General features: G+C 34.9%; 3 protein-coding genes across 9 annotated transcripts; 2 read left to right on the forward strand and 1 right to left on the reverse strand.

Annotated features, from left to right (window-relative positions):
• Positions 1 to 3,149: 3,149 nt before the first annotated feature.
• On the reverse strand, positions 3,150 to 39,650 carry ELOC (elongin C). 7 transcript variants are annotated; one of them, XM_074278895.1, is made up of 6 exons: positions 39,200 to 39,639; positions 35,852 to 36,015; positions 32,756 to 32,890; positions 16,674 to 16,732; positions 14,169 to 14,312; positions 3,150 to 5,328 (listed from the first exon to the last, which is right to left on the reverse strand). In XM_074278895.1, exons 4-6 carry the CDS (start codon positions 16,675 to 16,677, stop codon positions 5,138 to 5,140), a joined length of 339 nt encoding a protein of 112 aa, XP_074134996.1. In that variant the 5' UTR covers positions 16,678 to 16,732; positions 32,756 to 32,890; positions 35,852 to 36,015; positions 39,200 to 39,639; the 3' UTR covers positions 3,150 to 5,137. The 7 variants fall into 7 exon arrangements, with proteins under 7 accessions (XP_074134996.1, XP_074134994.1, XP_074134992.1 ...); XM_074278893.1 differs by lacking the exon at positions 32,756 to 32,890 and having other exon boundaries at positions 39,527 to 39,642; XM_074278891.1 differs by lacking the exon at positions 32,756 to 32,890.
• Positions 39,651 to 42,108: 2,458 nt separating this feature from the next.
• TMEM70 (transmembrane protein 70) lies at positions 42,109 to 53,237 on the forward strand. Its single transcript, XM_074278898.1, has 3 exons — positions 42,109 to 44,176; positions 45,254 to 45,365; positions 51,655 to 53,237. The coding sequence occupies exons 1-3, from the start codon at positions 43,943 to 43,945 to the stop codon at positions 52,092 to 52,094; spliced, it is 786 nt and encodes a 261-aa protein (XP_074134999.1). The 5' UTR covers positions 42,109 to 43,942; the 3' UTR covers positions 52,095 to 53,237.
• A 2,875-nt stretch (positions 53,238 to 56,112) lies between these two features.
• Positions 56,113 to 78,060, forward strand: LY96 (lymphocyte antigen 96). The gene is made up of 5 exons (XM_074278899.1): positions 56,113 to 56,460; positions 61,011 to 61,100; positions 70,716 to 70,847; positions 76,351 to 76,403; positions 77,938 to 78,060. Exons 1-5 carry the CDS (start codon positions 56,349 to 56,351, stop codon positions 78,022 to 78,024), a joined length of 474 nt encoding a protein of 157 aa, XP_074135000.1. The 5' UTR covers positions 56,113 to 56,348; the 3' UTR covers positions 78,025 to 78,060.
• The last annotated feature ends 66,119 nt before the right edge of the window (positions 78,061 to 144,179 follow it).

The raw sequence follows: 144,179 nt of genomic DNA on the forward strand, positions 1-144,179 counted from the left end.
TGGGCAGTTTGGAAATCAGTAGGAAAGAATAGAAAATGAAGACTAGAAAGATGGTTGAGGTTACAAATTGCAAACATTGGAGAGAATAGGATTACGGATATATATAGAGAGGTTGGTTGTGATAAGAAAAACCAACTCACTGACAGATTATGGGGAAGAATTGGGTAATGGGGATTATTTGAGGTTTGGAGATGGAATAAATCAGATCCAATGGCCTCAATTTTCTCAATAAGAAGCAAGATCCTCTGCTGGGGGTAGGAGGTACGAATTAAGAGAGAAGGAAAAATAAAATAAAGGAGTCTTGAGGAGAGAAGAGGTTTTGAAAAATTTGATAACTGGAGATTAATTAAGGAAGAATGAAAAACATAACCTTGTTGCCATAGGAGTAAAATTGGATAGCATGAATTTGACCTACAAGCCTAAACTCAATTCTATTTTTCTAGAGTCCTTAGGACTATCAATATATCAAATCAGACCCGTAAGAGTTTATAAATATATGCTCGATTACCTCGGTTCTCTAGTGGGGTGGAGGAGGGGAACTATAACAGCCTTCTCACGATTGAGGATGTGTCAATAATGATAAAGGGAATTCCCAAAGAGGAATGGCAAAGATGGTGAGCTAACAGAATTTCATTCATCATATTTGTATTTTAAGTGCCTAGCACCTATCAACTTTTTAATAAATACTTAATTTCAAGGTGATTACATTTGGAAGATCTGGTGATTCCCATTTGGAAGTATTAGTTTTGGTGATTTTTTTAGGCTTGTCAGGTAAATATGATCACCTCAGACATGTGACCCTGGGCAAACTATGTATCCTTCCTGTACACTAAGCAATTAAAACTTTTAAGATTTAAAAATTATAATCTAGGGGCACTAGGTGGGGCAGTGGATAGAGCACCAGCCCAAAAGTCAGGAGGACCTGAGTTCAAATTTGACTTCAAGACACTTAACTTGTCCTAGCTGTGTGACTTTGGGCAAGTCACTTAAACCCAATTGCCTCAGGGGGAAAAAAAGAAATTATAATCCAGTGACAGAGAATTTGAAACTCAAAATTTTTCAATGTAAAAAATTGGGGGGGGAGGGGCTTTCTGCATGCAATTGGAAAAAATAAAGTATTATCAGAAGAAAATAAAATTGCCAAACTGAATTTATGTTTATTATAACACATCCAAGTAGACTGATTAAAACTGTAAGGTTTTAAAAGATTTTTATTGGATAAAAAGTTACCTGCATTTGAATTTTCTCTCGGCTATTTTAACCAGACCATCCACACAAGCTTCTTTAAATAATCATAAATCATAACTTAGAATTAACACCTTGCCACAGAGGTCTTCAGAATACAAAAATTTTTTTTAAATGTTAAAACAAATTCACAGATTAGTATAGGTTGTCATCAAATAGGAAGCTTTTCTGGAGGGAAAAAAAAATCCAATTCAAATGTACTTGTAGTTTACTATCCCTATAAAAGAAAATCCTGATAAACATTATTTTTTGATAAATTTACAAAACATTTGGTTATAGTAGGGTAATTCAGATGTTTCTAACATTTTAACATTTTCCAGTTAAGAAGGAGGGTGATGTTAAGAGGTGGAAGAAGTGGTTACAGGTTGAAATTAGGTTCTAGTAATACACACTTTATCTATTTGCTTTCAATTAGAGGCAGACAGAGAAGGAGGGAAATAAAGCTGTCCAATGTGTTACAAAAGGATAGAGATTAGCTGCTAAACTGAAAAGGAAAAATTAGTTAAGCTGAACAGGCATTACAATTAGTGTACAGAGCATGCAAACCTTTCTTTTTAACACAATGACTAATGATAACAGGATGAAGTTAATTTATACAAGGATTTGAAACTGGAAAGCAGTCAACAACATTGTTCTAAGGATCTTACATTTTAATATAATTAGTAAGGACCATTCAAAACAATGTCCATTATGAAGATGCAGTAACTGGAATGTGTTGACTATATAAAATTTCATTAATGAAGTCTACTCTATGCCACTTTCAAGTTATCAAAATAAATTAAGCTTCTACAAATTTAGATTTACATACATATAGCATGGAATATACACACATTGAACCTAATTGTCTGTTTACTGAAGAAATGGGTAAGGGGTACATAGGTTGTGGGGGAGGGGACATCATCACATTGACAATGTTAAGTTACAAGGAGAATAGTATCTTTAATACATTAAGGAATACCACTACCAAGTCAAGAAACTATTACACAGTTGGCCCTTAAAAAAAATCTTAGGCAGTGTCCTGACGTCCATTCTAGTGTTTTCACCATGATCCAAATGATCCAAATCTTTATTTGTTCAAGTTAACAAACCATTAGGTTCTCTAAAAATCATTTTAATTTAGTCATAAGTTACAAAGTCGTGTTCCAAAATTAAATTAGGTTTATACATGTCAAATAAAATTCCATAATCAACTGCCCCCTAATGCTTATCAAACATTTAAAATTTTCAATTTTAAAACTAGATATGGACAATTTAAGCTCAGCATCACAATGTATAGGTGTAAATAAAACAATTTGTGCCTGTTAACTTAGGCTATATTAACTTTTTAGCATTTCCTGTATTTTTCTGGATTGAAATTTCTAGAATTCTTAGAACCAATTTAAAAAACGTAATATGGCTGTTTTGGTAGGATCATAAAATTAAAGCTTAACAGGATAAAATGTATATACTTTAAGGAGAGTAAGTCTGTCCTGGAGCATGAGCCGTTGAGGGGATAAAGAATAGAGACTGGACCAAATTTTGTTGGTACAGAATTTCAGGTAAGGAAATTCCCCATTATCAGTGAAGGTTGGCACTTTCTTGTCAATTTATATAGTTTGGAAGGTAGCCTGGGGGATTCACAGGTCATAGCTATCATGTGTGCAAAGGGGAGGGGGGCAGGGGTAGGGCAGGTCTTAAACTTAAGACTTCTTGGCTTGGAGATCAGCTCTCTATTCACTACACTATGCTGTCTCGAGCTGAACTGCATAAAAATTATATTTTTCAACAGCGTTTGTATTCAGAGATTCTGCTACCTGTGATATTCATTCACTGATTTCTGCACAAGAAACACATCCAAACCCACAAACTAAAATATTTAAGCTAATTTAGATATTCAGGGGACAATAAAAGATAAGCAAATGTTGCTGTAAAGGATTTTATTTAAAATAGAATCCTATATGCTGCAAATGCTACAACATAGGTTTAAATGAAATTTTAAAAATAAGCTAATATCAATTCCAAACACAATTATAAATTTGAATATATGAATTAAAATCTCTTAAATTAAACCAGGTAATATCTAATCATTCTGGGTATATAATACAATGACCGAAAATACCTATGAGAATTAAAAATCATAAACTGGGGAATTTAATGCTTTTGAAAATCAGGCTAGACTACATATAATACAAAATATCTCATTCTTTACTAAGCATTTTATCATGCAGTACCATTTTTGAATTACATAATTTCTCATCTGAATTCTAGCCATACTAATCTGTGGACATCAATTTTTATATTTTATGATGTGTTCAAGTGTAGCCATGAGTTAAAAAGGTAATCTATTAGGACAGACAGAGCCCATTAGAAATGTAGTTTCTGCTACCATCTTGACCTATAGGATCATCATATCTGTACATAATTGGTATTTGTAACTATCTAGCATTAAAAATCCCTGCACTTAAGCAGATATCAGTAAATACTTTGATATTGTGTATATGAACCAGAATTTGACTTAATGAATTACTAAACTAGATGTAATAATTATTTCCAATTAAGATTAAGAACAAACTGATTAGGTTTTCAGATAAATTTTTTTTCTTGGTAATCTGTTGAGTGAACTAAAATAATCTAGTCACCAGTATTTAAATTTATGTTTGTATAACTAATTCTGCTATTTGAAAAGTAGGAAGCTGAAACAGCCTTCATATTCTTGACTCCATACCTAGGAAAGATTGTTGAGTGAAAATTTAATTTGTCCTTGATAATACTAATGGTTAAAGTAATGTATATTTTCATCAAAATGAACCTAATTACACTCATGTAGTCATTATCCTTATTATGTATGGGCTTTGTTTCTTAGTATTAGGAAATCTCTAAATAGCTACTACATTCAAAGACACAAACCCATAAATCATTAAGGCGCTTTATGCTAGGCTTTTACCATAAATTTCACAGTCCTTCAAAGATGATTATTTTTTGTTCAATTCTGGTATTTTTTTTTTTGGGGGGGGGAAATAGAAGTACAGGGGGTGTGGAGGCTGAATTTTGCCATGATTTTATTTTAATACAATTGCTTAATGATTCTTTTTTAATGTAGTAAGTGAAAAGTAAATTGCAAAGGAATATTTCTTAGCTAGATGATTAAGTACAGTACTTTGGATTGTTCAAAAAGAATATTACTGTATGACTATCCCAAAGTTTTCAGAGCCAAACTATCTAGTACTATAGTTACTTATTGATAACTTGGCTAAAGTTCACTATTGCAAAAGCTATACCTAACAAACTTCCATAATGGTTTAAAAGAAAAGTACCACTTAAGTTATATGACAAAAACAGATATGCAGATACACTTCGATATGCTAACATGACTGCAATTTATCAAAAGATACAAGATCAATTCTTACGTATTTGAGTTATTAAAAAAATTAATGTTTTGGCAGAGCTATATTTATAAACACAAGTTGACAATGCAAAAGAGTTGCAAAATTAATGCTAGACAGCTATGACAGGTTCAAAATAACCCGACCCGTCTGAAAATAAACCTCCTAAAAATACTTAAGCCAGTATAAACCTGCAGTATATGCCTAAATTTCAGTACTTATAATCATTGTTCTAATATTTAAAACCACACCTAAAGGATAAGGCATAGCCATCTACTAATTGGCATACTTGTTTATTTCTCATTTAGTGAAAATGTCCTTATTTTATTAAAGTGGCAAAACAAATTTCAACTCTGATTGCTATGCAAAAGAAAGGACTGAATGTATCTGCTTTGCAATGAACTTTACAGTTCTCCACCACTCCCCACAACCACACCCCCACACACAACATGCTATTTGAAAAAAGTTACTAACTGAACTACAGGTATTAAATACTGAAAAAGTTAACAGTTTATTATAATTTATTTTATTTAACAATCTAGGAAGTTCGCAGCCATCAGCAATTCCAGTGCAATTTCAGGTGCAATTGGAAATTCAGGAATCTCTGTAGAGCTGTTAGTGTAGCGAACCTTGTAGGTAAAATACATGCATACTTTTGATAGCACATGTGATGGAATTTCTCTAAAATTAACCTCATTGGTTTCGTTTTCAGCAAACTGACCTGAAAAACAAAAGTAACAGTTAAGCTCTAGAGCTAGCCAACATCAAACTAAAGCACTTATATAATTCAAATTAGAGAAAGGTGAACAAGACCACGAAGATAATATTCTACCATGTTCGTATAACAGAATGAGAAGATTTGACAAGGTAGCAGAGTATAAAGTATATTATGTTTAGGAGTCAGGAGGCCTGAGTTCACATTTAGGCTCTGGTAGTAGATCAAGGGCATTTAACTTCTCTGGGGTTCAGCTTCCTTATCTTATGAAGTAGGATGCTAAATGCAAAGATTTTTTTTTCCAGTTTCATAACTATATCCTATCCTATATCCTAGTTGACAAGTAGTTGGTCATAAAAAGCCTTATTTTTAAGGAATGAAATTCTAAAACTTTCTTTGGTAGTCTAGTACCTTAACTATTTAATCATTCTTAACGACCTACCCTTATAGTTTGTTCAATGTACTTTTTTTTTTTTTTTTTTTTTTTTTTTTTTTTAAGCTGAGGCAATTGGGGTTAAGTGACTTGCCCAGGGTCATACAGCTAGGAAGTGTGTGAGGCCAAATTTGAACTCGGGTCCTCCAGAGTTCAGAGCTGGTGCTCTAACCACTGCTCCATGTAGCTACCCTCAAAATTTACTTTTTATATGAAATACAAAATCTACTTGAAAGTCACCCATTAGCCTTCTCTTTTTCTGAGTAAGCTACTTAACCACTTTAGTTTCTCACAAGCATTTTCAGGATTATGCTGTAAGCTCTTCTATACTCATTATTGGAAGCATATAAATTTTTTTGGAGAAGTCATTGGAGATGTTACTATTTGCATCTTTAAAAGCATCCTACTCTACTCTACTGTAGTCTTGTTCAATTTAATGGATAGTGAGGCTCAGGAAACAATATGGTATTCAATTCTGCTTGGCCAGAACACTCAGATAACCCTAGATCGTCCAGTTTTAAGGCATGCTGAAATTATGTTGTACCAACTTTGTATGGGTGTGGTTTTGTTTTGGTTTTTTTGGAAGAACTGCCTATATTCAGAAAGAGTCAAAAGCAGATTGGCCAGCTAAATTTTTTGGCCACAGTAAATTACAAAGGACAACTTATAAGGTCTATTAGTGAAATTCCAAACTAGTGAAACCACAGACCCTTCAAGTCCTGAAGTATACTTTGGTTAACTCACTATAAACCATTTCCTTAAAATTCTTAACCTTGATCTTTACTCCAAGAAGAGATTTAGGTTACAAGTAGCAAGATTTTACAAAGAAAGAAAGTCTGGATGTTGGAGAAGACAGAATAACTGTAAAATCAAGAGCATAATTTCTAAAGAAAAACTATACTATCTTATGACTTAAGGAGTTGAACAAAGATATTCTGATTCCAGAGTGAGTGCCAACCTCCTTTCACCACAATTAAATCATTCTCTGAAAAAGGTATTTGCTCTAAGCTTTCAAGTCAGGTTTATGTATAAAGAGATCTACCATTGAGAAACTGTTTTAAGGGCAGCAGATAGAATGCCTGGCCTGGAGCCATGAAGATTCACCTTGAGTTCAAATTGGGCCTCAGACATTTATTAGCTATGTGAAGCAAGACACTTAACCCAATTTGCCTCACTGTAAAATGAGACTAGAGAAGGAATCGGCAAACCACTGCAGTGTCTCTGCCAGGAAAATCCCTAAATGGATCACAAGTAGTTGGGCATGACTGAAAATGACTAACAAAAGATTTCCTTATGGATTATTTTATTTGGTCCTTACAACCACTCCAGAAAGTGGATACTATTATTATCCACATTTTTCAAAGGAGGAAACTAATTGAGAAGTCATTTGCCCTAGGGTACTCCAGATGGTAAATATTTGAAGCAGAATTTGAGCTCAGGTCTTCTCGACTTCAAGGCCAACTAACAGTCCTTTCATAAATATGTAAATACCATATTGGCTTAAACTCTAGATATATGTATCATGGGTAAGTTAACTTTATGACCATAAAGTTAATTTAATCTAATCTAGCTGTTTAAGTATGTGTTCAGAACAGATAAATGTTATTGGACTAGTATATAATGATTTATTACATTAGTAGTAAGAGAAGGGAGCAAATAGTGAAATAGCCTCAAAGTCAAAAAGACCTGGATTCAAATACTACTACCTTTGATACTGTTTGACCCCACTCTGGACAAGTCAAACTCTTAGTGCTCCAAGTAACTTTTAAAGATTCTTTAAATCACCTGCCTCCCTCAGCACCCATGCGCTTATTCAAATTAAGCTATCCTAATCCTGTAATTCTAAAACCTTATACAAACCCCTTTCCCCACCCCCAAATTCAACTGTTTTACTTCTACCCATTTCAATACTACCTCCTAAATTTCTCCAACTTTATCCAATTCCTTTCACTGTATTCTCTAAGTACAGTTAATGCCAATTAAACTTACATACATTTTAAACCTTTTCCTTTCTATATATTTAGGCTCCTTTCTGATGACATCACTGGCCACCATTTTCAGTACATGCAAGGATCACCAACTTGCAAATCCTCTTGGATAATAGTGGGAAAAGTTGACATGCTTGATGCTTCCCATGGCTACTTCCAGATTTTCTCTCTATAACCATCTTTTAGCAACCTTTCTTTTGTGGCACATTCAAAAGAGATTTATCACCTAATCAGGTTGCAGTAACTGTAACCCATAAACCTTTAGAATACCTGCCATACTTTTTCTGGCAAATTTAGTGCCAAGCTCATAGTTTCTTTCCATACCAATTCCTGCCTTCATACTAGAAGAATCTTAAGTTTCTAGTTTCTCAAATTATCGATTTCTCATGACCTATTTTTCCTCTGTACCTCAATTACATCCGGTGATACCCTTGATCTTTCTATGTGTTCTACTTCCATGTTCATGAAGTCCAAAATTTCTTTATTATCATATTTTTTCCTGTTTTTATGATTTAACACCCTATTTCTTCATACTTGCCATGACCCCCAAATCCTTTATCCTGGCAGTTTTTTTCCAGGTCATCGATGCTGTACTCTTCTCCTTCCTTCCCTATCTTGCCTTGGTAAGTCAGTTTAACTTTACATTCCATGTCCGCTCGTCCTATTGAGGATCACATCATTTCAACAGTGGAGATTCTCATCATACACTATTTTTGCTCCTATTCACAGCTTGCTGAACTTCTGAATTAAGTCTTGAAAGTGTTGATCAGAACCACGAAAAGTTTATGTTACATAATCTCTAATTGCAGAGAAGTAATACTTTTATATCTCCTTAATTGATGAACTATCTCAAAGTGGCTATTCCAAACCTTTACATCTCTTTCAATTTCTCATGGCATCTTCTCCTCCTATCCTTTCAGCTGAGAACCTTGTCCTACATTTAATAAGAAAAACAAAAAACCAAAACCCAGAAGCATTCCCTGAGAATTTAGGTCCTAGGAGGGAGTGGGCATTCCTTCTTTCCCTTCCTCATCTCAAATCATTCAAATGTCTTCCACTCCCAGTATTCTCCTTCAGCCATGTCTCCAAGAGAATCCCCTTCTTATTGTGAAAAGAAACTGCAGTAGGAGAGAATACGAAGCAGGGAGACCAAAAGACTGCTACAATTGTGCTGGTGTGAGGTGATGATGGCCTCCATCAGGGTGATAGCTATGTAAGTGGAGAGAAGTAGAAGTATACAAGAAATGTTGTGAAGGTACCAACAATGAGACTTGAAAACGCGATATGTTGAATGAATGTGATCGAGAAGTTGAGAATACCAACAAGGTTATAAGCCTGGGTGACAGGGAGGATGGTGATGTTTTTGACCATAAAAATAAAGTTCAGGTGAATCATTAAAGTTCAGATAAAGGGAATGCTTGGGAAATTTAAAAAAAAAAAAAAAAATTTTGAACTATATTTTACATGTTTACTCGACAACCAGTATAATATGTCTAATAGGTAAATGATGTGAGATTGAAAGTAAGTTTAGGTAGATTTAAGAATCACCTGCATGGAGATTATAACTGAATCCATGGGAGTTGAAGAGATTATCAATCAAAATCATAGAGAAGAAGAGGATTCAGGCCAGAGCCTTGGGGGACACCCAAAGTTAATGGTCAGGACCTACAGGAACATCCAGGAAAGGAGACAAAGGAGTAGTAAAACAGGCATGAGAAAACACTTATAAAAACCTTAAAAAAATACAATTGTGAAATTGGCATATAGGAAGAAGAGGGTCTGAGTTGGTGTCTGGGAGTGTGTGTGTATGGAGTGGGGAGGGGAAGATACTCAGCAGATAGGATCAGGATGAAGATCCAACAAAGGAAACCAAGAAGGAGGGGGTCCAAAAGGAAAGAAAAGAACCAAGAGAGAATATTATTACAAACACCTAGAGAAAAGAAGGTACCAAGGAGAAAAAGGATAATAAAATTATTTATATCACAGAAGTCGAGAAGGATGAGGACTGAGGAAAGGTCACATATTTTGCCATAAAAAGATTATTAGCTTTGGAGAGACCAGTTTCAGATGAACTATAAGACTAGAACTTAAGTGAAGAATGTTTAGAAGGGGAGGAACTTGAGGTGTCCATTCTAGATGGCTCTCTCAAGCAGCTTAGCCATGAAAAGAACATAGAACAATAGCTAGCAGGGATAGTTGGAACAAATGAAGTTTTTTAGGATAAAGACATTTCCCCTCAGAATGTGAATTCTTTGAAAAGCAGGCACGGGTTTTGCCTTTCTTTGCATCCCCAAATGCCTGGTATATGATAAACTGTTGACTGACATGTTTGTGTTTCTAAGAGCAGGAAAGCCAATACAGATAGGGAGAGAAGATTGGTGAGAGAATGGGTATGATTCAGAGGCAATCCACTGGCAATTAAATGGATGGAATAGGATCAAGAGTATATTAGAGGGGCAGCTAGATGGCGCAGTGGATAGAACACCAGCCCTGAAGTCAGGAGGACCAGAGTTCAAATCTGGTCCCAGACACTGGCAAGTCACTTAACCCCAATTGCCTCACCCCCCCCCAAAAAAAAAAGTATATTAGAGAGGAAGAAGAATGACTTTTTTGTGTCTGATGGGTGAAGGAACAGATACATACATCTTGGTGATGTGAGATGAAGAAGGGAAAGATAAAACTCGATGAATAACCTCACTTTTTTAGGTAAGGGAGGAAGCAAGAACCTCATTTTGAGAGAATAAATGAAGAAGGAATGTCATGGGAGTTTGAAATAGTCAATGTTAAGTAGAATAGTGAATCAATCAGGGAAGTGACTTGTACTGTGGGATCCTTTGAGATTACATAAACTTGGAGTGAAGCATAATTTTGCACACAAATGGGATCAAAGACAGTCCACGGTAAAAATGTTTCTTTTTATCCTCAGCACAAAGTAAATGCTTTCATGATGATGTCCTGTATCTTTGGAGGGCTCAGTCAGTATAAGGAGGGAAAAAGTAAAAATCATTTATAGTGCCTATTATGTGCCAGACACTGTGTAAAGATTTAAAAAAAATAACACTGATCCTCATAACCTTGTAAGGTTGGTGTTTTTATTATCCTTTTTGCAGCTGAGGAAACTAAGGCAAAAAGAGGTTAAATCTCTTGGCCAGGGGCACACTGATCTTCTTTTTCCTTGTACCCAAGAGTCTATCTCCCAAGTATGTGCATTTGAGGTGTCTGAGGCTGAATTTGAACTTCCTGACTGTAGGTCCAGTACTCTATGCATTATATTACCTAGCTGTCTCCACTATTCCCCCCCCTCTTCTCATTTATCTCATCTCCTCTGGTTCCAACTATCATCTCTCTAAAGATGACTCTCCAGCCTACATAAAATATTAACTTCTCATATCTCTCCCGAGCTGCCTGAATCACCACACATTTACTCAGATGCCTTATAAGCATTTCAAAGTCAACATTATACTACAAGAACTTATCAATTTCCTTCTAAATCTACCTCTTTGCATAACTTCCCTATTTCTGTCTAGGGTACCACCACTCAGGTCCATGTTTAGTCATCCTAAAGTTCTTTGCCTTCTCATACTTCTCATATGCAATCAGTGGCCAGTCTTAACATTTCTATCTCCCAAAGGTATCTTATGTTTATTCCCTTTTCTTACAAGCCCATCATATTACTTAAAGCCTTCAATTCTTTTGTGTGTGTATGGGAGGGGACTTAACCTTAGTTAAGTAACTTGGCCAGGGTCACATAGCTGATAAGAGTTAAAAGTCAGAAGCTGGGTTTGAACTCGGGTCCTCCTGACTTCAGAGCCAGTGTTCCATTGTGCCATCTAGCTACCCCACCAATACCTTTTCCCAATAGGGCAGTCTCCTAAATGATCTCTCCAGCAAGTCTTTCTTTTCTCTAATGTACTTTCTCTATAGTTGCCAAATGTATTCCTCAAGCATAGATCGGACTGTCATCTTCCTAGTTCAAAGAAGCTTAAGTTGTTTCCTATTATAAATAGGATAAAATATAAACTCTATTGCTTGGTATTTCCCCCCCCCTGAGGCTGGGGTTAAGTGACTTGCCCAGGGTCACACAGCTAGGAAGTGTTAAGTGTCTGAGATCAGATTTTAACTCAGGTCCTCTTGAATTCATGGCTGGTACTCTATCCACTGCGCCACCTAACTGCCCCTATTGCTTGGTATTTAAATGCCCTTTACAATCTTATTTTAGTTTATCTTTCTAGAATTAATTTTTCCTAGTTTGGAGGAGAAACTGCTCTCTCTAAAGTTACTAATGATCTTGTCAAGTCTAATGATCTTTTCTTAATCCTCATTCTTCCTGACTTCTCTGTAACCTCTGACAAAATCAATCACCCTCTTCTTGATGTTATTCTTGTGTCTTAAGTTTTTATAATACTGTTCTCTCCGGCTTTTCTTCCTTCTGACCACTCCTTCCTTGTTAGTCCCACATGCTCACCATAGTGTCCACTAAGGCTCGAGACTTATTTCTATATTTTACTTGAAGTGATTAGTTCCCATGGACTCATCTTAATACTTATTTATGGTTTAAATTTTACTACTTAGCCAGTCTAACATCTTTTCTGATCTTTGATCCAACTGCCTATCGGACACTTCAAACTATAAGGCCTGCAGCATAAGTGAATATAGCATTTAATAAATACTTATGTAGGATACAGCCAGAAAAGATAGTTCCTGGTCTCAAGGAGGCTCATGTATAGGAGACATATGGGAAGTTTCAGATATTGGTCTCTTCTAAAATTTCATTTCCATTGATAAAATCATATTTCAGAATAAAGAACTTTGGTGGCAAAAACTTTTTCTGTGTCTTCAGCAGCTATGGTTGCAATACCTTAGAACTGATGGCCAGGAATTACTTCCACAGGGTTTACTTCCCAGGATGCCATCTGAAGATACTGGTCCCTGATTGCCACCACATGTCTAAAACTGGACTTCTCTTTCAATCCTCTCTTCCTAATATTTCTATTATTGTTAAGGGTAACACTATCATCCTAATCATCCAAATTAACAACTAAAGTGTCATCTTCTATTTCACAATCTTTCACATCCTATATCTAAGCTATTGCCATGTACTGTCAATTCACAGCATTTCATTTATATCCCCTTCCTCTTGACACCAGCCTCCACCCTGTTACAGGGCCTCTCCTTCATACCTGGACTATTCTAATAGGCTGCTTGGTTGGGTTCCTTGCCTTAAATTTCTCCCTTCAGTCCGTCCTCTCCTAAGTTATCAAAATGAGCTAAGATACAAGTCTGACCATGCCACTTTTCTTCTCTTATATTTCTATTACCTCCAGATTCAAATACAAAATCCTGTTAAGCTTTTAAGGTCCCTCATAAGGTTCATCACTAAACATAACTTATTCTCCTCTACAAAATAAGCGATATTCCTCTCAACTCTATTTTTATTTGCTGTCTCTGACTCCTGGAATGTTCTCCCATTTCACCTCTATCTTTTGGCCTCTCAAGTTATAGCTAAGATCCCATCTTCTGCAAAAAAGAATTTTTTCAGTTATTCCCCACTCACCCCATTAATTTCTCTGAGATGATCTCCAATTTATTCTGTATATATCTGGTTTACAAATAGTTGCATATTTTCTCCATTATATGGCAAGTTCCTTGAAAAATAATATTATTTTCATCCTTCTCTCCATTTTTCTGTGTTTTCAGCACAGTGCCTGGAAATTAGTTGGAATTTAAAAAATGCCTACTGACTTCATAGCAACTCCTTCCTAATTCCCCAAATCTGATCAGTATTATAGCCAAGATGCCTATTTATTAAACTTTGGGTCTGACTATTCAGCTTCTGCTTTTACATAGGCTTTTCCTCATGCCTAGAACTCTCTCTTTATCTTTGTTAATATCAAGCTCTCTTCAAGTCTCAGTTCAGGGTCTAGTTCCTAATTAGATATTTTCCAATTCACCCAATTAACTGGGCCTTTTCAATTACCCAAAAATATTTCATATACTTTATACTTATCTCAGTTTAAGTTGTATTCTCTAGTCCTACCACCTGCAGAAAATTAACTCCTAGAAGGAAAGAACCATTTGAATCTTGCTTTTGTATTCAAATAAGTAGCATGTAGTATCTTGCATACATAAGCACATAAATGCTTAATGAATTAATTTCATAGTAAGCATTTGTCTTTAACTGAGGATCAGCATAAATACAATAGTTTTCTTTAAAAACCTTTATGAAAGTTACATTGGGCTTTTTTTTAGACTCTCCCCCCCAAAATAAAAATTCAAACTGATGGTAGGACACACTCAAAATCTCTCACCAGTATTTTTTAAATTTCACACATCATTTAAGAAAACAAATATGTACCATACTTCTCAACACACAAAAAACAAGCAAACAAAAACTCTCAAGGGCTAATATATATTTCTATACGTACCTGGGCCACTTAACATGGCTTTTATTGTTCCTGATGTTAAAGCATGCTCTCTTTTAACGATAAATTCATGACCATCGGAAGATATCAATTTCACATACATTGCATCTGGGCCCTCACACCCACCATATGTTTTCTCTTCTCCATCTAAAATAAAGCCAATGTTAAAATAGCTTTATAATTACAGTCATGAAATAGAAATGTCCTTTTATTCATTAATGTTTGAAAAATATTATGACTTTTAAAAATTTGGGGCACAGTGTCTGGACATCTCTATAGAGACGTCACAAAAAAAAAATTTGCACAGGGAAATCTATCTACAAATTTATATGTGATAGTAATAGCTTTTATTTTTAAAAAGTGGATGTTCTAAGCCACTTCTTTTTACAAAGTCTGTTTATGAAATGAACTTAGGACTTCAAAGGCAAAACTTTTATTAAAATAAATTAGTACCTTATAAACAATGTTAAATTTTTTTTTTTTTGGGGGGGAGGTTTCCACAAAAATCAAAAAAAAATTATCTGAAAAAAGTTAACAGTCTTGGTTATTTGCTTTTAAGTCTCACATAGAATTAGATTCTTAACCTTGTTTTAAGGTATAAGTTTGCTGTTGGTCATTTTAATGATGGAAATGTGATAACTTCAAAATGAACCATCTTAAACACAGACAATATTATTTGTACTTTAACTCAAGATATTATAGATAGAAATTACAATAGGCATGCAAGCATGTTCTAAACAAATGTTTTAATCACAAATCTTAAATAGAAACAAAAATCATACCAATCTAGTGCTAATATTTAAGTTTGATGCTCTATCCTGGCATTTATGAAGGTAGAGCAGGTGTACTCTTTTTTTAAAGAGTTTTGTTAATTGGCATTTTTTCCATATCACTTATAGAGATTTAATTCCTGAGCCTGAAAAATTATCTCTACCATATATGGGTCACAGATTTAAAATTAGAAAAAACACCTTGAGAGATCATCGAGTCTGCCCCTTCATTTACAGATGAAGAAAATGAAGCCAAAAGCAAGTTATTTGCTTAAAGTTATACTAAGGATCTGTGACTTCAAATCTAGCAATCTTTTACATGATCACATTTACCCTTATAGAGTATATCACTATTTTTGTGATTTTACAAAAAAGAAATCACAAAGAAATAATTTATACAAGATCATTTAATACTAATACAGTGAAACATAAAAGGTCAATCTTGAACTCAGGAATACCAAAGTTCAAGCCTACTTCAGATACATATTGGCTATGTAATCTGAACAAGTCTTTTAACCCCTCAGTGCCTCAGAAAACTTTCTCAAACTGCAAGTTGAATCACAGTTGTTTATCTGCACTGGTAGAGGAAGTTTCATCACTGGCAATTACAAAAATGAAATCATAGCTCTGGACAGAACAAAAATAAGAGAAGCTAAATTCTTAGACATTCAATTTTAAATGTGTAAAATACAAATTTGTGAAACTAATTATTATTCCATTACAAATGCATTTTGTTATAATGTAGAGTTAAACTTCTCTTCATTTAATTAAACTTATAGAAAAATCAAGGTTTTTTTTTTTTTTTAGCACTAAACAATGATAAAATTGCTATTAAACATTTTAATTATTTCATGATTAAGTTTACAGAGGATCTAAATTTTAGTTTAGGGGAAAAGTGCTCAGTTATGTAGCAATTCTGGAACTAAGAAGTGATCACCGTAGTGGGACTGTATTTCTAGAAAAGTTTAAAGTAATGGGTTAGCCCTAAAACTTAGAATCAAAGAACTTCAGAGCTGCAAGAGCACCATAAGATGAAGATGTTCTTTCCACAATGTAGAATAAACCTTAAAAAGAAGTGTGTAAAATTCATGGAAGGATAAACATTAAGAACTTTAAGTTTTGTTTAAACAAAGGCAAATAACTATGTAGTAAATTGAAGCAAACATCCTTATTCAACTATGTCAACACTAATTCAGGTCAGGGTATTATTGTAAGAGCTAGAATTTTTAAAAATACTTAACTATAAATGAATCACTTCTACACTTTTAACAGTAGCCCTTATTCAAATTTATACATGTATGAAAAAATAGACTTTCCGTTAATCTTTCCCTACAAAGTAAAAATAAGAATTTCCATTTATTTTTAAGCAAATTGCTTCAAAAACTTTTGAACAAAAATTCTGAATAAAGGCCAATATTTTTCCAATAGGGTATTGTAAAAGTCCTAAAAAATATTATGTACTTTATCTGAATTATTAAAAAAAAAAAAAAAAAAAAACAAAAAAAAAAAACTAGCTTGAACTTTTCAAAGAGTATTTTTTGTTCTACTATTATTCTGCTCATTTTCTTACTTGACCATCTAAAGAAAATTTTGAAAGAAAAAAGGATTATAACTTATGCTTTTAAAGCTTGAAGTACTACATAAATCCTAATTATTATGAGCTATCATTACACATTATTGTGATAACTAGATATATAAAATAACATTATAAAAACTCCAATTCCTTTATAAAACTTACCCATTATCTCCTTATGAAATTATATTTTGTTTCCACAGGAATTTTAACAAAACACCTTCCTGAAAAACCAGAATTTTAAAGTTAACATGTAAAATCAATATGTACACAATTAACTATTACTAATAATAATGTCATGTATTAAAATATCACTAATTTCATAATACACACTTTGGAAATATGTACTATCTAATCCCATTTCTACATGTTAGAGAAGCTACCTATATTATGAATCTGATGGGCATTAAAATATTTCATGACTTCTGGTTAGATAATTGTTAGAGGTGAAAGAATCTAGCTAGCTAAAATAATATGAGCAAAAAAGTTCAAATCAATTGAACATCTATTTATTAAGCATATATTATGTACAGCATGCTAGGAATACAAAGGCAGAAAGTAAGATAGTCCCTGGCCCAAACAAGTTTACATTTTGCTAGGTAGATATAACATGTAAACAAGATTATATATGAGTGAATTTTTTTTTAATTACTAAAAGCTTACTATGTATCAGAACTCTTAAGTGTCAAGGATACAAATAAAACAAGTAACCTGGTTCTTCCCTCAAGGAACTTACATCCTAATAAGAGAAGACAACACATATATAAGAAAGATGTTGACCAAGAAGGAACATGTTGATCAGGGAAATCACAATAATGATGAATACTTTCAAGGAATAATAAATGTTGATTTAGTTATTATCCCCAAAGATTAAGTAAGAAAGAGGAGGGACATCCAAGGCAGTATGATGAAGATGGTCAGGGAATTATTAAGTAGCAAGTTTCACACACACACACACACACACACACACACACACACACACACACACACACACAATTACCTTAGTGGTCAAATAACTTTTAAAAGAAAGAAGGCTAGAAAGTTAAGTTGAAATTGGATGGCAAAGGGACCTAAATGTCATACAAAGGAACTAGCATTTTATCCTAGCTGTAATAGGGAGCTACTTAAGATTGTAAAATAGGTAATATGGTCGACCTGTGCTTTAGTAAAATGACAGATGGAGTGATGAGGGGAGACACTGTAGTGAGGGTGACTAATTAGGAAATTGTTACAATGATTCACACAAAGGGTGATAAGGACTTAAGATGATGGCAACTCAAATGAGATAGGATTGGTGGGAAATACTGAGACACAATTCTAAAATAGTTAATACTAGCCAGTAAAGCCCGACTGCAGAACTATGTACCACAAAACTGGTTGTAACCCTGAAGATCCAGCAAAAATATTTGGGGGGATAAACGCCAGAAAATAAAAACAAAACAAAACAAACAAAACAACAGCAAGAAATAAACTCTAGACTATTTAGAATAATACACACACACACACACACACACACACACACACACCACTCTCCCCCAATATGGTCTATTTTTGGTCTAGTGGTGGCTGTAAATGGGAGAAGGATATAGGAAGAGAGTTGGGACATCACTATCATGATTTTAAGTTTATTTGCATTATAATTCCAAAGTAAAGATACCAGTAATCAAACAATTTTCTCCCCTGCTCTCCCAAATATTTCCTCCAAAAATGATATTTGTAGGAGTTATGACATCTGTCACACAAAGTAATACATCTTTAAAATTGTCCCTTGAGGGGGCAAAATCAAGATGGCATATATATAATATATGGGGAGAGGGGGAGAGGGGGAGAGACTGACTGACTCCTATAGGAGACTCATTTGAGCTCTCGCCCAAGCAACTCCAAATACCTTTAAATAATACTCAAAACAATTATAGCAAAACTCACAAAAAGACAAGAGTGAAACAATATTCCAGCTCAAAACAAGTTAGAAAGTCAGCAGAAAAGATCTGTTGCACCAGGGTGAGAGTGGAGCACAATTACGTCAGCACAGACCCAAACAGCAGTGGTAATGGCTTCCACAGATCTTAGCCCATAGATGGTAAGGAAGTTGAACATGGGGAGGGGGAGAGAAGAGACTCTTTTTGGTGCTGAGGGAGGATTCTGTTGCTTTGTCCATATTCAGATCTGGGTTGTAGTCCAGATGGCACTCCCACAGTGAAGAGGAGCATTAGCATAACAGTGATAGCAGCCATAGTGGAGTAGGGACTCTCCTCACAGTTCCAAGCCAGAAAAGAGTACTTGTGGTCACTCAGACCAGAGCAAGGTCAAAAGAGTAATAAACAATTCTCCTTATATCATACCACCATGAAAGAACTAAAAACTTAGCTAAGAAAACAGCTACACAAACCCCCTGAGATTTCGGACAATGCACCCTTCACCCAGAAGGCAAAGGCCTACCTTAGAGCATTTAAAATTCAAGTAATAGGCTGGGGAAATGAGTAAACAACAGAAAAAGATGCTGACTACAGAAAATTAATATAGTGACAAGAAAGATCAAACCATATTCAAAATAAAATAATGTCATAGCTCCTAGATTCAAAGCCTCCAATAAAAATATTAATTGGTCCCCAGGACATGGAAGAAATTTAAAAAAAAAAAAAAAAAAAAAAAAAAAAAAAAAAAAAAGGTTTTGAAAGTCAAGTAAGAGAGGTAGAGGAAATTAGAACTGAGCAAATGAAAGCTAATGAATTTATGAGAAATCAAGAAAAAAATAAAACAAAACCAAAAGAATGGGCAGGGAAAAAAAGAGAAAAGACATTGTAAAATCTCACCAGAAAGACAACTAACTTGAAAAACTGATCCAAGAGAGATACCTGATATTCTAAAACTTCGAGGTAAAATAGAAATTGAAAGAATCCACTGATCACCTCCTGAAAGAGATCCCAAAATGAAAACACCCAGGAATATTATAGCCAAATTTCAGACCTTCCAAATCAAGGAGAAAATACTGTAAACAGTCAAAAAAACAATTCAAATATCGTGGAGGAACAGTCAGGATAACAGGATTTAGTAGCTCCTCAATTAAAGGGATCAGAGGCCTTGGAGTATGATATTCCAGAAGGCAAAAGAGAGGATTACAGCCAAGAATCACCTACCCAGCAAAACTAAGTATAATTCTTAAGGGGGGAAAAAACCAAAATAACAACAAAAAAATGTTCATTGAAATAGAAAACTTTCAAACATCCCTGAGGAAAAAATTAGAGCTGAATAGAAAATGTGACTTTCAAATACAAGATGTAAAAGAAGCATAAAAAGCTAAACATGAAAGAAATCATAAGGAATTATATAAGAATAAACTGCTTATATTTTATGTGAAAAATATCTAAAAATTATTAAGACAGTTAAAAGCAATATACATAGAAAGCAGATGTTTGAATTGAATGTGATCGTATGATTATCTAAAAAAAAATTAAGGGATTAAAAAAATGCACTGGGAAAGGGGGAAAGAGAAGTAGAATGAGATAAATTAGCTGATATGGAAAGATTTTATACTGAAGAGGAAAATGGAGAAAGCAGGGATGGGAGCACATGAACCTTACTCTCCTTAGAATTGGCTTAAAGAGGGAATAATATAACTACTTAGATATAGAAATATATCTTACCATATAGGAAAATAGAAAGAAAAAGAGATACGAGAAGGATGTGAGGAGTTGATAGAAAAAAATGCAGTTTGGGAGAGGCAAAAATCAGAAGCAAAACACTGAGAATGGACAGGGTAAAAGGAGAGAAAATAGGATGGAGGGAAATATGAAGTTGGTAATCATTGTGAAAAATTCATAGTGAGTTTCTCTGACAAAAACATAGAAACTGAGAAAACTGATTCAAATTTATAGAAATAAGAGCCATTTCTCAATTGATGGTTAGAGGATAAGAACAGGCAATTTTCAGACAAAATAATCAAAGTTATCTAGTCATGGTTAAAAAAAAAAAAAAAAAAGGTTGATGAGAAATGCAAATTAAAACAACTCTGAACTACTACCTCTCACCTGTCACATTGACTCACATGACAAAAAGAAAATGACAAATGTTGAAGGTGACATGGGAGAATAAAACATCAATGTATTATTGGTGAAGTTGTATAATAATTCGCTAACTCCAAATTATTCTTCAGAATCATGTTCAAAGGGCTCCAAAAAAATAATGCCTACAAAACCGTGCATACCCTTTAATCAAGCAATATCACTACTAGGTCAATATCCAAAAGAGATAAAATACAAAAAAGGAAAAAAAATCTATGTGTAGAAAAGATGTATAGCAACTCTTTTAGTAGTGGCAAAGAATTCCATCAATTGGTTTAGCAATCTCCACACCTCCTTCCTCTCTCTCCACAGCCAAGAGAATGACGCTCCTTCTCCTACTCCACCTACAGATATCACTTCCCCTTCTTTGTCCACACCCACGGATCAAGCCAGCTAAGAGTTGAGTAGGTTCATCCTCCAAACATGTTAATAGAGAATTGCCCAATTGGCAATTAGCCTCATGGGCTCAGTCATCCAAGTGCATCTGCTCAGTTCTAGCTCTTTACATCTTTTGAAGAAAACAGGAGATTCTTATAGAAATGACTAATGTGTTGTGTCAAAGTCCTGTTGTCTCTCAATTATAATCTTTCTTTGGGAAGAGATCTCTTTTCTGTATAATCTTTTCCTCTGTGTGCAGGTTTCTTGGGAGGCTTCTGGAGCCTCCAGCCAGAGAGAAGGTAGAATCTCGAATCCTCTTCTTCCTGAATCTCCTCAAGCTTCCCTGAAGTTCTCTCGGGAAGTCTTGTCCTTCCCCAATCCAGGACCCATCCCAACTCTGGCCCAGAGTAGACTCGCTCCTTGCTCAATATTGTCTTCTTTTTTCCTCCCAGAGAATGGGCGTGTAAGAACTCAAGAGCTTGTGGGAAAATTACTTCAACCAATGAACTTGCTCTTTTTAAAGATTGTGTAAACTCCTTTTCATATGTAAACTCCTCCTCAGAAGTTCAAAGGGGTAAACTCCCTTTAAAGGCCGGAACCAAAGGTGTGAACTAGAGAATTGTTAAATAGCGACTTAGCACTTAGTAAGAACCTAACAAATTGGGGAATGGCTAAACAAGTTGCTATATATGATTGTGATGGAATATTATCATGCTTTAAAAAAACTAATAAGTAGGACACTTTCAGAAAAAATGTGAATTAACGTGAACTGAGCAGAACCAAGAGAAAGAACATTGTACCCTGTAACAGCAATAATATGATGATATACTATGAATAACTAGCTATTCTTAGCAATATAATGATCCAAGACAATTCTATAGGACTTATGATGAAAGGTGCTGTCTATCTTCAGAAAAAAACTGGCAAAACCTGAATACAGATCAAAGATATCTTTTCTTTATTTTTCTTGTTTTTAATCTGTGTTTTCTTTCACTTGATGGCTTATATATAAAGTTTACATTACTATACACACAGTCTATTGCTTGCCTTTTTAATGGGGAAAGAGGGTGAAAATTGAACTCAAAATTAAAAAAAATAATAAAAAGGAATGTTAAAATTGTTTTTACATGTTGTTGGGGAAAAAACCCAGAGAATCAGCTAAAGTCTAAGAAAACCACCAATTATGCCTGAGAATACTGCTTTAAAACAATCCTTTTCCACAGCACTACAGGAAATTTTTTCTATAAGGTAAACAAGTTTTTAGTTAACACACTAGTTGGCAGAAGACACCAAGAACATTCAAAAAACATAAATGCAATCTTACTCAAGGAGGAAAAGGAAAAAAAGCAGATTAAAGGAATAATTGTGTTTACTTCTTGTGAAACTGAATATATGTATTATACAACACCATACATTCTTCCCATCTCTCATCTTTAAGACTTAAGTAGATAATGTTTTAGAGCCAAATGATAAAGGATAAAGAATGTAATTTCATTGACATAGGAACCCCCAGAAGGGGAAACTACCTTCTTGCAAATTATAGTCTTAAACTTGGCTAGTATAGTAGGTATATGTCTGAGGCAGGATTTGAAGCCAGGTCTTCCTGTTTTTAAAGTCAAAGCTGCCCGCTATCCACTTTTACTATTGACTAATATACTAGTGAAAAATTATATTTTGTCAAATAAAATAAAAAGAAAATGACCTTGATTCTATATTGATTAATAATCCTTGATTACATGCCAAGCAATAAATGCTGGGGATATAAAGGCAAAAGTAAAATAGCCCCTAAGAAGCTTACCTTCAATTTGAGAGACAACGTGTTTAAATGTTTGACAATTGCTAAAGAAAGCATGAAAGTATTATTAATATCTAAAAATGCCTTCTGGCACACTCTCAGCAAGACAACTCATGGAATACTTTTCTCAAGACTTTCCCTTGACCTCAAATAGAAGCAGGAAGACTTCATTTCTCTGCTTTAAGAATGCAGCATAAATAAACCATCAAAGAAGAGAATGTTAGAGTTGGAAAGGATTTTAAAGAAAGAAAAAGCATTAAAATTATTTGCTAAGCAATGTGCTAAATACTGGAGATATGAAGACAAATGCCTGATTGTCTCAGACCTGAAAGAGCTTTACACTCCAGTAGGGGGAGACAACATATAAGAAAATGGTGGCCAGAGAAACCAATATTATTCTTTATTTAACTAAACTGCTCAAAGTCACAAAGTAGGTGGTAGGTGGGAGAGGAAATGAAACTAGAACTTATATATGAGTTTAAAAAAAAAAAAAAGTTATCACTATTTTCCCCCCTCCTAAGGCAATTGGGGCCAAGTGACTTTCCCAAAGTCACACAGCCAGGAAGCTGAAGCATTAAGTGTCTGAGGTAAGATTTGAATTAAGGTCCTCCTGATTTCAGGGCTGATGCTCTATCTACTGTGTCACCTAGCTGCCTCTAAGTTTCAGTATTAAAAAAAAAAAAAAAAAAAAAAAAAAAAAAAGTTTTATTAGTAATAGACAATCTCATGTTCTAAAGTGAGAAGATTTATGCTCAAGTCAACAAACATTTTACTAAGTGTTTATATATGAATCACTGGGAAAGGAAAAACAAAATTTAGTCAAGGGGACGTCCCTACTTTTAAGGAATTCCTAGAGGAAAAGATAGATGTAATACAACTGGAAACAATGAGGTACATAACTATGCCTCTTTTGGGTGGAGGGAAGATCAGGAAGGGTCTCATGGAAGAAAAAAGAAATCTACATTGTTACATATTCTTCGTTCTCAGAAAACCATTAACATTAAGAAGGTGATGACATGACTGCAAGAGAACTGGATTTTAGTAAGGGGAGGCTGTGCTAACTCACAAGCCTCATTCTCTCCTCCAGGGAATGCAAGCTTTAGATGAGGATAACTGAAGATTGCCCTGGATGTAGTGAGAGATCTTGGCTTTTTTAAAACCAATATCTTTAACAGGTCTCAATTTGAGGCAAAGCCCAATCAGTAATTAAAGTAAGAAATGAGGCTTCTTTTATGTAGTTTCATTCTCCCTTCTCTTCTTTCCCATTCCCCCAAAATACAACAACAAACAACAACAAAAAAACCCCAACAAACTAGGAGGGGAAGATTCTCAGGATTTCTAGCCAAAACCAAAAAGAGTCAATATTTGCAATCACTCTGAGTCAATCAGGACCCAAAAACCAAGTGGGGCTGGGACCTAGCCAACAGGCTAATCAAGTGAGAGCCAAAGTGATCTGGGTTTAAGGCATTGTCAAGAAAAAAAGAAAAACCTAGCTAGCAAAACCCAAAACACCTTGTTAAATTTCAGCAATCAAAATTTATATTAATTTGGAAGAACTTGCAGGTACAGTATGATACTTTATGTGAAGAGAAGGAAAAGAAAGGGAAGGGAAAGAAAAAAAAAAATTCCTCCAGTAGAGGAAAAGATTCATATAATACACAGTAACTACAGTTGTGAGGTACCAAAAAACCTAAGCTTTTATTTTTTCTTTTTTTTTGGGGGGGGCAGGCGGAGTGAGTGGATCAGGAAAGTTCTGGAACAAGAAAAAAAAATCTATAAGGCTGTGAAGGACAGAAGAATTCAACTTAATGAGGTTGTAGGAATATTTTTTATGTATAGAATCATCTTGATTGTATCAATTCCTTGATATTTCTACAGCAACTTCTTAACAAGATTCATAGCCAAATGTTTCTTCATCTACTAAGTGAATGAAGAATTCATACTGGTCTCATGACAGGAAGCTAAATGGGCACAGTACACATCTTCATTATCCACTAGTTATCAACTACAGATGGACAATAATTAAGAATTCAATACTGAACAGGAAGAAGAAAAGCAATTTATTGCATCTCGTAAATTGTATTGCTTTTTCAATAATCTGCTTCCTGATGCAAAAAACAAAAACAAAAAACCAATTTTCTGACGTATAAAACTTTAGAAATCACAGAAAACCATGCTCTCAGAAGACTCAAAATCACTGGTAACCTAAAAGGCAATGGAAAAACAGTAGTATTTTCATATTGGATTGTATCACATTAACAATTATTTATGTGAAAGTAGCATAAGAGACGTCAAGAAAACATACAAACAAAACAATGTAAGAAAGGATGGAAAGCCTTAAATGCACTGAAATAAAATAAAAATTGAAACTAAACACTATAATTATAATTAGTAAGCTTGATCCCAAAGAAGAGGTATTAAAGTTCACCAATCTTTTTGCAGAGAGCAGTAAGATTTATGGTTGTAGAATACTATATGTACTGTTTAATTTATTAATTTATAACAGGAAGGGTCTTCAAGTCTAACCCTCTCATATTACAAATAGGGGAGCAAAGGCTAAGAAAAGTTAAATGACTTGCCCAAGGACAAACAGGTCAAATGGTCAAGTCAAGATTTAAATTTGAGTTTTATGACTCCAAGGTCAGCACCTTTTCCTTGGTACTATGTGGGTGAATTGGATAAATTGCTATTTCCCACCTCCCTTATTATTATTATTTTTTAAAATAAGAGATGATTAAGAGTGGAGTATACAAAGATAAGGTAAAAAACAAAATCATTTTTGTAGCTTCAAATAGGTATTTTTCTAAGACTAAATAAGGGATAATGAAAAGAATATTGGATCCTGAGCCAGAAATCCTACTTTTAAAATCCTCAGTCTCACTTATCAACTTATCCTGTCTGAGCTTCATTTTCCTTAAGTATAAAATGAAGGAGCTATACTCCTCTAGTCCTTTCTTTCTCTGTATCTATGATGCTGTCTGGAGTAATTCTCTAGGGTAAAAACTTGTTTATATAAAACTTAGCTGGTAACCAAGCAACTATACAACTCAGACCTTGAAAACACATAATTGCAGGTTTTTTTTTCCCTTTTTTTGCATTTAACAACAATACCACTGTTTGATGTATTTTAGTTGAGAACAGAACTAAACCAAAATTTGAATAGTTAAATTCTAATAGCTTAGGAAGTAATTAAAATTAGGATAGCTAAAAAAATGCTTAAATTTTAATATAAAAACAATAAAATAAAATGAAAATTATAAAATACAAATATGTAGACCAAGTCACAGAAATTGTTCTGAAGTCACAAAACTTAGTTTCAACATTCATTTTTTGGGTAAGATTTTGAATTCCAAATTTTTTTCTCCCTTCTCCCTCCCCAAGGAAGCAATCCAATATAGGTTTTATATATAGACACAATCATTTTAAACATAGCAAGACTCATTTTGAAGTGTCCATTCTGACAACTTACTAACAACCTCTAAGCTTTAATTTCTTTACCTGAAAACCAAGCTAAGTGTCTGAACTCCTTCAAAAGTTGTTAGTAGGGGATCAAATGAGAATATCTATTGAAAAAACCATTTTTAATAAACATTTATTTGTACTTCCTATATATAAGGAACAGACTAGCTTTGGGTGAACAAAAAAAGTACTTAAGACTTGAGTCTAGGGGCACTTATCTACAAGAGAAAACACATGTATACAAGTACAGTCTAGATAAGAGTAAAGGAGAAACAAAGTGGTCATATACAAATGTACATATGCACACATACAGGCACACCCATAGATACACGAAAACTTGTACCCACATAAGATAGCCATTATGAAAAGTTGTACATGCTAATACAAGGCTGTCCCTGAGAGTTTAATTTTGAATTTGGGGTCCGGAGAACTTGAGTTACATTACCAGGAATATCCAGAATATCTCACACATGGCTATAAAAATATAAAATAGATGGCTATCCTCCTTTTTACTTCCTCATTATATTTAACAATGTGAATAATTTAGAGGGGGGGGAAATTTCATCAATAGACATTAAATAAACAATTATATACTAGATCCCAGTTTCTTAAGCTGCTATTTAAGACCCCACATGGAATCTCATAACAATATGGAAGTTGCAAAATTATGATTATCAATAAATATTTTATTTGTATACCTTATTTTATATATCTACATACTGGGATTGTATTTGTCAGGCCAAAAAATGGTTATGAGTGGAAAAAGTTTAAGAAGCCTTGTCCTAGATGACTAAGATAATGAAGAATTTAAGACCATTTAAAAATTAATAAAAACAAAAGCTTCAACAACATAATATAACATTTGGGGTATATGATTTTTTTTAAGACAAAAGAAACATTATAGACAATTTATTACATTGCCTTAGATATCAGGAACGATAAGGAAGATCAGAATCTATTTGAAGAATCTATTGCTGTCTTAATTTAACTCCCAAGAAGAAATAAAAAACAAACTTGAAGGAATAAATAACTTAAAATTTAACATATTTCCTCAAATTAATAGTTCTCTTTACTTAGGAATTCACAAGTGAAGGTTTCTTCTCATTAGATTCATAACCAGAAATTACCAAATTTCTTGATATTACTCATTTTAGAAAAGGATGTCAAAATCATTGGGTTTTTACCCTTTTTTAATAGTATTTTATTTTTCAAAATATTTGTAAAGATAGTTTTCAATATCCCTTTTTTGTAAAATTGTGTTCTAAAATTTTCCCCTCCTTTCCTTATTTCTCCCTTTCCCAAGACAGCAAGCAATATGATATAAATCAAATATGTACAATCCTTTTAGACATTTCCATATTTTGTCATAGTACAAGAAAAATCAGATCAAAAGGGGGGGAAAAAACAACAGGTAAGTGGAAATATTATGCTTCAATCTACATTCAGTCTCCATAGCACATATGCCTCTCTCTCTCTCTGTGGATAGTGATTGGTAGTTTCCATCCCAAGTTTATTGGAATTGCCTTGAATCACTGCATTGTTGAGAGAAGACAAGTCCATCACAATTAATCATCAAAATCATTCTTTGAAATGCTATGATTGAGTTTATTATCTCTGTTGCCACATTTCCTAGGTTAAATTCCCAAGGGAAAATACCCTGAAGTGGCAGACTTAGAAGAGCAGAGTGAGTGTGAAAGCCAATTTTTTTTTTTTTAAATCATGACTGAAATATGGATTTGTTTTGATTTTCTGAGCATGTTACCTAGAAGATTCAGTTTTGTTTTTTAAATGTGTGTAAACAATGAGTGATGCAAAAAGAAAAAAATAAGTCATTGTAGCATTTAAAATGACAGTAAAGAAGGTAAATTAAGGAGATTCAGAGCAGGAAAGCTTTGAAGTGAATGTAGCAAATTAGTCTTTAAAAAAATCCAAAATGTACTAAGATTATGGTTTTATGGGAATATAGAAATGCTCATAATTGTTGATTATCAAGTTCTGAATTACCACTCTCCCCATTTATATTTATAAAAAGAGTTAACCATGAATTTTCAATCTACTCAACAATATTTTATGTCTCTAGCAGGCAAAAATATCTTTTTATCCCCACATGGCCTAACAGCATCCAGTTACTGATGAGCATCAAAAAAAAAAAAAAAAAAGTTCCCAACTTTTAGAGGATATTATTCTAAACTTAATGATGGAACATGGCCACCTAATGATAAAATGGAGGACATACATACCAAGATACTCTCACTGAAGTATAGATATATACAAACTTTACAACTTTCAGAGAATGGGAAATGTATTATACTTCTTATCCAATAAGTGCCTACCATTTTTGTGGGTTTGTTTTTGTTTTTTGGTTTGGTTTTTTTTTTTTTGTATACTGTCTTACTAGATAAATATATCAATTACCATTTTTTCCCCACAATTCAGCTAGGCTGAACCATTTTCCAAACTTCATACACTAAAATATATACATGAGCTCTCCCCCGCCCCTCACACACACACTTGGAGACATGCATGTGTGTATGTGTGTGTATATATTTCTATAGAACTCTCAATCACCAAATATTTAAGCACCAACTGTGTGCTATCATACCCTATATATTCTAGATACTAGGGATACAAAGAATAAAAGGAAATATCCCCTCCTTTTTCCAAGAACCTAAGGGGAAACACATACATATAAATACAAGTATACACTTTACAAAATAAATAAAGCAATTTCAGAAGGGAAGGGGAGGAGATTTGGAGAACTGAAATTGGAAGTCTTCATATGGAACTGGCCTGTGCAAAAAGTTACATAGACCAAAGTGGAGGAGGGAGAGAGAGGGAGGGAGGGAGTGGGAGTGGGAGTGGGAGTGTGTGTGTGTGTGTAATAACAAGCAGACATCAGGAAAGCAATGTGAAATCAACCTAGAAAAACTGGAGGCACATTTTGAAGAGCTTTAGATGTTAAACAGAGGTTTGGGATTACCCTACTGGTAGAAGGAAGCAATTTCTTGAGTAAACTCCCCTGAGTTATACCACCAGAACTTTACTATGGGAATATTATTGTGGCAACCAAGTGGAGTTTGGATTAGAGAGAGGGAGACACTTGGGACACAGAGACCAATTATGTTACTGAAATAGTCTGGGTAAAATGTGATATAATGTCCTGAATCAGGGGTGGTGGTAGCATTAGTAGAGATGGACATTGTATTGAAAGGAAATGTAGAAGACTGACTAGCACAACCCAGTAACCTATCCTGGATATGGTAGATAAGGGAGAAAGAAAAGTTGAGGGAGGTTGAAGATCCCTCTTTTGCCTTAAATCAAATTTTGAGTTGAAGGGCCTAAATTCACAGAATCAAAACATACCTATTCATCGACTATGTAATTCAGGTGTTTTTAAATTGGGATATGTGAACTTATTTAGTAATATTTTGAAAACTTTTTCAATAAGTTTCCCACATATTTTATCTTGCATTTAAATAGATTATCCTGAGAAAAGGCTTTACCAGACTATCAAAGGAGTGCATGACTAGATTAAGAATTTTAGCTAGTCTAATTCGGGCCTCTAAGTGTCCTTTCTACAACACACCTGACAAATAGCTATCCATTAAGAAGCACATTCCATTTTGATTAGAATCTTGGTTCTGCACAGTGAGATTCTAGGCAAGTCACTTAACTTGGGATTCAGTTTTCATCTATAAAATAAGGACATTGAACTAAATGACCATTAAGATCACTTGCAAGGCTAAACTTATGATTCAAGTTTTAACTCTTATCTCCATTGTAAATAAGAATCTTTAGAGAATGCTTTTCCATTTTTTGAATTTCTCTTAGTATCTTAAGTGCTTAAAACAAGTTTAAGGAATTAAATGTTTATTGAAATTTCTAAAAGTAACTCCATTTTGGTTAATTAAGCACTGGAATCAAAGTAGCAACACTTCAGTCTTACAATTTGGTACCTATTAAATAAATCAATGGAAACTTAAGTAAAGAATGTTTCTCTAATAGTTTTGTAATTTTTCTATGCAGATTAGAATTTTCCATTTCACTGACTTGCAAATTATTTTGCTAAGGACATGGTAAACCAAGTTAGTGAAAAAGTTAAAAAAAAAAAAAAAAAATCACAGTGATTATCAATTATTTTTGCAGATCTACCTTCAAAACAAAACGTTTCCAAAATAGTATATGCTAGGGGGAAGAGAGGAAGAAAAGGAAGGGAATCTACTTTAAAAAAAAAAAAAAAAAAAAAAAATTGGAATTATTCTGACTTCAACAACCGAGGCTGATACAGAGGGGAGAAAAACCATTATTAGGTAATAAAGGCAAATACACAGCAAATTTTTATTTTGTGTCCAAGCTCCAAATTAGGGTATCATCCAACTTTTTTTTTTTTTTTTCTCCTGAAAGTGTCTCGTTTTACTGAGATAATTAAATACAACTGAATGGCATGTAATTCAATATTATACAGATAGTTTGCTGGGCTAATGTCTTATCTTTTAACTTTTTATAAATCTTATAATCTGCTAGAAATAAATCCTAAATCTGCTTCAACAACAATACTATTCTGATGGACTAGCCATCTTCAACAATGAGATGAACCAAATCAGTTCCAATAAAGTAGTAATGAACTGAACCAGTTACACCCAGCAAAAGAACTCTGGGAGGTGACTATGAACCACTGCATAGAATTCCCAATACTCCTACTTTTTGTTGACTGCATTTTTTATTTCCTTCACAGGCTAATTATACATATTTCAAAGTCCAATTCTTTTTGTACAGCAAAATAACTGTTTGGACATGTATACATATATTGTATTTAATATATACTTTAACATATGTAACATTATTGGTCAACCTGCCATCTGGGGGAGGGGGATGGGGGAAAAGAGGGGAAAAATTGGAACAAAAGGTTTGGCAATTGTCAGTGCTGTAAAATTACCCATTCATATATTTTGTAAATAAAAAGCTATAATAAAAGAAATAAATAAATCCTAAATTTTGGGAGGGTAATCAAGCTGGAACACCTCTGATTTTAAGAAATCTATCTGTACGTGTGTGTGTGCATATGGATATGTATTGAGTCATTACTCAACTGAAATGGTCAGAGGATATTAACAGGCATTTTTTTTTTTTAAACAAAGAAAACAAAAGCATAGTCATAAAAATGCTCTAAATATTGATGAGGTGCAAATTAATACAACTTTGAGATTTCACTAGTATCAGATTGGTAAAAATAATAGATGTACTTCAATTGGGGAATGGCTAAACAAAAAATTGTGGCATATGACTGATGGAACACTACTGCACTGGAAGATACTGTGAGCTGGTTGATTTCAGGGAAGATAGTATCCACTAATGTATAATATGGTTTTATGTATACTTATATATGTGCATGTGTGTGTGTGTGTTTGTGTGTGTGTATATTCATGCTTCTTTAAGGCAAGGTGAGGGAGGGAGGGAGAAGTATACAGCAGAGGGAAAAAAAAAATCAATTTTTGCTTATTTAGACTTTAGAATTAAAAAAAAAAAAAAATCACTCATTCATGACCATCAATGCCTTTTAAATTCACACACAAAAAAATAATAGATATCTTTATAACTCTTAAAAGAAATTCATCTGCTTTTAGGTCTGTTTTGTGAAAACAAGCAGTGATTAAAGCAATTTCAAAAATCCAGAATACAAATACACTAGGTATAAATTTGTAGGCTATATTTATTTTCCAAATAATGCTCTGATTATGTTAATAAAATTATTTTACTTTTCCTGAACATATTATAGCCAATTTCCTATAGATAAATTCAAAGGAAACCAATGTCCAATTATAAAATATACTCAATTCACCTGCTTTTAAAACAGGGGAAGGACCTTCATGCAATAGATACCACAATTTTAAAAACCACTGATTCCCTTCCATTGTATGGGTAGTTAAACAGACAAGAATAAGCAGGAAAGGAAGGAAGAAATGCCAAGAGGTGTAATAGATGTTAAGGAGGAAATATGATTATTCAACTTGAATTATTCATACATTTCAATGAATGTCTGATGGAAAAGGGATGGTACCACTTTTCATTCCTATCAAAAGCTTTTTTTCCAGCTCTAACAAACTGACTGACTATAGGAAAGACTCTCTATTCTTTCCTTAATCATAAAAAAGGTAGTTAATTCTGTATTACATATCACTGAAATGGGCAAATATAAAGAGTTTTACAATCTCTGAAGAATTATATCAATGTCAGTTTATTGAGCTCCAGTGAGTTAGTTTTCCAGGTTCTCTACCCAATAGCTTTTAATATATTTTTTGAGTACTAGTACAACACTCACACTGTCCCTGTAATCCCTTGCTCTTATATGACCAGACTACATTTTTTTTCCCTAATTAGTTCCTAGATGATAATCTTACACTACAGGGATAACATGCTTTAGTCCAGGGCTTCTTGAACTTTCTCCACTTAAGACCCTTTTTTGCCCGAGAAATTTCTAAGTGACCCCAGGTATATAAAATAGGCATATAAATCAAACATTTACTGAAAACAAATCATAATTTTACAACCCCTACCTTCAGTTACAAGACCCCCCATATAGGGTCACAAACCACAGTTTAAGAAGCTGGGCTTTAGCCTACTTGCAACTCTCCATTGTCTCAGGGTCCTTCAGTATCTATAGTGTTCCAGGATTGCTACAGCAGTAGAGGCTGAAATAAATGCAAGCTATTATTAGAGTACCTAGCTGATCATCATGGTTGAAGCAACTAAATATCATTTTGAAATTAGCCACCACTTACAGCTATGACTAGTCTTATTAAACCTTTAGGGAGAAAACTATATCTCAGCACATCATACCACTTCCCTCCCTACCCCCCAACCTAATAACTCTAAAAAGTGCTTCAACAGGAAATAAAACATTATGGCTCATCTATTTCTTAGTACTCAGTAGCCTACTAGACTGAGGTTAATGATTTAGAGTTCTTAAAGTACTGGTTATTGGAGTGGCTAGGTGGCATAGTGGATAGAGCACCAGCCCTGAAATTAGGAGGACTAGAGTTCAACTCTGGTCTCAGACACTTAATATTTCCTAACTGTGTGATCCTGGGCAAGTCACTTCACCCCAACTGCCTCAGCAAAACAAACAAATAAATAAAAGTACTGGTCATTCAGTGAATACTTTAATTGGTAGAGATGTATAAAGATGTCAATTATGAAGAGATTCTCTGTTAATATAAACTTCTACAAAGTTCAATTAACTAGAATACTCTTCCTATTATAGCTTTTCTTGGAAATCTTTAATGTAACACGTTAAGAGTTCTGGTGATAAAAACACAACACAATATTAAGGAATTCAGAAAACTATGATATTACATCCAATAATTGCTAATCAACATATCAAAACCACTTGTCATATAGATTTCACAAAGAAGTTTTAATACTGGTATATGCTAAGACGGGAGTACAGGGTAAACATATATCTATTTAATAATTATCAGACACCAATGATGGCACTTAAATAGGTGCTGTAAGAGATATAAGACACAATCCCTGTCTGTAAACAGCTTATAATAAGGATATTAAGACTAGAACATAACTATTACAAGAGTCAGGATATGTGCCATAGTAAAGGCCCAAAGACAATTCAGGAAAGGGATGCATGGGCTATGGTTGGAAACATTACAGATTTCAAGAAAGTGTCTTGTACTGGGCTTTGAAGTCAACTTAGAGTAGACAAGTAAGAGGAATTTCAGGTCTACGGTATGTTATGAGCAAAAGTAAGAAAGAAGGCAACAGAAGGATGGAAAGGCAGAAAAGCCATCAGTGTCTGATTAAGTACAGGTTAGGGTAGCATTTGCTCAATAAAAAAATTTGAGCTGTAAGTTCCCAAAATTTGTTGCTTTTGCAAAATCTTATGTTTTTTCCCTCTTGAAATTAGAACTATTCTAGAAAATCTAGAATGTGTAGCCACATACTATTATAGATTTATTTCTTTTTCTGAATTTTATAGTTATACTTTATTATTTTGGTTCTCTCAATTTTTTTGTTCATGTCTCCTTCCTTATTCTCATCCCAGAAGTGTCATCACTATACGAACACCAGTCATAACTCTTGGTGTGTGTGCCCTGTCTCCTTTTCTTCCCATATAGATTTTATGCAAACTCAACTTCCACTATATTTTTATGTTACTTCCAAATTTATATCTCTGACCCTAACTTTTCTAAAGTTCCAGTCTAGCATTTTCCCAACTGCTAAACAATGGATACTTCATTATCATTTTTGGGCTTTAGTTTCAACAGTTTTATAGGTTCACAGATGTGGAGAATGCACAAGCTATCTATCTAATCCAATTTCTTCTTTTCTAGGAGAGGGAACTAGGGTTGAGACAGGGCAAGTGAATTATCTAAGGTCACACAGTTTATAAATATTAGAGATGGGCCTTAATAATAACAGCTAAGATGTCAGCTAAATAGCACCGTGGATAGAGCACCAGCTCTGGAGTCAGGAGGACCAAAATTCAAACTCAGGCTCAGATACTTATACTTCCTAGTTGTGTGACCTTAGGCAAGTCACAACCTCAATAGCCTCAACAACAAAATAATAACAGCTAAGATTTACTTAGTACTTACCATGTACCATGCACTGTGCTAAGCACTATTCTCATAAGCAACACTGGGAGGCAGGTGCCATTATTATTACCATTTTAGAGATAAACAATAGCAAAATGAAATTAAGTGCCTTGTACAAAGTCACACAGCTAGTAAATGTCTTGATTTGAACTCTTGTCTTCTTGATTCCTGACCATGATTCTCAAGTCTAGAGGTCATGCTTTCCCTCCCCCCATTACACAGTCTCCAAATTATGAGACACTAAAGTAACATTATTTCTCCCCTCCCTTTCTCTATGAAAGAATTCAATGCACATTTATTAACTAGCTACTTTGTACAAGGTCCTAGAAATAAACAAAATAAAAACAGACATCTTTGGCTTCTCTCCCAATGAAATAAACACATTTTAAATCCATAGTATACTATACACTAGATGTATGGAGCACTGGAGTAAGACAAAGGTTCTTTAAGATACCATTGAATTTGCAGATAGTACAAAAATGGGGAGATAGCTAATATACTAGGTGAGTTAAGATTCAAAAAAGTCTTGACAAGCTAAGCACTAGGCTGAATCTAGGTTTAAAAAAAAAAAAATCAATTCTACAAGTACAAGATGGGGATACATCTAGCTAACCAGTCAACTGAAAAAAAGGCAGAATGTTACGATTCTGTAAAAAATAATGAATAAAGGTGGAATGAATAAAACTGGAAAGACATATAAAATAAGGTAAAGTGATGCAAATAGAACTAGGAAAATATAAATAATCTTAATATAAGTGGGAGGAATAATAATAATAATGTCTGGGCCCAAAAGAATACATAAGAAAGTACCTTTTTCTTTGCATAAGAAAAAGTGGGCATGAAAACACTGCAAATTGTCAGACTTTGGGTATACGTTGGTTGGCTTTTCCCTCATGTTTTAATTCTGATATAAAGGACAAGAAAGAAAAAGGAATACATTGGGAAATATAAGTGATGGAAAAAATAAAAGCTATAAATTTTATTTTAGATAAGAATAAACCAAATGTATCCTATCAAGAAAAAAAAAGTAGAATAACTTGCCTCAGGAGTTTGTATACTTCTCCTCACTTGAGATCTTTTAAGAAAGGCTAGATTGTCAGGTATATTGTAGGATATATCCTTTCTTTTTTGTTTTTTCCCATGTATGATTAGTTCTGCTTTCATACAGCTGACAGCCTAATAAGATACGACACATGAAAACATACCTATAATACAAAATTCACAATCAGTGTGTAAGAAATTCAGTTCAATAAACATTAAGTGCTTATGGATAATGGCACTATACTGGGTGTTAGACTAGAGATCTCCCCAATAGTTTTTTGCTCTTAAGGAGAGTATATTCTAGAGGGGAAATACATCATATATTCAGATAATGCAATTAGTTAAACAAGAACACACAAATTAACTTACATTAATATAGTACTTTACATCAATTTCAACTGCTCTAAATATTGTTTGAGCAAAAACAGAGCAGGAATCGTTACACTTATTTTTACAAATGAAGACATTAATCAGAATTAAAAAAAAAAAAACAAAACAAAAAACAAAACAAAACAAAAAAAAAAAAACACGCGCGCACACACACACACACACACACACACACACACACACACACACACACACACACACACACACACCAGGTCCTAAGACTCCAAGTGTACTGCTCTTCCCAATAAGGACAGAAAGATTAAATCTATTTCTATGGACTATATCCTACAATATGAAGAATGATCTAACAAGGAAGGAATACCTATTAAAAGTTTACTGTATGAAATGATCTTATAATTTCAGGATTGACAATAAAGGATACTAACAGTGACACAGCAGTGATAAATTCAAAATGCAAAACAAGACAAACATTTTCAGTCATAGCCAATGTGAGAATTGACTTTATATTTTTACAGGACCTTTGTTTTCCTTTTTTTCCCCCCCCAGTTGTGGATGGTGACAGTGAGGGAACAAAGAGGTGTAGAGATAAGGTACTTTAAAAAACAAAGAAGATAAAAATTGGGTCATGGAGAAATCTTCTGGGAAGAAAAAAATAAACTACAAAGAGAAAAAAAAAAAAGACTGAAAGAAGGAACAAAATCTGGACAGTTTTGAAAAAAATCACAGAATGGAGTTATAGGTTTAAAAAGAAAAGCAAACTGTACAAAAGAGAAAAATAGAGACTCACACTCTTGTATAATATTCTGTTTTACTATTTATATGGAAATAACTTTTTTTTTAAGTTTTGAATTCTTACAAAAAAAATAACCTTTCAGCAATTTATAGTACCAGTTGCCTAGGGGCAGGGTCCTACAAGTAGTATGTAAGATCTGAGATTTGAACTGCAATCTTGGCTTGGAGGCCAACTATCTATCCATTACTCTATTATTTCACCTGTGTATGTATATATGTATGTATACTAAGTATCTGAAACTAGCTACTCTTTATCCCTCACTTCTTACTTACTATATAATTCAGAGCTGGAAAGGACCTCAGAGGCCAACTTGTCGATTTCCTCATTTATAAAATATGGAAACCTAGGCCCAAGAGAGTTTTGTTTTTTTTTTTTTGGGGGGGGGGGGGGAAATCAAAGAACAAAACAGATGTTGTAGGTTGGTGCTAATTATCTCCAAACCAGATTTTTTTAAAAAGGGCAGAATTTGCAAACTAATTTTGTTTCATTGGAATTGTTAGGCAGCACCCAAAAATTTAAATAAACAATTTGTAGTTTTTTTTGTTTTGTTTTTTAAATCAAGGTTATGCTAAGGGCTGGAAGAGAATTAAGTAAGAGAATAAAAAAAAAGTTTAAAAAGAAAAAAATTTAGATTCATGACAAAAATCATGATGATCTATGTACTTAAGTATCAACTCTGGTTATAAGAACACAGTAAATTATAGTCTCCAAAAAGCTTAGGCAAAGACCAGTATTTTCCTCTGTGTACAAAAAAGGGAGACATTTAAAATAATTCAACTAAAGTTCCAAGCTCATTTTAGCATTCAAAATAAAGATATTCAGTTTCTATTAATAATAACGTTGATGCCTTTACTCCAACAGTGAAATACACTTTGTAAGTTATGTAACATTCAGAAATAGATCTTATATGAAATAATCATACATTTAGAGAGTTGACTATTTAGGCATTGGCTGTTTCATCATTGAAGGGGATTAGAAACTATTCTAGACCATTAATCGATAGCCCAAACCACAAGTCTTCCCAACTACAGATTACCTTTTGTCCAATTATATTTCACCCTTATGCTGCTAATATCATATTAAAAACCCAATGGCACTCAAATCTGTCAACATTAACAATAGATATCAGTCCACTATTTCAAGCCTGTAGTGTATAAGGCACTGAGGTAGCTATAAAAATAGGTCATTGTTTATTTCCTCAAGAGACTTAAAAATCCAGTGGAGGAGATAACACATAGACCAATGGTTTAAAAAGCAACAGCAGCCTGACAAGTATAAATATGCTTAATACTTAATAAATATTCAGGCTCCAAGAATTCGGGGTACCAAAGTACAAGATACTTCAAACAAAAGTTCTCAACACTGCAGACCACTTAAACAATAATTATCTAGGGATCAATTAAGTATGCATTTAAGGGACCTAATAACCTTTGGTATAATAAACTTTCAATTTTCTACGTGAAGAATTACGAGTTACAAAAGATTAGGAAAACTGTATTTGAAAATTTAAAAAAGCATCCATGAAGATAACGATACACACACATGCACATACGCATTTACAATAAGGTTTGGGAGAAGGTTGTTTGGGCTTTTTTCGCTTTTTGCACCTTAAGGAAAACTCCACTAACACCAGAAGTGCGTTACTTGACACTACCATTTGAATACCATTTGAATGGTGGTGGAAAAAGTCAAATGAGTGCACAAAAGTCCCTGTCTGCTGAACCAGCTTTATGTCCATCTTCACTCATCCCAAATCCTAAGAATCCCCTAAGTTTACCCAAATTTACAAGGCATCGAGGGAATCTGGTTTCCGTTCAGATATCCCTGGGCAAGTCAGCGAGGGTCAGATCCAGCAACGCCAGGAGGAAAAAAAAAAAAAAAAAAAAAAAAAAAAAAAAGACATTCCCTCCCCGCCTCCACCCACCCAGGCGGTGGGGCGCCTGGCCCCGCAACTGGAACCTCCCAGCAATCGAAAGCCCCGCAAGGGGTACCTCAGAGGCCCCGTTGCCCTGCTCTCCACGCACCCTGAGACGGTCCCGAGAGAAGTGGTCGCCCGCGGAGGCGAGGTGGGGGGGGGGGGTTTCCGTTCGCTCCCCGCCCAAATCCGAGGTGGGGAAGGAAAAGCGAGCACTCTCTCCCTACCTCCCTAGTCTCCCCGCCTAGCCCCCAAAGCGAACTCCCATTCCGGACCTAGACCCACGACTCACTTGTCAGTTCTGCAGCGGCCGCAGTTGGCTCCCCACTCACCGCCACAGCCCCAGCTCCCAGGGCCGTCCCCCCCCCCGCGGGCCACAGCCGCCCGCCTCCGTCTCTTCCGGGGCAACGAAAGTAACCACTTCCGGCGGGTCAGCGCAGAGTCTCCAAAGAAATGGTATACCTAGCCACTAGACGCCTTCTACTACTTGGAAATGCGTCGCGTACCCTTCCTATTCTCATACACTTTGGTCAAGCCTAAAAATCCGCCCCACTTCCACTTTTTCCCTCTCTCTACTTTCCACACAAACACTCTCTATCCCCGGAGGAGGAGCACGGACCGGACTGGTGGCCAATCGGGGTCCAAATCATGTGTTCCTACAATTCCCAGCATGCAACAGGACGACCCAATTTTTCAGTCAGGGATATGTGTGGAAAGAACGAAAACAGGATGGCAGGGTTAAGGGCCGCAGTGCATGCTGGAATTTGTAGTTTCCCTTAATCACTCCGGCTCTGGGGCAGCTGGAGTCACGTACTCCCAGAGTGGAGGACAGATTGCAAAGCGTGGGGCGCGGTTTCATTGCTAATGAGAACATCCTGCTCTCAAACTTGCAGCTTCTGACTTTTGGGGAATGTTGCAGAATAATCTAGGACAGTGGCTTGGTAGTTTCTTTTGATTCTTTTTTCCCAGTACTAGTTGTGCATTTAATGATTTTGATAAAACTACGAAAACCAGATTGGTACGTTTAGTTTGCTTATCCTAGTATTGTGCTTTGCACCCCGTAGCTGGAACTCCCCCATTTCTTTTAAATTGCTTCGTCCCTCCTACCCCACCCCCGTTTTTTTTTTTTTTAAAGGCCTATGAATTTTTGCTGCCCAGACTTTCTCAATCAAAACATGCGGAGAATGGGCATTTATCTCAGTGGAAAATGATTATTTATGTAATTAGGAAGAATCAAAAATATGTATATTTTTCTAAACTGCAAGCAATCGTGTCCATTTCAATTGAATACAAAGTTTTCTTGAAATTGATTGAGGTTCAGCTGTCAAACCACTGGTTTGAAACACTGGCTGTAAGATAAGTCTTTTAACTGTAACAACTGCTTAGTATACAGTTAGAAACAGATGACTGGGGGATGGGCACAAATAGACTGCTTTCATTTTTCCTCTCTCCCCATTTCAGCTGCTACAGCTGTTTTCCTGTTTCTCATTCCATTATCAGCGCCTACTTTTTTCTCTTACCTTCTTTCTTCTCCTTTCCTCCCTCAATCCCACCAGCTCTGAAATCCATTTCCAAGAAGAGTTGTGGATTAGAAATGAGTGACACCTTTAAAAGGATAAGTGCAACAGAATTGGATTAAGTGACTTCACCAGTTTGAGAGTTAGTGAAAATGTGGCATTGGCAGCATGAATTTTTGCAAAACACATTATTAAAAAATGTTGTGATTCTGTTAGTGGGGGAGGGAGGGATTGTTGTCCATCTTGAAATAGATGTTCTTTGGCCATAATGGGAGAGAAAACATTTTTTCTTTTATTATCTATATAGTATGCTATGCCAAGTGTCTCACCGGTGCTCGAATAAAGGTGTGATGACAAGAATACATTAGTGACTAACATTTAACTATTTAAGGCCAGCAATGCTTTACATACATTTAGTACACAGAATTGATATAAGTAATGTATTGGAAGGAAATGAGTATGGATCTGTGATTTCATTGCTTTAGCTAACTTCTACATAAGGAAACTCCTACTACAGGAGGTGGTACAAGATAGTTGTCTAGATCAGGACTTCTTAAACTTTTCATTTTTACATGACCCTGGGTAGACTATATATATATATACATATATATATATATACATATATATATATATATATACACATAATTAGTATGATAATATAATATATATTATGTGATAATAAGTATATTTTATATATAATAGGTGTACAAATCAAACATTAACTGATAATAAGTTATAATTTTGCAACCTCTACATTCAGTTCCAAGACACCATATGGGGTTGTGAACCACAGCTTAAAAATTTGGGGTATATAGCTCTTGCCCAAAACTACATTGCCAGTACTGTTGAAGGCAAAACTTGAAACTAGGCTCTACAGGCTCTTTCTAGATCTTCCACTATGTAGTGCTGCTTTTAGAAGTAAAACACTCAAACACAAAATGACAAAATTTTGAATTATGTTAATGAAATACTGAAAATGTTATGTTATATATTTTGTTAAAAATAATTTAAAAAAAAATTAGAGTTTAAAAAACAATTATAATTTAGACTTAAGAGCATGAGATGACAACAAAGAATTTGCATCTATTTTGTGGCAAAATCATAATCAGGTGTGACAATCAGAACTTAGAGGGCTCTGAAATTTAAAGGCAGTACAATTTTTAAAGATTAAAATTCATACACATTTGATTAATATTTATATTTTGCCAGTATTTCCATTAAATTGAGTTTAATGTAGGCAGGGAATGTTTTCACATTTCTTTATGTCTCCAGCTCTTAGCATAGTACTTGTGTATATAGTAAAGGTTTAATAAATAACTTGTTGAGCTTACTTTACTTGTATTTTCAGTCCTTTCAGAGGATATAAATTAGTTAGCAAGAATAATTAGTTATACTAGGAAGCTACCAGATAGTACTAGGCAAAGTGTTTAAAGGTCCTATTCTGTAGTTCTCTTCTTCAGACAGTAGTCTCATGGTATTCCAGGGCATCTCCCCTAGCAGGGTAATTAGGACCAGAAGAGAGATTTTTCTTGATTAATTTGAGAATATTTTTATTTGTCCAAATTGCCAAAACCGAGTTTTAGTTTTGTTTTGCTAATTTAGGCAATAAAAAGCAAACAGTGAAGCTGAATGAAAAAGACAGAAATTTCAAATTAAAAATTCCTTGCAGGCTCTTCTGTTTTATTTATTTATTTTATTTTAATAGTTTTTATTTACCAGGGCTCTTCTGTTTTAATGTAAATAAACTTGGCCTCTCAACTACTTGAACTGATAGACAATGATGTAAATCAGTTTAATTTTGGCTTCTTTAATAATAAGCCTATAATCACTGTAATAATTATAACTTATTCCTTGAGATTCAGGATTGGTAACAGATACAATTCTAAAATATGCAACAATATCTATTAGACTCTACTGCTCACATTAGAGATATCTTCCACTCCTGCAGTCTCTCCTGATTGGTTGGTTTCTCCCAGAGCCTTTAATGTAAGGAATGAGGCCCACAACCCATGTTCCTCGCTGTGCTGTTCTGCTGACTCATCTCTACAGGACTCTACAGGAAAAAGTCTACTGTGCCCCTGTGCAGGGTACCTGCACCCAATCTCCTTTTCAGCTCTTTTGTGTTATTTTCCCACTTTAGAATGTAAACTTATGAAGTGCAAGGCATTAGTGCTTTATTTTTTCTTTTATTTGTATTCCCAATGCTTAACACAGTGTAGAGCACATTGTAAGCACTTAATAAATGCTCATTGACTGACTTCTGATTTGTACAAATTTTCACCATCCTTGGAATAGACTATCATGGGGATTCAATGAGAGAGAGAGGTGAGGAAGGAAGTCTTTCTGAACATGGGTATTGCCTATACTTCAGTAAGGTACTTTGACTGAAGATGGAATAGCGTGTATTGGGAATTTGAAGTAGGTCGCTGTGGCTAAGAATATAGAGTAAGTAAAGGAGAATTATGTGTAGTCGCAATAATAAGCAACCTGTAAGGAGTTGACTGGAGTCAAATTGAGAAGGCTTTTAAACGACAGAAGATGTGCAAAATCACCCAATAAATAATACAAGTAAGAACCACAAGGGAAAAGATGGCAAAAAAATCATAGAAATTTCCAAGCTAAGAATGTACTATCTTTGTAGATAATCCTAAGAAAGAATAGTCTCTCCCTTTGAACCAATCGACACACTAATAAAAGAAAAATATGATCAAAGGCTTTACACTGAGGTCTAAGTGGAAGTGACGCTCCTATTGGATGAACTTGGTGCAGCAGGGTAAGAGGAAGGAGACTTGCTTGCCTTACTGTACAAGACAGCAGTCTGAAAGTGGCGATTGGGGAAGTGGGAGGAATAAACTAAAAAAAGAAGCAAGGTGCACCCCCCACGACTAGTTAGAGGTACTGGATTATGGAATGAGAGGGAATTCACTACTTCCCAAAACATTCCATTCTATTCACGGACAGTTCTGATTTTGAATTTTTTCCCCCTGAAATCAAGCCTGGATTTGTCTTTGCTTTTCTACCCCTTGTTCTTAATTCTGGCCTCTGGGCCAAATAGAAGTGGTGCAATCCACTCATTCACATACCAGTTCTTCAAATTCTCAAAGAACACTTGTTTTTTGTTTTTATTCGGTAGGATTTTTGGGTTTTGGTCCCGCGATACACTTCTTCGAAGTCGTTTCTCCAGCCGCCAGGCGTTCAGTTCAAGCACAGACACTAGCAACAGTAGCTCTTCGATTCTCTTTCTGGTACATTTGCTCTTAGACTCTTCCTCAGGGTCCTAAACTGCAGCTCTGCTCTCCCAACTTGGGAACTCTTGTTTCAGGACCAGTTTCCGAGGGGACAGGAAAGCCAGAGTACCAGCCAGGCGACCAATCGCTAGCCTGAGAGGTCACGAGACTGAGGGAAAGAGCGGCCGGAGCGGATGTCTCTGCTGGTGAGAACCGGCCGCAGCCGCTGCCGGTGCCCTTCCCCCACTCCCCCCCTTCACAAAGTGCCCGAGGTCTCTCCGAGCACTAGAGATGTTGTTGTTCCTGGCAGCCAGCCGCCCGTGGGTCGCCCGGCTACAGCTCGGCGGTGGCGGGACGAGAATTAGACCGTGGGCAACGGCGGCGCTGCGGGCTTGCTGGGCCTCCCGACATCCCCGGGAGACCTCTAGCCTCAGCCCCGAGCGCGCTGGCAGTGATTGGAGCGCACGCGCAGCACTCCTGGGAGCGGCTCGAGGCCTCCCTCCCTGGGCGCTCCTCCGAGAACAGGTGCAGTCTCCGGCCTCCTGGCCCGTCCGGGGTGGGGGGATTGGAGTTCCGGGAGTAGACTGGAGCCTAGGCTTGTTCCCATTATCCCCTAGGATATTAACCTTAAAAAAAAAAAAAAAAAAAAAAAAAAGAGGCCGTGGCAGCCGCCAACATGAGAGTCAAGTTTATAGGCGTGGAAGGCCTCGTAGGGCATCAGGTCTTAATTTCTAGGTGACACGTGTCGGAAGAATCTAGCCTTTTAGATTAGAGACTGACCCTGGACACAGTTTTCTCCTCTTAAGTCTCTGGGCCCTGGTACCCAGGGTGACAAGCTGTTTTCTTACCGTGGCTCAAAGGCAGAAATAAGTACTGAAGTCAAACCTACTTCATTACACCGCCCCCTCTCCCCACTCCCTCCTCAACAGTTGAGCACTTCGGCTCAGAACTAGGGAGAGTAGGACTCTCCTCTTCTTTCGAGTCATATTTTTCAATGAATGATTTCCCTTTCTAGGAATTACATTATATGAAAGTTCATCTGTCCCTCTGAAGTGCTGCAACTGAATTTATGATGGTGACTGAAAGGAAATGACTCTAACGGGGCTGGGAAGTAAAGGGTTAGAGAACAGGACCACAGGACAAGATTTAGCATTTAGAAAGATCACGGTAATCTGGCTCCCCCAATGATATTTCACTTTTTCGTAGCAAGAAAAGTCAATTGCAGTAATGTGCTGCAGCCTTAAGTTTTAAAACAACTATGTGAATGGAGGATCCATCCATTGTAATCACAAGGCCGTTAGGAAGTTGCTTGGATACTTAACTCTTGATTTTCTGATCATAAGCAAGGTTTTGTAGGTCCCCTTATGCTTGGATTACTGGTAATTGTAGATGTTGGATACTTCTTTCCTTTTTGAAAATTCACTTTAAATTCAGCTTCTCAAGCAAGATGTTTCTTGTAGTGAACAAGACAGTTTTTGAGGAGAGTTTTGAAAAACCCTTAAAAAAATAAAAAACTCTCCCAAAATGGCTAGATACTATGCTATGTGCTGTGAACAGTTTTTAAAAGTTGTGTAACATATACAATGTGTTCTAATCCATTAGACTGTTTTTTCTTCTGGTGGATGTGTTCGATATGTTCATACTCATGCCCATGTTGAACAATCAGAAGATGGAAGACTGATTTATACAGGGAACATGGCAAGAGCAGTATTTGGTATGTGATTAGAATTGGGATATTGCATATTTGTAATTTAAGTACTATTTCTTCATTCCATTGTTTAGAGAGGACTTTTGATAGGAATGGAATAAGGTGGTGTTTTAAACTTATTTTTAAGGCCTACAAAGTTTTTTTTTTTTTTTTTTTTTTTTTTTTTTTTTATTAGTAAGCATTATTTTATGGGTGGAGTATGTTAGGTTCAGCATACATATAACCAAAAATGAAAACGGTCTCTAGTCTCAAAAAAACTTGCATTCTATCTAGGGAAATAGCTATACAAAGCAATTTGAGGATGTCACTAATAGCTATAGGAATCAACAAAGTTTTAGAGAAAAGAAAGGGGTCAAGAAAAGAAGGAAATAAATATTTATTAAGGACCTACTTTTGTGCAGAGCACTTTACAAATATCACCTCCTTTGATCCTCAAAACAATCCTTTGAGATAGATAGTTATATAATCCCTATTTTACATTTTAAAATATTTTACATATTTATGAAGAAACTGAAGCAGACAGGGGTTATGTGATTAACTTAGGTCACACAGCTAGTATATGTTTGAGGCTGGATTTAAACTCAGGGCTTCCTGATTCCATGTTTGGTGTTCTGTCCATTGTATCAACTAGTTTTCACAATGTAAAGCATGACACTTGAACTGAACTTTGAAAAGAGTTAGAAATTCCAAGAGGTAGAGGTAAAGAACAAGTAAATTCCTAGCATGGGGGATAGCTTGTGAAAACACTTGAGTACTAGAATTAGAATGTTGTATATAGCAAGCAGAACAGTTTAGCTGGAATATAGAATGCATGGAGTTTATCATTGTCAAATAAACTGGGAAAGGTAAACTAGATCCAGATTGTCAAGAGTGTTAAATGCTAAACAGTAGTTTGTACTCTCTCTTAATGATAGTAGGAAGGTATTAGAGCTTTTTGAGCCTTTTGCTGATATGGACATTCAACAATAAGTAAACATATTTAAAGAATCTACTCCGTGTCAAATTCTGTACTAAGTGTTGATAAGGCCTGTGATTTAGTAATATCTTTTTGACAGTTGTATGGAGGATGAATTAAAGAGGGTAGAAACTAGAGAAAGACCAATTACGGATTAATGCAGTAGCTGAGGTTAGATAATAGGGGCTTCTTAGTAAATTCTATTGAGTACATACAATGTTCCAGGCACTGTATTAAGCTATGGGAATACAGAAAGAGGTAAAAGACAGTCTCTGCTCTCAAGGACAAATCTAACTGGGGAGACAACAAACAAATATATATAAACAAGCTACATTACAAGATAAATAGGAGATAAGAGAAGGAAGGCATGAAAATTAAGAGAGGTTGGGAAAGGCTTCATGTAGAAGATGTGGGAGGAAGCCATTAAGTATGTGGAAGGCCAGCTTTTCAGGTGTTAGACATAGTCAAAGAAAATGCCTGGAGCCAAGAACCAGTTGTGAGGAATAGTAAGGAGTCCTGGAAGGCAGAAGAGGGGCAGAGCATATTATGAAGAGGTTTGAGTGTGAAATAAATTTTGTTTTTGATCCTGGAATCAATAGGAAGCCACTAGAGTTTATTCAATAGGGAGGGACATATGGTTGGACCTTTTTAGGAAAATCACTTTAGTCAGTGAATGCATTGGAGTGGAGAGAAGCTTGAGGCAGGCAGATGTACCAGCAGGTGGGTCTCCAGGTATGAGGTAATGAAGGTCTGAATCACAGTGTTACTAGGCAGTGTTAGGGGAAAGAAGAAGGTTTATTGTAGAGATGTTACTAAGTTGAAATCTGATAAGTCTTGATGACAGATTGGATAGGTGGGGAGGGGATGTCAGAGATAGTGTGGAATTGAGAATGACACCAAGATTGGGAGCCTGAGGGAATGGGAGGATATAGTTGTCCTCTACATCTGTAGGGAAGGTGGTAGGTTTAAGGGGAAAGATATCTTGTTCTGGTTTTGATATTTTGAGTTTAAGATGTCTATTGGATATCTAGTTTAGGTGTCTAAAAGTCATTTGGATATATAAAATTGGAAGTTAGCAGAAAAATTAGATCAGGATAACCTAAATTTGAGAATCATCAACATAGAGATGCTAATGAAATCCCTGGGAGCTTATGAGATCACCAAGTGAAGTAGTATAGAGGGAGAAGAAAAGAGGGCCCAGGACAGAAACTTATAGGATACTTATGCTTAGAAGGTATTATTTGGATGATGATCCAGAAAAAGAGACTTGAGAAGGAACAGTCAGATAAGTGTGAAAAAATTCAGGAGAAAAGAGTTCTGCAAATCTACAGAGAAGAGATTATCAAGGAGTGGGTAGACAATAGTATCAAAGGCTACAGAGAGGTCAAGGAGAATGTATTTTAAGAAAGATACAGTTGGATTTAGCAGTTAAAAAGATCAGTGATGACTTTAGTGAAAATAATAAGGTCAGAAGCTAGATTGTAAGGAATTAAGAAGAGTGAGACAAGATAAATTGGAGTAGAGTGTTTTTTAAGTAGCTTAATTACAAAGGATAGGAGAGATTTAGGATGATTTCAGGGATGGATAGTTTTTTTTTTTGTTTGTTTGTTTGTTTTTTGAGGGTTTTTTAAGAATAGGGAGACATGGTCATGTTTTAGGTAATGGGGGAAGAAGCCAGTAAACAGAGAGCAATTGAAAATAAGTGATAGAGTTTGGATAACAAAGAATAGATTACTATTGCAGGATATGTGATGGAATGGGTCAGTTAACTAAATAGAGGGTAACCTTGGTAAGGAGTAAAGCCACCTCATCATGTGAGACATCTATGATATGAGATGAGGAAGTAGGGAAAAGTTTATTGCAAATGGCCTCAAATTTTTTGTAAAATATGCATTAGGATCTCATCTGAGAAGTTGAGGAGAAGAGAAGTAAAGGGAAGTTTTGAGGAGGGAAGAAAAAGCTTGGAAGAACTGTTGTGGATAGGGAGATAGCAAGCTGATCAGTGAGTTATAGTGGGATTGTATGGTAGCAGCAAGAGACCAGTTGAGATTTTGTAACATTAATTGTGGACTCAGTAGGAACAGTTGTATGATTTTTTTTTTCCATCCTTATTCAGCAGCATATGTGTAGGAGTAGATAGCAAATGGTGGGAGTGATCCAATGCTGAGGCTTGGTAGGACACTATCAGTGATATGATAAAGGTGCTAAGAATTCAATGTAGCTTTGAATTAGTTCAACAAGGGATCAGGATGTGAAAAGAAAAGAAAGTGGTTGGTTAGTGCATGGAAGATGGCCTGAAAGAGAATTGAGGAGTCAAGAAATTGGAAATCATACTGGAGTGGGTTAGAGCAGTATGGAAGCTATAAATCTGTGAATTAAAAAAAAAAAAAACACTCTTTTATGAGGCATCTGTGTGGCACATTGGATAGAGAATTTGGCCTGAAGTTAGGAGGACCTGAGTTCACATTAGAGCTCAGGTACTTGACACTAACTAGATGTGTAATCAACCCTGATTGCCTCATATTTTTCCAGATAATTACATGCTAACAATAATCACTTTTTTGGTGGGTAGATTTAAAAAAGACTGTTTTATCATAGAATGATATGAGCATTATATTAAATACTAAAACTCAAAATCCTTTCCAGGTATTATTATCATTATTATTTCTTTTATGAGGCATTTGAGGGTAAGTGACTTGCCCAGGGTTACAAGCCAGGAAGTGTTAAGTGTCTGAGGCCAGAATTGAACTCAGGTCTTCCTGACTTCAGGGCTGCTGCTCTATTTACTACATTCAACTAGCTGCCCCTTCAGGTATTATTTAATGTTTCATTAAATAAAAGGTCTGTACAAAATAAAGGGATAGATAGTGATATATCTGTTTTATAGTCAGCAAAAGGGATGAATTGCACAAGATCACTTAAGTTAGATAGATACAACTAGCAATGTCATTATAATGAAGTAGTTACAGCACAACTGAGGTAAAATCAGAGTTCATTCATCTGAAACCTTTGTTATGAGTAGTAACTTTTAGTTATTTTGGATGAAGAGCCTTCTATTTGTTATTAGTATTATCAGACTGTGTTGAATGTAATATGCATTTAGCTTGTTAGGAACAATTATAGTGTTTGACTACTCTAAGTGGCTCCTGCTTGCCCTACTTTTTGGTTCTACCTTTTGACCTTGTGTGCGTCTTTCTGTCTTCTATTGTTGTAGGTCTTTCAGGTATTCTTGTTTCTGCTTTGAGCAAACCTTATTTGTTTTTAGTTTAATTTTTGTTTTTTCAGTTAGCAATCATATACTTTCCCCCCCACCTCCTCCATCCCACTGAAAAAACTAAAAACAAAATAGATGAATAGCAGTGGAAACAAATTTCCACGCTGGTCATGTAAAAATGTATGTTTCATTCTGCATCTTGATGTATCACTTTTGTCAAAAGATAGTTGTGATTCTTCATCAGTTTTCTAGAATTGTCATTAGTCACTGCACTGATCAGAGTTTTTAAAGCTTTCAAAGTTGTTCATCTTTACAATGTCATTCTAATTTTATCAATTGTTCTCCATTCATATAAGTCTTCCTACTTTTTTGGAACCATATCTTTTGTCATTTTTTGGTGTTGCAGTGATACACCCTTACGTTCATATAATTTTTTCAGCTATTTTCCAGTTGATGGGCATTTAGTTTTGAATCCTTTGCCACTACAAAAAGAACTGCCACAAATACTTTTTGTATCTTATTTCCTTTTCCTTTTTATTTGATTTCTATGACATATATGTCTAGTAATAGTTTTGATGCATAGTTCCAAATTGCTTTCCAGTATGGCAGGACCAATTCACAGCTTTTAACAGAGTATTAATGTTGTTTTCCTTCAATATTTGTCATTTTTGTTTTTTGTTCAGCTTTGCCAATCTAAGGGATGGGAAGTTGCTTTCATACATTTTTCTCTACTCATTAGTGATTTGAAGCATTTTTAAATAAGGCTTTTGATACTTTATATTTCTTCCTTGTTGACTTGTTGATATCCTTTGATCATGTCTCATTCTTACAAATGTGAATTCCATATATATGTATATACACACACACATATATATACACATGCATGCATATATATGCATATATCTGATAAATTAGACTTTTATGAGAGAAACTTGCTGCAAATATTTTTCTAGTTAATTGTTTCACTTCTAATCTTAAGTGTTCAACGTGTATTCTTTTTTTAGCTTAGTTTTTTTTTCAATTAATGAAAATCAATCATCTTTATTTTCCACCCGTTCTTCCTCCTATGCCTTCTCCCTACAACAGAGGTAGAAAATTAAGAGGATCAGGCTCTATTTATTTGAGTTGCATAAGAAGATATAAGGGCAATGAAGCACATAGCAGTTCAAAATTGAGAGGTATTGTCATAAACATATTTTTTAGGCCTCTGTGGCCCTATTCTATGAAGGCTTATAATCAGGGGAGAGATATTTAGAATGGAAAAGTAGGATGAATTAAAAAAAATTGGGAGTAGTATCAATAGGACATGTTAATTGATGGAATATGAGGCAAGAATCAAAGATAGTATGAAGGTTGTGAACATGAGAAACGCAGTTAATGTTGCTATGGACAGAAATACTGGATTCAGAAGGAAAAGCAGGAACAGGCCAAAGATAAATGTGGTTAGTTTTGGACATGTTTGAGTCACTAGTGGAGATGTTGTCATTGAAGATACAGGTCTAGATCTTAGAAGAGAGCTCAGGACTGGAGAAAGATGTGGGAGTCTTCTGCATACATGTGATGGTTGATTTCTGTAGAGAGTGGACCAAGGACAGACCCTTAAAAAGTGCTAACATAGGTGATTGGGAAGTAGATAAAGAGCTAGAGAAGAAATGAATTGGGTTAAATGTGGTTTCTCAAGCCAAGGAAGAAGAATATACCAGTATTATAAACTACAAGGAATTTGAAAAGAGTGAGGACTGGATTGTCTTCCTACAGTGATGAGCATGAAAACTAGTTCCACACAGATAGTTAGTTATATTATAAACTGTTGTTTTGAAAGAATGAATGAATGAAAAAAAATTATTAAATACTTATGTTCTAAATATATTTTGATATGATAGGCTTAATTTTGTCCTTAACTATCTTGCCACAAAATTTGTGATGATTTGCTTAATTTTTTTTCTTTGCTAATGTTTTATAATTAATTTAGATCCTGTAGTAATTTGAAAACCTTAGTGATGAAAAAGTTCTTAAGCAATTTTTTTCATGTAAGAAGAAAAATTGAAAATGGGTGGGGGTAAAATAATTATTTTGTATTTTAGAAAAACACTAACCAATTTTTCTTTCTTTTTTTAAAAATTCAGGTGTTAAATGTTTCTCTTATTCTACAAGCCTGCTCAGCCTCGCATTACTCCCATATATATTTGGACAAACTAATATTGAATTTGGAAGTCTGCCTCTGAAAATTGCATTTTATGGTATTTTGGGAACTTTTACATTAATTACTCCAATGCTGCTTCACTTTATTACAAAGGGATATGTGGTTCGATTGTATCATGAAGCCAAGACTGACACTTATACAGCCATTACTTATAATATTGTTCTTTTAGAAAAGAGAACAGTGTTTCATCAGAATGATGTAAAGGTTCCAGATATCAAAAGTATATTTACCTCATTTTATGCAAAAACAAAATCACTGCTTGTTAATCCAATGCTTTTTCCACATCCTCAAGATTATAATCATCTTATGGGCTATGATAAGCCTTTTACTTTTGACATTGAAGAATCTGATGAAAATAAATAACATGAAGAAGATAAATGTGACACTCTTTGTTGTTGTGTACCTTTTCAACTATATGTTTTTTCTATCATTGTAAAAAATAAATTATAATTTTGTTAATATGTGACTTTTAAAATAATGATGTAATAAAATATGAAACATTTGAAAATATGAAATACAGTGTTAGCTTAGTTATTATAAGCCATTTAGAAAGAGTTCTTTTGTTGAAAGCCATATTTTTTTAAATTCTGAATTTCATAAACCAAAAAAAGAGAATATTTCCAGCTGTAGAGTAAAAACAGAAAAGCATTTATGTATGAAACTACTACATACTGCTTGTAAAAACAGAAATGCTGAAAATGAGAATTTTATAAATTGTGTGATGTTGCCTCAGATCTTTCCCAGACCCTTTCAATTACACTATTTTTAAGGTTTCAAAATGTTTTATACATATGTTATTAGATCTTCACGCTGAGTCTGTGAGATCAGTTTGCAAATTGGTGTCTGGACCTGGTCTAGATACATATCTAGTCATAATATATATAATGATAGATCAACTCCAAGTTATCTATTCAATGGCATATTGTAATCTGAAAAATAGGCATTCAATTGTCTTTCCTTATGTGTATAAGCATGTTGAATTTTTGAATGATAAGTTCTTATTTAGGAAGCTTAGGCATGTTTATGGGCTTGAAGCAATCAACAAGCATTTATTGAGCATCTGCTGTGTACTAGGCACAAGGAATATGAAAGAGACAGTTTCTGCCTTTAGGAACTTACACTTTACTTTGAAAATTTAATATGTTCATAAAGAGGGAAATCAGGAAAGTCCCTTTGAAGAAAGCATTACTTGAACTGAGCTTTGAAGGAAGTTAGGAGTTCCAAGATGAATGACAAAGGCATAAAGATGGGAGATGGGACATCAAGTATAGTGTGGGGGAATAATATGGAATTGGCAGATTGGCAGAAAAGGTTGTACTAAATTGTGGAAGATGTTAAATGGAAAACAGGAGTGTGAATTTTTTTCATTTTAAAATAAGGCTTCTTAGGACACATATGACTCCAGGGATTATGAAAAGTTGTCAAGAGGGCACAAGAAATATATGACTTCTGACAAACCAATGTTATATTAAGAATTTATGTATTGAATAAAGTTTTATGAAACAGTATGTTTCCTTTCATATTGAATGGGGGGAGGGGTACATGGACTGAAAAAAAGTTGGGAATTCCTATCCTAAGACTAATAATCATACAGAAAACAGTATATGGAAGTGTACCAATTTATAAAAAAATCCCCCTTCTATTTATACTCTTTGCTAAATATTCTCTGTGATAGCAGCAAATACCTTTGTGTTTTATACATTGTTGACAATATTAAGCAGATGGTCACTAAAATTATTGCATCTTTCAGAGAATCTTAAGGTGGCATTTTCCTTAACTAATTTAAATGTTTTTAAAATAGTCAATAAGCATAATGAGATATTGTATTTTCTACATCCCTCGGTAAATTGTTTAACTTTAAATTTAATAACTATTTTTGCTGAGGCAATTGGGCTAAGTGACTTGCCCAGGATCACACAGCTTGGCATTAAGTGTCTCAGGTCAGATTTGAACTCAGGACCTCCTGACTTCAAGACTAGTGCTCTATCCACTACACCATTTAACTGCCTCAAAATTGTATAACTTTAAAGATTTGTTTTGCTATAGAATATTGCTTGAGAAAGTTTGCCTATTCCCCTCTTAATGCTTCTGTGGATTATACTCACAAACCTTAGAGATGAGATAATAGCTTTATGGTTTGGGAGTTATTGCTGTTTTATGGTAACATCTCTTTTCCCTTCAGCTCCCATCCAATCCTCAATGAGCTCAAAATTATATCCATCCCAATGCTTATCAATTTAGAGTATGTCATGTAGTTAGTTGCTTTTCTTGTCTTTGTTTTCTTCGGTATCATTTAGTGTGTATAGATTGTGACTGAGTCCAAATAAGGCTAATGGTCAGAAATGTATTATAAAAATTCCCATAGACTTTGTCCAGTTTTCATGTTTGATATGAGCACTCACTACTTCACACTCATAGACAAACAAGTTGGTATAATAGATAGAATGTTAGAGGAAAGTCTGGTTTCTAATCTTGCTTCAAATAAAATCTGTGTGATTGAGCAAGTCACTTAACCTCATTGATCTTCAGTATCTTCATCTAAAAAATAAGAGGATTGGACTTTGGCTTCTAAGGTCCCTTCCAGCTTTAAATAATATATTTAGATATGGGTACATATACACTTTTTTTTAATGTGTGTATATTTATGTATAGAGCATGACTATAAGATGTCCTTGTGTAACTTGTAATATTTAGAAGTTAGTTTCAGAAGATGATTTCCAAAAAGATTCTGAGCGATAGTAACTCGCTTTATACAATAGTCTCCAAAAAAAGCTACTTTGAAGGAAGACATTCATTTGAATGTATATATTTCTAGTATATATTTATTTTAAAAATTAATTCCATTCTTGTAACACACCTAGGTTTTATGTTTTTCTGTTTTCTCTCTGTATAATTAAAGCACAATGTAAACTTGCACATACCTGAATAGTAAAACTCTTAAACAGTTCACTTGCATGTTTCTCTTTTGATACATACATTCCAGTTTTAAATTCCTTCTTTTATATGTGTGTGTATGTATGTCCGTATATTTGTATATGTGTGTATAGGATAGAAGATGGGGAGTATTTGTTCCCAAGTTATGACAGCAATAATATGGGAATGTCATTTAAAATCTATTCTTGGAAATTTGCCTGGGAGCTTTCTCCCAGAGAGAAAACAATTCAGTGACTTCTCTCATTACAGAGCAAGTACATGTTAAAAGTGAATGTTGGGGCAGCAATATAGTGGATGGAGTAGATAGAGCAAAATTCCTTGAAAATATAACTAAGTTATCTTTTTTTTTTTTTTTACCATATTTCTAAAAATATCTTTAAAATCCATTGTTCCTTTTTATTAATAATTCATAATTTAATAATAGACAGTGCTCACTTTACCTTAATTTTAATCATGTCATTAGGGATTAATAAGGTATATCCAAAGATATGAAATCTGTAACTCTTGATGTCTATACCATTATAAGTAATGTGAATCTATTTCCATCACAGAGATTCCAGATGCTAATTTTCATTGCAGGCATAACCAGGACTAGTTTGATTGTATGTTCTTTTAAATTGCCTCTAGTGTTTTCCAAAGAAAATAATAAAAATCATAAAATTTTTTTAAAAGTAACAATTATTTCATTATTAAGACTCAAAGAAAATTGTTTTAACTAATTTGCTCTAGCTGGAATGCTTTCTGAAGCCTAAGGGTGGGCACAAGAAGCACAGCCAGTTTCTCTCATAAATACCTAGATTCTTTATCCTCAGCAGATAAAACAATGTTGAAGAATGAATTGTTCTTTTCATGTCTGTCCAAGGTTATAGGATTTAGAGCTGAAGAAACCTTAAAAGATTATTGATTCTATTCCAACCTTCTTTATAAGATGAAAAGAACTGAGGACTAAAAAAGTAAAGCTAATTGTCCAAGAATTAAAAAAAAATAATACTATCACTGCCTATCTAATGTGATTTACAGATGACAGAGCCCACAGTCTCTCTTTTTTTGTTTGTTTGCTGAGGCAATTGGTGCTAAGTGACTTGCCCAGGGTCACACAGCCCAGGAAATATTAAGTGTCTAAGGTCAAATTTGAACTCAGGTCCTGACTTCAGGGCTGGTGCTCTATCCCCTACACCAATTAGCTGTCCCTCAGTCTCCTTTTCTTAAAGTAAATTTCCCAATTCTTACTTCTCCAAATTTTTCTCTACAAAATTTCTTCATGCAATTGTGACTATCACTTTTTTTTATTCTGATAATAGGAAAGGTTTTTTTTTTTTTCTTTTTTAAAGCTCAGATCACTATTTTTTTGATAGTTTCATTAGGTTTGATGAACTGTTGCATAATATTCTTTGCACATTCAATGTTAAGTGGCTGTTCTTTGTGTATATATATATATATATATAAATACGACAAGAGCAAATATGTAAGCATTTATTTCCTCCCCTCTCATCTTACAGGAATTACTTACTGGAAGGCAGTACAAATACTGAAAATCAGAAAAACAGGAAATAAAACTGAATAGGAAGCCAGAAATCATGTGACCGATGACTAAGTAAAACTTTTTCTTTTTACATAGTGGGAAGAGTAAGATAATAATTCTCTGCTCTCCAATTTTCATTTAGAAAGCTTTAAAAGACAATTATGCTTCTGATTATGTTTTTCTCCACTCTATTTACTTTCACATTCATTGAATCAGTGAAAAATAGGTGGACCTGCCGCAGCCAAGATACAGAGATATCTTACTCTTCCTGTGGTAAGTGTATTATAAACTTCACTGTATCAATTGTTTTGAAGATGAGTTTCCACAAGAACAATATTTAGATGCTTGCTGAGTCTGAGATGAGCAAAACTTCTTTGACTGTTGCTGCTGGTAAAAAGAACACTTGCTAATTGTAGTAGCTGGTCCTAATCCTGGTTTTAAGGAAGTTTCTTTCCTGTACATAAGACTAATTTTTCATTTATGTTATGCTTCACTCTAAATGACAATTCTCTTCCCCCACCCCTAGTCCCAGGGATTAGTTTGTTTCTTGAGCTCAGTTCAAGATTCTCTCCCATGATTGCTTGCTTTTATTTTCCACCATCCCTCCCCAACTGATAGACTTCCGTGTTCTCCTCTGTCACTAATGTCATGGAAACATGGTTACTTCTCCACCAGTCTTAATTTCTGAGCTAGGCTAGGGTTTCTAGAGACTTTATGAACCTTCTCACAAACCATAATTTGGTAACATTCCTGGTTTTTCGTCCTTGCTATTTTAGGAAAGTGGAGAAAAGAACTTCATTCAGTGTTTTATATACAAACAATAAACTATTAAAAAAACTCTCTCTTTGACCATTGTAATTATCCTTTCTGGCCACTTTCCCTTGGCCTTATCACTGACCCTGGAGGTAACACTTGAACATTTCTAGGGATGGAACTTCCTGAGGCTACTCATGCATTCTGTTGTTGATAACTCTAAATTGTAAGGAAATTTTCCTTTACATTGGGTTGAAATATATTTCCCATAATTTTCACCCATTGATTCTAGTTCTTCCCTAAATAGACAAATAAAACAAGCTTGATTCTCCTATTTTATGGAAAATATTCAAATAACACTGTAAGTTGCTGGAGAATAGTATGAGAAACTAAACATTGATCAATATCTACCACCCTACACCAAGATAAGGTTGAAATGAGTTCCTGATTCAGACATAAAGGTGATGCTATAAAGCAAATTAGGAGAACAAGGAATAGTTTACATCTCAGATCTGTGGAGAAGGGAGAAATTTATGGCCAAAGAAGAACTAGAGAGCATTATGAAATGTAAAATGGATACTTTTGATTACATTAATTAAAAAGTTTTTGCATAAACAAAACCGATTCAGCCAAGATTAGAAGGGAAGCACAAAGCTGGAATTTTAATTTAATTAATTAATTAATTAATTAATTAATTTTTTACAACCAGGGTTTCTGATAAAAGCCTCATTTCTAAAATATATAGAGAATTGACTCAAATTTATAAGAACATGAGTCATTCCCCAATTGATAAATGGTCAAAGGATACGAACAATTTTCAGGTTAAGAAATTAAAGCAATTTTTAGTTATATGAAAATATGCTCTAAATCACTATTAATTAGAAATGCAAATTAAAACAATTCTGAGGTACCACTTCACACTCTCAGATTGACTAAAATTACAGGAAAAAATAATGATGAATGTTGGAAGAGATGTGGGAAAACTTTGGGGAAACTAATACATTGTTGGTAGAATTGTGAAATGATCCAGACATTCTGGAGAGCAATGTGGAACTATGCCCAAAGGAATATAAACTAATTCCTTCAGTGTTCTCACTACCCTGTTCAGTAAATGTTCTTAACTTGCCTATTTTAAGATATGATGTCCAAAAATTAGATAAAATGTCCCAGATGTTCTGCATAGACCAAAATATAGCTCTTTTTGGCTCTGGGCTCTATTACTTCTATAACTGCAGCCTAGGATTTCATTAGCTTGTTTAGCTGCTAACTCTTAGAATTATAAAATCTAGAGATGAGGGTGATAATATCACCCCTGGCATTGAGACAGGTGGGTTTTGCTGCCTCATTTTCAGAAATAGTTTGGAGAAGGAGGCAAAGGATAAATTAGAATACTGGACCTAGGATCAGGAAAACCTGAGTTCAAATCTGACCTTAGATACTTACCAGCTCTGTGACCCTTTGTATCTCAGTTTCCTCACTTGTGCAATGGAGATAATAATGGCACTTACTTAAGGTGGTTGTGAAGTTCAAATATGGTAACACTTCCAAAGTGTTTTGCAAACTTTGAAGAACAATATATTATTGTCATTATTATCTTAAAGATCATTTAGTTTAAACTCATCATTTCATAACTGAGGAAAATGAGGCCCAGAAAAGTGAAACATAGTTACTGCAAGTAAATAGCAGAACTGATATTTGAACTCAGGACCTCTGGAATAGAAAACACTAAAATTTGTAGATATATTTTACATGATTTTTTTTCTGGCCACATATTCTTTCTCTTATATATGCATAGAATAAGACTTTCATAGAATCAAAAGACAAATGCTGTTCCTTCTCTCCAATTAAGAAAAAGCTCAAAGTGTAAAGCAGTCTATACAACACTGCATTCTTGTTCTCTAGGTTAAGCCTAACTCTGGTTCTAATTTGTATTGGCCCCACAAACAAAAGGAACTCAAGATCCTTATATAAACAGGCAAATTTGACCTCAGAGAAGGTAGAATGAGACATGGTAGAATAAAAGACTTTAAGTGGATTGTAATTCTGGATGGGTATATCTTATTCAAAAGAAATAGGATAGGTAAAACTAGGGAATTTAACATGTATTTTTAAAAGGTGTACTTATGTGAGGAAATTCAGAAAGATGCACAGTGGAGATCACTTGAGTAAAGACAAATAGAAGGAAAAACAAAAGTGATGTTTTTTCATTAGATTATACTATAGATCATGTAGAAGACCAAAAAGAGAATATTGTATTTTCAATCTTGTTCTCATAAACAGGGATGTTAGGGTGAAGAAATAATGGGAACTCTAGGTGAGAAAGGGGAGAAATAATAGAGGAAAGATTGGGGGTAAAATTGGAAGGTGGGGACCAGGGAGAGGGCAACCAAAAAGAAAAGGAAAAAAAGAATAGAAAAATATTAAAATAGTTTAAAATATACAGAATAATATACTCAGGTTTTTCTTCAAATAATATAAATCTTTTACCTTTTAAAATCTGTAGAATAAAACAGAAGGAAGTCTAGAAAGAATCAAAATAGAACAGCTTTGAAAGTTACATTTTGAATTTATTATATAATTTTTAAAAAAATTCTATATTATAGAAATCAAGTGTGAAGAAAACAATCTTTTTCTATTCTACTATGTATATGGTGAAGTCCATTTTATTTGAAATGTGCAAACTCAGGAAAAAAAAGTATTTAAAAAAAAAAAGAAAGTAGATGTTTAAAACAAAGGAACATAAACAGACTTCTCCCTGTCTAGAAAAAGATTTCAGGCTTCCACAAAGTTTTTTAGCCCAAAAAGAGAAAGGAGGATTAGTTTGGTATGAGGTTTCAGCAACAGTATTTGTTCTAATATTTTTCTATGTCCAAAAGGCCCCCAAAGCTTTGTTCCCAGAATTCTGGCTCCTCTCTTTGTGGTCCCTGAACTTTTATTTTCCCAGTTTCACAATGTTTCTCATGGTCTCCCCATTTCAAGCTTTGCATGCCTTCTATGTGGCCTATTATCTTTAGTCCATTGACATTGCTTTCCTATTTAATTTATTCAAAGGACTTTGCTTCTCATAAAGGGATTACCTCATAGAACGCTCCGATTTTACAGTTATTTTAACACTGAAATATCAGTCCTTTCTTCCTCATTAGATACTGGGTTTCCAAGAGCAATTTCCTTCATGTATATTAATTTTATTTCATTTAACAGTATTTTCTTTTCTTTTTAAATTTTTTTAAAAAATTATTATATCTTTTTATTTACAAAACATACGCATGGGTAATTTTTTCAATATTGACTCTTGCAAAATTTTCCGTTCCAAATTTTCCCCTTCTTCCCACATCCCCTCCCCTAGATGGCAAGTAGTCCAATTCATGTTAAACATGTTAACTCCAATATATGTATACATATCTATACACTTATCTTGCTGCACAAGAAAAATCGGATCTAGAAAAACAAAACAAAACCTGAGAAAGAAAACAAAAATTCAAGCAAACAATAACAGAAAGATTGAAAATGCCATCATTTAACAGTATTTTCATAGAAGTAATAATCAAAATAATTTTAAAATTTGCTTTCCTTGTGTCTAGTTCAAAAGAATAATGAAGTGAATAAGCTAAATAAGGTAAAAAATAACAATGGTTATTTATTTGAATGGATTGATTCTACATGGAATAGTCATTGAAAAAGCTATTTGGGTTTGGCTTTCTTTAAAAGATGGGAAATAGCCATTTATTCATTCAATCATCCAACCATCCATGCAATCAACATTTGTTACTTATCTATTTAGTGACAGTACGCATCCATTTAATTCCAGGAAGTACAGAATTGAAATAGATCCTGGGGAATGTGAAAAGGAGTAGATAAATATAAAAGTCCAACTCTGGAGTAAATCATGTTGTGAAAAAGATTTTTTCAAATTCCTTAACTGTTTCTGAACTCTTCTCACAGCGAAATTTTCAATATCAAGACTTGTTGGGTGAATCTGGGTGGGTATCTGGATGAATCTAAGGAACCTGAAAAGTTATACTAAGAAGTGATTTATGATAATCTACTGGCATTATCTTTATTCCATTTAGATGACAAGAAGCCTATACCAACAATAAATATTAGACCCTGTTTAAGTTTGAAACAGACCAAAGGAAATTTGTCTCTTTACTATGTGCCACGTAAGTCCATCTCTTATGTTGTCTTTGAGTCAAAAGGGTACAAGAAACATCTTTGATGATGTATATAGTCCAAATTGTTCCATTAAAACATTTCATAGTCTTGACACATACTTAATTTCTACTATATTCCAGTGTAAATTACTGGTTTAACAGTAGCCCCCAACTAATAGTAAGAATGAAAATAATTTATTTTGACTCATTACTTAGAATTTAAAAAATCTTAGAGTTAGGAGGGGACTGCAAATATATAATTCCTTCTTACAATTTTGAATCCCTTCTTCAATTAAATTCATTTAACAAACATTTATTAGATGCTACTATGTGTAAAGCACTGTACGAGATACTTGAGTAAAATGCACAATAATCCCTGCCCCCAAGGAACATAGATTTTATTTGGGGTGAATATAATGTATACCCAGATAAGGAAACAAACAAATTTCAAGAGGCCGATCAAGAAAGACTTATGTAAGAGATAGCAGATGAGTTATACTTGAAAGGAAAATAAGAAGGAAAAAATTATAAGAGATTGTAATGACGAATTAGTGTATTCTAGCGATTAGAGAAATACCTTCTGTCAAAAGCATATTAATACGAAATTAAATCTTGCATATGGGAAAAAGCTAGTAGGTAAGCTTGTTGGAGACAGATTTGTGTAAGAGTATAATGTGAAGGGCAGCTAGATGGCACAATGGATAGAATACCAGGCCTCAAGTCAGTAGTACCTGAGTTCAAATCTGACCTCAGACACTTAACATTACTAGTTGTGTGACCCTGGGCCAGTCACTTAACTCCAATTGCCTCACCAAAGAAGGGGGGAGGAAGAGACAGAGAGAGAGAGAGAGAGAGAGAGAGAGAGAGAGAGAGAGAGAGAGAGAGAGAGAGAGAGAGAGAGAGAGAATAATGTGAAATGTGACTGAAAAGGCTGGTGAGGAGATACATTATAAAAAACTTTGAATGGCACACTGAAAATTTTGTATCGTATCCTCAACTCAGGAATTATTCAAGACTTTTGAATAGAGGAATGACATAGAAGAAATGTTTTTAGGTGACAGCTGTGTGGAAGATACTTAGAGAAGGGGAAGAATAGAAGCAGATTAACCAATTTGGAGGTTATTGAAATGGTCAATCAATCTATCAATTAATTATCAAATATATCAATCACCTTCTATGTGGCAGGTAGCATGCTAGATATTGGGACTTTAAAAAAAAGAATGAAATAATTGCTTACATTCTATCGTACCCAAATAACATGTACATGAATAATTATATGTAAAAATAATTATAAGGTAGTTAAATACAATAAGGAAGTTAGGAAGACAGGGGTAACAAAGTATAGATGTGTAGGAGGTAGTGCTTGAGCTATGTCTTGAAGAGGGAAGATAAGGATCCTACCAGTGAAAGCATTCTGGTATGAGACATGACTAATCCAAAGGAAAACTGAATGAGATTTGTAAAGAACAGAGAGAAGAACAATTAGGCTAGAACAAAGGTTGTAGGAAAGACAGTAGAGTAAAATGGGACTAGAAAGATAAACTGGAGCCTGGTTATGAATTTTAAAAGCAAATGGAGGCATTTATATTTCATTCCAGCTATGACATGAAGTCACTAGAATTTGTTGAGTAGAGAAGTGATACTGAATTTGTGTGGAGGACATGGCAATAATCTAGGTGAGAAGTGAGGAAGGCCTGCACCAAGGTTTCAGTTTAGTAGAGAGTAGGGGTTAGATGTGAGATATTGTGGAGGTAGAAATGTCAAAAATTGGCAATTAGTTGTATATGATGGGTGAGGGAGAGTGAGGAATACAGCATAAGGCTGAAATTATGAAAGTGGGACTCTAGGAGAAGTGGGGAAATTTGGAAAACAGGTCACTTTGGAATGAAAGAGAATGAATTCTCTTTTGCACATAGTGAGTTTATCTAGGACATTTAGCTTGAAATGTCTGGTGGATATTTGTTGTGTAAGAGTTTAGGGAAAGCATAGGAGTATTTATAGATTTTTTTAGCCATCTACATAGAGGGGATTATTAAACACATGGAAGTTGATGAGGTAATAAGGTCCTAGAGAAGGATAAAAAGGCATCTAGGTGTTATCATGGATATCTTAGTAGTAGACTGGGCCTGAAATCAGTATTACCAGAGTTCAAATCTAGAATCAGGCACTTACAAGCCAGGCAAGTCAATCACTGTCTCAGTTTCCTCATCTTGAAAAAATGAGGATAATGATAGCACCAACTGCATAGAGTTGTTGTGAGGCACAAATGAAATAATATTTTAAAGCAATTAGCACAATGCCTGACATATAGTATATGTTTAATAAGTAATTGTTTCCTCTTTCTTAATGTTACCCACAGAGTGCTAAGACATACCTACATTTAGAGAGCATTTTTTGGATAGAGAATGAGCAAAAGAGATGTGAAAGTAGGCAGATGGGAGGAGTGTCGAAAAATATCATGAAAAATCAAGAAAAGCAAGAATATTCAAGAGAGTATGGTCAGCAGTGTCAAAAACAGCAATTGGGTCAAGAAGGATGAGGCCTGAGAAAAGATCATTAGTTAAGAGATGGTAGCTCTGGAGGGAGCAATTTCAATTCATGAAACAGAAGAAGCCAGATCACAAAAGACTGAAGAGTGAGAGAGGAAAGGAGGAGGAGGTAATGAGTGTGGAAAGTTTTTACTACTAATTTGGTTGAGAAAAGGAAGAGATAGGGTAATAGATTGAGAAGAGGGTTGGGTCTAATGAAATTTAAAAAAAAATTTAAACATAGGAGGACTTGAACATGTTTGAAGTTAGTAGGAAAGACAGTACATAGGAAGATATTGAAGATTAGGGAGAGATGAGATGATTTTGAAGGCAATATATACAGGATAGAGGTGAGATACTATTAAGGGCAGATGTAAAGGTATTGACCTTGTTAAGAAGAAGGCCACCTTATCAGACTCAAGTTTTCAAGATTCTAATTGTCTTTCATTAATTGTCATATCTGTAAAGATTTTGAAATACTACAGGCCAGAAATTCAAAAGAAGGATAGATGATAGTTATTATAGTTGTTACTAATAATAATATTATCTTATTAGATAATCTAGAAATTCTGGCCTACTAAACTACAAAATACTTAGGTCTGTGTAGAAAAGGAAGAGGAAGGTTTCTGCACTTTTTCATGTATACCAGTTGAGTTGAGTAAATGATGTTTAGCAAAATATGTTGTTGCCTTTGTACTAATGGTAATCAGTTATATATAGATAATTTTATATGTAAATTTCACAGTCCACAAATCTATTAGCTAAAAGACTCACTTCTCACACAATCTTTTACCATGGCTAAAAGAAGATATACACAATTGTCCCTGTAACAGTGACTACTTGGTCTTCCACTGTCTGAAGACCAGGTATGTTACATTTTACCTCTTTCCTTAGGATAGTTAGGTATCCTTAAACACATTTGGAGATATCTAGTCTATTACTGGCTCAAGCTCCCACCAACTGTGTTCTCTAATTTTGGATTCATAGCACCCCAATTATATTTGGCCACTTAATCATATGAACTTTTACAAAGGAATGTTTGCTTCAAAAGTGTAATAAGAAAAAGTGTATAAACATTCCCTTCCCCCTCCCCATAATACTTGGGAGACACAATCCTCCTTTATAACACCTCAGTCTGGGGAAGACAGGGGTTTTAGAGAAGGGTAAAATAGTCACCAGGAGTAATAATTATCAAATAGTTTTGGGAAAGCAATTGATTGTGAAAAGAATATTTTTCTTGACATGGAGCAACCATGACAATCACAGGTACAAAGGAATGCTATTTATTATGTGAATTAAAGCATAGAAGTTAGCAAGGAAAGATGTTTTGTTTTTGTTTTTTTTTTTTTTAAAACAATTAACAAGGGGAAAGAAGTTTCCTAGTGGAACTCACAATTAACCAGAGGAAAGATGTCATTAAAAGGAATCTGCCATGAGTTGGGAGTACATCAAATGGCAGGCTAAATCCATAGAAGAGTTTAGCAGACTAACCCCAAAAGGGGTTAGCAAGGGAAGGGGATTATGGGCTAACCCTAATAGGGATTGAGCACCCTAAAAGAATTATTTATAACAAGGAGAAAGGTACCATGAGGAGATGGGGGTGAGGAAAGGGAAAAAAAGACACCATGGTGGGCTAACCTTCAAAGGGTTATTAAAGATGGAACAGGGTTCTGGGGGTAGACCCAAAGAGGTGGAGTGAACCCAAGAAGTCGCTTGAGCTTTCCAATTTTCTCTTGAAAAGCATATGAAACCAAGCCTCTGAAAATAGTCTGGAGCAACAGGACTCTACAAAGAGTTAAAATGATTCTTTGTCATTACAACAATGAGATGTAATGAAGCAATTTTCCAGATCAAGGCAGATAAGAATTATTTCAAGAAAGATTAATCTCACTAGGTTGAAAGGAGTGCTCTGCTTAGCTTAGAGAGTATCTGAGAAAACAAGGATCTTAATCACAGTGAATCAGTAACTGAAATCCTCAGTCCTATCTCAGTAAAACAGTAGCAGAACAGATCAGTGGCACAGCCTTCAGTCCCAGGGCAGAGGGCAAATTCAGCCCAGGAAACCAGCAACAACAAATGGGACTAGGTGAGCAAGACACCAGACACAAGAGGCTCCTGTGCTTAAAGCCAAGGCTCAAAGCTACAAAAGAGACTTAGAACAGAGTCCATTGTATCCCAGGAGCAGAGCTTGCTTTAAAAGTCACAAAATAGGCAGAGGGGTGGGGAGAAAGAAACAAAGAAAATGAGCAAGAAACAGAAAAGAACATTGAGAATAGAAAGCTACTTAAGGTGAAAGGGAAGACTGAAACATCAACTCAGAAGAGGACAAAATCCCTACATGTAAAACCTCAAAGAGGGATATGAATTAGTTGCAAGCTCAAAGTGCCTTCTTGAAAGAGCCCATACAGGATTTTAAAAGTTAAATATGTGAGGTAGAAGAAAAAAATGGGAAGAGAAATGAGAAGAATTCAAGAGAGAGTCAACAACTTGGGAAAAGCACAAAAACTGATTGAAGAAAACAATTCTTTAAAAAATGCAATAAGCCAAATGCAAAAATATCCCCTGAAGAAAATAACTCCTTTAAAAGTAAACTTAATCAAATGAAAAAGGAGATAGACAAGCTAACATTAAAAACTAGATCTGGGCAAATGGAAACTTATGACTATGAGAACTCAAGAATCAGTCAAATAAAAGAGAGTGAAAAACTGTAAGAAAATGTTAAATACCTCATTGGAAAAATAGCTGACTTGGAAAATAGATCCAAAAGAGCCAATTTAAAAAATTATTGGACTACCTGAAATCCATGATCAAAAAAAAAGAGCCTGCATAGCATTTTTCAAAAAATGGCAAAGGTCATGGGCAGATTTATAGGAGAAATTTAATCTTGGGGGTTTGACATCTTAACTTGGCTTTTTGATCAGATGCACTAAGATGGGATTTCCAAATACCTGAGTTGGGAGTTGGGGTGAGTGGGTGAAAGGGACCTTTCCATTTGAACAAAAGGCCTACTTAAGAACCAAAGACTTACTTAAGGCTGAGCTGATCGATCTTATGGGTGCCTTTCTCTGATTACCTCAGGGAGAATTATTAAACTTATTAAGCATTCTTTGCTAACATCCACCTTGATACCCAGGACCTCATCATTAGTTTTACAATTTAACCAGGTCCTCATATAGCATTTGTTCTACTGAGTTATAAATCTAAAGTTCCCACCTTAGCTTCTCTGAGTTTCCTTACTGGGTTTGCAGTAACAAATGACTTGAGATCTTGCTTCCAGAACCAATGGCTCTCCTTTTGATTTCAGAGAGTCCCCTACCTACCTCCAGAAATGAAAAATGAAAAATGAAATCAACTAAACCTTATGTACATTTTGGAGGCCAGAGGGCCTAAAAGTAGAGGTGGAAGGTGGAACTCTTCTTACATCCATCTCAGTATTGTTTAATCAATTAATTGTGTCTGATTCTTTCTGGGCCAAATCCAATTCTTTACAGCTCCATTTGGTATTTTCTTGGCAAATAATTTGGAATTTCCTTCTTCAGCTTATTTTATAGATAAGGAAACCAAGGCAAACAGGCTTAAGTGACTTGCTGTGGGTTATACAGCTTTTGAGTGTCTGAGGCTGGGACTGAATTCAGGTCCTGATTCTAGGGCTAACAACTCTATCCACTGAGTCACCTAGCTGCCCATTTTAGTACATGGTACCTAAGATTTAGTTGAATAGGACTTTCAGCAATTAGACACTGCTAGAAAAGAGGAAGACTGACTCAGTTTGGTTTAAAAATGCAAGTCTGCAGAAGAATCACAAGAACAGAAAGCACTTTTTAACAATATGCTATTTATAAGAAATATATTTGATACAAAAATTCACAGTTATAATGAAGAGTTGGAGCAAAGTTTATTATGCTTCAGACAAATTTTTGAAAAAAAAATCTTCCACAAGTAATAAAATAATAGCAGTATTTAATATTTATGTACCAAATTGGCATAGCATATAAATAGTTAAATGAAAAGTTAGTTGAATTAGAAATAGATTGAGAGTCATAGTAACTCTTCTCAGAACTTAGACAAAGCTAATAAAAGAAAAACAAGAGGGAAGTTAAATTTATAAAATGAATTTTATAAAATTTATATATTATAGAGATTAACTAATGGGAGTAAGAATTGAAATGGATTTAAGATTATTTGATAAAAAGCACTCCTAGATAGGGAGTTTGGCACCTCCTCTTTAACATGTGGTAGAGGTGTTCAGAGAGATGCTTAAAGCAATGAGTGGTTAAACTAATTGTTCAGAGAAATATAGTCATTTTGTGTTAGATATAAGATTTAAATTCAAATATTTCTGCCTTTGATAGCAGTGGTCTATCTACTTTGACATGAAAAAGAAATAGGATGGGAATATGCTTATTTTTCACTTGTGCATGGCATCTTCACAAAAATTAATCATTTGCTATAGCATAAAAATCATAAATAAATATTAATATAAATATATATACATATACTTACATATATTAAAAACATATAACATATATGTACATATATTAAAAAGGATTTTAAGCATATCTTTTACTGACCACAATGCAATAAATTTTATATTTAATAAAATAAATTTGAAGAATCTTAAAAGAGATGTGAATCAAAGAGCAGAGCTATAGAACAATAAATAATTTCATCAAAGAATGAAAACAATTAGACAATATACCCAAACTTTTGAGATATAGCCAAATAAATCCTTAGAGGAAAGTTTATGACTACAAAATTATTAAGGAAAATAACTTAGAAAGGCTTAACAATTCTGATCAGTACAATGGACAATCATGACTTCAGAAAACTGATGATAACTCGTGCTTCCCATCTTTTGGCAAAAGAATGATAGACTAGAAGTATAGAATGAGGCCTATTTCCTGAGACAGCCAATGGATGAATATATAGCTTGACTATGCCTATTCACTATAATGGGCTTTAGTTTTTTTTTTGTGGAAGACAAAGGAGAGAACATAGGAAGGCTAGTGAGAATGATGCTCCTCCTCTTCCCCCTTCCCAAAGAAAACAGAAAAAAAAAAAAGAAAGAAAGAAAAGAATGCCACTGAAACATTTAAAACTATACAAAAGATTGAAAGCAGTTCAGAAGTCAGTGTTCTCTCCAAGAAGAGGAAAGAAAAGCTTTTGGAGGGAGGTAGTACAAGCATTTTCACACCCCTTTTTGAGTGTTAATTTTCAGTTTATGAGATGAAACAAACTTGCAGTGTAGTCTGCATGAATACAAAATCAGTCATCTATAGTTAATAATAAAGAAACATGATAAGGATGATGGAGAAATTATGGAGAAAATTTTCCTCAACATAAGACATATATATTGAATTGATATGTTATCCCCCACCCTATTTTCCAGAAGTTAACAATAGCACTTATGTTAAATTTAACATATACTTAAAAACCAAGCCAAATATAAAATAGAAATTAATAGTTTCATATTCTTATTTTTTTCCCTATTAATGGACATATTTATGTTTGTTAAGTTCATAACAAAGTAATTTTATTTATTTTTTTTCTTTTTAAATTTTATTTATTTATAATTTTTTGACAGTATATATGCATGAGTAATTTTTTAAATAATATTATCCCTTGTATTCATTTTTCCCAATTATCCCCTCCTCCCTCCCTCTACTCCCTCCCCTTGATGACAGGCAATCCCATACATTTTACATATGTTACAATATAACCTAGATATAATATATGTGTGTAAATACCATTTTCTTGTTGCACATTAAGTATTAGATTCTGAAGGTATAAGTAACCTGGGTAGATAGACAGTAGTGCTAACAAGTTTACATTCACTTCCCAGTGTTCCTTCTCTGGGTGTAGTTGTTTCTGTCCATCATTGATCAACTGGAAGTGAGTTGGATCTTCTTTATGTTAAAGATATCCACTTCCATCAGAATACATTTTCATACAACATTGAAGTGTACAGCGATCTTCTGGTTCTATTCATTTCACTCAGCATCAGTTGATGTAAGTCTCTCCAAGCCTCTCTGTATTCCTCCTGCTGGTCATTTCTTAAAGAGCAATAATATTCCATAACATTCATATACCATAATTTACCCAACCATTCTCCAATTGATGGATATCCATTCATCTTCCAGTTTCTAGCCACTATGAAAAGAGCTGCCACAAACATTTTGGCACATACAGGTCCCTTTCCCCTCCTCAGTATTTCTTTGGGATATAAGCCCAATAGCAGCAATGCTGGATCAAAGGGTATGCACAGTTTATAACTTTTTGGGCATAGTTCCAAATTGCTCTCCAGAATGGCTGGATTCTTTCACAACTCCACCAACAATGTATCAGTGTCCCAGTTTTCCCACATCCTCTCCAACATTCATCATTATTTGTTCCTGTCATATTAGCCAATCTGACAGGTGTGTAGTGGTATCTCAGAGTTGTCTTAATTTGCATTTCTCTGCTCAGTAGTGATTTGGAACACTCTTTCATACAAGTGGATATAATTTAATTTCATCATCTGAGAATTGTCATAACAAAGTAATTTTAAAAGAATTGGTTGTAGATAATTTTTGAAATTTTCAATAATTAAATAAAAATTTAATTTTTAAAATAATTTTTTGGATTAAAATCAAGATAAATGTTTTCTTCTTTATTCTCTTTATCTTGATATTTTTCTTCTAGAAAAATAGATTAGCTCTAGTAGGCATTGCTGGAACTCTGTCTTCCCAGAAATCGTTCGGAGTCAGGATCACTAAACGTCTTTATTCTTGATCTTTTACTGTCAAGGTCAGGGGGTTAGGTCTAGCAATCTCACACACACCTTCCTCCCTCAAACGCCAGGAGAGGTCTCAATTTCCTCTTCCTCCTCCTACTCCTCCCACACATGTCACTTCTCCCTCTGTCCCACCAATCAAGTCAGCACAGAACAGCTGGGGAGGATCAACCTTCAAACAAGTTAATAGGGAACTGTCCAATTGGCAATTAGTCTCACATGTTTCATTATCCAAGTGCATTGCTCAGTTCTAGCCCTTAGCATGTCATAGATTATATATTTTTTCACTTTTAAGCAGTGTGTAATAATAAATTTTTTTTATAGGGAGAGACATGAGAGATCTATATTTTAATATTCATGCAGAATTTAAATCATCTATAATATTACCACATAGAAAAGAAATATTATGCCATGGAACTGATGGAGATTATTCATTCTGCAATATTTTAAAGGGAGGTAAGCATTTGTTTCATTTTATTTTTATTATGTGAGGCAGCATGATAAGAGATCTAGAGAGCCAGCTTTGGAAAGAAGACAACCTGGATTCAAGCTTTACTTCTCATTTCTCTTGGCTGGGTGACCTTAGACAAATCATTCTAACCTTTCTGCATCTTGAGTAGCTCTATAAGACTGTAAATTGGTGAATAGTTGCTGTTCTGAATTATTATAGGCAATTCCCTACACCAATGAAATCACAGATCTGGATTATCTAGAATTATATCTATATCTATTTATAATCTACCATTTTTACATCTATCTTCATTGACATCATTTCTATTTATATCATCTCTCTCTCTCTGAGTTCTCTCCCTCAAAGAAATCACAAGTTTGAAAAGTATGTGTCTGTGTATGTCTATATGTGTCTATGTGAATGCATAAATGTATCTGTCATGGATCCATCAAAGCACATATCCCTTAGAAATTAGCAAAACAATATTTTGAAACATTTAAATTTTAAGACTGTATTTAAAAAAAGAATATTGAATTCAAACATAGTTGCCACTAAAAAGATATATACATTTATTATACTCTTTCAGCTTCAAGTGACTGTATCTCTGTAACTGTATCATTTTGGCATGTGGGTCTCTACTCCCTCAAATAACCTTAAATTCCCTTGAACTTATTCTATAAATGTTCCTCTCTTTGGGCAGGTAATTTTGATATTAGGCAACATGGCTAATAGATAGGAGAAGGAAAGAAAATCCCCTTGTTCTCCCTCCTAAGAAGTGAAGAACTTAGTTATACCTTCATAGGTTGGCTATCTCTTATTCTTTTTGATTCATAGAATCTTCCAAACTTTAACTGTTGCCAGGGCTTAGATATAAAGCCTTTCAAGGCTTACAAGGTGATTTTTTAAAAATCAATGATATTAAAGAGGGATTCATAGGTAGAAAAAAGTATTAGAGGGTGTTAATACCTTGTCAATATACTAAGATATTATCATCTGTGATTCTGTTGACTGACTTGGGTGTCAGAGGAAGCAAATCTTCCATATACGTATGTTTATATACATACATATGTATACATATATGCATATTTTATATGTATATAAATTCTTAAATCATATAAAATAAATTTTCAAAATTTTCCTATCTAATACACTCAATTTTTTGGAGGGGATGTGAAAATTTTAAATTTCTTTCCTAAATAGATGAAAAATATTTTAAGGGTATTTTATTGAGTATTGTTGAGACTAATAAAATGGCTATATTTTTGTTCCAAAGTGAAGACAGAAACATATTATTGTACTGTATTTGTTTTTTCAATTATAGAATTTTACTCTTGGCATGAACAAATAAAAGCAATAATAATAATAATAGCTAGCATTTATATGACATTTAGTATATGCCAAGTACTTTACAAATATTATCTCATCTGATCATCTCAATAATCCTGGGAGGTAAGTGCTATTATTAGCTTCATTTTGTAGTTGAAAAAACTGAGGCAAACTGAAGTAGATGACTTGCTCAAGACCACACAACTAGTATGTGTCTGAGGTTGCATTTGAACTCAGGTCTTCCTGACTCTAGGTCTAGTGCTTTATCTATCCATGGCACTATGGAACTGTCTAATAAATATCTTTGAAATAAAGAGTGATGTAATTAATAGAATGCCTTCTTTGAAGTCAAGAAGATCTAAATTCAAGTTCTCCTCTGTCACATACCAATCATATAAATGTTTCCCCTTACTATGTTCTAGATAGGTCTATAATATTGTATTCTATGGAAGTAATAGAGAGCTATTACAATTTATTGAGTAAGTGTAACCTATGCTTAAGGAAAATCACTTTGGCTGCTGAGTGGAGGATGAATATAGTAGGGAAATATTTGAATAGAGACTCGATTAAGAGGCTGTTGAAATGTTCCTGGAGAAGGGTGATGAAGGCCTGAATCTGAGTGGTGTCTGTATGAGTGAAGAGAAGGGACTGATACACAACATAGTTATAGTATATGAATCACTGAGAAGCTAAAACACACACACACACACACACACACACACACACACACACACACACACACGTGGATTCCAGGCCTGGTTGTTGTAGCATAGTACCTTGGTATACCTAACTGAAGATTATTCTTCACTCTTTCTATTTTTTAAATTAAATTTTAATTTTTTTTCAGTCAGATTCCTTGCAAATTTTTTTTTCTTCAACTTTGATAATGAAGTTTTGCTGGTTAGTGCAATAATTTCACTTCTTCCATTTACTTAGTAATTTCACCTGGCTTATTTTTCTCAGGAAAATACTTGTCCATCAAACTTGCAATATTTTCTTGGTAACTAATTTTGGAATCTTTTGTGGGATCTTTCAAATTGCCCTCCCAAGGGAGATGATCACTGAGCCACTGGATTATGCAATAAGTTAATATTTCCAAGTCACTCCTATCTTGATATGCCACACCATTATGTGCATCAATACTTGTAAACTCAATGGTTCTCTCATGACACCTTTAAGGATCTTCTTTGTATTCTTTCAGAACTCCTTCTGGATAATATTAATAATATGCCTCTAACTAAATATGCCTGGTTAGTATTTTTACAGCTTAAAAGAAAATTTGGTAACTTGATTTCTCCATATGAATATTCATGTTCATGAATTTATTCCAGAATATTTAGCATATATAGTCAAGCAAATTAGATTTCTGTATTGGTCATGTCAGAAGGGCTGACATGCACATATATCTCATTCTGTATTCTGAGTCTTTCATCGTTGTATCAGGAAGTGTTAAGAAGGAACTCATGGAAAAGATAAATGACAGAATGCTAGATGTGGAGTCAAGAAAATCTGAGTTCAAACCCAGTCTCAGACATTTACCAGATGTGTGATTTTAAGCAAGTCTCTTAACCCCTTTCTGCCTCAGTTTCCTCATCTGTAAAATGAAAATAATAATAATAACATTTACCTTATAGGATTGTCATGAAGATCAAATGAGATAATAAAGCATTTATTTATGCTTTTTTTCCCTTACTTTTTTGGGGGGTATTCTTAGAGGTTTAGTAAAGTACCTTGCCCCAAATAAGTGTTTAATACATACTTTGGTGTTTGATTGGTTGATTCATGGAAAAGGTGGTGCCTAAGAGCTAGATTTCTTCAAGAAAGAAAAGGATGAAGGGAACAACCTGAAAATGTAAAGAAGTGAAAAAAAGCAGCATGAGATCAGGGAGCAAAAAGCCTGTGCTGCTATTTTTGTAGGCAATGGGGAGTAAGTTTTTGTGCAAAAGAGCAACACAGTCTGTTCTGTGCATTAACAAATTTATCTTATTTATTAGACAAATTATTTTTGCAGCTCTGAGATGGATGAATTGGAGAGGGTGGAAAAAAACCAATAAGGAGATTATTATAATGGTGGATGTGTGAGTTAAAAAAAAAAGGATGAAAGGAGGGAAAAAAAAATCAAAGGTGATTCTAAGGATTTGAACCTGGGTGCTTAGGAAGATGATGGGGACATCTATAAACATAATTGTGTTCAACAAATGGTTGGATTTCAGTTCTGTAACTTAGTGGCAAGGTGTGGACTGGATAGAGAGCTTTGGAAGTCACCTGTATGGAGAGACTTATTGAAGTCATATAAATGGAAAAGATTGCCAGAAAAGAAGATTGTGGAGAGGTAAAAGAGAAAGCCTGAAGATAAAATTTGGAGGCATTTCCCACACTTAGAAAGTGGAAGAGGAAGATAAAACAGTGGAGACTGACAGGGTGAAGTCACACAGATAGGAAAAGAACCAGCTAAGAAAGAAGTATCAAACATGGAATGTTCAAGGACATCATCTGTAGAAAGGTCAAGAATAAAAAGAAGTAAGGAAAAAAAATTTTTTTTTTATTTTGGCAACCAAGGAAACTGGAGACCTGAGAGAGAGAGAGAGAGAGAGAGAGAGAGAGAGAGAGAGAGAGAGAGAGAGAGAGAGAGAGAGAGAGAGAGAGAGAGAGAGAGAGCGCTTGCAGGAAATTGAAAAGTGATTAGGATATAAAGGAAGTGTAGGCACATAGCATAGAGTAGTCTTTGGGCAGTGGTCCTTAAACTTTTTAAATAGGGGGCCAGTTCACTGTCCCTCGGACTGTTGGAAGGCCGGACTATAGTAAAAACAAAAACTCACACTTTTTCTCCGCCCCTTAGCCCATTTGCCATAACCCGCATAAACGTCCTCAGTAGGCTGCATCTGGCCCGCGGGCTGCAGTTTGAGAAGCCCTGTTTGGAGTTTAGCAGTAATGAGAACAGAAGTCAATTTTAGTCCTTTGTGTCCAGATAATAAAATTTCCTTTGACTGACAAATATGGATTTTATTTGAAATTTATTCAAGAATGGCTAAAAACTTGAGAAATTTTCCATAAGTTCTGGAGTATAGGGGGAGAGGGCTGGAGACAAGATTTTAGAAAAAACTCTCTCTGACTCAGTTTTTCCTATCTATAAAATAGGGTTAATCATAGCTCCTACATTTTTTTTTTAGGATAAAATGAAGCAATATTTGTAAAAGTACATTGTAAACCTTAAAGTGCTATGTAATTGCTGTTATAATTAGCTGATACCTAGCTTTTTGTTCTTGCTTTTCAACAACTGTTCATTGGCATGGGAGGCAACAAAGGATATTGATGGATGAGGGAAAACCCATGATAACTCAGAGCTACACGTTCTCATCTTTGGCAGAATCTCTTTATTCACTCAGTGGATTTTGATGATACAGGATCCTCATAAAGAATTAGATGGAAATTAGTAGGAATTTCTTGGACAATGGACTGTTGTTTAGCCACAGACACAGGAAATCCAACAATAATACTAAATTGGAGCCTAAAGGCTCTTGTTAGTGGATTAGTTGGCTGATATGTACTAAAACCTGGAGGCTAAATCTCTGGGACTAATAGACATCTTTAAGGAAAGGCTACTTCTTGTCTTGATGATTCAAGGTGTTTGTGTGTATGTGTGTGTGTTTGTGTGTGTGTGTATGTGTGTGTGTGTGTGTGTGTGTGTGAGGGCCTATTTGTCAAAACTGAAAGAGCAGCTTAGTCTATGGACTCTACGCTCAAAGAAATGGCAGAGCTAGTGCTTTTCTTAGAAGAGATTTCCTCAACTGCAGGCTCCTGTTGAAGTCCAATAGATAGCTGAGTGAGAATAGCCTTGGAAAGAAAAGCAAACAGCAGAGATACCAACCAGTGGGAAGTAGTAGGAATGAGAATTACCACCCAGATGCAGACCTGGAGAGCAAGCTGATGATATCACCAGAAAACATTAATAGCCCTGAAGAATCTGAAGTATATTTGTTGCCTTTTCATTCATGAGCTCTAGCCATAAATCCTAATGTGTGTATGTATTCAATTTTGCCTGTGGTGGAATATTCTGCTTAAAATACAGTCTAAAAGGGAAAAAATTTGTTAGGTTATTTAACTTTTCTTCTAAGAGAAAAAACATATTGTGTATTAATAAAAATGTTTTTGTTGTTGTTGTTGTTTTTTTTTTTTTTTTAGAGACCCTCAATACAACAGTGTACTTTTCCTTCTCTATGCTAAAGTTTCTGAAGGTATTTTTCAAAATAAATTTCATTATTTCCTAGTCTACTGGAATAAAGTATTTAAAATGTCAAAGAATTAATTTAGTACTCAAGAAATGGCCATTAAAGATTAATATTCAGAAAGTAGTTGTGGTGTTATTAGCTAGATAGGAAATATGATGTGATGCAGTGGTATCAAACCATTCATAAGAATCTTTCTTGGCCACATATTGACTTGAAAAACCACATATTGACATTATTTATATTCTGTTACATTTTTATTTTTTGCTTAATATTTCCTAAATACCTTTAAATCTGACTCAGGCCTTTTTCCAGAGTGGTATGAGTTTGACACCTCTGATGTAGAAGATGGAGTGATAGAATTAAGGTCAGCATTGATGGAGTTCAAACCAGTCATTTTTTTATAAGCAATTTTTACTTACCTTTTGAGATTTGGGATCATTAAGATCAACAATTAGGGATTTTCTCTTTTGAAAGGGTACAGACAAGTATTTCTTCTTTTTTTGGAATATGAAGAGAGAAGATATTGTAGCAAGGGCAAGGGTGTAATCTTTTGGCCTTCCCCTGAAGAGATGGTAGTCATATAGAGAGGAACAAGAATCTGAATGGTGGAGATCCCTGAGCCCTAGGCTTCTGATGTTGTGTACTGAGCTCCCGAACTCTCCTTAGTGTCATGGGTTAATGATTTCCTCAAAAAGTGATCTGAATCTTGTTGAGTTCCTGGATAATTAAAAGACTCAATCATATAGAAAAGATAAAGGAGAATTTTTGGTACTGTAAGACTCTTGGGGAGAAGGGAGTCTTATATGTGGCCCTAGAATTGAAAGAGTAGCAAAAGACTGTCATATTATGCTAGAGCAAATGATTTTGACTTTGCCCTACTCTATTTACTGAGTTATTTGGACAGTGTAGGAACTTTCCTCTTCATTTCTGGATATGTGGTGGAGAGCATATACAAGTAAAATATGTTCCTGTCCCAAGGCAGACATTAGAATCTCTTATTGTGGGATATGAAAAGGAGGAAGCAGACAGCTATGTATGTGCACTGCCTCCTCACTTCTGTTTCCCTACTTCCATGAGTGAACTTTAATTCTTTAGCTCTGGTCTATGCCCAATTTTCTCAATATTTCTCTGAAAAAGCAGAAAGTACTCAACAACCAAGGAACCCCTTTAAGGGAATTATTGGATATTCTGAGTTACTGGTATTACTGGGTATATTCCAATAGATAATCTAAGTATGTCATTACGATTATCAGTGGACACAGCCACACATTCCCTAGGAAGAAAAAGATAAAAGCCACAGACAAAGGTTTACTGAGTTGTAATATCATCAAGCTGATCAATTGCCTACATTTATTTTAAAATAAAATTTATGATCACTAAATGCAAGTTTCCTCAGTACTTTAGAAATTGAAAAAAATTATAATTTATTTTGAAATGGTTTACTCTTAATCCTTTCAGAAATGAAATAGATTTTTAGAAAAATATATGTGCATAAAGTACTATATTAATTATATTCTATATTCTCTCTCTCTTTTTTTAGGGATTCTATCATTTTATTGCAGAAGCTTTCTCTGCTGGTGTGGAAGATTCATTGTTTTGTTGTAATATTACACTCAAAATCAAATAACAATTTTATTCAAAAAAGAAATTGATTTTAGAAAAATGAAATGACTGATTTTTCAATCAATAAACATTTATTGAATAGCAGACACTGTAAAGGATATAAAAGAAGTATATGACATATCAGTAGGGAAAAGATGAACAAAGATAAAACACCTGGGAGAATAATCTGAGATAGCATATGATTAAAGAATAGATTATATAAGTTCTATCTGCAAATGCTATATTTGTTCAGAAAAAGAAGAGATCAACAATTTTTGTTTAGATAAGAAAGGCTTAGTAGACAGGGCAAGGTTTGTCCTTGGATTTCAAGGATGGAGAAAATTTGGATAAATAGTCAGCTAGTATAATCCCTTAATGTTATAGAAGAAGGTCCAAGGAAATGAAATATATTGTCTAATGACAATTTTTGGACTAAGATTAAAACATGTGTACATACATACATGCACAATACAGTATAGACACATACATATACAATCACATGTGTGTATTTGTACACATGTATATGCATATCGTGCATATACACATAAATAATCTATAATTGCTCAACCTCAGTCATCAAATCATACTTAGACAACATATTTAATTTTATATCTATTATATATATATTTTGTTGTACATGTACATTAGGATCTTTCTCCATATATATCTTACTGTGTATATATATATATATATACAAAATATATTTTACATATGTATAATACATACACAAATCTCTCTCTCTCTCTCTCTCTATATGTATATTACATATATGTAATAGACATAATATAAGCCATGACCTAAGTTTGCCAATTACTTGTATTTAACTTTTCAAGTTTTGGACAGAGATAAAATTCTTTTTCTTTTTTTTTTCTTTCTTTCTTTCTTTTTTTTTTTTTTGGAACCAAGGGATTTTTAAATTGTTGTTCATTTATGTCTGACTTTTTGTGACCCCATTTGGGGTTTTCTTGGCAAAGACAGTGGAGCGGTTTGTCATTTTCTTCTCAGCTCATTCTTTTTTTTTTTTTTTTTTTTTTTTTTTTTTTTTTTTTTGCCCCTGAAAGATATGCATTTTTATTTTTATTTTATTTTATTTTTATTTTTTCCTGAGGCTGGGGTTAAGTGACTTGCCCAGGGTCACACAGCTAGGAAGTGTTAAGTGTCTGAGACCACATTTGAACTCAGGTTCTCCTGAATTCAAGGCTGGTGCTCTATCCACTGCGCTACCTAGATGCCCCAAGATAGGCATTTTTTAAAAAAAATTAAAGTTTTTTTATTTTCAAAACATATGCATGGATAATTTTTCAACATTGACCCTTGCAAGATCTTGTGTTCTAAATTTTCTCCGCCTACTTCCCATCCCCCTCCCCTAGATGGCAAGTAATCCAATATATGTTAAACATATTAAAATATATATTAAATTCAATATATGTATACACATTTATACAATTATCATGCTGTACAAGAGAAATCAGATCAAAAAGAAAAAAATGTGAAAGAAAACAAAATGCAAATAAACAACAACAAAGAGTGAAAATGTTATTTTCTGATCCACACAGTTCCCATAGTCCTCTCTCTCTGAATGTGGATGGCTCTCTTCATCACATCATTGGAATTGGCCTCAATCATCTCATTGTTGGAAAGAGTTTCTTACAGAACAATAATATTCCATAACATTCATATAACATAATTTATTCAGCCATTCTCCAATTGATGGACATCCATTCAGTTTTCATATACAAGAAGTTTTAATGGGGGGGGGAATTAATTTCTCTATGATGGGTTTTGAGTAAGAGAAAACAATGTAAGTGTCTGGATAGGGAGAGAAACCTTAAATTTCATTTTTCTCACTTGAGCTGACATATGACTGTAATAAACAATCTGCCTCTTTGTATTTGTTCTTCCCAGCGCTTAGATGAATGGAATGGACTAGATTATGGATGCTTAAGCTTTTGAAGGTTGGAAGAGTTACTAAAGGTCTGCAACTTAACTAAGTAATGTACCAGGCCTGTGTACTGACCTGCTTAATGCTTCCCAGAGAAGGATTAACCTGGGAACTGAAATCCTGTATCCTACAAGCAAATTTTAATTTACAAATATTTTATTTAATTTTAATAACAATCTTGTGAAGTTTATGCTATTATGAACTTCATTTACAGTCACTTCCCCTGCTCAATAAACTCCAGTGACTCTCCATCACCTCTAGGATCAAATACAAAATTCTTTGTTAAGCATTCAAAGTCCTTCAAATCCTGTCCCTACCCCTCTTTCTAATCTTTTACCTTATCATTTCTATATTCTCTTCAATTCAGTGATGATAGCTTGCTTGCTGTTCTAAGAACCAGACATTCTATCTTTCAATTCTGGCCATTTTCTCTGACTGTCCCCCATATCTGGAATGTTCACCCTTTTTTATTTCCAGCTACTGGATTCCCTAGCTTCCTTTAAGTACCACCAAAAATATCATCTCCATCAAGAAGAGTTTCCCATTATCTCTTAATTTCAATGTCTGCTCGCTCTTGTTTCTTTACTATCTGTATTTGTTTGCTTGTTTTTGCCATTAGATTGTGATTTCTTTGAGGGCAGGAGCTATCTTTTCTTCTTTTTATATCTCTAGAGCTTAAAATAGTGCCTGGCTCATAGTAAATTTTTAAATAAATGCTTACTGACTAATGAGGAAATGGAAGCAGTGTTCAAATGACTTGCTCAGGGACACATAGCTAGTAAATGTAGGGACAGATTTGAATTGAAATCTTCCTAATTCCTGCCTAGTGCTCTATCTATTGGGCATTTAGTGGCTATTGGAGCAGTAGGCCCCAGTTATTGATAATGAAGAAAATACATATATATGGACCCAAGAACATTAGGAAAATTTCACTGTTCCTCAGGAGTACCTCCAGTACCTGACAGGAGAAATGTAGCCAGTTTTATCTGTAGTCCCAATATGCTAGTGTACTTGTGGACTAGGAAAGTAAGTCCTAAGACTTGCTACATTTGGTTCTATAAAATTAAAACATTTTTGCATAAATAAAATCAATGTGGTTAAGTAATAGTTAGTAGGAAAAAAATGTTTTGCTACAAATTTCTACACCAAGAAGCTGAAAATGAAGAAAAATGAGGGATTGAGACAAATGTATAACAGAAGCCATTTTCCAATTAGTAAGTGGTCAAAGGATATGAACTGATAATTTTCAAAAGCTGAAATGCAAATTATTCACAATACTCTAAATCTCTAATAACAAGAATAATGGAAATTAAAACAACTTTAAGGTTTCACTTTATACCCATTAGATTGGCAAATATGGCAAAAAAAAGAAAATAATTTCTGGAGGGCTTATGGAAGGATAGACACAAAATAATGCACTACTGGTGGAAGTATGAATTAGTCTATTCTGGAAAGCAATTTGAAACGAAACCCCAATAGTAACTAATTGTGCATATTCTTTGGCTCAGTGATACCACTGCTGGGATTCAAAGAAAGAGAAGATCCCACATGTACACTAATATTTATGGCAGCCCATTTTATTGTAGCAAGAACCTGGACACAAAATGAGCATCCATTAATTGAGGAAGGGAATGAAGAAATTAAAGCATACAAATGAATAGAATATTTTTGTGTCTTAAGAAATGATTAAAGGGATAGATTTACACAAGCCTGGAAGGATTTGTATGAACTGACATTGAGTGTAGTGAGCAGAACCAGGAAAAACATTCATACAATTACAACATTTTGAGAGAAAAACTGGTAAGACTGAAGAACTTTGATAAATGTGATGGTCATAAGACTAATGACTAAGCATGCTTCTAACCTATTGGTACAGCGGTGATGGAATAGAGATGCAATATGAGTCATGCATTTTAAGACTTGGCCAATGTATGAATTTTTTTTTTTACTTGACTGTAGTCATTTATTACAAAAGAGCACTTTTATTAGGCAATGGGGGAAATGTTGGGACTTAATGATAATTATAAAAAAATTAACAATAGAAAAAATTCTATTGTGAATCTTTAAAAAATACATCGAAAAGAAGAAGTTTAGAAGTGGGTACAAAAAGACATCAATTTTGGAATTACTATGTTAAATTCAAACATTAAAGAAAAAAAGATTATTAGACTCCTATTTGAAATTATACAGACCCTAAAGTCTGAAATGACTTTTAGATATCTCGAAAGCTCTTTAATTCATATTTTTTGCCTTTAAAATAATACTTACATGTGATAGGTAAGACTGGGTGAAAAATATTTCAAAACTATGTTCTTTTTTCTTCAAAATGTAACCACTGTACTAGTGTAAATTTGGAAGATTAGATAGGTTCCTAGAGAGCCATACCTCACTAAAGAGGAGGGCTATCTAACTTCTCCAATGAACTTTGCATTTTAAGGAAGCATGAAAGATTCAGAAATGACTTGGCTTCTCTAAATCACACACATATACATACATATATACATACATATATATATATATATTTTTTGATGACATTTTCTTCTAGTTATGAGAGCTTAATAGCTTTAAAAAATATTAGGTATTAGTTTAAAACTTTTTCATGTGTGAAAATGGGCTTGTATCTTCTTTTTTTTTTTTTTTTTTTTTTTTTAACAAAACATCAAATGTGCAAGTGAATGAAAGTGAAAGATATGTACAGGATCACACAGCCAGTAGTATTATGAACTTAATATTAAATATCAATACAAGTAATTGAAGCTGCTTTATAACTCAGGTGTGGTGGGCAGAAGTACATTTCTACACATTGCAATAAAATATGATGTATGACTTAAAAAAAAAAGTCAATGTGCCTCATCTAGTAATGCAAACGACAATCCTCTTAGCTGACTCTTCTCCATGTTCTCCTTTTGCCACAATGGGTCCATACAACATGTTTGGAAGAATCACATAACCCCAAGTGCATCCAGACTAGATTTAAAAGTCATTAGGAGGGGCAACGAGGTGTCATAGCAGATAGAGCATGGACTTGTAGTCAGGAGAACCTCAGACACTTGACACTTACTAGTTATGTTACTGTGGGCAAGCCACTTAACTCTAACAGTCTCACCCCCAAAAAAGGTCTTTAGGAAATATTTAATAAAATGTATAAAAATGGAACTTATTCATTTGTTTTTGGCAAAACAGGTAAAATGCCTTGCTTAAAGTCATGCAGCTAGAAAGTGTCTGAGGCTAGATTTGAATTCAGGAAAATGAGTCTCAATCCAGTGAGCTACCTAGATGTCCCCAAATATAATAAAACTTAATAATAGTGTTATTAATATTAATTATTAATGTTAAATAAAATATCAAATATTAATTTTTGAAAACTAAGTAAATTTGTGTCTCACATCCTTATGTATGAATTAGTGATTCTGTTTCTGTTTGAGTTTGATATCATTGATCTAGTTCTCCTGATATTTTGTGGATATGAATGGAGCAAAAAAATCTATTCATAAGTTATCCTTCCCTTAGGTAATATGACCAACCTTTTAAAAAATTAGAATTGTTTTTTTTCTTTCCTTGTCATTCATTTTGCCTCTGGTATACTTTATGTATACTTTGTTTTTTTTTTTTTTTTTTTTTTTTCTGTTAAAAAACAACAAAAACTAACCAAGAGCTTTACTTTATTTCATGAAGATTTTTTTTAGATTTAAAACATATTTTTCATATTTGCCTCAATTGTATTATAGTTCTCTATTTCATTAGAATTAATCAAAACACAACTATTTTGAGAGGTGAAAGGATCATACAACCAGTAGTTGTCAGAGATCTGACTTAAACTTAAAATTTTCTGTCTCCAAAGTTGTTCCTCTATTCAGTGTACCAAGCCTTTCAGTTTTCCATAACATTAATAGTTTTTGTTTTGTTTTGTTTTGTTTTGTTTTTGTTTTTGTTTTTGTATCTGTGATTAGGGTGGAGTAGTAAAGAAACTCCTTCCACTTGCAGATATGCAACTCATTAGACAGTTGTTTGTATGGAAACAAAACCCAAACACAACAATTTCATATATATTTCCAACAATAAAATTGTTGAGTCAAAGAGCATGATTATTTTTGACAAGTGCATCATAGTGTCAGATTTATTTTTTGTATGGAGGTACACTACAACAGGCCTTCTTAAACTTTTTCTACTCAAGACCCCTTTTTGCCTGAGAAATTTTTACTCCACTTTAGGTATCTAAAATAGGTATATAAATCAAACATTTACTGACAATTAATCATAAAGAAATTTATTTTAAAATAATTATTTGGTATATACATAATTTTTCTATTAATTAAAAATGAAAGCAAGTTTGCATACTAATGAGATGAATGTGCTTGTTTATTTTTCTATAAACAGTTAAATTTTGGTGAAATATTTCATTACAGTTTTACAGTTGTCAAATTTTTCTATGACCCCCACATTCATTTATGTAACTCCCTATGGGGTTGTGACACACAGTTTAAGAAGCTTTGAATTAAGAGGTTAGTTACTCTTGATTATACAGCTTTTATTTGTCAGAGGTAGGATTTCAATATAGGTTTTCCTAACTCCAGGGCCTGCTCTCTACCTACTATACCAATCTTACTTGTATATGTTTTTGTACCATTAACTTAAGTAGTATGGTCTCAATTGCTAGCCATTTAGGTTATTTTTAGGTTTTTGCAATTACAAATACTGCTTGTTATGGACATCTAAAAGATAGTTCTCTAAGACAACAATGACAACAAAACCCAAACACAACAATTTCATATATATTTCCAATAATAAAATTGATGAGTCAAAGAGCATGATTATTTTTGATAAGTGCATCATAGTGTCAGATTTATTTTTTAAAAAATCCAACAGGGCCTTAACACCACAAATTTGAAATTCTGCTAGAAGCAAATAAGTGTCCCTTTTTGATTATTCAAATTTGCATCTCTTTAAAGTATCAGTGAGATAGTCTGCCTTATTAGCAATCTCTTCCTCTTTTGAAAATTGCCTGCTCAAATCCTTTGTCCATTTATTCATTGTAGAGAGAGAATTAAAAATGCTAATGGTTCCTTGTATATTTTTGATATCAAGTTGTTACTGTTATTTTTTTCATCTGTTTTATATGTTATAATTTTCTCCCATTCTATTTCTTTGGAACATGAGGATTTTTCTGATTTTACCAATATCTTTCCATCTGGCCTTAAATTATTTTATATCTACTTATTCTATATCTACTTTCAAATTATTCTTTACTTATATGTATAGCCATTCCTCCCTTGAAAGAATGCCGATTCCTTGGGATAAGCCATATCTTTTTATTTTTGTATTTCTCAGAAACTGGCAGTGCTAGGCATATATATAATATTCACTATCCCCCATAGCCTGGCATAATTCTGGGCACTCTTAACAAATGCTTGCTGGCTGATGGATTACACATAAATTTATGTTATAAAAATAAGTATCTTTTGTACTTGACAACTACTTTTGTTTGATTAATAGTAAATTTTCTTTTGCAATTAAATGCCTTTTCCCATTTTCTTCCATCTTTAAGTAGTTCTTTTGCCATCTTTCTTTAGATGTCTTCTTGTATGATTTTCAGTGTAGTTTTTTTCATACATCTTTTTGCCAATGACAATTTTTTTCTCATTAGTATTTTTTTTTAATTACATGTAAAGATAGTTGACAACTTTCATTTCTGTAAAATTTTGAGCTCTGAATTTTTCTCTTTCCCTTCCTTACTCCCTCCTTCCCCAAGACAAAGCAATCTGGCATAGGTTAAATATGTGTGGTCCTTTTAAACATATTTCCATATTAGTCATGTTGTAAAAGAAAAATTAAAACAAAAGGGAAAAACCATGACAAAGAGAAAGCAAACAAGCAAACAAAAAGGTAAAAATAATATGCTTTCATGTACATCCAGTCTTTATAGTTCTCTTTCTGGATGTGGACGGCATTTTCCATCCCAAGTCTATTGGAATTATCTTAGATCATTGTATTGCTTGAGAAGACAAAAGTCTATCATAGTTGATCATCACATAATCTTGCTTTTTGTACAATGTTCTTCTGATTTTGCTCACTTCAGTCAGCGTTGGTTCATCTAAGTCTTTTCAGGCTTTTATAAAATCAGCCTGCTCATCATTTCTTATGGAACAATAATATTCCATTACATTTATATACCCTCACAGTCATCCCCCAATTGATGAGCATCCACTCAATTTCCAATTCCTTGCCACCACAAAGAAAACTGCTTTAAACATCTTTGTCCATATGGCTACTTTCCCCTTTTATTTATAATTTCTTTTGTATACAGATCCAGTAATAACATTGTTGGATCAAAAGATATGAACAATTTTATAGTCTTTTGGGCATAGTTCCAAATTGCTCTCTAGAATGGCTGTATCAGTATACAATTCCATCAACAATGCAGCTAATGCTATTTTTAGAATAACTATATATGATTTACTTCACTTCAATGCTTCCTATTTCACTGCATACCTTCAAAAAATTCTGTCTAAAAGAACATTTAAACTTGGGGATTTTCTTAGTGCTTAAAAAAATGCTTATTTTAGCTGTTTTTTTCCCCCCCAAGAATTCATGTCCTGCTCTCACCCCCTTCCTTACTTCTTCTTTTAAATTAATCTTCAATCCAGCATTGAGTTCACAGTCAGTTCATACTGGGGATTTCCATGATGATCCATGAACAACCATTCTATGTTGAAGTTATTAACCACAGACAGAAAATTGTACTACCTAGCACAATTTGTTTTAAAATTATGAGCTTTGGGTTTTTTTTTTTTCCTGCTCTCTTGTGAATAACTAGAGGGACAAATGGGGGAAAAAAAATCTGTTCCTTTATCTCCTTTCTTTAATTCCTTCTCCTTTACAATAAAACTCAATTGCCCATTCTTTCCCAGTCTTAGGGAAATCAGCAAAGCACTCATTCTTGTTTCGTTCATGACATTGTCATAGAACTCTTTGAAAATTCTTTTTGCCATCATCATTTTAGTTTCTTTCCTTAGAAAACATAACAATAAGGAAAAGAAGTTATTAGGTTTATAAAAAACAAAGGTAATGAGCTCAATCTAAAATGTTTAAGATAAAATTGAATTCACTTACAAACCAAAAAAAAAAAAAAAAGTATATCTTAAAGATCATTATTAGATCAGAAATGAGCAATTTGAAATTATAAATTCAAATTCATTTCTTTAGCCCCCTAATCAGAATTCTATGAACACAACTTTAGGTTGAGATTTCTTTGAAGAACTACTACTGGAAAATCTGAAAAGTTCCTATTTGAATTCTTGTATACACCAACAAAAATGCAAAGCATCATATTCCTTCATTTAAAAAATAGTTTCTGTGGATGTTGTCAAATTAAAAAAAGGAAAGAAGAGTAGAAATTTCCATAGAAAAATCTGGCTTTTTTGTTAATTAAAAAAAATTTGAGGGGTCAGACTACAAAGTACTTTTCCACTGAAAAGTTTAAAGCACTTTACCAAAAACTTTCAAAATCATACTATATCTCAGGAATGAATGAATTTGATTCAAGTAATCATTAAATATGCTCTTGTGGGCAAAAATCCCTTAGAAGAAATGAAGCAGCCCTCAGAGTCAATAAAAGGATGAGAAAAACAATACTGGGGTATAATCTCAAAAATGATCAAATGATATTTTAAATCTAAAGGCAAACCATTCAACATCACTATAATGTAATCAGCTAGTAATAACACCAAAAAAGATGTCACATTTATTAAAGGGGATTAGAATGCTAAAATAGGTAATCAGAAATAACAAGCAAATTTGGCCTTGTAATACAAAATAAAATATGGCAGAGATTAATAGAGTTTATCAAGATGACTCTGGTCATTAAAAAAATCTCTTTCTTCCTTCTTTTTTTGCTGAGGCAATTGGGGTTAAGTGACTTGCCCAGGGTTCACAGAGATAGAAGTGTTGTGTCTGAGGTCAAATTTGAACTCAAGTCCTCCTGACTTTCAGGGCTGGTGCTCTACCTACTGCATCACCTAGCTGCTCTTAAATCTTTTTTTCAATAATTGATTGTGTACTTTGCAGCCAAAGGTGGAGAAACTATGCAGTAAATTGAAATAAGATCCAGAGTTGAATGTGACTCAGATCATGAGTATTGCATAACATACATTGAAATTGAAGAAAGTAGAGAAAACCATCAGATCATACAAACATCATCTATTACATCCTTTATGAATATGAACTGGAATAGATTTAAAGGATTAAATTTAATAGAGTACCTGAAAAACTGTGGACAGAGGTTCACAAAATTATTTAGAAGGTAGTAACAAGAAATATCCCAAAGAAAAAAAGAGCAAGAAAGCAAAATGCTTATCTGATGAGATTTTACAAATATCTCAGGATAGGGCAGCAAAAGTTAAAGAAGAAAGGAAAAAATATACACAACTAAATGCAGAACTCCAGAGAATAGTGAGGAGAGATAAGATTTTCTTAAATGAGTAATTCAAAGAAATAGAAGGAAAAAAATAGAATGGAAAAGATAAGAGATCTCTTCAAGAAAATTAGATATATCAAGATATATTTCATGCCAAAATGAGCATGATAAAAACCAAAAATTACAGAAAGTTAGCCAAAGCAGAAGAGATTGAGAAGATATGGTAAGAATACATAAAAGAACCAGACAAGAAAGATCTTGACAACACCAATAATCACAATGGTATAGTTACTGATGTAGAGCCAAATATCCTGGAGAATAAGAGCCTTTGGAAACACTGCTAACTAGAAGACTAGTAATTGTGATGGATTCCAACTGAGCTATTTAGAATACTAAAAATTATTGCTGTTAAAATATCATACTCAATATTCTAGCAAATTTGAAAAACATTGGTCTTTAAATTTTTGTATCCCAATTCTAAAAAATGCAAAGCCAATGTTCAAATTACCAAATAATTGTGCTCATTTCACATGCCAGCAAGGTTATGTTTCAGCAATATGTGAATTGAATATTACCAGAAGAGCAGGCTGGTTTTCAAAGAGGCAGAGTAAAATTAGAAACCAAATTGCTCAATTATGGAAAAAGAAAGGAGTTCTAGAAAAAGCATCTACTTCTGCTTCATGCACTACACCAAAACTGTTGACTATGGATTTCAACAACAGTCCTCTCTCTGGTTGTAGATGGCTCTCTTCATCACACAACCATTGGAGCTAGCCTGAATCATCTCTGTTGAAGAGAGCCATGACTATTAGAACTCATCATTGTATAATCTTGCTGCTGCTATGTATAATGTTCTCCTAGTTCTGCTCATTTTGCTTAGCATCAATTCATGTAAGTCTTTCCACGCCTCTCTAAAGTCATCCTGATGATTATTTCTTATAGAACAATAATATTCCATAACACAGCCATTCTCCAACTAATGGGCATCCATTCAGGAAAAAGGAATATTATAAGGCTGTTTGTTGTCATCTTACTCATTTAACTTATATACAAAGTAGACCATGTGAAATGCCAGGTTGGATGAATCAAAAGCTGAAATTAAAGTTATTGGGAGAAATAGCAACACTTTCAGATATATAGATATATCTGATGTCAGAAAGTGAAGAATTAAGAAGCTTCTTAATGAGGGTGAAAGAGGAGAGTGCAAAAACTGGCTTGAAGAGTAACATAAAAAACTAAGATGTTGGCAACTGGTCCCATCAATTCCTGGCAAATATAGAAATAAGAAATGGAAGCAGTGTCAGATTTTATATTCTTGGGCTCCAAGATCATTGCAAGCATGAAATCAAAAGATGCTTTCTCTTTGGAAAGAAAGCTTTGGTAAATCTGGATAGCAGAGATATCACCTTGTTGATAAATAACTATATAGTCAAAACTATGGTTATTTTGGTAATAATGTATGACTGAGTAATGGAAGGGATGCTGAGTGACACAGAATGAATGCTTTCATATTATAGTGCTGGAGAAAACTTTTGAGTGTCTCTTGGACAGCAAGGAGACCAAATAAGTCAATACTTAATGAAATTAATTCAAATTATTCACAGGAAGATCAAATATTGAAGCTGAAGCTTGAATACTTTGGCCACATAATGAAAAAAGACAGGAGTCATTGGAAAAGGACCTGATTTTGGGAAAGATTGAAAGCAAAAGGAAAAGGGGATAGAAGAGAAAAAGATGGACACATAATGTCATGGAAACAACAAATATGGAATGCAGATTGAAGCATACCACTTTTCACTTTATTTTATATGTGTGTTTAGTTTAGTTTTCTTTCACAACATGATGAATATGAACATATGTTTTGCATAATTGTACATATATAACTTATATCAAATTACCATCTCAGAAAGGGGACAATAGAGGGAGGGAGAGAGGGAGACTGTTTGGAACATAAAGCATAAAAAAAGTTTAAAATTATTTTTACATGTAATTGGGAAAAAATAAATATTATTTTTAAAAATATCCAATTAACATGAACTTGACCAAACTTCAAGAAACAGTGGTGGATAGAAGGGCCTGTCATGGTTCATGAGGTCACAAAGAATTAGATATGGCTTGAATGAGTGAACAACAACAATAAGCCTCTGAATAGACATACATATATGTATATAAGTACATATATACACATACATATATATCTAAATGTACATGGCATATATATACATATATATACATACATATATATATACATACACACACACACACACACACATATATATATATATATATATATATATATATATATATATATATATACAACATACAAATATATGACAAGAGACCAAAAAGTTCAATCTTTTTCACTAAATCCTAATTCAGAGTTTCATCCTTTTTCTTCTGGTCTGTTGCAATAGTCTCTTAAAAGACTACCATCCTAGCTGCCCCAAAGTGACATTTCTAAAACAAATCTGAACATGTCATTGCTCATTCCAAAAGTTCCAGGGGCTCCCTATTACTTTTGGAACAGAATATAAAACTCTTCTGTCTGGTCTTTAAAACCTTTTGCAAGGAAATGATCAAATATAACTCTAGCAAGATTAATCATGCTACTCATTTCCTTATACAGAGATTGATGGACTCAAGATGCAAAAAGAGGCATACATTTTTGAGCACAGCCAATGGGGGGATTTGTTTTGCATGATTTTACCTATTTATTATGACTAATTTTTAAAAATTTTTTTGATTTGTAGGGAGAGAGTGCTTCAGATATGGTTCTCCCTATCCTCCCAAAGAGTAGAGAATAGAGGAAAAGCCAGAAGGAATCACAAACAAGCAGAAAAGCTTTGAAAGTTATACATTGAATTTATCATATTAATTAATTATATACTTAAAAAGAAAAGCAAGCTTTATTTAATGGAGATTCACAGTTTCATATATAATTCTGTTCTGCTCCATTGTTTATATGGAAATGCTTGTTTTATTTTATATTTAAAAGTAAAAATTAAATACAACCCCTTCATTATCTGGCTCCAACCTCTGTCTCCAGCCTGATTTCACATTATCTTACTCACCCACTCATTTCACATTCTTCTCCTTCACTTACTTTATGGTCCAGCCAATTGGCCTGCCTGGCATTTCCCCTGTGTGACGTTCCCATTTCCTGCCTCTGGACATACATAGTCTCTCACCTCTTCCTCTAGAAAATCTTAAGTCCCTTTACTAATTCTCTGATATAGAGCCCTGACACCATCCCTGCTTTTCTGTTCCATCCCCAACCAATTACTTTGTATATATTTTGTATATATCTTTGTACATATTGTTTTCTTCAAAAAAAATGTTTCATTTTTGTCCTTGTATCCCCAGCATCTAGCTCAAGTACCTAGCATAAAATGATTCTTTGTTTTTTCCTACTATTGATAACAATCATTGAAAATTTAAATACAAGTGACTTTTTCTTTTTCAGTTGACATTTTAATATCTTTATTTCTTTAGTTTAATCTTTAATTTTATGGGCTTTTATTTTTTTTAAAAGCTGCAAGGAGATAGTACCTATATCAAAATTTAGCAAGGAAAAACCCCCTTAAAGACTGTGGCTTTCTTGGTGGTGTGTATGTATGTGAGACTGTATGTCAGAATGTGTGTTATTTTATGGCATTTTATGGCATCTTTCTGCTTTACGTCCCTCTTATGTATTACTTCCTGCCATATACTAAGATGTCCCAGACAGATTGGTCTAATTGCTGTTCCTCACACAGGATACTATATTAGACAGACAGTGTGGTCTAGTTCTTAGAGTGTTGAAGTCAAGAAAATCTGGATTCAAATCTTGCCTCTACTACTTACTGACTATATGACTCTGGGCAAACCAGTTAAACTCTCTTGAGCCTCGATTTGTTAATCTATATAATGAAAATGTTGGACTAGATGACCTCCGGTTCTAAATCTGTCATCTATGATCTTGTGCCATTGCACAAACTAGTATAAACTCTTTCCTCACCTCTGCCTTCCAGAATCTTTTGCTTCCTTCAAGGTTCAGCTCAAATGCCATCTTCTGCGAGAAAAATTCCTGGTATTTTGTCCTCTGATCTTTGTCTCCTAGCTTCTTCCAAGTTCTACCTAAAAATCCTTCCTTCTGGAGGAAGCTTTTCTCAATCTCCTTTAATCCTAGTGTCTTTACTCAGTTGATTATTTTCAAAACCCTGAGGGTCTTTCCCTCCCAGATTGATAATACATACATACATACATACATACATACATACATACATACATATGTAGTTATATATATCCACATACATATGAGTACATATGCATACATGTAAACACACATGTAAATATAGTATATATGTGTGTTCATATGTGTATGTGTAGAGAGAGAGGGTTTGTTTGTTTGTTTGTTTTTGACTGAGTAAAAGAGACCATTCTCTGCCTCACTTCTTACCTAGCCTTACTCACTAATTGGGCATTTCTTCAGTCAAATTGAGACCTGTTGAAAGGCCAAGATCTCCCCCTGCATCTAATCCTGATCTATGTTTTGTCATTGGACCCAGGTGAGGTAGGTGACCTTGCCCAGCCCTCCCTCACTTAAATCCAATTCACTTGCACGTCATAGCACCACTTCCCTGATGTCTTGGTCCTTATCTAGAATAAAAGACAAACAACAACAACAATAACAACAATTTCTCACTTAGTCAGAATATAGTTTGTATAAAGTTGTTTGCATGTTTTTCCCCCATTAGACTGTGAGCTCCTTGGGGGAATAAGACACTATCTTTTGCCTTTGTCTGTATGCTTAGCACTTAGTATGATGCTGGGAACATAGTAGGTATGTAATGTTTATTTACTGACTGATGTATTCACCATTAATAATCTGTCAGCCAGAAATTAGCTTTTAAAAAATGAATTTATGGGGGCAGCTGGGTGGCGCAGTGGATAGAGAACCAGCCCTGAATTCAGGAGGACCCAAGTTCAAATCTAGTCTCAGACACTTAACACTTCCTAGCTGTGTGACCCTGGGCAAGTCACTTAACCCCAGCCTCGGGGGAAAAAAATGAATTTATTAAGAAGGCAAAATAACAGTATGTGTACAACTCTCTCCTCAAATCTGGGATAGATCTTAGGATTGTGGCCTGAAAAAATAGGTTTGGATTTATTTCCTTTTTCAGTTTTTGGCAGACAGTGGATGGAATCCATAGACTTAGAAGTGTGAGTTAGGGGGACCTTGGATCATGATTGCAGACACAGAACGTTGTAGGATCATGCTATATAGAAACTGAGTTAAATTGGGAACATAATCCCCCTTCTCTTTTCAGAGATAGGGAGTGAAGAGAAAGATTATGCCATATGTTAAAGGATGGATGTTTATATACTTATTCTTGCTATCCTTTTTAAATGAATTTTTTTTTCAAAAGTTGATCTATTAAGTAGTTAAGTGGAACTGAGCTGCTTGGGAACCCTCTAAACTAGTGAACATAATTAGTGGCGCATTTAAGCTTATGACAGAGACACTAAATGCCTTCTAAACCTCCTGAAGTTAAAAGAGGATCTAGGGGGAGACATGAAATTGAACACATCTGGCCTTCTGGGGGTCAAATCAGTCAATGTTATACTAAAATACTCATCTATAGTCAAACCAACATTTTAGTTGTAAGATAATAATAAGGATTTCAATTCTTAAAGAGTTTTTTGCCTAGGTCCTGAAAATTTTTGGTCTTTAATTTTGTTGTTATTCAGTTATGTCTAAACTCTATTTGGGGTTTTCTTGGCAAAGATGCTACAGTAGTTTGCCATTTACTTTCCCATCTCATTTTACGGATGAGTAAACTGAGACAGTTGTAAGTACCTTGCCCATGGCTATACAGCTAGTAAGTGTCTGAGACTGGATTTGAACTCAGGTATTCCTGACTCAATCAGGTACAGTACTCTATCTATCCACTGTATCACTTAGCTGGTCTTAACTCCAATGGATCTTTTAAAAAAATACAGGTGGAGGAGGGAGGGAATAACACTTTGAACAGATATCACTTAGCAACTTAATGAAGACAGTTGCAATATGCAAAAAACTTGAGAGCCAGGTCTTCCTTACTCTGAAACCAACCCTCTAACACTACCCAATGCTATTTATCAGCTGATAGTTGAGAGCTAGGCCTTAGGGAGATGAGGCACAAAATAAAGGTGAGGGGAAGTGAGAGATGAAATGCATATGTCAGGTAGAGGAGGTGGTGACACTACAGAAGAAGTGAGATTCTTTGAACTGCCAATTTTGCCTACTATAAAGTTTTGTTGAGTTCTAGTTTGGGATAGCTGACTCCTGAAAGTCCTCAGTATAAGTCTTGAGAGAAATTGAAAAATCCAAAATCTGGCCCAAACCTTTCATTTTAAAAATGGGAGAACTGAGGTTCAGAGAGTTAAATGATTTTTTTTACAGGGTCATACAACTGGCAAGAAGCAGAACCAAATTTGGAATTTAGGTCCTATTATCAAGAGGTTAGGACTATTTCCTCTATATCTTGTTTCATAATTATAGACATGATAGAACCGACACTGAGAAACTTGGTGAAAACCATAGGGCAAAACATGTGTGACAACTGAAGTTCAGCTCTAAATTTATTTCTTTCAAATTCTAAGTTGGAGTATTGTCATTGTTAGTCATCATTTTAAGGGACAGTTAAGTATGTCAGCAAATTATTGTGTAATTGTTGGTGTAATGTCCCACCATTATTAACCTGGACATTCTGAAAGCAAATTATTGTGTAATTGTTGGTGTAATGTCCCACCATTATTAACCTGGACATTCTGAAAGCACCAATTTACATGTTTTCATATTTCAAAATGTTAATTAACAAAATATACTACTTTGATCGTTCTATGACTCTCTGATCTTGTCATGATATATATTCCCTCCAACACTGCAAATTTCAATCCTTCCATCCTTTCTCATCTTCTTACAAACTTCTCCTAGAGGAGTTTCTCAACACAATGAAAACATTCCCTTGGATTTTTACATACAGTGGATATTAGTCAAAAATTTAGGTGGTTCATCTACTATGTTCCTTATTCTCAGTATATAACTGTTTTATCTCCTTTTTCAGACATATAAGATCTATAGCTACATCAGTATTTCTATCTCATGTGATATCTAGATGAAAAGCAGCATTGGGTAGTGTTAGAGGGTTGGTTTCAGAGTCCCATTTCTGATACATAATGATTTTGTGATCCTGAACAATTCCTTTAACCTTTCAGTGCCCCAAGACCAACACTACAAATTGTAAAAAAAAATTATTGACCCTCAATGCCTAGCACTGTGTTTGGTATCTTAATAAATGTTTTGAATTTACTATTTTTGCTATACCTTCTCTGTAAATCTTAACTATCAAAACTAATGCTGTTAATTAGTTGGTTGCTAATGGATAGTAGTGGGGGTTCAGAAGCCAAAAATCCCAGCTCTTTAAGGTTACTCCTAGAGGGCAGTTATAATAAGCTGCTTCCTGGGGGATCCAACCTAAAAGTGTGTGTCCAGTTGAAAGATTAGCTCAGAGGGGCCCCTGCTTTTCCTCACTATATGTATGTACACATATACAAACATATGTATACATTCCCATTCACAATATTTCACATATGTATATATACATACATACATACTTGACCATGACCCTCTTCTAATTGAAAATTCCTCAATTATTATCTAGTATAATAGATAATTACATGTGCATATATGTATATATACAAATACATATCATATACACAAAGTAAAACATTGAGTACATATTTTTAATCGATCTATGACTCAGAACTGTAGTTCTTTGTTCATACAGATTCATTTCAGACTCAGGAAGTTTTTGCTGAAGTCTCTTTTGGCTTTTTCCCCAAACAGAAGTTTCCATTGGGAATATCATCATGTCTAGGTCTGAACAATCAAAAAGTCTTCAGCTTTTGTGCAAGCAGTCAATTAAAAACCCTCCAACAAAATTGTCCATTGAATATAAGATAGACTTTATTTTAACCATTAGAAAATGCCAAGGACAAATATTTAATAGGGTAAACAATCAAAATAACTTTCTTGCTTCTCAGGAAGCCAAATCTCCCCTAAGGATCTATGCAATTCTCTTCATTTATAGTGCTATCATATATTAAGCTTTTGCTACAAGATGAAAGCACTCAGCATTGCTAGAGAGTCCAGCCCTTTCTTTCTGGTGCTGCATAATTTAATTCATTATGCCAGTGCAGGTCAGAGTCTGAATTTACTTTTGCTTAATATGGTTCCTCAGCTTTGACTGCTGTTAGATTCAGAAGCTCTAACGTCAAAAGAATCACCAAGTACTAGACAAAACTTGAGGGAGAAAAAGGTTAATGTAATATATATTTTTCAGTATTTATTACATATATATTATACATTATTATATTAAAGTTAATATATATATTTACATATATGAATTAGTATATTTCAGAAGTAACTGTAGGTGAAATATAGAAGTTTTATGAAGCTAAACTATTTAGAATGTAACATTATAGAATAAGCAATTGTATAGCACCTACTTTACAATATTATCTCATTTGATCTTCATAACAAACTTGAGAGGTAGGTACTGTTATTATCCCTATTTTACCACTAAAGAGACCAAGGTAAGCAGAAGGATCCAGGATCATACAGCTAATAAGTGTCTGAGGCTACATTTGAACTTAGGTTTTTAAAATTCTAGGTCAAGTGCCCTACTGACTATACCATTTAGCTGTCTACTTTCTTCTCTTTCCTTATCAGACTAAGACAACTTCAAATATTATAATTACCACCTTTTAATATTTTATTAAAGCTTTTTATTTTCAAAACATATACATAGATAATTCTCACCCCTGCAAAACCTTGTGTTCCAAATTTTTTTTTCTCCCCACCCCTTTCCCTAGATGGCAAGTAATCCAATATATGTTAAATATGTGCAATTCTTCCATACATATTTCCACAATTATCATGCTGCACAAAAAGGACAAAAAATTAGAAAGGAAACAAAATGAAAGCAAACAACAACAAAAAGAGTGAAAATACTATGTTGTGATCCATACTCAGTTCCTACAGTTCTCTCTCTGGGTACAGATGGTTTTCTTCATCACAAGATTATTGGAACTGTCCTGAATCACCCCACTGTTTAAAAGAGTCAAATCCATCAGAATTGGTCATCATATAATCTTGCTCTTGCTGTCTACAATGATCTCATGGACCTGCTCAGTTCACTCAGCATCAGTTCATGTAAGTCTCTCTCCAGGCCTTTCTGAAAATCATCCTGCTGATTGTTTCTTATAGAACAATAATGTTTTATAACATTCATATACCATAACTTATTTAGTCATTCTCCAACTGATGGACATTCACTCAGTTTCCAGTTTCTTGTCATTACAAAAAGGGCTGCCACAAACATTTTTGTACATGCATCACCTTTTAATTTTACTTGATTTGGCCAGAAGTTGGCATGTGTTCCAGTCCTTGGCATTATTCAATAGCTGCTCCCTCCTGATTCACATTGTCATTATCCTGGGCTCATAGACATCCTACCCTCCACACTTTTGCTCAAACTTAGAGAAATGACTGGAGCTCTGAGAGCTAACATTGTCATAGGCTCTATTTCAGTATCTCATTTACAAATTTCTTTTTGCCTCCCTTCATCACTTGGTTTGTTATGTTGAGAAATGGAGTTTCTTTTTGTGGAACAGCCAGGAGGGGAAAATAAGAAGTTCCATATTAGACATATTGAGTTTAAAATGTCTACTGGACATCCACTTAGAGATATCTAAAAGACTGTTGGAGGCACAAGATAAAAAAATAGCAGAGATTTTGGTACAGGATAGACAGATTTGAGAATCATCAGCATAGAGATTCTGGACTCCTTGGAAACTGAGACCTCCGAATGAAGTAGTATAGAGGGAGAAGAGAGTGGCCAGGATAGACCTCTGAAGGATACCTACTATTAGAAGGCATGATCTGGAAGAAAATATAGCAAAGAAGACAGAGAAGGAATGGTAGACTGGTAAGAGAAAAATTAGGGGAGAGAGAGGTACCCCCCAAAATTAGGAAGTAGAGAGTATCAAAAATAGAATGATCAATACTGTCAAAGGCTGCAGAGATCTTAAAGAATGAAGATTAAGAACAGGCTGTAGATTTGGCAATTAGAATCATTAACAACTTTGTAGAAATATGTGTTTGTGGAATCTTAAGTAAAAAATTAGGCTGCAGGAGTTAAGAAGAGAATGAGAGGAGAAAAAGTAGAAACAATTTGTTCTGGATGAGCTTTTAAAGGAGTTTAGTGACAAAAATGACACAAGACAGTGCTGAAGATAGAAGGATCAATTGAAGGTTGTTTTTTTTTTTTTTCAGGTTGGGGAAGACTTAGGTATATTTATAGACAGTAGAAAATGAGTTAGTAGACAGAATGAAAATATGTGAAAGGATGGGAATGACAAAGGGGACAATCCAGTGGTGGAGATGGGATAGAATAGAATCATTTGAACAAGTAGAGGAATTATTCTTGGTAAGAAGTAAGGCCACTTCATCATGTGAATGAAGCAAGTCATTGACTTAAAGAAAGCTGTTGTCCAAGTTCTGCATATATGAGGGAAACTCCATGAGGATCATGTAACTTCCTGATGAACAGACCTGTAGTTTCACTGATTTGGGGAAATCTTGGATAAGAAATCCCCCTTTACTGATACTAGCTGCCACTTTCTTTTCAATTTATAGTCTTGGTTATAGAGAAGTTAAATGTCTTGCACAATACAGCTTGTATGTATCAGAGTCAAGTCTCTTTGACTCCAGCTAACTATCTATTACACAAGGCTAACCCTCCTGGCTAATACTGAAGAAAAAGATGCTCAGATTTTATGTTTTTTCTTCATTATCCTTCCCCTTTATGTCTATATGCAGCATTCAATACTAAAGACTTTTCTCTTCTCACTAACAAAATTTCTGTTCCATTTCCTTTGGGAAAGTCCCAGCTCTATCTTTTTGATTACCATATAAATCAATTCTCTGTGAGATGGTTTTGACTTAAATGTGTGAACCCATCAAGGTAAGAAGATTTTTACAGAGAAGCAAAACCAGTTAGGAAATAAAACTTTAAGTTAATATAATAATTTTAATGTGGGAATTAGAATAATTTCTTTCTAGGCTTGAAACTTTTGAATCATCTTTGACTCTTCTCTCTCACTTTCTATATCCAAGAATGTCCTGGAAGCACAACAGAAGCATTGCTTTTTTTTAAATAATGGGATGAGTGGGGATGAAAGAAGACTTGGGGTAGCTAAATGGCATAGTGGATAGAGTACCAGACCTGGAGTCAGGAAGATTCATCTTCTTGGATTCAAATTTGGACTTAGACTAGCTGTGTGACTCTAGGCAAGTTATTGAATCCTGTTTGCCTCCATTTTCTCACTTGAAAATGAGCTGAAGAAGGAAATGACAAACTACTCTAGTATCTTTGTTGAGAAAATCCTAAATGCTATCCTGAAGAGTGGAAATAACTGAAAAACAACAACAAAGAAAACCTGAAATAAATGTAGACCTTCATTATGAAAAGATTAGATGGATTTTGACCTTTTCCCCACATTATAAAAACAACATCACCTTTCCTCTTCATCTAGAGGGCCAAATACTACTTTTTTGGCTCCAATACAAACCTGATTATATCAGAATACAAGGAGGAGGTTGAAGGTGGAGTGGCATTAGCATTTTTCCTTCTTGGACCTTCATTCCAGCACTTTATTGGGACTTTATTTATCATTAAGTTAAAGATCATAGATGATTGTTCAAGTTGATGAGGACCTGGGTCACTAGGTAAGTTGGCAGAGAAAGCCTCAGGTACTAATAAGATTATTCCGTGAGGCAAGCAGGGAAGGACATTGTTGAGGATAAATTCAACTTTACAGTCCTACCCCTGGTGGAGGTCTTCTGGAACCGAGCTTCCAATCAGAAAGCCAAGTTATGTCAAACCTCCAAGGATAAATTTTCCCAATAAATCTGTTGATTTATTATCTATGCCATTCTTGTTGAATCCCTTTTGGGTTAGCTCAACATAGCTCCTGCCTTGTTGTCTCCCTCTTGCCCCATGCCTCATATTGTCTTTCTCCTTCTTATAGTTAACTAACTCTTTTAATGTGTTAAATTCTTCTATGGATTTAGCCTGTCACTCAATGGTATACTCCCACCTCATGGTGTATTATTCCCTTTCTCCTGGAAAGTTGTGAGTTCCACTGGGGAACTTATCTTTTCTATTGTTAATTATTAAAACCTCTTTCCTTGATAACTATATGTTCTCCCAAATCTATTACATATTTACCACTCCTGGTACGTATTTTACCTCTTCATTTTTTCTGTAACCTCTTCTCATAAATAAATCTACCTTTTGACAAAGGAGAAAGGGATTGTGAATTCATCACCATTGGTGCCAAACCTCAGTATTTGGGGGCAATTATTCTCATTAATCTCATCATTTGGTATTTCTTCAATCTCATCAAAGTAATTCACCGGTAAACTTGGATATAAATAAGGTAGGAAGGAGCTATTGGAAGGTTTTTGTGTCAGGATCATGTTGCTTTGAGGACAGAGTATATGGCCTAGTACTCATTAGAATAGCAGAAATCATGGGAAAAGGAGGACCCTGATCCCTTGGCACTGAACATTTTAAAATATCTCCCTTTTAATGCTTTTAAGAGGTTATTAATAGTGCATAGAGAAAAAGAAGGAAGATGTTCCTGAAAGTAAATATGAACCTAGTCAACGAACTAAAAATGAACTTCCTTTTAAATCTCTAAATTATTACTGAGAACTAAAAGAGAAAACAATAATTCAGATAACGAAGTAAATAGCTTCTGTTTTCTTAGGGGTGTATCAGAGAAAATGAGATCAGATTGACTTCAAATGAACATTATTCCTTTATTGTAACTATAGAGTGTTACCCATCATGCAGGCTTTACCTCTGTGTCTTCTCCCCACCTTCCTAGAATCTTTTCTCAAACAAAGTTGGGGGTTAACCACAAAGGAGTTATTTTCTTCCTTTGCCTCACTGTCCCCTCCTCAGAGTGAAACTCTAGAGAAATCTGAATAAAGCTTAGGTGTGTCTAATGACTAGGTTTCCCCAGATGTGGGTTAACAAGGTTCTGTCTCTCATGATAGGTATTCATTGTTCAAATGGGTGTTAATTATAGGCCAGCTTTTATTTCCTCCACTACAAAAAAATGCAGGTGATTAAAAAATGAAACAAACAAAATAAAATGAAACAAAAAATCCCCAAATCTTCCAAAGCCCATGAACAAATAAACATAAAATGATTCAAATGATATTTCAGAATTAATTGGTTCTCTTCAAGATAAAGATGCTGTGTGGAATCATTAAATAAACATTCTCCATTCATGTTAAATCTTCATTATTTGAGTAAGTCACAGCAAATCTATGAAGATGTTGATACAGTCCAAATTTCCTGGACCCTTGTGACATTGTAACAACATATCCTTACTCCTTTAGCTGCAGGCTAATCTTTTATGGAAATCCTCTATGAAAATTCTCTATGGAATTTCTTCTCCTTTACCTTATGAAGTTTCTCCCACTTAGAAATGCCCATTATCAGGATTTCTAGTCTCTGACATAACTGAAAAAAAGGAAACTGAAAGGCCAAGAACTTGAGGTCCAGATTCTTCCTTCTCAAGCTTACTTGAGAAGCACAGGCAAGCACAGGCCACTTACCATGGAATTCCCCTACATATTGCCACCTTTTCTAACACTCTGAGCAGAAAGGTAAATAGAAATTCTTCTTTTGCTCTCTTGCCATATTCTAATAAGCAATTCCAATAAGCAAGTGAAAACAAGGAGGGAAAAGGGATTTCATAACTCACAAAGTAGTGGCCTCTTTTATTAAGAGTCCATCCTCCTGAGTTTTAGTTAATCAGTCATCAGCAAGTAGCCCCAATCTCAGAAGACCAGTTGGTAAAGTGTCAATGCTTAGATCTATTTCTACTGAAGTTGTTCCTTAGATGACTAAAACAGTTTAACCCCTGTAATCTCATCAAGTTGATTTAGGGATTCATTAATTGATCAGGGGTTTTGCTGATCAATCCCCCATTATACTAGGATTAAAATAATTCTGGTAATAAAAGGCAAAGACAAAGATGATCAAAGCTTGAAGAAAAATATCATATAAATGTTCAAAAGATATGAACAGACAATTTTCAGATGAAGAAATTGAAACTATTGCTACTCATATGAAAAGGTGCTCTAAATCAATATTGATCAGAGAAATGCAAATTAAGACAACTTTGAGGTACTACTACACATCTCTCAGATTTCCTAAAATGACAGGAAAAGATAATGATGAATGTTGGAGGGGATGTGGAAAAACTGGGACACTGATACATTGTTGGTGGAGTTAAACTATTCTGGAGAGCAATTTGGAACTATGCTCAAAGGGCTATCAAAATGTGTGTGCCCTTTGATCCAGCAGTGTTACTACTGGGCTTATATCCCAAAGAGATCTTAAAAAAGGAAAAGGGACTCCCATGTGCAAAAATGTTTGTGGCAGCCCTTTTTGTAGTGGCAACAAATGGAGTGGATGCTCATCAGTTGGAGAATGGCTGAATAAATTGTGGTATATGAATGTTGTGGAATATTATTGTTCTTTTTTTTTATTATAGCTTTTTATTTACAAGATATATACATGGGTAATTTTACAGCACTGACAATTGCTAAACCTTTTGTTCCAATTTTTCCCCCACTCCTCCCCCAGATGGCAGGTTGACCAACACATGTTACATATGTTAAAGTATAAATTAAATACAATATATGTATACATGTCCAAGAATATTATTGTTCTATAAGAATTGATCAGCAGGCTGATTTCAGGGAGACCTGGAAAGACCTACATGAACTGATGCTAAGTGAAATGAGCAGAACCAGGAAATCATTGTATATAACAATAACAAGATTATATGATGATCAATTCTGATAGACGGGGCTCTTTTCAACAATGATTTTGGGATGAAGAGAGCCATCTACATCCAGAAAGAGGACTGTGGGAAGTGAGTGTGGATCACAGCATAGGATTTTCACTCTTTTTGTTAGTTTTCTTTCTCATTTTTTCCCCTTTTTGATCTGATTTTTCTTGTGCATCATGATAATTGTGGAAATATGTATGGAAGAATTGCACATATTTAACATATAATGAATTACTTGCAAGCTAGGAAAGGGGGTGGAAGGAAAGGAAGAAAAAAACCATAAGGTCTTGCAGGGTGAATGTTGAAAATTATCTATGCATATCTTTTATTGTATAAATGTGTATACATATATTGGCTTTAACATATATTTTAATATGTTTAACATATATTGGATTAGGGGCAGCTAAGTGGTGCAGTGGATAAAGTAACACCTCTGAAGTCAGGAGGAACTGAGTTCAAATCTGATCTTAGACACTTAATACTTTCTAGCAGTGTGACCCTGGGCAAGTCACTTAATCCCAATTGCCTCAGCAAAAAAACAAAACAAAACAAAACACAAACATATGTTGATCACTTGCTGTCTAAGGGAAGAGGTAGGGGGAAGGGGGAAGAATTTGGAACACGAGATTTTGCAAAAGTCAATTTTGAAAAATTATAATGCATACGTTTTGAAAATAAAAAATTTTCACTTCTCCATTGTCTGCCAACAAATGATTCCTCGGCATGAATTTGAAGTTATTAGATATCAGATTATCTTCCAGTTTTAAAAATTCTAGATTATTATAAAGGATACTCAATATTGATTCAACAAATCTGAGTTGGAAGGGATCCTAGTGGTCATCAGACATAGTGAATAGAATGTTGGCCCTGGAGTTGGAAGACCTGGGTTCAAATCCAGACCCCACATGCTTAGTAGCTTAATCTGTTAGCCTTGTTTTCCTCATCTATAAAATAAACTGCACAAGGAAAGGGCAAACCATTCAGTATCTTTGCCAAGAAAACCCAAAATGTAATCAGGAAGAGTTGGACATGACTGAAACAACTGACAAATAGAGAAACTAGTGGTCATTTACAATTTCCTAAAGTATTCATTCCTCTAGGACATTTAGTATATGTATTAGTTAATGGGAGGTGACTATGGTAATGTATGATAGTATGTAGCTACAATGAGTAGGCTAAAGATTAGGAACAGCGATAAGATTCCATTTCTACCAGTCTAAATATCTTCCCCACCCAGTACAATTCAGAGTATGATTGTAGACTATATATGTGGTTACAGAATTCTTCCTGTGGCTTAGGATAGAGTTCATCTGGGTCAGATGATATGAGATCATCAAGGGAAAATAGGTACTTTTTAAAAAAACCACCTCCTGCTTATCTTGGGTATCAATTCCTTGTTAAAAATAATGGTACATTGTAATCATGTCATCAATGACTCAGTTCCTTTTTTCTTTTACTTCCTCTTCTAAAGAAAATAACTTTTAGACAAATTATCTTTGAAGATCAGTCTAAAGACTTTTTATCTCAGAAGCAGAAACAAAAGAAAAATAAGAGCTGAATAGAACACAAGTACTTAACAGATTTAAGTAAGAAAATGACAAGAAAAATAAAACCTTAGGATTGGAAGGGTCCTCAGACGTGATCTATTCCAACACATATTGTTGTTCAATAGTTTCATGAAATTTTCTTGGCAAAGATACTGGAATGTTGCTCATTTTTATAGATGAGGAAACTGAGGCAAACAGGGTTAAGTGACTGGCCCAGGATCACACAGATAATACTGTGGGAGTTTTCCTCCTCCCTCCCTTCCCTAGATGGCAAGTAATCCATTATATGTTAAATATGTGCAATTCTTCTATACATATTTCCACAATTATGGTGCACAATAAGCTGGATCTGAATTCATGAAGAGGAGTCTTCCTGACTCCAGGCTTGGTACTCTATCCATTGAGCCACCTAACTGCCCACATTCCAAAACAGAATTGAACATAACTTGCCTTTGCAATTTATGTTACAAATTATGCCATTAAATCTTTGTAGAATTCTAGTGGTAGAGAATATATTACTTCCTATTCTCTTCTTTCAGTTTGGACACATTCCAGCTTATCAATGTTTTTCCTAAAACTCAGCACATAGTATTGAACTAAATGCTTCATGTGTAGTGTGACAGGGTTATAGCACAATGAGATTATTATAGTCTTAATGCTGGATGTTGTGCTTCTTTAATAGCTATGATTGCATTAGTTTTATTAACTAGAGCACTGGATACAGATTCAGTACCCAAGAGATCTCAACAGGCTAATATGGTAAACCTAATTGATTGACATAGGATTTAATAGAAAATTAAAAAGCCCAACATAAAGGGATCAAAAAATAAATTGGCTAAAAACAGGATGGCAGACAGTAGTTCATGTGAAAAGTCTCTAAGCTTATTTAACTTATTCCAGGAGTAATAGGTAGAAGGTATAAAGAGGTAGATTTTTTTCTCCTTATAAAAATAAATTTCCTAACAAAATAAGCTATTCTCAAATTCAGGCAGCTTCTGGAGACATAAGCTTCTCTTTTACTAGAAGCCTGTTCAGTCACTTGCTGGGGATTTTGTAAAGATTTTGCTTAGTCAGGTTGTCTTAGATGATTTAAGTCTTTTGACTTTTGAGTTCTTTTGAAATTCTGTAACAAGATGATATGGCAGAGGAAATAAGCAAGCAAACCAACAAAACCCTTGCCATCTTTGGTTGCATTTAAGAGATTAGTATGTATATATTCAGAAAAAGGGAGATACTAATCTTCTTGGTTTTTGTCTTTGTTAGTCCACATTTGGAGCACTATGTTCATTTCTAGTCACTAAAGAGTGACACATTGGTGCTTTGATGGTGGATCTGTGAATTGATTCAGTCATTTTGGAAGATAATTTGGTTCTATAGATAAACAATTCCTCAGTTGTACATAGCTTTCTTTTTTTTTTTTTAATTCAATAATATTTTTATTTTTCTAATTACATGGAACAATAGCTTTCAACATTCATTTTTGTAAGATTTTGAATGCCAAATTTTCTTTTCTCCCTTTTTCTCTTTTCTCCCCCTGCCCAAGACCACAAGCAATCTGATATAGGTTATATTACATAGTTTTCCTTTGACTTGGCAGTACTGCTGTTAGACATGTACTTGAAAGAGATCAGGGATAAAAGGAAAGTATATGTACAAGAGTATTTATAGCACCACTTTTTGTGTGTGGCAAAAAACTAGAAACAAAATAATGCTTCTTATTTGAAGATCAGTTGAACAAATTCTAGTATATGAATATAACAATTTTATTTCACTAAGACAAATGAAGATTATGACAGATTTGAAGAAATGTGAAAAGACTAGTATGAACCAATGCAGAATGAAATGAGCAGAACCAGGCCAATTTATGTGATAACCAAGATAATATCAGAAGAAACAAACCCTGAAAGACTTTAAAATTTGGACTAATGTTGCAATCCATCATGACTTCAAAAGATTAAGCATATCTTACACTTCTTCTTAGAGATGTGATAGATTACAATTATATATGAATTCTTAGGGCAATGTTGATTTTCTTTGCTTGGATATATTTATTTGTTATGAGAAAAGGCTTCTACTTGAATGGAAAAGAGTATTAATAAAGAATTTTTTTTCCAAAGAGTTTCCTGGGGGCCAAGGAGAGGCTAAATGAAAGACATTTTGTAAAAGAGCCTGGTAGTCCCAAGTAGTCCAAAAAAAGTCAGGTTGTCCTGACTCCAAAGACAACCCTGTAGTTAAGTATGTAAGTGTAGGCAAATAAAGTCAGACATAAAAATCAAATATCTATGCAAATACCATGACTTCTAACTGTTGTCTAAATGATCCTGGAAGCTTCAAAAATAATGAACTGTGCAGATGGAGGCTGAATCACAAAATAAACAAGTCCTTTCCCATAAATGAGTAATGAACATTTATATAGCATTTTAGATTTGGAAAGTACTTTGGCTAATTTAAATTATCTTGCTCTTCCAATTACTCTGTAGGGGAGTTGCATTATGCTGTATTTTTATCTTTTATAGGAACTTGAAGCAGTGAAAGGTAATGTGACATTCACATTGTGGCTAACACTCAAAATCTTGGCATTCTTTGTTTAGTGCTTATGCCAGTGACTCATAGATATCCTAGAATCTTAAGTGTTGGAAAAGAAATAAGAGGTCATCCAATATAATCTTCCTGGTTGAGAATCTTGTCTGCCACATTCCTGTCAGAACTGTCCTTTGCCCAAACATTTCCAGTGATAGCTACTTTAAAAATATTTTTCAATTAATTTTTTTTCAATTAACAACTATTATTTCTTTCTTCCATTTCCATTCTCCTTGGGGGGGAAAAAAAAGGAAAGAAAAATAATCTCCTGCAACAAACATGCATAGACAAGCAAAAGACATTACTACAGTGGCCACATCCAAAAATGTGCTTCCACTCTGCATATTTATATCTTTCTGACATGAGATGCAGAGCATTCTATTCATGGGTGTAAGGAAAAGTGTCCTCATATAAGCACTCCAAGTAAAAATGCATATCTGGTATAGGACAACCTTTGTTTTTACCCCTACAAAAATATCTGAATCATAGACTGGTTAATTCTGATAATCTTGACTGGAAAAATGAGATGAAACACTAGCATGAGGGGTGTTTTGGAGTTAGCTTGAACCAGCTGGACAGAGCCCATCCAAATTTTCAGTGTGTGTATTTATATTATGGAAATCATTAAGTGCAATTCAGGGCTTGGTTAATATTTTTATTGATTGTCTCAGACTTAAGGAAATGATGGAGACAATGTTAATCATGGACATTAAACTTAAAAATTGCATGTGTGGATGGAGTTGTGAAAGAATCCAGCCATTCTGGAGAGCAATTTGGAACTATGCCCCAAAAGTTGTCAAACTGTGCATACCATTTGACCCAGCATGGCTGTTATTGGGATTATATCCCAAAGAAATACTAAAGAGTGGAAAGGGACATATATGTGCCAAAATGTTTGTGGCAGCTCTTTTTGTTGTAGCTAGAAACTGGAAGTTGAATGGATGTCCATCAATTGGAGAATGGTTGGGTAAATTGTGGTATATGAAGGTTATGGAATATTATTGCTCTGTAAGAAATGACCAGCAGGAGGAATACAGAGAGGCCTGGAGAGACTTACATCAACTGATGCTGAGTGAAATGAGCAGAACCAGAAGATCACTGTACACTTCAACAACAATACTGTATGAGGATGTATTCTGATGGAAGTGGAAATCTTCAACATAAAGAAGATCCAACTCACTTCCAGTTGATCAATGATGCACAGAAATGACTATACCCAGAGAAGGAACACTGGGAAGCGAATGTAAATTGTTAGCACTACTGTCTATCTACCCAGGTTACTTATACCTTCGGAAGCTAATAATTAATGTGCAACAAGAAAATGGTATTTACACACATATATTGTATCTAGGTTATATTGTAACACATGTAAAATGTATGGGATTACCTGCCATCGGGGGGAGGGAGTGGAGGGAGGGAGGGGATAATTTGGAAAAATGAATAAAAAAAAAAATTGCGTGTGTGTATTTCCCTCTTGAAAGCCAGTTAAACATTTATTAGCACACTTCTCAACACTGTTTACTTTTGAAGCAAAAAGATAGGATTTGTTTTTATCAATTAAAATCAGCAGAGTATACTGGAAATGAATACCTGTTATAGAGATAGAAAACGTGGGCTTGTTTTTTTTCCTCTTCTTACTATTTGTGCTGGGCAAATCATTATCCTGTGTAGGTTTTAGTTTCCTGATCTATAAAATGAAGGGGGTGAACGATATGACTTGTAAATTCTCTCCTAAGATTAAATCTGTTCTAAAAGAACATTTCAAGAACATCTATAATTACAAATATGGTTAAGAATGACAACATTTATTATATAAAACTCTGGCAATTTTAAACCAATATTTCAAAATGTAATGGGCTATATTTTTTTTTCAGAAAAATTAATATAGGTAGGGTTTGTTTTATCTTAATTTAGCACTATACCAGGCATATACTAAGTGCTTAATAAATAATTTTCATTCATTCATTTATTGTATGTCTTCTAATACAATACCCCATCACTGTAGAAGCTTAATGCTTGTCATAACAAATTATTTAGATATTTTTCTCTAAGGCATCTTTTATAAAACATTGAAACAACAGTACAACTAATCAGAAATCAAGTTTGGTTGCTTGCTATTCAGTAAACTACAACTGATGGCTTGACAGTTGATATTCAACTCTGTGGGTTAATACAGCCTTGTTCTTTTTCTTTTTTAAACAACTTTCTTATGTAAGACTCCTTAGCTTATGAAGTAGCTTTTAATTTGACTTTGGTGAATTTTCATACTCATAAAAAACAACTTTGGTGATCCATTGGAAGATATGGTGCTGTGTAGAAAGAATGCTGGATTTGTAGTCAGATGATGTGAACCATACTTTACCAATTATATTACTTTTACCTCAGTTTTCTTATTCATGAAATGAGATTTAACTGATGAACTCTAAGGTTCCTTCAAGCTCTTAGTTTGATTCTCAAAGGTTATCTAGGACTCCATATAAATAATGAAGAATTCCTTTCCTCAAATTACCATTCTCTTTTGTGCAGTAAAAAAAAAAAAAAAAAATGTCATTAATCCCTTCACTAGCCTCTTCTTCTCCAGTTGTGTTGGGGGAACCCAATACAAAACTCCCTCAGAAAAACCCTTGTAACAAATATTCTTAATCAAGCAGAAGAAATTTCCACATTGTCAATGTCAAAAAATTTATTCTACACCTTGAACAGTTATTATAATTTTTATAAAAAGATAGCACTTTTTGTGTATTGCTGAATAAATAGTTCTATTTATCTTGAACCTGCAATGCCTAAACAATTCACCGAAAGATTATGGAATGTTGGTAAGATCCAGATTCCTTGGTCTTTTATCACATAGCCTTACCCTTCCAACTGCAGGGCCATTTTATTCATGTTCCCCTTTTCTGGGAAGCTTGCTGTTAAGGAAAATTTTTCTCTCTAGGAATCTGTTTCTAGAGTCAGGAACTCTTTGAATTATGGATTATCTGTGAGGAAACACCTAGAGTAATTGCTGACTTGTACTCAAAAAAATGGAATCAGAAAGACAGAAGTAGGTATCTAGAAATCAAGATATTAGGAACTTCCAACTTCAGGCTTATTTTAGCAAATGTAGGATAAGCCATGTTTGCCATGTGATTCTACTATAAATTACCTATTGCTGGTAGGGTGGGGGAACAAGGGAAGAATAGTCCTCTTTCATGGTTGCTGGACTACATTCTGGAATTCTAAGGAAGGAAGAGTGGTTGAAAAGAATTGAAAAAATACAGTTGGTTTACAATTCATTTTTCTAGAGATGATAGACAAGAAGATTACTGATATGGGGCTGGCTTCCTAGACTTCAGACAACCATTTGTCAGGAGAAAACCCTAATATCTGGACCCCAAACAGAATTCTGATTTGTCCCCTTTCTAAAAAAAAAAATCAATAACCTATAATCTCATCAAGCTGAAGGGAAAGGGTGGTACTTTGATCAGATTCTCTTAATCAATCCTTCCTCTCCCTTGCCCCCATTTCCTCCCATTCTACAAGTATTTGTGGAGAAAGTTCTCATTATCCTTTCTTTTCTTTGTTTAATTATATTTGGCTAGAAATCCTATTTTGTTGTAGCTGGTACATAACATTGCACTAAGTAAAAGAAAATGATAATGTTGGTGTAACTAAAATAATTGTCTTTAGCTTCACGTGACATTAAAAATAATCTGGGAAAACCATAATGTCAAATATTAAATAACAGAGAACCAGCTGTCAGTGTTACTGGTTTCCTACATTGCTATTGATAAATCTCCAGGATCTTGGTGAGTCTGAATGTTTCTGTGGTTATAGGGAGTTGTTATTAAAATGTCATAATATCATATAAACTATTCAACAAAGAAAAAATGGTAAGCTGTCTTGGTAAATTATAATCTGGCCAATAAAATATGGTGGGCCAGATGAGGTCTTTTAAAACAGTAGTTCTACAAATTGATTTTAGAAAGGCCTAGAAAGATTTACATGTACTGATACTGAGTGAAACAAGCAGAATCAGGAATATGTTTTACACAATAACAGCAAGAATGTATGATGACACCTGTCAGATTGGCTAAGATGACAGAAAAAGATAATGACAAATGTTGAAGGGGATGTGGGAAAACTGGGACAATGATACATTGTTGGTGGAATTGTGAATGGATCTGACCATTCTGGAGAGCAGTTTGGAACTATGTTCAAAAAGTTATCAAACTGTGCATATACTTTTGATCCAGCAATGTTTCTACTGGGTTATAGCCCAAAGAGATCCTAAAGGAGGGAAAGGGACTCACATGTGCAAAAGTGTTTGTGGCAGCCCTTTTTATAGTGGAAATAAAAAGTGGTAACTGAGCATCCGCCCATCAATGGCTGAATAAATTGTGGTATATGAATGTTATAGAATATTTTTATTCTATAAAAAATGATCAGCAGGATGATTTCAGAAAGACCTGGAGAGACTTACATGAACTGATGCTAAGTGAAATGAGCAGAACCAGGAGATTATTATACATGGCAACAACAAGGCTATACAATGATCAATTCTGATGGGCATGGCTCTCTTCAATAATGAGATGATTCAAACCAGTTCCGCTTGTACAGTAAAATAAAGAGAGCCAGAGAGAGAACCATGGGAACAGGATGTGGAACACAACATAGCATTCTCACTCTCTCTGTTATTATTTGCTTGCATTTTGTTTTCTTTCTCAGTTTTTTCTTTTTCTTCCTTCTTGATTTGATTTTTCTTGTGCAACAAGATAACTGTATAAATATCCATACATATTTGTGGATCTAACATATATTTCAACATATTTAACATTTATTGGACTACCTATCAGCTAGGGGAAGGAATGAGGAGAAGGAGGGGAAAATTTGGAACAAAAGGTTATGCAAGGGGCAATGTTGGAAAAATTACCCATGCATATGCTTTGTAAATAAAAAAGCTTTAATTTAAAAAAAAAAAAAGAATGTGTGATGATCAACTATGAAAGACTTGGTTTTTCTTAGTGGTTCAGTGACCCAAAGCAATCCCAATAGACTTTGGACAGAAAATGCCATCTATATCTTGAAAAAGAACTATGGAGATTAATGTAAATCAATACATTCTGTGTTCACTTTTTTGTTTGTTTGTTTTTTGTATTTCCTCTCCCATGGTTTTTCCCTTTTGTTATGATTTTTCTCTCCCAACATGATTCATAAAATTATGTATATTAAAATAAATAAATTAAAACAAAACAAGAGTAGTTATAGAAACAGTAATTTTTCCTCAATTGAACATTTTAACTACAATGTTTCCATTTTCTCCAGAGATAAGAGGTGGAAATCTCTTGAACATCTGTTTCCTATCTCTCTTGACCCAACACAACAATCTATCCTCTTAGATCCAGCAGGGATAGAAATATGCTGGGAGTTATGGGGAAACTTTCTTAGGGGATTGAGTAGATCAGAGCCCTTTAAAGCTAGTAACTGATGATCACTGATTTAGTGAAACTTTTTTTTTTTGGCTTTCTCTCTAGTTTCTCTTTGCTAAGAACAATTATAGAGGATGCTAATATTTCTTTGTTTTTTAAAGGATAGAAATATGAAAAGGAGGAGGAAGAGAATGTACTTTTTTTGCTTTAGGAAATTGTACAATGCTTTTGATGGACACAAATTTCTTTCTGACACAGAAGTCCAATTTTTGGCATGAATCTTCTTCCAGTGATGCTATATGCTTATAGATTGTAAAACACTATGATATCTGGAGAATAAAAATTGTTTTGGTTGCCCAAAGAACAATGAAGAGATGAGAGTAGCTAGCATATTTCCAATAAAGATGTCTTGGAAGAAATAGAGTAAAAGATTTTGCCAAAGATGTTTAGGAAAGGAGGCAGATGGGTACCAAGAACAAGATATGAGAGGGATAATCTAAGCTTTGTACAGTTATCCACATAAGACTGCCGCATAACCACAACCAGATATGGCAACTCACTTAATAACTTCCATATACTACTCTTGAATTTCTTGCTTTCTTGCCCTATGACTCATTATGGTTTGTTAAACCTCAATCCTGGTTTACTTCTGATTTCCATTTCTTTTTCTCCTTTCATGTGCTATAGAAGTGATTTGTAGGAAAATCACAAAACTGTTAATTGGGGTCAACTTTATTGATTTATGCTACATTATCTTAATTTGACCTCAGTAAGGCAAGATGATTCTTACATACTTCCCTAAATGATTTCTATCCCACTTACCACAGCAGCTATTCCAAACCTTTTTGTTCCTCTTTAATTCTCTCACATCCTCTCCTCCCATCTATCCTCATCTCATACCTCACCCAAAAATTTGAGACCATTCACTGAGAGGTCTCTTCTCTTCCTCATCTTATGTTATTCATTCATCTCTTCCCCTTTACTCTTTTCTCAGATGAAGTTATTCTACTCCTTGATAAAACAAACTCCTTTATATGTCCCCTTGTTTCTGTCCCCTTCTTCACCAGATTGCTTTTATTATCATTTATTCTCTCTGTCTCTGTCTCTCTCTTTCTATGTACATATGTATATATACATATACTAATTTCTCTCAATACATACACACACACACATATACACACACAGAGGAGTTTTCTTCCCTATTACCTTCATACATGTCCATATCTTCTCCCTTAAAAAATTCTTGTTCCATCGAACCACCTCCCTTAGCTATCTGCCCCCTCTTTCTCAGCTAAACTCCATGAGTAAGCAATTTATACTAGCTACCTTCACTTCCTCCTTTTTTATTTGCTTCTAGTTGTTATGCAATCTAGCTTCCAATATTATTCATTTGAAACTTTTCTCTCCAAAGTGAGCAATGATCTCTTAAATGGTAAATCTATGGCCTTTTCTCAATTCTCATCTTTTACCTTTTTTGGTTGTTGTTGTTGCTTTTGATTCTGTCAATCATCTTCTTCATCTGGATATTTTATAGTTTCCCCAAGTATTACCTTCTTCTCTGTCCCCTACTAATATGACTATGTCTCCTTTCTTCTATCTTCTTTTTTTTTTTAAATAATAATAGCTTTTTCTTTTTCAAAATACATGCGAAGATAGTTTTCAACATTTACCCTTGCAACCTTGCATTCAAATTTGTTTACCTCCTTCCTTTTTCTCCTAGACACTAAGTAATCCAATTTAGGTTAAACACGTGAAATTCTTCTAAACATATTTCCACATTTATCATGTTGCACAGAAAAAATAAGATCAAAAAGAAAAAAATGAGAAAGAAAAAATAAGCAAGTAAATGACAACAACAACAAAAAAAATAAAAATACTATGTTTTGATCCACATTCAGTCCCCATAGTCTTGCTGGATTCAGCTGACTCTCCCCATTATAAATCTGTTGGAACTGGTCTGAATCACCTCATTATTGAAAAGAGCTAAGTCCATCAGAATTGATCATCACATAATCTTGTTGCTGTATACAATGTTCTCTTGGTTCTACTCACTTTATTTAACATCAATTCATGTCTCTCCAAACCTTTCTGAAATCAGTCTGTTGACCAATTTTTATAGAACAATAATATTCCATTACATTCATATACCATAACTTGTTCAGTTATTCCTCAACTGATGGGCATCTACTGAGTTTCCAGTTCCTTGCCACTACAAACTACAAACATTTTTATACATGTGGGTTCTTTCCCCATTTTTATTATCTCTTTAGATTCAGTAGAGATACTATTGGATCAAAGTTGTGTATAATTTGATAGCTCTTTGGGCATAGTTCCAAATTGCTCTTCTACATCATTGGATCAGTTTACAACTCTACCAATAATGTATCAGTGTCCCAGTTTTTCCAAATCCTTTCCAACATTTATCATTATCTTTTACTGTCATTTTAGCCAATCTGAGAGGCATGAAGTGATATTTTAGAGTTGTCTTAATTTACATTTCTCTGATCAATAGTGATTTAGAGCATTTTTTCATATGACTGAAATGGCTTACCACTTGATTGAATCATCTTTATTAATAATCATCCTGTATCTTTCTTCACAATCTTCTGTAAACAACCTGCCGGTCATAGTTCTAGATGTTTCTACTTTCTTTATTTTCACTGTCTTCTAAGCCCTTTTGCAATCTGACCTTTGATCTCATCATTTAACTGAACTACCTGACTCCAAATTTACTAATAATCTTTTAATTGTGAAATATAATGATTTTTCTCCAATATTTATCCTTTGACTCTATTGAGTCTTTCCCTGGATTTTTCTGAAAAAAACCCTTTTTGGGTTTTCATGACAATGTTCTTTGCCCCTATGCTAATACGCATTTGATTACTTCTAGGTTTTCTTTGCTATGTCTTCATCCAAGTCATGCCCACTAACTGTGGATAATAATAATCCCTAGTGGAGTAGGGCTCTGTACTGGACTCCATTCTGTTCTCCCTCCATACTGTCTTGCTTAGTAGTCTTATCAACTCGTATAGGGATTGATTATCACCTCTAGGCAGATGATTTATAGATCTATATATATTCATCCCTAATAGCTTTCCTGAATAATAGTATCAAATACTAATTGCCTTAAATATTTCCCATGTGCCAGGCTTTGTGCTGAGCACTTAAGATAAAAATACAAGTAAACAAAGACAGCCCTTCCTTTCAAGGAATTATATTCTAAAGGAGAAAGACAAGACATAAATGGGAGCTGGAAATCCTTCAAGAAGATAACAGTGGAAGTGGAAGGGGAAGAATCTGATGAGTAAAGAATAGAGCTTGGAATGAAGTGAGTGTGACATGGATGTCTTGTGAAATAGTGGTCTGATTCCGAAACTCCTTAATCAGAGGAAAGGGCCACAGGGTAGAGTAACTCAATGGTGTTTGCTTTCAAGGCCATTTAGAATCTTTTTGCCTTTCTTTATATCCCTATAGATTAGTACAGTGTCTAGCATGCTGTAAGTGCCTAACAAAGCTTTTGTTGGCTGACTTTCAGAAATGAACATCTTTGGTATATTGGCTATCCTCTCTGGAGGATTTATGGAATAATATGAATAAGAATTGCAAAGGATGAAAACTCACACAGACAAGATCATTTCTTTCATTTTATGTGGAAGATTTTACTTTTATTTAATTCAACAAACATTTGTTAAATACCTACTGTGTATAAGATAACAACATTAATACAACAAGGTTCTAACAGCTTAGTAGAAGGCTATGTCTTGTCCCTCCTGCTCCCCCTTAACTTTAGTGTAAGAATAAACAAAAAACCCAACTATTTTTATACTACAGTGCAGAATGATACATGACATTTTTACATATTAAAAATATTGGTTCAGTTGTAAGACAACTCCCCTTCTTATGCAACTTATTTCTATGAAAGCTTTTTTTGAAGTTTTTAAGTTCTTTTTTTCCTCTAAATCCTGTTCTTATCTCAGAATTCCCCTTTGTACAAGCATTCAACATGCCAGACATATTTTACATGCTGTCCTGAGAGTCCCTAGCACACTCACGATTTCTCTAAGCAGTCACTAAAAATAGATTTTTCAAGTATTGGGCTGTGAACAGTCATAGTTTTAGATTTAGTTAAGGCTGTGGTTGGATGACTTTCTTCCTGCCTTCCATTTTTTTTCAATCTTAAAACAAAAAAAAGTGTAAAAAAAACCTCAACAAAATAAAGAATAAAGTAATATTGTATTTTTGTATAAGTAAAGTTTAGTTTGTGGAAGTTCAAAAGTTTTCCATGAGAAACTGTTAACTATGACTTCAAAACCAGAGGCCAAATGCTACCACCCTCTGGTGAGTGAAGAGAATGTCATGGAGGCCAAATGTATTTGACCTTTTGGATAGCATTGTCCCAAGGATTAGAGGATCAAGGGTGATTGATAACATTTTTGAAAAGTTTTTCTTCCTGTCCCTACTTATCTTATCAATAGATGGTAAATTCCCATGAGTTAATGGACATGATATTGGCAACTAAAAACAGAATTTCTGAGAAACAGACTTCATGTGTAAGGTGGAGATAATTGGGTTTGAGTTTCCCTAGTTTTTCCTTAAAATAATAACGCTGTTGATTGCATTTAGTAATAAAAGCCAGGGCAGTTGACCGATGTCTGGACTGGTAAATGATTGTCCTAGGTAACACTCTAAGATGGGTGTTCTTAAACTGAGGTCTTGGTTATTGATAAAAAATAATTTATAACTATTTCAAAATAATTGTTTTCTTTGTAAATCTCTATTTTATCTTATGTATTTGAAAATATTCTGACAAGAAGTTCAGAGGCTTCATTAGATCTCCACAGGGGATCATAACCCAAAAAGCCAAGAACTCCTGAGGTATTAGAATGGAAAGTGTTGAGGATTATAAATTATGGGGTTTGTTGTTGTTATTCTTTATCCTTTCTTCTTGAAGAGGAACAATGACAATCACTTGAAGAGGAACAATTCACATCACTTATGAGTTTAATAGATCCTCTGTTGCTTTATTTGGGAGTCATCTCCACCAAGGAGTTAGGGGACTGACTGAAATTAGGAAGATTTGGGTTTAGGTTTTACCTCTGACTCAGATTAACTGCATGACCCTAAGTAAATCACTTAACCTCTAAACTATTAGACTACCAATTTGTATTGGTAGAAGGAATATCTTCATTCTGTAGTTCCCAATATCAGCGGAATTACAGGTCCATTGCTTATCCCCTCTTGCTTAAGTACAATGCCAAATAAATTTCATTTTTTATATGCATCCTGAAGGATCCATTTTAGTGGTATTATAATTTAATCAGTGATCCAAAACCAACTAGATTTCTTTCTTTCTTTTGTTCTAAAAATTCTTAGTTCTTATCAATAGCAATTGTTTCCTAGTCATTGTGATTTTCCAAGTCCTGATAAAAATATTCCAGAGGTTTTGTCTTTCCCCTTACATTTTCATTACTATTAGGTGTCTATTCTTTTCATGAATACACTATTACCTATAGCAGAATAAGTTACTGATAAATCTAGTTAAAAGTTTGGGAGCTGCCCATTATGAATGAAAAATTGCTTCAATGGTCTAATTTCTGAATGATAAACTCACATGTCTACCAAATATGAAAACAGTAAAATAAAGGCAGCCAGGTGGTACAGTGGATAGAGTATTAAGCCTGGAATCTAATTCCTTTCCTTCCTTCCTTCCTTTCCTGCAGTAAGGAAGATATCTTTGGATTTTAATCCAACTACATGTAGGTTTCAATCTCCCCTCTGCATGAGTAGATTGTCTTCATGAGTTGTTGTGGCTATAATTCAACCCATAATAACCTTCTGATAAGTCTCTTATGAACTCAGCTTGAGTGGGCTGGGTTCACACCTTAAATCTCTTGGTAGGTAGGTTTTTTTGGTTTTTGTTTTTGTTTTTTGCCAGAACCTATACTACATTAGCACAGACCTCTATTATAAATTTCTACTGCTATTAGGGGACATGAAAAGGCTTACTACCGTAGAATTGCAATCTTTGCACCAATGAGACCAACAGTAAGTAGAGGGAAGGGACTGGGAGGTGTACCCTGGCCTTGTGATACACAGTCATCACCATCTAGTCCTTGATGTCTTCTCCGTCTAAGACCTGATATTGCTTATAACACAAGACTTTCACAGAAACACATGTGACAAAGAAGAACCTAATCAATAATACAGAGTGGAAAATGACAGGATCATAGAGCTGGACAGTACTTTCAATGGACAGTACTTTCAATGGTCATCTAGTCTAATCTTATCATTTTACTGGTGAAAAAAATGAGGCCCAGAAATTTGGATGAGCTGCCCAACATTGAGGCAGGTAATAATGAAGCTGAAAATTGGATGCAGGCTTTCTGATTTCTCCAGTCTAGGGCTCTTAGCATTGCATCATGCTGCCATTTTGATAATGATTTTGCTTGTTTTTTTTTTGTTTTTTTTTTTTTTAAGAAAATAAATTAAGAAGGAAATGCTAAAGTGCATTTGAATTTCCTTTTGATGAATTACTTTGTTTTTACTTTTCATTTACCAGATACAATGCAAAGAGCTGACTTTGTTTTCTATTGAATAGAAATTAATATGGACAAATTTAAAAGGGTATTGTAAACAAAACGGTACATTAGACTCCCTACATTAATGCTTTCCTTTCCATTAAAAGAAGAGTCAATAGGAAAAGGCTGAGAATATTTTGTATATTATCCATGTTATTAATAGGGATTTTATCAACTGGATCCTTTTTAAAATCATGATTTATCTGTTTTCCTAGGAGATAGAGTGCTCTGAACATAGAAGATGCTATACACACACAAACACACACACACATTATTATATATGTTATTTTTAGTCATGTCCAACTCTGTGACTCCATTTGAGGTTTTCTTGGCAAAGATACTGAAGTGATTTGCCTTTTTTTTCTCTGGCTCATTTTGCAGATGAGGAAACTGAGGTAAACAAGATTAAGTGACTTGCTCAAGGTCACACAGCTAGGAAGTGTCTGAGGCTGAAAATTTTGTATTTTTTCTTTGACATGAAGAATTCTAGATGGTGGAAACTTCTAAATGCAGATCTGAACTTTTCTGTGAAAGTTGTCTGAGGGTATTGAGAAGTTAAATGAGTTGTCCAGTCATAGAGAAAATGTGTGGATAAGAGGAAGAACTTGAACTCAGGACTTCTTGAGTCTTTGCTCAGCCCTTCACCCATGACACTACTGCTGCCTCTGGAGGTCACTAGATGAATCACAGTAGTGAACAAGTTATTTCACAATTTATTCCTGGAAGCAGGATTCTGAGGATTTGGGTGATAAGTATCCAGCGAATTTCTAAGTAGCTAAAATTAGGAAATCTTGGAGGAAAGAGTGGGGCATTTTGGACATGATAGGATAAACAGTTATACTTCAATGCTGCAGTAAGAATGATGTATTCCTATGATTTGAGAACATTTGGCAGAGCCTCTAACAATGACATATTTCCTCTTTCTAGAAGAGCTCAAAGAATTTAAGACAATTTATAAAACTTGGGGAGAATAACTAACCTATGCCTTATCATACAAAGCTCTGGATTTATACCGATTGGGTTACAATTTAGAAACTTATTCTGGATTGTTGACTTATTAATATTATTTTTAAAAACAGATTTTATACAACTCTCAGATTGGCTAAGATGACAGGAAAAGATAATGATAAATGCTGGAAAGGATGTGGGAAAACTGGGATACTAATGCACTGTTGATGGAGTTGTAAAATGATCTAACCATTCTGGAGAGCAATTTGGAACTATGCCCAAAGGGCTATAAAACTATGTATATTCTTTGACCCAATAGTGTCCCTACTGGGTCTGTATCCTAAGGGATTCATAAAAGCGGGAAAAGGACCCACATGTACAAAAATGTTTGTAGCAGCTCTTTTTGTGATAGCAAAGAATTAGAAAATGAGGAAATGACCATCAATTGAGGAATGGTTGAATAAGTTGTGGGTATATGAAGGTGATGGAATGTTATTGTTCTATAAAAAACAATGAACAAGCTGATTTTAGAAAAGCCTGGAAAGATTTACATTAACTGATGCTGAATGAAACAAGCAGAACCAGGAATATATTGTATGCAGTAACAGCAAGAATATGGGATGATCAATTATGAAAGACTTGGTTCTTCTCAGTGGTTCAGTGATCCAAGGCAATCCCAGTAGACTTTGGATAGAAAATGCCATCTGCAGCCAAAAAAAGAACAATAGAGACTGAATCCAAACCAAGACATACTATGTTCACTTCTTTTGTCTGTTTTTTTTTTTTACCCCCTGGTTTTTGTCTTTTGTTTTGATTTTTCTCTCCCAACATGATTCATAAAGCAAGGTGTATTTTTAAAAAACCCAGATCTTATTATTTAGCATGGTGTGACTTAGAATATCTCAGCGTAAACTCAATTATTTATAATTATTACTCAAACATTTATTAAATACCTATTGTATATACCAGGCTTTCTAGCAAGTGCCAGGTATATAAAAAAGGCAAAAGATTGTTCCTACTCTCAAAGAGCTGACAATTTAAGATATATGTATATTTTTCCTATTTATCCCATGTGTATATACACACACATTAAATAGGAAATAACTAAAAAAGGAAAGGCACTAAAATTAAAATTGGAAAGGCTTTTTATAAAAGATGGTATTTTAGTTAGGATTTAAAGTCAGGTAGGTAAGTAAGTGGTTAAGAAGGGAGAATATTCCAGGTATAAGAGATAACCATTTCTGTCTGGGAGTCAGAGATGAAATGTCTTGTTTGTGGAGTACTCAAAAGGTCAGTCACTGGTTTGAAGAAATCCTGGCTGGAAAAGTAGGAAAGAGCTAGTCTTGAATGGTTTTGAATTCTAAACAGAACATTTTTTATTTGATTCTGAGTGATAGAAAGCCATCAGAGTTTATTGTTAGAGGGGTGACATGGTCAGAACTGGGCTTTAGAAAAATCACTTTGGTGAATGAATGTAGTATGAATTGGAGTGAGGAAAGACTTGAGGCAGGTATCCTACCAGGATACAGGCGTGATGTGATGAGGGTCTGTGCTGGAGTGGTGACAGTGTCAGAGCAGAGAAGTGGGTATATTGGAAAGATGTTGCAAAAGCCAAATCAACAAACTTTGGCAATAAATTGGGTGTATGGGGGAGAGATAGTGGATGACTCCAAAGTTGAGTGTTTCCCTTTTGCAAGATTGTGCCACATGAGTGCTTTTAAAGGAAATTGTAGGAAATCCCTACTGGCTGCTGGTTTATGGGATGAGGATTGGTGAACTGAAAAACCTTGAATTTTTTATTCTCTGTGGGGAGGGGAATCTTTCCCCACCTCTTTTCTTTTCTTTCTTTTTTTTTTTTAAATCCTATTTTTGTGATCAATTGTTTTATTTGGACATTTTTCTATTTTTGGTGAGTGAATGGGTTTGGGATAGAACCTTGCAAATACCAAAGTAGACATGAGATTAAGGGGGTAAATGCAAGTGCAAGGCTTACCCAAATTAGGTAGCCAGGGAACCTTGTTGAATGACTGATTCTTGGAATAGTGTAATAACTATGAATTATGGTTACTGCTGCTAACTCCTGGGGTGAACTCCTAATTATAAAGCACTGGACATATAGAAATATGGGCAACTGCTCCAATGAAAGAATTTTCAGTTGGCAATATTATCTGGAGTACACCTAAATAGTACATTCATTTGATTTTCAGATACTACAAATATCTAATAAGAAGAAAACATCTTGATCTAGGATATTCCTTTGTCAACCTGATAAATTTGTCAGTTAGTGATTTTTTTTGGGGGGTGACTTTGAATCTTCCTATCAAGGATTTAGATATGTCCATTTGATTCATTTTTTTTGTGGAGCAAAAGGGACTTATTAGTCACAAATTAATGTGAGATGGGCTATTATGGGAGAAGCCAAAATAACTCTTATGTTGATCTATAAAAGAATCTTTAATTATAGGCCTGGCTTACCTATTGCTCCTTTAAAAAAAAAACTCTTTGGAGAATTTGGAGAATGGATTAGAGTATAACAAAGCAGATTTGGGTCTTGGGCAGAAGGAAACAGGGAAGATTTTAGGGTAGAAATATGTGGAAGCTACATGTACTTTTGCCCATATAACCAGAGAGAAAAATTCCTGAGTTTTAACCTTGGAGGGACACTGGCACATCTTATCAGCTTGAAAAAGAACCACTGTAGAGAAGAAAACCCTTTCATTTTAATGGTGAGAGTTTGTGAATCTCTGTTTTCTGGAAGAGGATTAAAAATTCCTGAGCCCCAACCCTCTTTACAGAGGAGAGAGTTCTTGACCAGTGCAATCTCAGGATGTAGCTTCTGGAGAGCAAAAGAGGATTTCCTCAGAGTTATATGACTTTTAATCCCAAATTTGAGAGTTTCTGGATTAGGAAATGAAATTGCTGTCTCCAAAATTATGAATGAGTTCTTCCTTCCTAAATCTGATGGTCTTTTCTTGGTGCTAAGTCTTCTATCTGATATATTTGACATGATTGACAATCCCATCCTCCTGGGTATATCATTCTCACCTAATTAACTCTACCATATAAAGTCTTTAATCAGTTCTGTTCACCCTACACATTTCTAATAAAGAAATTTTCTTTAAACATAGATCTGGCCATGCAGCTCCTATATTCAGTAAACTCTAGTGGTTTCCTATTGCTTCTATAATAAAACATTTTTTAAAAAAATTTTTTTGGCTTTTAAATCTCCAGAAAATCTGGCTCTAAGCTATCTTTCTAGCCTCCTTGGACATTATTCCTTCTCCCAAACACTGCATAGAGACATATTAGCTTCTCTTTGTTTTACACACACACACACACACACACACACACACACACACACACACACACACACACCATTCTATCTATCAAGTCTTAACAATGTCTGTCCCACATTATTGGAATTCCCTCTATTCTTAACTCTGCCTCACAGAAGTCCTCTCTTTCTTTAGATGCAGTTTGGACATTATATTCTGTATGAGATCTTTCCTGATCTCTCCCTACAACTACTAGTGTCATTTTCCCCAAACAACATTATTGTTAGCAACTTTGACCAAATTTAATGTGTTAACTTTCTATTTATGATATATATCTTTATATATGTATGTGTACACATATTTGCATCTGTACTTTTCTCTTCCATGAAATGAATGTAAATTCGTTCATTTTTTGTATTTATAACCCCAGTATTTAGAATGAGATCCAGAACATTGTAGGTGCTTAATAAATGCTTATTGATTGATCCCTTGAGCAGTATCATCCTCTTGAGTTCCTGGTGAGAAAAGAGAGTCATATGTGTAGTCCTAGAAACTAGAGAAACAGCAGAGGCATCTAAACTCTGTTATGGAAGAGCAAAAGAATAGGACTTTGCACTCTGTTTTTACTGTGAGCTATTCAGACTGTGCAGATCCATAAGAAAGAGCATCGCTTGTCTAGCAGATTCAAATAGGCTTCACTCCCAGTCCTGTCTAAATCCTTTGGGTAATATCATGAGGCTAGATGTCTAAATGGGGCTATGTAGTGAAAGAAGGACACACCAAAATGCCAGGAGGTTTTCCTACCAGCCACTCCAATTTTATTTATTTTCTAAATAAATTCTAAATCATAGGCTGGAGCTGAGTCCGAAGATGAAAAGACTCTAAGAAAAGGTAGGAATGATTAGAGAGGGAAAAATTATCAAATACATTTGGTGTATAATGAATACTTTGTGTTTTAGCACATTCTGTGGGGTGCAATAAAAGACATTTTGAATCCAACATGCATTATTACCTTCAATGCTGGTATATAATCTGGGGATCTTTTCACTCACATCTGTGGGGCCTTGAGCATGAGCTACAGTCAGACTATACTGTGAGGTTTCTCAGAGACAATTCTGGGTAGAAGCAGATGAGTCAAAAAGATATATTGATTTTTTGGGGTGAAACTTGTCCATATGTCCAGGCCTGGGGGATGTTGTGCTATGGACTATAATTAATCAACCTCTGTGGTTTTCTGAAGCTAGGCAAAGCAGGTTACCAGAGAAAGACTTTCAAGACTTATAGACAAGAGTTAAATAAAATCTGTTCTTCTATGATTGTTCATTTTAAAAATTTTATTTAAGGATAGGGGTGGGAAATTATTCCATTGTCTTTTCTTAAGGACAATTCATATTCAGCCAGTGCTAACTACAGCTATACAGCAGTTACTAGAGACACTTAGAATGAGGAGGTACTGGATTCTTAAAAGCAGATCCAAAAAAAGATGTGACTGAAAGAATATAATTCTGTATGCCTGCTCCCTAGACAGTTTGCTATTGTAAGTAAGAATGGGGCAGGAAGGGAAAGAGGTGGAGTACAGAGGGGAGAGTGAAAGGATCCAGGGAAGGAATGCTCTTGTGCAATGAAGAGTGGAGGAAGGGGGAGAAGATTCCTGCACCTCCGCTGATGGGAACCAATCTTGCTGACAATTATATTGAAAACATTGCACAGGAACCATGTATCTGTGGGAAAACACAGCACTTGAAACACAGCCAAGATCTTCACAGGCTGTAGTGTCAGCTGTGTGGACCTGCCTGGGGCATTAAGCAGGTCTACTGAATGAGCTGGAAGAAAATCTGTGTTTTAATGCCTTTGGAAGGGAATACTATATTCTGCCAGAATAACTTTTGTTTATTCCCAAATCCCTGATGCCTCATCAGGAATTCTTTTTCTTGTTTGTGGACATGGTTAGAGAGAGCTTTAAGTAATCTAGAGAAAAAAATGTCATAAAATAGCTGAGCCTCAATGTGCTTCCTAAATGAGATCCTCACACCATCGCCTTCCCTTCCCCCATCCCTTCTGAGCTGAGTCATGGAAGTGCCAGGAACTAGACTTTGAAAATAATTATGTGACTAATCTCATGTAATGATGGGGAAGAAATCCTGAAAAGGCACAGAATCAGGATTTGGATAAGCACATGATATTCCAAAAGCATATTGGGATCTTTGACTTTTCTTTTTTGGTTTGGTGGGGGTTGGAAATTGTGGGGAATTACAATAATCTATGTTCCTCTACAAATACACTAATTTTCCCCACTCTCCTCTTCTCTTTAGGGAAAAAATGTCACCTTTTCCCTCCTTTCTTCCTTTGCCTCTCCCCGACAAAAGAGATTGAATGGATTTTTCATTTTGTTCCTCAGCCTTACCATTTAGTTAAAAGTTGCTAGAAGGAAACTTCAAAGGCCCCATCTTGGTTGATGTGGTTTTGATTCCACTACTCCCATAAATCTTTTCCTTCTTGGCACCTGTGAATGAATTTGACTCTCTTAAGTTCTCCCTCATTATCTCACACTTGGCTAAAGGTATATGTGACTTTTATAGACAACAGAGGAAGGGCTTCAAAAAGAGCTACCTCAGCTCAAAGTCATTGTTCACACAGCTTGCTTATTGATTGATTAAGTCATTTGGTTTCCTGTCCCCTTGGTTTTCCCACATTGGTTATACATTTTGTTTTTGGTAGAGAAGATAGATTCTCCCAAAACTTCTTCTAATTTCTTATTGGAACACGGAGCCTCATACCTATGTGTCTCTCATCTAGATTCTTGCATCGACTTTTAATCTGGCTCAAGAAAAAAATCTACGTATCACTTTGGGACAACTAGGTGGTACAGTGCATAGAGTGCTGGGCTTCAAGTGAGGAAGACTCCTCTTGCTGATTTAAAATCTGGCTTCAGAACTTGCTACCTGTGTGACCCTAGACAACTCACTTAACCCTGCTTACCTCAGTTTCTTCATCTATAAAAATGAGCTAGAGAAGGAAATGGAAAATCACTTCAGTATCTTTGCCAAGAAAACCCCAGATGGGGAGTCAGACACGATGGAAAACATTCACAAAGTACTTAACATGTATTATCTCATTTAACACTCAAAACAACCTGTGATTTACAAGTTATAATTGTTTTAATTTTTAGATGAGGAAATTGAGATCGAGATGTTAGGTGACTTGTCAGGGGTCCCATAGCTAGTGAATGGTCTGAGGCAGAATTTGAACTCATCTCCTTGACTTCAATTATAACCTATCTATAGGGTTATCCGGCTACTATAACTCTCCCTCTTCTCTCTCCCTCTTCTCTTCTTTCCTTCCTCCTTTTTTCCTCCTCCTCCTTCTCTCTCTCTCTCTCTCTCTCTCTCTCTCTCTCTCTCTCTCTCTCTCTCTCTCTCTCTCTCTCTCTCTCTCTCTCTCTGTCTCTCTCTGTCTCTCTCTGTCTCTCTCTCTGTCTCTCTCTGTCTCTGTCTCTCCAACCTTTATAAGACCAGCCTAAACTACAAGTCTGACCCTACTCAATATACTTTGATGACCTTTTGCTTTTAGGTTCAAATACAAACTCCTCCATTTGATTTTTAAAGCCTTTCCAGCTGTCTCTTCACCTGCCTTTCCATTCTTATTTTACATTATTCCTTCCTGCACTCTAGAAGCCAGTAACATCAGCCCACTTGTTCCTTTCACACTTTATCTTACAGCTCGGACCTGAAATTCCTGACATATCTTCCTCCTCACCTTTGCTTCTCACAAGTGTTCAACTCTGTCACCACAAGGTTGAGTCCCCAAAGCTTGGTACTATGTTCTCTTAGATTTCTAGGGGTAGCCATGAGGGATTATAGGATATTTACCTGATGCTATAGTTTGAACTCCTCCAGCCCTCCCAAATCTATACTACCACTCCCCCATCCCACTGTTGTGCTTCTCTCAATTTTTTTTTTCCAATTTCAGTCATTGACTTAATTAACTTATAGCAAAGAATGTTACCAATGATACAAAACATCTCCAATCTGCCACACATTCTCTTACAAGTATTCCCAGAATCCTGGGGAAAGTGGGCTCAAATTTGTGGCAGAGGAGTAACTTATAACTCCTAGTTGCTTAAAATGCTTTCCTCTTCTTTGTGAGAGGTACATAAAAAGGTTCTTGGGGGAACTGTATACCTAGATAAAAAGAGGCTTAGATTAGAGTCAGTGGAGTGAATATCCAAGGCAATAAAATCTCAAGTCTTTCAAGTATTGAGTAATAGTTATATTTTTGCCAACTATATCCTTTTCTGGCAAGATCAGTAGACCCAATGGTCCATGACGCTTTACCTCTCCTTTATTTATTTATTGTTTTCTTTCTGGTTGGATCACATCCCATTTGTTAGCATTTTTTGGCATCTATTTGCATCAGCCTATGCCAGTATCTAGGAATAATTTAGTCCAAAGTGCAGCCTATATCTTTTCTTAAATCTTAAATCCTGCATCCATGGTTGCCTATGATTTGTATACCAGCATGCACTATGAAAACTGAGCAAAAATGGGAAATTTTTTGCTTTTTCTAGTGCAACAGCTTTATCCTGTCCAACTCGTCCTTGGAGTCTGTCCATCTCAACATCTTCTCTAGAGAATAGAGTTGGAATTTATTCATACTAAAGTGAAAATGACTTATAACAGTCTAAAATGCAAGTTCTTCTGGGAGATTAACATGAAACAGGGACCAAAATCCAAATTAAAAGAATGAAGCTTTTGTGTTGAATTTCTACAGATGGAAGAGATTTGGGTATGCTTGGAGGGATCATAGATTTAGAAGAGAAAGGAACTTCAGAAGCCATCCAGTACAAGCTCTTCACTTTAAAGATGAGGACTTTGGGGCAGCTAGGTGGTGCAGTGGGTAGAGCACCAGCCCTGAAGTCAGGAGGACCTGAGTTCAAATGTGCCTCAGACACTTAACACTTCCTAGCCATGTGACCCTGAGCAAGTCTCTTAACCCCAATTGCCTCAGCCAAAAAAAAAAAAAAAAAAAAAAAAGGACTCTGAAGCCTAAGGAAGCTGAGACTTTATTAAGATTAACACAGTAAGTCTCAGGCACTATGAGCTCTGACTTTAGAGACAGTCCTCTTTCCAATACAATGTGTGCATTGCACATCTTGAATAATACCCTCTAAGTGCTAAGTTTAAAACTGTAAGGGACCTTGGAAATTATCTGGCCTAATTCCATCATTTTACTTACAAATGAGGAAACTGAGGTTCAGAAAAATTAGGGGACTTGCCAAGGTAGCGGATCAAAGAATAAATATCCAAATGCCATGTACTTTTCACTAAACAATGTTGATTTTCTAAAAGTTACTTTTGCTCTAGTTTAGAGACTAATAACATTCTTCAACAAATTCCACCTTCCTAAAGTTTGTAATCACAGAACTAATTAACATTGTGGGTCCTAAAAACACAATTTGCTGGAAGTAGAACATTTTGAGAACAGACAGAAATGGCAATGCTTCGCTATCTCAACGTGGACATCTCTTTTTCTAGGTTCCCAAGCCAGGAGCCCGGATCATTCATCCAGAGTCCAGAGTCATCCCTGCTGCTTTTATTCAGCCAGAGCCAGAGATCCACCCGAATGGGTCCCAGCTTTTTGGCCCATCTGGGAAAGTCAGGGGCCTTTGACTTCATCCTCATCACCCAGGGCTTAAAAAGTGGTCAGTTTCAGTTCAGATTAAGAATCAGGCAAAGGTCCAAGATGACTCATTCCAGCAGGACTAGTTTGCTCATGCTTAGTTGTTTTCTCCCCCTTGACATAAGAAAGCTTTGGTTGAAAAGCATTTTGATTGCATTGGAAAGAAGAGGGAGGGTGGGGAAACGTTTTTGGGCTGCTTTCCAAGGCCAATCAACTGTTCTTCAGTGCAGAGTCCCTGTGTCTCTCTAAGTTTAAATCCTTTCCACTTGGTAGGAATATCTCATAATTCTGAAGAAAAGAAGCTCATACATAAACGAATAGCTTCTTAGGAATCCTTCCAAAGTTACGTAGTGAAAGCTATTGAAGTCTCCCTGTAAAACCAATCTGAAGTCAGTTTGTCTATGCAAGGGAGTTAGACGATAGCCTAAGTGGCGATCTCTGTGAAAAGTGGATGGTACTTTATCAACACCCATAGAGCAGCTGTGTGAGTGTGAAAAGCCAACGGACTGGGAAATCATTGTTCAAACTCAAATGAGCTTTGATGGGCCCTGACAACATCAATAGCTCTACCATTGATCCTTTGTGTGGGGTTTAGCCTACTTTTTGTAATACTTGGGTGGAGAGACTTTCGAATTTATTAGCTCTGTCCAAGATAATTGTATGTATCTAAGACTTAAAGAACATATATATATATATATATATATATATTTTTTTTGCTTCTTTCATATTAATTTCTTTTCCCAACAAATTAACAATAGCTCACATTTATTTATATAGGGGACCCTAAAACTCTTAGTGTAGTATTAAGCTATTAGAAAGTTTTAAAATTTATTAAAGTTTAAAAGTGCACTGAGTTTAAGATACCTTTAAGGCTTATAAAACATTTATATTTCATTTGATCCATCCCTGAGATATGTATTATTGTTGTTCGGTCACGTTCACCTCTATGCTATTCCATTTGGGATTTTCTTTCTTATTTTTTATTTTTGCTGAGGCAATCGGGGTTAAGTGACTTGCCGAGGTCACACAGCTAGGAAGTATTAAGTGTCCAAGGTCAAATTTGAACTCAGGTCCTCCTGACTTTAACACCTGCACTCTATCCACTGCACCACTTAGCTGCTCCTCATATGGGATTTCCTTGGCAAAGATATTGGAGTACTTTGCCATTTTCTTCTTCAGTTCATTTTACAGATGGCGAAAACTGAGGCAAACAAGGTTAAGTGACTGCCTAGGGTCACATAACTAGTAAGTGTCTAAGGCCAGATTTGAATTCTAGCAAGAGAGTCTTCTTGATACTAGGCCTGGCACTCTTACCTCCTGTATTACCTACTTGCTATTGGTATTATTATCCCCATTTTATGGCTAAGGAAACTGGGGCTCAGAGAATTTAAATGACTTGCTCTAGTCACAAAACTAATAATTATCAGTAGCAGGTCTGATACCTCACTTTACCTAGATTGCTCCTCAAGAAGAGAAGGGCCAGGAGATGCATAATCTCTAATTTTTGATTTTTACCAGTCCATTCTATCTTAGGCTTCCATTGATCTTTGTAAATCTTTATCAACAAGCCAAACTGTGTTCCTGATGCACTAGATTCTCTCTCAAGCAATGGTCTCCTTCCATTTCTTCTCCCTATTCATCCATATCTCAGCTGTCCTTTAAAGTCCAGTCCAGTTTATATTCACCGCAAAGCTCCTAGAGACATCAGTGTCTTTTTTCTTTGACTTCCTAATGTTCTGTTAAATTAGTATATTATCAATTGCTTATTTTGGTTTCTCAGGTTTCTTTGAGGATCCTAAAGGCTGAGGTCACATCTTGTACCTATGTATTCCTTTACAATGTAGTAGCCACAGGTGACTGACTTGTTGATGGATAGATGAATGGATGGAATTGCCAGCTGAACAACGCAGAAGAACTGTGATTGGCTGGGAGGCAGCAACCCATGTAATGATCCCAGCTTAGCTAGTTCAAGTGAAGGACAGAAGGCAGTTGGCCGGGGGCAATTCAGGATAAGTTCTTTTTCTAAAAGCATGTTATTCAGTTCCTAGCATGGATTACCACCAGGGTGTAGCTAGCTCTTTGGCACTCTGCAGGCACCCTAGCCAATCCACTGGCTCTTTCCTGTAGTCAGTATAAATCCCCATACCCCTGTTGCCTAATTATTTGTAGAGGGCCAATTCAGGCTAGAAGTGAAGGCCTGAAAAGTGAAAGGAAAATTCTTTCAATGACTGCATGAAACTGATTTTAGGAAAGAAATAAATATTTAGCTTTTTGGGGATGTTCTTGCTTTAGACACAGCAAGATGAGTGTGATCATTCAGAATCCATTTCCACAGAATTTTAACAGGCTCCAGCAGCAGTCTTGGGGTTTTGAACTGATTAATAAAGACATCATTTTTGTTAAGTAGACACTATCAATTAGCAGTAAGAATTCGAGATTGTAGGAAGAATCCTAGGATGAGGAGTCAAAACAAACAAACAAATAAATAAATCCCTAGCTTTGAATCTGGAATCAAATCTTTGAACCAAATCTAGATTTGAATCCTAACTTTGCTATTTTTTTTTAAACCTGTGATCTTGGGCAGATCAGAGGAGAGAAGCAGTAGGTATTGAGGAAGGAGCCCCAGAAGTCATAAAACAACATTTATTAAGTACCTACAATAAGTACTCTGTGAAAAGGACTAGGCTAAGAACCAGAGGTACTATATAGTTCCTGCCATAAAGATGAGGATGGTGATTGTTTTATTCAGCTGTATCTGACTTTTAATGACTCTATGACCCATACTATTTATGGGACTTTCTTGGCAAAAAGGTTAAGTGATTTGCCCAAGGTCACATAGCTATTAAGCTGTCTGAGACTAGATTTGAATTCAGATCTTCCTGATACCAGGCTCAGAGCTCTATCCACTGAGATATCTAGGTCCCTTCAATGATTATGATAGTGAGCATTTATAGTACTTACTGGATCTTCACAACAACTTTAGGTAGCAAATGCTTTTATTATCCCCGTTTTATGAATTAAAAAACTGAGGCAAAGAGAAGTTAAGGGAGTTATCTAGGATGATAGATAAGGAGTGTCTGAAGCCAGATTAAAACTTAGATCTTCTTGTCTCTAAGTCCTGGGTTCTAAGTCAAAGCAGACAATTTTCACTTATTTATTTATTTATTTATTTTTGGTGATTTTTTTTTTTTCTTTTGGTCTTTTTCTTATCTCACAATATGACTAATATGGAAATATTACATGATTGCACATCTATAACCTACATCAATTTGCTTACTGTTTTAGGGAGGGGGTACAGGAGAGAGGAAGAGAGAAAAGTTGGAATATTAAATATTAAAAATTGTCTTTACAATTTGAAAAAATAAAATGTTATTAAAATATCATTAAATATTATTATATATACTATTAAAATATTTTAAAAGGACCTAGGTACTAGAGGAGTGAGGGACAAGGATATTGTGAAGTTAATCACATTTGATAACTGACTGGATATTAGAAGAATTGGGGAAGAAATGTCAAATATCAAAAAGAATATTGATATGAGATAAATACAAGTGGTGGTACCTCAAATAGAGGGATATTTGACGAAAGAACAGATTTAAGGGAAGAGACTTAAAATTGAACTGAAATTGATGGTGGAACAAAGTTGTCAAAAAAATAAATGCTAATTTGGATGCCCAAAGGATTATCAAATTGTCCCTACCCTTTGATCCATCAGTGTTTCTAATGGGTCTGCATTCCAAAAAAGATCATAAAAAATGGAAAAAGACCTACATGTGCAAAAATGTTTGTAGCAGCCCTTTTTGTAGTGTCAAGGAATTGGAAACTGAGTAGATGCCCATCAGTTGGGGAATGGATATGAATATAATGGAATATTATTATTCTATAAGAAATGATCAGCAGGATGATTTCAGAAAGGCCTGGAGAGACTTACTCGAACTGATGCTGAGTGAAATGAGTAGAATCAAGAGAACATTGTACACAGCCACAACAAGATTATGTGATGATCAATTCTGATGGACATGGCTCTTTTCAAAAATGAGGTGATTAGGGCCAATTCTAATAGACTTGTGATAGAGAGAGCCATCTGCAACCAGAGAGAGGACTATGGAGACTAAATGTTGTTTGCTTGCTCATTTTTTCTTTCTCTTTTTTCCTTTTGATCTGAAGTTTCTTGTGTAGCATGATAAATGTGGAAATATGTTTAGAAGAACTACACATGTTTAATCTATATCAGATTACTTGCTGTCTAGGGGAGGAGGATGGAAGGAAGGGAGGGAGAAAAATTTGGAAAGCAAGATTTTGCAAGACTGGATATTGAAAACTATCTTTGCGTATATTTTGAAAAATAAAAAAACAAACTATTATTTAAAAAAGTAATTGCCATTAGGCTCAATTTAGAGAAAAAGGATTCATATTGAAGGCAATAATAGTCTATATTATCCTGTGATATGGTCAAACCATGATAGTGAAAAGACAAAAGACTATGCCATAGAATGAGTGATATTTGACCTAGAGAAAAAAATTTGGGAGAAATAATAATGATATTGCAATATCTCATGGGCTCCTGTGGAAAACTGATAAGACTTGCTTGGTCTCCCACTTAACAAAGGGGCTGTTTTAGAATTCTCTTCAAGTCTCCAATTACATTCCTTTCCTTCTCTGTTGAGGATTCTACTTCATACTTTACTGAATAATTAAGGCCATTTGTCATTATTTCTCAATAACTTGATGTCACCCTTCATTCTCTCCTCCTTTACTCTGATGATGAGATTACCCTTCTACTTGCCAAGGTTAATCCCTCTATAGGTTCCTTGATTCCATTCCATCTTGTCTTCTTTAATGAATACCTTTACCATCATCCCCCTTTCTGCTATCCCTGTTAACTGCTGCCTATGAACACACATTTATTCCCATTCTTAAAAAAAAACAAGATCCCAAAACAAAAAAAGCCCCTTTTCACTAAATTCTTTGATCTCTCTTTTATATCCACCCTTACTATCTCTGCCAAGCTGTCGAATCTTCTTGCTTCCTCTTCTCTCACTTGCTTCTAAGCCTTAGGCAGTTTGGCTCCTAACCTCATCATTGAAATGAAATTGCTCACTCCAAAAATTGCTAGTGAGGGATCTCTTAATTGCCAGATTCAAAGGTTTTTCTCAATTCGAATCCTTCTGCCTCTTTGAATTGTCATTGTTGACTATCCTCTCCTCCCAAATGCTCTCTCCACTCAATTCTTCATTATACTGCTGTCTCTTCCTCCTCCTCCTCCTAGATGGTCCTCAATTGCTTTTAAATAACAATTTATTTTTATTCTGAATTTAATAAAACTTAAAGTGAGAATTTCCACTTACAGAGCAGAATAAGTAAACGTGAATTCTTATTACATAGACTTTGTTATTCCTCTTAAGTATATACTAAATTTAACATTTAGCTTTCAAAAACTTCCTTCTTGTTTATGTTTTTCTGGTCTGTTTATTTCTTTTAAGAATTTTTTTTTAAATTAAATTTTGAAATTTAAATTGAAAACCACCCAATAAATTTAAAATGAAAAAAAATTAAAACAAAATTGTAGTAGAAAAGAAAAAGTGGATTGTATATAAAACTGCAAATTTTTGTATAGTTTGCCTTTTTCTAAAAATATATAATAAATTTAACACTTAAGTTTCTAAGATGTTCTACTTGTCTATGATTATTTATGGCCATCTGTTGTCATCTGTGAATTTTTTAAAAAAGAAGCTTCAATGATCTTTTTTTCCTTTTTCTTTAATAACTCTCACTCTTCTGAAGTCATGATTAAATATCTGATTTTCATTCAATGTGATGTTATTTTAACCTTTTCTCTGACAGAGTGATGACAGCAAACAAACAATTGGATTCTGCTTTGATTCATATCAGTAAGCAGGTATTTCCAGTCTCTTAAGAAATAGTGAACAATATATGAGGCAGTAGAGTTTAATAAAGAGATGTAGTCTTTGGGTCAGGAAGACCAGGATTCAAATCCTACCTCTAACACATGCTGGCTATGTGATCTTGGAGAAATCCTTTAATCTTCAATGTCCTAGAAAACCCTCCAAAACTGTTAAATTGCAGAAGAGAAGCCAATCTGTGATGTAGAAGGCATTTCCTTAATGAGAATTGCCTACAACAATGAAATTATAGATTCAATCTTAGTAGGACCTATTAGAGCTTATGATCCTCTGGAATAACTCTTAGAAATTAACGTCAGGGGACAGCTAATTGGTACAGTGGATAGAGCATCAGCCCTAAAGTCAGGAGGACCTGAGTTCAAATCTGGTCTCAGACACTTAACACGTCCTAGCTGGGTGAGTCACTTAACCCTAATTATGTCAGCCAAAAAAAAAAAGAAAGAAAGAAAGAAAAGAAATCAAGGTCACCTTCACACCATTATGAAGTATTAGAATAAGACTTTTGTTTAGAAGATACTCACACGGACCTGTATTTTCATCAACATGGATTTATCTTTCAAAGATGCAACTCATCATGTCTGCTCATCTTGTGGAGCTCTTGCTTATATCCTTGCATAAATTTGCCAGAGGGGTCTACCCCACATGTTTTATCACATTTTCTCGCTATCACATAGCTACACAGGCTGTCCATCTCTCTCTCTTGCTCCATGGCCAGCCTATCTTTTTTGTTCATTCGAGTCTTTGAAGACATTCTTTACACTGCTTCTCCTTCTGTTCCTTGTTTGTAGTACACAGTGACCTCTTTGTGGGTCACCAGTGGATAAAGTGCTGGCTTGCTGACCTCAAAGGGGTCACTCTATCTTCCTACTTCCATCCCCCACTTTTTAGCTTCCTTTTCTGTGTTGGTTTCCCCATTAGATTGTGAGCTCCTTGAAGGCAAGGACTGTCTTTGTTTTTCTTTGTATCACCAGAGTTTATCACAATGCCTGGTACCTGATAAATGTTTATTGACTGACTGATCACTAGGCAATTAAGCTGACAATACAAATAGTTTTCAGTTTGGTTCTTCTCCTCCTGGAAGAGCCTGCCATCCCTCCTCTCAAATAATGATGTTTAATTCCAGAAAAATTAATGAAGCTTTGCCAACCTTCCCACTCAATGAGAGACAAGACAAATTTCTTTCTGGTGCCAGCAGGGGTCATTTGGAGTACTCATATCAGGCCTTTTCCTGGCTGCTACCTGAAAAAGCAAACGACTTTGACTACAATCCAAGTAACCCATCATTCTTGCTCTACTCACCCAAGCAGAGCTTGCTCTGGCCTAGCCTTTGGAAGTCTGCCTATCCCTTCTGGTGTATTTCACTGTCTGACATTCATGTCTGACATTCATGACCTTATTGGTTTATCACCTTCTTGATGCAGTCCTCTCTTCTCATTAGTTCAAGGAAGTATTTTGGGGCTCAAAAGCTTTAGATGAACCTCACATCATTCCTCATAGATTCCTGACTGATAAAAGTAGCCCTAAGTTTAGGGATTTTTTTTGGGGGGTGGACAATCATCAATGAGTAGAAAATAACTAAAAGATATTCCAAGCATTTTAAGATGCCTATTATTTGCGAGGTTCTGCCCAAGGTGCTCGGGATATAAAATTATGACAAATATAATGCCATGAAGACTGCTCAGAAATGCTCTTTCTAGTTCTCATGGACCACATGGAAAATTTGGGGCCTGTTTCCTGGTATATGGTGTCCCAGTACTGAAAAGATTTGGTTATGATGTGGAAAAAATCCTATGTATTATCTTGGTCTTTCCCCAACCTATGACAGTGGCAAGGGATATTGTAACAGTAAAAGAAGATAGGGTTTCCAGCTTGGTTTCTCTCTTTCTTTCACTTTCCTAATAGAATCATGTAATTCCAAGACTTTCAATAATGAGTAGGAAAGGGTTGGTCTTTCTGGTCCTTAACATCATGGTGGCTGTAAACAAATGGGATCTAAAGTATTTATCTTGCCTAAGCAAGCCTGATGCTGTGTTTAGACCATTCTTTTGTAATTATTCTTTTCTGATTTTAGATGAAATCTAAGATGAAATGTCCATTTATTCTTAGATAGTCATGTTCAGACTAATAGGTGATTTGTATTCAGGAAAATGCTCTCTCCAAAGTTATCAGTAATCTCTTAAATGCCAAATCTCAGTCTTGATCTCTCAGTATCTTTTGACACTATTGATCATTCTCTCCTCTTGGATGCTCTCTTCTCTCATTTTTCATGACTGTTTTCTCTTGGTTCTCCTCCTACTTGTCTATTTACTCTCTTAGTCTCCTTTGGTGGATGATCTGCCAGATCATTCCATTACCTGTGGATAAACCTCAAAGTTGGGCTGACTTCTGGATAGACATAGATAGATATGGGAATAGAGACAAAAATTATAATATCCCCTATCTTCAAGGAGTTTACAATCTAATGAAAATATGTGTATTTTCATATGTATTTATATATGTGTGCATATTACATATATAAACATAGATATCTCTCTATCCCTCCCTCCCTCTATCTGCATTTATCTATCTATCTATCTATCTATCTATCTATCTATCTATCTATCTATCTATCTATCTATCTTTCTATGTCTGTCTACCTATTTTCTCTAATCCCAGTCTTTCTCCTTAGTTCTAGCCCTGTAGTATCACCTGCTGCCTCAACCATATGAAATAACCATGGTCAGTCTTCCTTCCACTTGACAGGTCATTTGTCAGGAAAGGAGAGAAAAATTACCAAGGATGGATTATTCTTTTTGTATAAATATTTAGCTCTGGTTCAACAACTCATGAATTATTAAGCCTTCTGGCTCCTAAGCTAACAAAAAGACAGTTTTTTGTCACCTATAATATCAGCTGATAAAAGTAAGCTCAACAAACCTGTACACATAATTGGATTCCCCCCCCCCTGGGGTTAAGTGACTTGCCCAGGGTCACACAGCTAGGAAGTGTTAAGTGTCTGAGACCAGATTTGAACTCAGATCCTCCTGAATTCAGGGCTGGTGCTCTGTCCACTGAGCCACCTAGATGCCCCTCACATAATTGGATTTGAAGCTGGCAGAGGACATGCTCAAAGAAGGGGAATATCTATGCTTTCTTCAAAGGCTTCCCACACTTCCCTCCATTACAATACAAATCGTATTTGTATTCTGATATACATATGTAACCTTAAAACATATAAATATATTTAATATACACACATGTATGTATTTTCTTCTTCATTAGAATGTAAACTCCTTGAAGGCAGGGGATATTGTAATTTTGTCTCTGTTTCCATTGCTTGTCATTGGTACCTGTCACATAATAGACATTTTATGAGTACTTTCTTGATTAATTGATTGATTCTCTACTGAGATCTTTATAGATTGGACACATGAGGAAAAAAGAACCTAGGAAAAATACTTCATGTGAGCTTTCAAAATGGAATGTGGGGGCCCAAGGGAAAGAGTAATTCTAGGCCTAAGGAATGTTATAAACAAGAGCATGTGAGAAAGTAAAGCAAATGAATTAGCAGTGGTGAGTAATTGGATTTGGCTGGAGCACAGAGTATGTGGAGGGGAAGGGAGTAAGCAATATGACATAAGGCTGAAAAGATTGAGTGGTGTCAGATTGTTGAAGGCCTTGAATGTTTTGCCTAAGGACTTTATTCAGTAGGCATTGTAAATAATGATTATTTACTTAAACCTCTGGGAAAAAAATGGGAATAGTTTTAACAAACTAAGATCTATGCTTGGTAGTTGGTAGATATAACATCTCATGTTACATGCTTTGTCTTCTCCTTAGTCGGCTCCTGATCAACTTAAGCTTATGAAATTTAGTTCTTAAAAACAGAAATCTAATACTTAAAATTTTTCCATATTATAGAAGTGACCAATGAGCACAGTCCTTATGAGCATGTGCAGACATTTTGTAACTGGTTGCAGTCTGTTAATCATGTGGTTCAGTGAAGCCTTTTGGATTGGCTTAGATTCAGAACTAGGCTGCATTCAAAAGTCATTAGCCAGCAAGGGCAAATCTAAGTCTGGCTGTTTCCAGTCTGGCTGACATGAAAGAAGGACAATCTGCTGTGGCTCTTCAAGTGAGAGATAGGCCTTGGACTATCTCTCTCTCTCTCAGTTCACTCTGAACCTGAGAACCTATGGCCCTGATGTTGTTTCTGTTTCTGTTGAGTTTAGTCTTTCCTACTTTTAGATGAAGGAGATCAAAGATGTCATATAGGTTTTAAAGATCAGAATGACAAGCCACCAGAGGTCTATGAACTGGAGCCCATGAGGAATTTTTCAGTCATATGGGAATTTCAAGTCACCAGAGGAACAAACTCAACCCAGCAGTGACAGGGATGTAGATTCAGCCTTCCATGGGCCATGCTACAGTTGGCAATGGGCTTGGTCAGGTGAATAATAATGTCTTGAAGTTAGGTCTGAGTCTATTCTTCCCAGAAACTGAGGTGGTACAGAGAGGTTGTGGGGAAATCTTTGTACTTCTCTTCTTTACTATATCTTCCTAGAGAATGTCCCTTCAAAAAAGCTAATTATTGTTAATCAGTTAAATGAAGTCACTGATAGCTAATGGGGACAAACGCACAAAAATGAAAGTTTGATACAATAACCCTGAAGAAAGACAATTCTGGTCTCTGGTGATTCTGGGATCTTGAGATGAGATGAAGCTTCCCTTGATTTGGGAGAATGAGTCGCTGCAGAGGAATGGTTTTTACAAGAATTGGATGAGACAGAACACTTTCAGAGATAGTGTCATATATTTATCATCTCGTTCTTTCCAAATCAACTAAAATCATTACAGTTCTATAAACGCCAAATAAAAGTAGCTTCCAAGATTGCACCCATAAGGCTGGGAAGGCCAAGCAGAACTTGAGATTGTAGCTCTAGTCTATGGTCAGCAGGTGGCGCTGTACCTTTGTATTGCCTAGTCTATTATGTAACTCATGGGAAGCTGGCTCTGCCTGGGAGGCCCTGCTTTCAGTAGGGGTGACTGTACTAAATTAGAGCCTAAGTTTCAGAGCTGGAAGGAACCACGGTGATTATATAATTCAATATTCTCATTTTTTTCTCTAGTAAAGAAATTTAGGTCCTCAAAGGGGACAATGACTTGTCCAAGATCACGCAGACAGGAAGAAGGGAATCTGGGACTTGAACCCAGATCCTTTGATACCAAGTCCTCTGCTCCTTATGCTTATAGTGCACAGTGGAAGCCTGTAATATCCTTTACAATAATTAAAAATCATCCCAGTTTCTTTGATAATTTCCCCCCAAATCTCTTGGGTTTATTTGTAAAGAAGGTAAAATTATAAAATGTTATTCTTGTGGAAGATGAAAATTTACCGATTATTATAAATCTTAATGTCCATTTCTTTTCTTCTTCTTCTTTTTTTTTTTTTTTGGCTGATACAGTTGGGGTTAAGTGACTTGCCCAGGGTCACACAGCCAGGAAATATTAAGTGTCTGAAGTTAGATTTGAACTCAGGTCCTCCTGACTTCAGGGCTGGTGCTCTATCCATTGTGCCACCCAGCTGCCCTATAATGTTCTTTTCTCTGTAGCTTCTCTTCCACTTTTTCATCCCCTCTTCTCTTTTCCTTGCATTGTACAGGTCACTAATTTGGCTTGGGAATTGGGAGAGGAAATATACATATACATATGTATGTACATATATATAGTCTCCCCTCTTAGACTGTAAGTTCCTTGAAGGCAGAAACTTTTTGCCTTTTACTCTAATCCTTATACAATGCTTAATAGAAGTTGATTGATCAATGATTAGTCTTAGGAAATATCTTGATAGAACTATGACAGAAGAGTGACTCACTATAAGTCAAGGTTGGAGAGACATGCTACCCAAGGCCACGGTCATCAGCAGCAGCAGGCTTATTCTCTGTTAATGCTAAGCTCTGAATCCACTTGCCCTGCTTTATGAAGGGCAAGCTATGGGTAGAAGAGATCAGAAGTCTGTCTGAGCAGTGAGAAAACCAGGACCAAGAAACGTTTCTTCTATGGGGCAGAGGTGATGCAGTGGTTAGAACGCCTGTCCCAGAGTCAGGAAGTTCAAATCCAGACTCAAAAACCTACTAGCTGTGTGACTCTCTCTGTCTGCTTCAATTTCCTCATCTGTAAGAGGAGAATTATAACAGGAACTCCTCGCAGGGTTGTCGTGAGGATCAATGAGATAGTTGTAAAGCTCTTAGCACAGAGCCAGGCATCTAGATAAAGGCTGGCTACTATTTATTTCCCTGGACCACCTAGATCCAGAGAGTACTCCCTGTGAGGTGAGTTATCCTAAGTTCAGGATTCCTCCAGAGTTTTTGTGTGGACATAGAGAACCCCGTCCTGCAGGAATTATGAGTCAAACCTCCTTTGGGATGTATTGTCTGACTTGGTGACCTGGGAGGGGGAACTCTTGCCTCTTGTGGTTGAGGGAAACTTTGGGCTTACAGCTGCTTTGTAGGAGTTTTATTGTTTTGTTTTGCATTGTGTACTGGTAGTCCTATATTGGTGGTTTCCTTATCCATTTTATGCTAAAAAACAAACACAAAACTCCTCAAACCAATATAACAACAGGCTGTTTCCAAGCATGTTTGTCAGCATTTGTGGAGAGCAAATGCTATTAGGCAAGGTCATTGATTAGGTCTTACTGTAATATAGTAAATTAAAGACAGAGTTTTAACATGTAGAGTTCAATGAGGAGGTGAGGAACTCAGAGCTAAGCTTTATTTGGGTAACCACACATTTATACATACCACTTGGCAATGGTAAAAGGTAAAATGGTAAAAAAAAATTACCTCATCCGGGAAGAGACAGAGCAGAAGAGGTAGACAAGATCTACTGCTTGCTTGGTACTTCTAGCCAGTGAGAATCTACCAATCATCAGTATGCGGGGTTGGGGGGGGGGGATTCTCCAGAACCCAGATCTTCAGAGCTGGATGGAATGGAGTGAGTGATTGGCAATGTGTGGGGTACTGTGCTGGAGATTATTACTGTGCAAGAGATTATTCACTGCCAGAAGAAATCTGGAAGATTTTGTGGACAATTTAAGTTGGGCCTTGTTTGTATTGTTTAGTCATGTACGATTCTATGTGACCCCTTCTCTTGGCAAAGATACTAAAGAGGCTTGCCATTTCCTTCCCTAGTGTATCCCCATTTTACAGATGAGAAACTGAGCCACATATTAAGTGACTTGTCCAGGGTCACCCAGGTAGCGTTTGATGTTGCATTTGAACTCACATCTTCTTGACTCCAGAGCCAGTACTCTATCCATTGTACCTTCTAGCTGCCCCTAAGTTGGATCCTAGGAATTGGATATGTAGAGCTGGGCAGACATGTCAGGTAGAGGGATCAGTGTGAAGCAAAGGCAGGGAGATTAAAAAAAAAATAACAAGAGGTCTATATTTGTCGGGGGGCAGCTAGATGGTACAATGAACAGGGGTCTGGATTCAGAAAGACCTGATGTGGTCTCATGACATTTACTAGCTATGACGCTGGGAAAATTACTTAACCCTGTTTGCTTCAGTTTCCTCATCTATAAACCATTCTAGTATTTTTGCTGAGAAAAATGCAGTCATACAGAGTTGAATATGAAAAAAAAATTGTCTAGAATTCAGAGCTTGAGTGAATTGGAGAGGCAATATGGCTATATGTCAAGAGCGATGAATTTGGGAGTTTAAATACTCTCTCTAATATTAGTTGTATGACCACAAACAAATCACTTAATTTCTCTAAGCCTGTTATCTCCTCTCTAAAATGGAGATTATAATAATGTATATAATTCATTTTGAAAAGTGCGACAGCAGTGTTAGTTATTATTATTACCACTGGTATTTGAGACTAGTGAAAAATTGAAGGGCCTGAGAAATTTGGTGGAGGGTAGGGTCACTCTTTCCAAAACTTTGCTTTGGAATAGCTATCACTGAAAAGCTAGCATTGAAAATTATGGGAAAAAAAACCACTCTTAATCTTATGTATTTAATACATTCTTTGCGTGCAACAACAGAGTTAATTGCAAAACTTTAGTTAAGAAAACTTCAGAGAACAAATGTTTACTGAGGCTCGGAGCACTCCAGTCTCTTTGGTTTCCAGGATTGGAGGTGGTTATATGTGTGTGGTTGATGTTTTTAGAACAAGGCAGTGTCTCAGCCCTGTGGGAGCAGATTGCATGAGACAAGCACCCAGAGTGGGGGAAAGAATGCCAGCCAATCTGTTAGATTTCATCATCTGCTGGTCCTGGGCTAAGGAGATTCTTCACATATATATACACGCTTGCTTCACATACCTAAGCCTGGTGGGATAGTGCTTTTGAAATTCATCCTCTAGTGGGGGCTTATGCACTACCACCTAAAAATACTTCTTTCCATCTATTTTAAGTTTAGTAAATAAATCTCTGGGTTTATTCTTTATTCTGATAAGTATGGATCTGGGGTGTTTCTGCTCTGGGAAAGCATCTACAGGCAAAGAAAAGAATCAAGAATATTTTCTGTACTCACTTCTTAATTCACCAAGCAATAATGATTTGTCATGGTGATTTTCATACTGCTAAATTTACGATGACAAAGCAGTTTAGGAAATAATAACAGCTTACATTTGTAGTGTTGTTTATGACTACAAGAACCTTACCTGCATTATCTTATTTGTTTCCCAATAGGAAGCTACTGTGGGGAAGACTAAGAAGGAGATAAAAATCTTGTATTTTGGTATTCTCACATGAACATGAGATGCTATGTCTACAAACCATCAAGCATATATATACTTGAATTTTTTAAAATCATATTTTAGAGGTTTAAGGACATAAAATAATTTATAATGGTGTTTTTCCACAAACATCATTTATAGCAAATAGCATTATGAAATGAAATATTTTTAAAAAGGTAGATGGGGAGATGG

The sequence above is a fragment of the Sminthopsis crassicaudata genome, chromosome 1 (assembly GCF_048593235.1).
Source record: "Sminthopsis crassicaudata isolate SCR6 chromosome 1, ASM4859323v1, whole genome shotgun sequence".
Taxonomy (NCBI): domain Eukaryota; kingdom Metazoa; phylum Chordata; class Mammalia; order Dasyuromorphia; family Dasyuridae; genus Sminthopsis; species Sminthopsis crassicaudata.

What these genes read in the sequence shown, in the direction of transcription:
- ELOC (XM_074278896.1), bottom strand. An exon ending in AGCCATGTTAAGTGGCCCAG is followed by an intron (nt 5,329 to 14,168) that starts GTACGTATAGAA and finishes TTTGTTTTTCAG; the next exon opens with GTCAGTTTGCTGAAAACGAA.
- TMEM70 (XM_074278898.1), top strand. Translation starts at nt 43,943, where the DNA reads ATGTTGTTGTTCCTGGCAGCCAGCCGCCCGTGGGTCGCCCGGCTACAG. An exon ending in GGGCGCTCCTCCGAGAACAG is followed by an intron (nt 44,177 to 45,253) that starts GTGCAGTCTCCG and finishes CTAATCCATTAG; the next exon opens with ACTGTTTTTTCTTCTGGTGG. An exon ending in CATGGCAAGAGCAGTATTTG is followed by an intron (nt 45,366 to 51,654) that starts GTATGTGATTAG and finishes TTAAAAATTCAG; the next exon opens with GTGTTAAATGTTTCTCTTAT.
- LY96 (XM_074278899.1), top strand. Translation starts at nt 56,349, where the DNA reads ATGCTTCTGATTATGTTTTTCTCCACTCTATTTACTTTCACATTCATT. An exon ending in GATATCTTACTCTTCCTGTG is followed by an intron (nt 56,461 to 61,010) that starts GTAAGTGTATTA and finishes TATTCCATTTAG; the next exon opens with ATGACAAGAAGCCTATACCA. An exon ending in CTATGCTAAAGTTTCTGAAG is followed by an intron (nt 76,404 to 77,937) that starts GTATTTTTCAAA and finishes CTCTTTTTTTAG; the next exon opens with GGATTCTATCATTTTATTGC.